A 117,326-nucleotide genomic window follows, 5' to 3' on the forward strand; every position below is an offset into this window, starting at 1 on the left:
TTTTGTTCTTCATCAAACTCTGTAACTTTGATGAGGAAGTGAAACAGACACATGTACAGATACAGAACAGTGATCTTACCTTGTCATCCACGACCAGAGCCAGAGCCACATGATCCCACACGAAAAACTCCTCACAATGAAGATGTTCAACAGACACATCCTCCCCAGTGCCACCAGCTCCAACCTGAAAGAAACAGACAAAACACATTTTACAGCAGTTTGACACAGACAGAGAGAGAGAGAGAAAGAGAGGGAGAGGAAGAGAGAGAGGGACAAAGACAGGGGGATGGGGCAGAGACAAAGAGACAGAGAGAGTAAAGGAGGTTAAAGTGGTTTACACATTAATTGTTGTCTGACACAGGAGTGTTGTGTTACCACCAGAAGAGACATGTTTACACGTTTCACGTTTGAGGTTCATGTGATGTTGTGGGGTCAGGAGCATCTCTAGCAGAGCTCAGACAGCAGGGGGCAGTACAGAGTAACAGTGTCTTACTCGTGTGTCTCACACATGGCCTGTGGTCTCCAGACGAAGTGCGGCTCAGGCTCCTCACTGAACACACAGATGCTGTTTGGTGTATCCTCCAGCAGAGGGCGCTGTCTGAACCTGTCCTCATGATCCGGGCTGTGGACCAGCACTACATACACCACTTCCAGTCTGTACAGCATGGTTTTCCACTTTCTCATGACAGGAGTCTGACCACCACAAAACTACACAAACAGAGAAAGTGAAACAGGTTTAATACTGACATCAGAACAAACACACACAGATTTAACCCTTACATACTGTTCAGGTTAGGTGTTTTGACATTCAACAGTAGTAAAAATACCCTAAGTGTCATTCTTTTATCCTGAAATGGTTTCCTCAGAAAAACACAGTCCAGGACAAAAACAGTGGAATTCAATAAATAAGCAGATAGATAGAATACATAGATAAATGTTTTTTCCTCCTTTTTATGTCTTTGCAGGTCGTTGTCCTTTCTGCCAGTACATGCCAAATAAGCCGGGAAAATATGGAATCAAGTTATGGGCCGCCTGTGGTGCACGTTCCAGTTACGCTTGGAATATGTAAGTATACACTGGGAAGCCAGCTGCAGGAGCCTCAGAAAGAAAACAAGGTATGTGTGTTAGAGATGACAGAAGGGCTAAGAGGACACAATGTGATGTAGTGAAACTACATATGGCCTCAGGTGTCAGGCTGAAGGACGCTCTCCTCTGTTCCAGAGGATTGGAGGACACGTCCCAGTGTCCACGAGGTCAGAAAAGCGCTGCTCACAGATTAAGGCCAATCAATAAGACTATTGTCTGCAAAAATGCGAATATCTGAATTTGCAAAAATATGAAAGCTTTGCTTTCAAATCAGATCATCTACAGGTAGTTGAATAAAAACATGTCAAGTGACAGGCACAGCTTTGAATGGAGGGAGAACTTGGGCTTTGTCCCTTCTGTTCGGCTCCACTACATCTTGAACAGTCTGAGCTGAACTGCTTCTGCGATCTTCTTTTGAACTGAGATCTGAACGAACTGATGAACTGAGCTGAGGTCTGTCTTCCTCCTCTTAAATCTTAAGTTAAGCGGAAAAGGCTGACCAATGAGGTGCGTCTTGTGTGGGGGTGACGTGTGGAATGCGAGTTTGGGTGGAAGCTTTAACAACACAGCTCTCACATTACACTATGAAAATTAACAGCTTTACACAAATGAAGTATTCACATGACATTTACAAATCAGTATGAAAACACAGTGGCAATAGTTCATCGAATGAATCGACTATTTCATTCTTTTCTTTCTCTGGAGAAAGTCTATTGGCTTGAGATTTAGAGATTGTCCCATCAAAATCCCATAGTGTCTTTTATTTGTTGATTATAATCAGTAAACTCACTTCAGTCAATTGATTTATCAATAAGTGAAGTTTTGTAGAAAAGTTAGTTTATAAAAAGATCTTTAATCCTCGAAATCTTTAATCTTTGTGTGTTACAACATTCAGGAATGTCTCTGCAAAACACAAGTCATTAAATCTTGACTTGGGTGACAGGTCCAAGACAGGGAGGTTCAGTCAAATGGGGGAAGGCCAGAGTGTCTCAAAGTGAACCCCTGTTAGAGGTGATGTCCAATCTTTGTGCAAGTCTATTCCCTAAGATTCGATATCATGGTAACAGCCATGATTTCACATCTTCCATAGGTCAAAGGTCAGTACTCTTACAATGACATGTGACAACTTTTTCACCTCTCATGAGCTGGGTCAGGCACTCCTGAAGAAGAAAATTACAATAGTTGGCACTGTGAGGAAGAACAAACCTGAGCTGCCACCTGCTCTGATTACAACAAGGGGCAGAGAGGTCTTTTCTTCTAAGTTTACTTTCACTCAGGACACCACAGTCGTCTCCAACATGCAAAAGAAGAACAAGAATGTAATTCTAATGAGCACATTACATATGGCCACAGAGGTGAGCTCTTAGGAAGATAGAAAACCAGCCATCATCCTTGACTACAATGCCAACAAAGGAGGAGTGGATAACCTTGACAAAGTCACAGGCACATACAGCTGCAAGAGCAGAACCTCCTGCTGGCCCCTCGTAAAAATCCATAATATCAATGATATATCAACGTACAACGCCTTTGTCATATGGAGTGAGCTGGAGGAACTGGAGGAGGTTCTTTTCTGGAGGAGCTTGGAAAGGTTCTTGTGTCTCCTTATATGCAAAGGTGACACCAGCTTCCACACACTGCAGCTTCAGCAGCTTCAGCAGCGTTGGTGAGGCCAGTGCAGTGATCTGAACCTGACCCTGATCAAGAAGTCACACCAGAAACCAACACAAGGGCACAGAAGAGAAGGAGATACAACTTTAACCCTGCAAAGAAGAACTGCAAAACAGCTAAAACCTGCTGCAAATGTGGGAAACACAGATGCAAGTCCCACACACACAAAGTTTCCTACCACTGCTTTGAATGCACTGACTAGTTTGAAATAAGCAGAATGGAGCAGATAAACATGGATATATTATAAATTCCAACAGTTCCAGAATGTTCATGTCATTTTCAAATGCAATAAAATATATATAAATCATAATGGCTTTTGTGTTTTTATGTGTTATGTAAAACAAGACATGATATTTATTGTGTGAATGTAGATGTTTTTCTCCAAAAACAAGTGTTGTAAAAAAAAAATAAATAAAAATGCTCTTCCTGCTTTCTGAAACATTATATTTATAAATTACATATATTTATTAATGTGGAACCCGAATCATATTGTGAAGGCTTAGAAAATGAACAGTATGTGAGGGTCTAACTCTGACATTAGAACACACAGATCTCACCTGCTCGCTGTACTGCTTCAGGACGTCCTGCAGGTCAAAGGTGAAATGATACGAGCCGTACATGGAACTGGACAAAAAGGATGGAGACGTGGCAAATCTCACCAGGACCCCTGCTCCAACCACTCCACCTGCCTCCCCCTGAGCTCCACCTGCCTCCCCCTGAGCTCCACCTGCCTCCCCCTGAGCTCTTCTCCTGATCGGTGCAGACTGCACTTCGACTCCTCCTGGACGCACTATGGTCAGGTCCCTGGTCTCTGCGTCGCTCAGATCTTCAGGAGTGACGTTCAGACTGAACCACACCACCTTCACCTTATGTTTCCCATATAGATCTCTGAATCCTCCGTCAGTCTTGATACCCTTCAAACCCTTCAACTGAGTTTTGTGGCTCACACGGGTGATGTAGAGCTCTGGTCTGGGGTAGGCTGGGACCGTATGTTCATTATCTGGTGAAATCTTTTGCAGTGCTCTATTGGTTACTGCTGGTCGCTTCTTTAATTCAGCCAATGTCAGGTGTTCGTTTAATACTGTGTAACATTTGTGTTGTGTCATATCTGCTGTAGATTCTTGATCGATGGACTTGTGCGTTGTGTTGTTTTACGGAGCAGGTGGAGACTCTCTCCGATCTTTGATCTGGTTCACAACAGAACACATCATCAGCACAATTATTACTATTACTGTTACTATTACTGTTACTGTTACTGTTACTGTTACTGTTACTATTACTATTACTATTACTATTACTATTACTATTCGGTCCAGCCCAACACTGAAAAAACTCAAATCTAGCCAAGTTAAGATCATTTGAATCAAGAAAGTTTGATCATGATTTGAGTAAATTTCACTCGATCAGTAAAATGATTTATCAGTGCAGTGAGACTTTTTGTACTTTAAATATGAAAATGCATCTTTAAAAACAAATACTTTGTCTTTGGCCTTAAATCAATTAATCTGATGTTTCATAACTTAAGTAACAAAACTGAGTATTTGACCCAGCACCAGTAAAGACACAGTTTACCCAGGGCCCAGGGAGGGGCCCCTCACAAACTCTGACAGTATCCAGGAAACTGTGGCGTTTCCACACAGTGAGTGTTTCTCAAGTCCCAGGATCCTCCCTCCAAAAAGCAGAACAGACTTTGTGTCACTGCTCTGGACTCGGCTCCTCTGAAGCAGAGACCAGTGTCCTGCTCTCAGCTCCTGGAGGGCCCCGGGAACAGGCTCCAGAGGGAGTCACTGCTCCATGTCACATGACCAAATCAAACGCCATAAAACTCTGAGTTTTAATAAACATCAACACTTCTACAAATATGAAGTGTTCAGAGGTGTTTTTCTGTGTCACAGGCATTAAACATGTGAATAATAAAGGCTGAGGGAATCCTGGTATTGAATTATTTAGGCTGAGATCAGCCCAAACAAACAAACAAACAAACAAATAAATAAATAAATAAATACACAAGCTGAAACTTTTTCAGATGATCAGATAATTGTATTCCCAATCCTCTTCTTTAAGAGATTCTGCTGCATTTGCATCTGATAATAATGTGATCTGCAGCAACTGGGAAACACACATGGATCTATGAAAATAACACCCGCACTGCGCATGCGCGAACTAATACGAATACAGTAGAAGCAGCAATATGGAGTAAGAAAGCTGTCAAAAATATTAATACGCATAAAATAGAAATCCGTGCGTATTTGTCTGTAGTTGTGCATAAAATAAATATTTGTAAACTCTTAAATGAGTCCAGTCTTACATAAAATATATTGTGTGTATTTTATCCATCAGAATACGAATTGAAAAATTACGACGTCAAGAATTACAATCACGAAATTAAAATTTACGATTACACTTTCATCAGTACGAATACGAATTCACAGACGCAACTTTACTGTCAAAAATACGTCATCACTTCACAGACATTATTCATCGAGCAGAAGAAACATCGATCAAGATCAAGACTGTGCAGCTCAAGTTTGTAGCAGAGGGTAAACACAGAGTAATAACACAAGAAGCTACAATAGAAAAACAAGTGGGTTCATTAAAATCTATTGTAAAAATGTCTTGAATTCAGGAACCGAACGCTGCTGTTTAATATTGTGTAGAAACACCTCCTTTGAACGGGAAATTGCACCTATATGTTAGAAAACATAGTGGAGCCAGTTGGCCAACATCAGACGTAACATTCTCCAGGGCTAATTAGCAAATATCAGGTTTTCTGTATGTTTAGATTAAAACATTCACAACTACAGCCACAGCGAGCATCAGTCAGTCGCTGCATTTCTTGCATGAAATGCCACCAACAGTTCCTCAGGACGCTGAAATGTCCCAGTTTACACCAAACACCAAACTGTCCTGGTTACAGACGTCACAACTGATGAAATGTTACACATTACAGTTTAATGCAGCTTCCAGCAACAATTAATGTTCGTGTTTACAGGCAACACCTTGGTATGTTTACAGTATTTACCGGTAAATATAACATCACCATGACGTGGATGGATTTGCTAATTATAACCCATTATAACTCATGTATAACCCATTGTCTGAAATGCAGCTGAAGGTTCAGACTGAATGATGCTCGCTGTGGCTGTAGTCGTGAATGTTTTAATCTAAACATACAGAGAACCTGATATTTGCTAATTATCCCTGGGAGAACGTTACGTCTGATGTTCACCAACTGGCTCCACTATGTTTTCTAACATATAGGTGCAATTTCCCATTCAAAGGAGGTGTTTCTACACAATATTATACAGCAGCGTTCGGTTCCCGAATTCAATGTGGCAAGACAAGACATTTTTACAATAGATTTTAATGAACCCACTTGTTGTTCTGTTGTAGCTTCTTGTGTCATTACTCTGTTTTTACCTCTGCTACAAACTTGAGCTGCACAGTCTTGATCTTGATCGATGTTTCTTCTGCTCGATAAATAATGTCTGTGAAGTGATGACATATTTTTGACAGTAAAGTTCCGTCTGTGAATTCGTATTCATACTGATGAAAGTGTAATCGTAAATTTTCATTTCGTGATTGTAATTCATGACGTTGTAACTTTTCAGTTTGTCATAATTCTGATGGATAAAATACAAACAATATATTTTATGTACGACTGGACTCATTTAAGAGTTAGGAGTTTATTTTATGCACAACTACAGACAAATATGCACGGATTTACCAAATATGTACGGATTTCTGTTCTATGCGCACGAATATTTTTGACAGCTTTCTTACTCCATACAGCAACTTCTCCAAAACAACTCAAACTTCCACCAGGATTTTTCAAGTAATAATATTTTATACCTATTAACAAAATACAGCAGTGTTCTGTTTGATACAACCACATTTTAACAGCAGGTAAACTTCTGACTCTTAAACTGGTTTTGCCACAGTCTCATGTTCTTATTTGTATGTTTATATCTTCTGTCTTTATTGTTAGAAACACGGAGGAGCCTGGAGGAAACACAGCAGAACCTGATCGCACAATTTAGCTTCAAACTGCACAGAATTATTTAAAGAAAAAGAAAACGGCGCGTGAAGTATTCAGAACATAACAGTACTGTGATTGGCTCCTCCCATCACTGCGCACGGTTCATTATTAAACACGAGTTAATAATTACAGAAAATGACATTTCATTATTAAACACGAGTTAATAATTACAGAAAATGACATGTAGGTTTATAAAGAGGGTTACACTGACCTGAGTCTCTTTAGCGCGCGGTCAAACAGACTGTGACTCTGGACACGTAGTGCTGTAGTGACGATGATATAAAAACGAAACTTAACTCCAAGATTTACAAAACAATTTTGAACACGGGCGCGTTTGCCTCTCTCCTCTGCCCCACCTGTTTTTCTTGGTGTTTTTGAGCTTTAAAGCCACCTGTATTTGAATAAATGTGAAGTAGAGCTGTTTAAGGTCACATTGTGGAACATTTCAGGCAGAGAAATGAGACACGGGACTTTTTCTTCTTTTTCTGTTGTTTTTTAAAGTTTGAATGTTCTGTAGCATTTTAAGATTTATTTGTAAATGTAAAGTGCGTTATAAATAAAAAGCATTATTATTATTATTATTATTATTATTATTATTATTGTTGGACTCGAGTCAAATTTGCGTCACTATTTTCAGGCCTTGAGACTTGACGTGATAAATTTGAATTTATTTGTTTGGAGGATAAGCCCCTTGAGATGTGTCACCATCTCGTTTTCAAGGGGGTCCTCATAAATACAACAAGACTGGGACTCGACTAAGACTTGGGACTCGACTTGGACTTGAGAGAAAACTCGATGCTTCTCCTAAAAATATGTTTTTAGAAAATATTTTTCTCTTTACAGCTGATGAATGCGGTGCTGAATTTTACAAGAACAAACTGGAACATTTCCCTCCCACTTCTCTGTTTGGTACTTTGGATGGAACTGAAGTACTGTGTGATGTGGTATACTTAAGTATACTACAGTAATACACAGTACTACACAGTAATATGCAGTACAATTCAGTAAAACAGAGAGAACTACATAGAACATGAGCCTTCCATTTCAGTGCAGACACACGGCAAAATAACTTATTTAGCACTTTTAAATCTGAATTCTTTCTCTTCTGACGTAATGATTCACACTAAGATCTTGTCAAGACATTTTAAAAAGGAAAAATTTGCATTTCTACAACTTTTATGTAAATACTCATATACAGTCGTGGACAAAATTGTTGGTGCCCCTCTGGCAATGAAAGAAAAATCAACAATCATCACTGAAATAACTTGAAACTGAGAAATAAATAAAAATTTACTGAAAATTGTCCAACAAACATTGTTTTTCACCTGTGGTTCAACAGAATTATTAGAAAAAACTAAATAATGAAACTGGCCTGGACAAAAATGATGGTTCCTTTAACTTAATATTTTGTTGCACAAACTTTTGATGCAAACTCTGCAAACAAACGATTTCTGGAACTGTCAATGAGACTTCTGCACTTGTCAACAGGTATTTTGACCCATTTCCCAGGAGCAAACTGTTCTAGATGTCTCATGTTTGAAGGTTCCTTCTCCAGACGCATGTTTCAGCTCCTTTCACAGATGTTCAGTAGAACTGAGATCTGAGCTCAAAGAAGAACACTCCAGAACAGAAGAACGCTCCAGAACAGAAGAACACCCAGAAACAGAAGAACGCTCCAGAAACAGAAGAACACTCTAGAAACAGAAGAACACTCCAGAACAGAAGAACACTCCAGAACAGAAGAACACTCCAGAACAGAAGAAACTCCAGAAGAACAGAAGAACACTCCAGAACAGAAGAACACTCCAGAACAGAAGAACACTCCAGAAACAGAAGAACACTCCAGAACAGAAGAACACTCAGAAACAGAAGAACACTCAGAACAGAAGAACACTCCAGAACAGAAGAACGCTCCAGAACAGAAGAACACCCAGAAACAGAAGAACGCTCCAGAAACAGAAGAACTCCAGAAAAGAAGAACACTCCAGAACAGAAGAACGCTCCAGAAACAGAAGAACACTAGAACAGAAGACACTCCAGAACAGAGAACAGAACAGAAAACTCCAGAAACAGAAGAACGCTCCAGAACAGAAGAACACTCCAGAACAGAAGAACACTCCAGAAACAGAAGAAGCTCCAGAACAGAAGAACACTCCAGAAACAGAAGAACACCTAGAAACAGAAGAACACTCCAGAACAGAAGAACACTCCAGAACAGAAGAACGCTCCAGAACAGAAGAACACTCCAGAAACAGAAGAACGCTCCAGAAACAGAAGAACGCTCCAGAAACAGAAGAACACTCCAGAACAGAAGAACGCTCCAGAAACAGAAGAACACTCTAGAAACAAGAACACTCCAGAACAGAAGAACACTCCAGAACAGAAGAACACTCCAGAAACAGAAGAACGCTCCAGAACAGAAGAACACTCCAGAACAGAAGAACACTCCAGAAACAGAAGAACGCTCCAGAACAGAAGAACACTCCAGAAACAGAAGAACACTCTAGAAACAGAAGAACACTCCAGAAACAGAAGAACGCTCCAGAACAGAAGAACACTCCAGAAACAGAAGAACACTCTAGAAACAGAAGAACACTCCAGAAACAGAACTCCAGAACAGAAGAACACTCAGAACAGAAGAAACAGAAACAGAAGAACACTCCAGAAACAGAAGAACACTCTAGAAACAGAAGAACACTCCAGAACAGAAGAAACTCCAGAAACAGAAGAACACTCCAGAAACAGAAGAACACTCCAGAAACAGAAGAAACTCCAGAAACAGAAGAACACTCCAGAAACAAGAACACTCCAGAAACAGAAGAACACTCCAGAACAGAAGAACGCTCCAGAAACAGAAGAACACTCCAGAAACAGAAGAACACTCCAGAACAGAAGAACACCCAGAAACAGAAGAACGCTCCAGAAACAGAAGAAACTCCAGAAAGAAGAACTCCAGAACAGAAGAACACTCCAGAACAGAAAGAACACTCCAGAAACAGAAGAACGCTCCAGAACAGAAGAACACTCCAGAAACAGAAGAACACTCTAGAAACAGAAGAACACTCCAGAAACAGAAGAACAGAAGCTCCAGAACAGAAGAACACTCCAGAAACAGAAGAACACTCTAGAAACAGAAGAACACTCCAGAACAGAAGAACACTCTAGAAACAGAAGAACACTCCAGAACAGAAGAACACTCCAAAACAGAAGAACACTCCAGAAACAGAAGAACACTCCAGAAACAGAAGAACACTCCAGAAACAGAAGAACACTCCAGAAACAGAAGAACACTCCAGAAACAGAAGAAACTCCAGAAAACAGAAGAAACTCCAGAACAGAAGAACTCCAGAAACAGAAGAACGCTCCAGAAACAGAAGAACGCTCCAGAACAGAAGAACGCTCCAGAACAGAAGAACGCTCCAGAACAGAAGAACGCTCCAGAACAGAAGAACACTCCAGAGTCCAATGTTCCGTTCTTAGTCATTCTTGCTGTGTGTTTTGGTTCATTATCCTGTTGGAAGACCCATGACCTACGACTGAGACCAAAGTTTCTGACATCAGGCAACACATTTCGTTTCAAAATACCTTGACAGTTTTGACATTTCGTTGTATCTTGCACAGATTCAAGACGCCCTGAGCCAGATGCAGCAAAACAGCCCCAGAACAAACCAAACCTCCTCCGTGCTTCACAGTAGGGACAGTGTTCTTTTCTTGGTCTGCTTCATTTTTGCGTCTGTGAACATAGAGCTGATGTGTCTTGCCAAAGAGCTCCAGTTTTGGCTCATCTGTCCAAAGAACATTCTCCCAGAAGCTGTGTGGTTTGTCAACATTCATTGTGACAAATTCTAGTCTCACATTTTATGATTTTCTCTCAGCAGTGGTGTCCTCACATGAAGGCAAGGCAAGGCAAGGCAAGTTTATTTGTATAGCACAATTCGTACACAAAGTAATTCAAAGTGCTTTACAGAATAAGAAATACATTAAAATCATAATAAAAACAAATCAAAACATAAATAATCATGAAGATTAAAATTAAAAATTAAAAAAGAGAGACATAAATTGGAGAGAAGAGTGCGGAATGAAAACCTTTCAGTTATATGCACAGTTAAACAGAAATGTTTTGAGCCTGGATTTAAACAGCGTCACAGAAGAGTCTGTCTCACATGTTCAGACTGTTCCAGGTTTTAGCTGCATGAACCTGAAACGCTGACTCCCCTTGTTTAGTTCTGACTCTGGGCACCAGCAGGAGGTCGGTCCCTGAGGTCCTCAGAGTGCGAGATGGTTCATAACATGTCACAGATGGACTTTGGTGCTCGGCCATGGAGAGACTTGTACAAGCAGAGCTGTTTTAAAGTCTATTCTCTGAGGCACAGGAGCCAGTGCAGAGACCTGAGCACAGGACTTATGAGCTCGTACTTCCTAGTTCGAGTAAGGACCCGAGCTGCAGCGTTCTGGATGTTCTGCAGCGTCTCACAGCTCGTTTGGAGAGACCAGTGAGCAGACCATTACAGTAGTCTAACCTACTGGAGACAAATGCATGGATAAGTTTCTCCAAGTCTGATTTAGACAGTAAACCTCTGATTTTTGCTATGTTTTTTAGATGGTAAAAGGCTGCAGATGTTATTGATTTGATGTGGCTGTTAAAGTTCAAGTCTGAGTCCATTATTACCCCTAGATTTCTTGCCTGATTTGAAGGTTTTAGAGAGAGAGACTGGAGGTGACTGCTGACACTGTCCCTTTTGTTTCTGTGGACCAAACACTATGACTTCAGTCTTGTCAGAGTTTAGCTGGAGAAAGTTGTTTTTGCATCCACACACTGATCTGTTGGATGCAGTGACAGAGTGACTCCACTGGTCCATAGTCTCCTGCTGCCAGAGAGACGTAGATCTGAGTGTCGTCTGCATAATTGTGGTACGACACGTTATTGCTGCTTATTAACTGGCCTAATGGCAGCATGTAGAGATTGAACAACAGGGGGCCCAGGATTGACCCCTGAGGCACCCCACAGGTCAGGGCCATGTCATCTGAGACACAGTTTCCAATTTCAACAAAATACTTCCTGTCTTCTAGATAGGACTTGAACCAGTTTAGTACAGTACCAGAGATGCCCACCCAGTCCTCTAGTCTCTGTAAGAGGATCCATGATCGACAGTGTCAAAAGCAGCACTCAGATCTAACAGGATCAAGACTGAGACTTTGCCTGCATCAGTGTTCAGGCGGATGTCATTTGTCACCTTGATAAGAGCAGTCTCAGTGCTGTGGAGGCTCTAAAACCTGACTGGAAAACATCAAAGGAGTTGTTCATTTGGAGAAAGTTCGTAAGCTGTTGGTAAACAGCTTTTTCAAGGATTTTGCCAAAAAACGGCAGATTTGAGATGGGTCGGAAATTGTTCAGTACTGTGGCATCAAGACTGCTCTTCTTTAGGAGAGGCTTAATGACCGCAGTTTTCAACGCATTTGGGAATGTTCCAGATTGAAGTGACATGTTAACTATGTGAGTGAGTGGTGAAAGTAAACTGTTGAGGACAGACTTTAGAAATCTAGTGGGTAACATGTCCAGGCAGCAAGTAGATGAACTCAGACTGGTAACGATCTCTAAAACAGTTTTGTCAGTTACAGGTGCAAAGTGATTCAGCTCTGAGTGTCTCTGTGGCTGCAGCTTGTTATTTGTGTTGTGGAATTGATGGCATTTTTGATGCCCTGAACTTTGTCATTAAAGAAAACTGCAAACTCATTACATTTAGATGTGGAAATTAGTTCTTGTGGCAGTGAAGCTGGAGGGTTTGTTAATCTGTTCACTGTTGCAAACAGGACACGAGAGTTGTTACTGCAATTACCAATAATGTCCGAAAAATACTTCTCTCTTGTTTTACTCAAAGTGTAGTTGTACATATGCATTGTTCCTCTGTAAATCTCATAATGAACCTGGAGGTTTGACTTGCGCCATTTCCGCTCAGCCTTCCGTCACTCCCTTTTCTGTGCCCTGACTGAGTCATCATTCCTCCACGGAGCTTTTTGCCTCTTTAACCATTTTAACCTTTATCGGGGCGATGGCATCCAGAACATTCAAAACACTCAAAGTCACAGAGTTCAACACATCATCAACATTAGAACATGAGGCAATTTCAAAATTGATCATTTCCATGAACAGTGCACCTGTGTTATCATTTATGTGTCTCCTTCGAACAACTGTAGGAGCAGCCGGTGGTTTGGGAATAACAGACGGTCAAAGAAGACACAGAAATGATCAGACAGAGCAACATCAACCACACTGACATTTGAAATATTTACACCCTTTGTAATGAGCAGGTCCAGAGTGTGTCCTCTGTTGTGAGTGGGCTCACTGACATGCTGAGTCAGACCAAAAGTTTCAAGGACAACACTAAGCTCTTTGGCATTTTTGTCACACACATTATCCACATGTACATTAAAATCACCTGTAATGACTAGTCCACTTTGGCTCAAACACTGATGGATGGTGTGATCTGACAGTGATGTACTTTGCCCTTCAAGTTCACATTGAATTTGTTTGGAGGTTGTTCTGGGCTCTTTGTTTCATTCTTTAATTTGTCATCAGTTTTCCTCTTGCAGTCGCGTCCAGGGAGGTTGTCTTCAGTCCTATGGCCCTTAAACCTCTGAAGAACTGTGTCACTGCTGCTTGGAGATGGTCTTATTGTCTTTATCTTTATCCTGCTTGTCTGTGAATTTCTTTCTATTCTCCTGACACAGTTCTCTTCTTCTCTTTCTCTGGTCCATGTTCAGTGTTGTGTCCATCATGTCTCCAAACAGAGAACAATGACACATGTCGCTCTTTAAACAGACACACTGACTGAGGACAAGTTTGAAGAACCTGTGATGCGGATTAGAGACACACCCAAGTTTAACATGTCCCTATTGTCCAAGTATTTACAATCGTTTCTAGGGGAACCATCAGTTTTGTCCAGGAAAGTTTCATTAGTTTGTTTTTTAAATAATTCTGTTGAACAACAATTCACAAACAGTGTCTGATTTTCATTGGTTATTTGTCAGGAATTTTTTATTTATTATTGCTTTTCTCAGTTTCAAGTTATTTCAGTGACCATTGTTGATTTTTTTTTTCTTTACCAGAGGAAACCAACAATTTTGAACACGTCTGTACATAATAACTGTAAAAAGTAAAGCTGATTACTTTGTGGATTTTGACTATTGCAGGTTATTTTTAGAAGGTAACCCCCACGATAAACGAGGGACCATTGTACAGAAAAACAAACTCAATGTACAGATCCAAACATGCATTTTCCAAAATTTATTCCAGGTTTAACAGGGGAAACAACAAGGATACATGAACCAGGACTAAACCAGGACTAAACCAGGACTGAACCAGGACTGAACCAGGACTAAACCAGGACTGAACCAGGACTGCACCAGGAATAAACCAAGACTGAACCGGGACTAAACCAGGACTGAATCAGGTCCGGGATCAGACCGGAACCAGACCGGGACGGAGACCAGGACTTAGACCTGGACCAGACAAGGAGTGAGTCTGGTATCAGACCAGGACCAGACCAGGACTGAGACTGGGACCAGACCAGGACTGAAAACGGTTTAGTCCTGGTTCAGTCCTGTATCTCAGTTTAAGTCACATAAACGGTCGTTATCCGTTTTTTTCCATTTTTCATTTAAAACACAAAATACAAAACGTAAAAAAATGCATCGTTATATGTTTATTCATTTTGATTTTGGAGACAAATAATGAAGAAAACAGTTGTTTTTTCATGTTCTTATTTTTGGTTTTATTTTGAAAAACAAATGAATGAATAACACACAGACTGAACCACACACCTTTATCCCCACGGACTAAACCAAAAACAGAAGGTACCAAGGTAAATAATAGAAAAGTAGATTAAACAAACGAGCAAAGGTAAGAAACATTAATATCACCAAAATATTTTAAGCAAATTAACAAAACAGTCATAGTTTTTTAGAATCACAGTTCAGTTTTTGCATTTGTCCAACTGTCATGCAGCTTTAATAATATTTCAAAATGAAAGGAAACTATTTCTATAAAATATGTCAGTCCTTCCAAGCAAATTTTTTATCATTTTAAATACATTAAAAAAAAAAATCATGTACCTTCATCAACAGTTCAAAGATGGAATAACACAAGATATGATGAAATACATCCATTTATTTACAGGATTTTTGGGTCTTTGAAATTTGGGAAATAATTTTTGTTCCATGTTTCATACATGGTCTGTTTAAAACGTATGGAACTTTAGAACCAAAAATGGTACAGAAAAAAGGTCAAGTTTCATAAACTAGAGACATATGTATCTGTTCAATACATTTTTTATATCAGATGAATTAACTTGAATTTTTGGCCTTGTTGTTTACTTCTGCTTGACCGAGCCCAGTAATCAACACGGTTTGTAAGTCAGTAACTTTTTTAATTTATCTGGCGCTTTTCACAGACAGATGTCACAAAGACGCTTTACAGAGCATTATAATTGTAATAAAAACATGTATCAAAGTCTCTGCAGTGGCTTGAGAGAGAAATGGTTTGACTCTGGCAATATTTTTTGGATGATGAAAACCAGATTTAGTGATGGACCTGATGTGAGGCTCAAAGCTAAACTCATGATCCAGAATAACTCCTAAACGTTTGACCCTGTCACAGGTTCAGTGAGGAGGGTTGGAGCTTAACTTTGAGCCTCTCTCTCTGAGCTTCAGGACCAATAATTACATTACAAATCTGTAACTCCAAATGCACCAAACTACAGAGTGCATTACTTTGGTTTCACTTTTGAACAAATGCATTAACGCTTTCAACATGATTAAGAGAAGAATGACAGAAGTAAAAGTTTATCGATTATATTTAAAGGTCCCATATTCCACAAAACTGACTCTTGTGAATTATAAACAATGTTGGAATGTTGTTACCTCCTCAAAAAACAGACCTGGAGTTGTGTTTCCTTCACACGTGTTTGTCTGTCTACATCTCCAAAAGTCAAAACGCTCTGTTCCACCTTGTGATGTCACGAAGTGGTCGTTTTCAAGTTAACAGCTCCTTTTACCTTTTGTCCAGTAGAGAGCGGAAACTCAGCCTAAATCTGCAGGGTTTGTGTGTTAAACGTGTGAATGAAACAAACACAACTCCAGGTCTGTTTGTGAGGAAACTACATCTGAACACAGGTCAGAAAATAGATTTAATGTCCTGTAGGAATATGGAAACGAGACTTATTATATCTCTCCAGATCTCCTGAATCTGGCCACAGGTCCTGCACACAGCTGTTGGCACAGTGGTATGACTCAAATGTTATCATGAGGTTGATTTTTCGTTCACCTCTCTCACAGAATCTCAGGCTATTCCGCAGCTTATCGTCATCGAAACGCAGCACCTGGAAAACATAAACACAAAGTTGTCCTTGAGCAAGACACTCCAGATGCAGAGGGAATCGCACCACCGCCCGAGTCTGTCTGTCTAACGTGTGAACTCATTTAAAGGTCCTGTACTGTATTATCCAAAAGTGACTCTTGTGAGTTTTAGCCCATGTTGTTGTTCCCTCACAGTTGTGTTTTGTTTCATTCACATGTTTGAGTTTTTCTTTATTATCAGTTTGTTTACATGTCCAGAGCTCAAAACCAGGAGAGTCAAACTCATTTTGTTCCGGGGGTCGTATCCAACCGACTTTGATCCCGAAGGGATCAGAAAACTCATGACATATAAACCCCAAAAATAACAACAAGATCAAATATTTGAGCAGAGAAACACAAATCTAATACAGAAATCTTTTTTAATTGATGAACTCTTTCTTTTACTAAATATTATAATATTATGAACAACCTGAAACTTTAAGAAAAATACAATTTCAACACGATGTTTTAACATTAACTTGTTGTAAAATCCTGCAGTCGGCTCCACTTTTCTCATGTTGGACATTTTTCTGATGAGGGTGTCACGGTCAACAGTCAAAACGATCGTCCTTTAAGAGCGTTTGGAAAGAGACAAGTCTTCATTTGTGCTGCTCTGGTGGGAGGGGCCACGTACAGAGACACTGGAGACGCTGATTTTAATAGAAAATATCATTAAAATATTTGAGTAGAAAATCAGCCGAGGGCCAGATTAAAGGTCTTGGAGGGCCGGATGTTTGACACTCCTGCTCTAAACACTCTGTTCCACCTTGTGATGTCAGCAGTTTAAGTGAACAGCTCCTTTTACCTTTACTTTAGTAAAGATCTGCAATTCCAGGACCGAAAATATCCAGATGAAGGTGTGTGGAGTTTAAAAACAAAGTGAATCTACTCCTGTATCACCACATGACATCACAAGGTGGAACAGAGTGTTTTCAGTTTGAGAGAAGAGCTCAGGGTAAATCTGCAGGATGTGTGTGTTAAACACACAGACTGTTTATATAAATGCACAGAGTTAACGCGCAGTCGCCGTGTTCCAAACAGAAGTTCACATGAGGCTCTTCTTTAAAGTTTAAAAGTCATAATTATGACTTTTAAACTTTAAACTTTTTTAAAGTTTCTGTGAGCCTTTTCTGGTGGAAATGAGCTTCCATAGGCTCCCGCTGACTTACATTAGAATATTGTGGCTCTTCTCTCTCTGTAACTGCTGTTGTGAGCTTCATTATTTTGCTCTTAAAATGTTTGTATTAATCTGTTCTACATGATCCTGGTGGTTTTGTTTGGCCATTTTGTCCTTTAATAAAAAATCTCATTCCTCATCTGGAGTTCGCTCCTGTAATCGCCTCACGAGCTTCATTTGGACGGAGCCAAACGCTGTGGTGACGTCACACTCACTTAGTCCACTTCTGTAAACAGTCCATGGTTTAACCCAGAGACACTGGAGGATGGGTCAAATGCAGGTTTAACCCAGAGACAAATGCAGAGGACACATTTGATGTAAAGACAAATGAAGGTTTTGTTCCACAGGCAAATGAGGAAGGACGAGGAACCAGAGAGAAGCTTTTCATAAACAAACTTTACAACTTTAGAAAAACTCTGTAACTTTGATGAGGAAGTGAAACAGACACATGTACAGATACAGAACAGTGATCTTACCTCCTCACCCACGACCAGAGCCAGAGCCACATGATCCCACACGAAAAACTCACAATGACCATCTTCAACAGACACATCCTCCCCAGTGCCCACCAGCTCCAACCTGAAAGAAACAGACAAAACACATTTTACAGCAGTTTGACACAGACAGAGAGAGAAAATACAGAAAGTACAGAGTAACAGTGTCTTACTCGTGTGTCTCACACATGGCCTGTGGTCTCCAGACGAAGTGCGGCTCAGGCTCCTGTCTGAACGCACAGATGCTGTTTGGTGTATCCTCCAGCAGAGGGACGTCTCTGATTTTACAGTTCTTAAGGTTAGGGTTCTTTAAGACCTCCTGGTCCTCAAAGGCCTTCTGGTCCTCATGATCCGGGCTGTGGACCAGCACTGCATACATCACTTCCTGTGAGTACAGCACGGTTTTCCACTTTCTCATGACAGGAGTCTGACCACCACAAAACTACACAAACAGAGAAAGTGAAACAGGTTTAATACTGACATCAGAACAAACACACACACACACACAGACACACAGGTCTAACTCTGACATTAGAACACACAGATCTCACCTGCTCGCTGTACTGCTGCAGGACGTCCCGCAGGTCAAAGGTGAAACGATACGAGCCGTACCTGGAACTGGACAAAAACACCGGAGACGTGGCAAATCTCACCAGGACCCCTGCTCCAAGCTCCACCTCCCCCTGAGCTCCACCTGCCTCCCCCTGAGCTCCACCTGCCTCCCCCTGAGCTCCACCTGCCTCCTCACCTGCCTCCCCTGAGCTCCACCTGCCTCCCCTGCCTCCAGCCTCCTCCACCTGCCTCCCCCTGAGCTCCACCTGAGCTCCACCTGCCTCCCCTGAGCTCCACCTGCCTCCCCCTGAGCTCCACCTGAGCTCCACCTGCCTCCCCCTGAGCTCCACCTGCCTGCCTCCCCCTGAGCTCCACCTGCCTCCTCCTGAGCTCTTCTCCTGATCGGTGCAGACTGCTCTCGACTCCTCCTGGACGCACTATCGTCAGGTTCCCTGGTCTCTGCGTCGCTCAGATCTTCAGGAGTGACATTCAGACTGAACCACACCACCTTCACCCTACTGTTCATTTTTGGATCTCTGAATCCTCCGTCAGTCTTGATACCGTCCAAACCCTCCCACTTGGTGCTGTGGCTCACGTGGGTGATGTGGAGCTCTGGTCTGGGGTAGGCTGGGATTTTATATCTATTATCTGGTGAAATCTTTTGCAGATATTTTATGGGTTTTTGCTGTTTTTGTTCAGGCTCCTTTAATTCAGGCAACGTCAGGTGTTTGTTTCCTTCTGTGATCTCTATCTTTTCTGTGTAAGTCTCCATCTCAGCTCAGGGTCGTGTCAGATCTGCTGTATGTTCGTGGACTTGTGTGTTGTGTTGTTTTACGGAGCTGGTGGAGACTCTCTCCGATCTTTGATCTGGTTCACAACAGATTACACATTACATTACTATTACTGTTACTATTACTGTTACTATTACTATTACTATTACTATTACTATTACTATTACTGTTACTGTTACTATTACTGTTACTATTACTATTACTATTACTGTTACTATTACTGTTACTGTTACTATTACTGTTACTGTTACTGTTACTATTACTATTACTGTTACTGTTACTGTTACTATTACTATTACTATTACTATTACTGTTACTATTACTATTACTGTTACTGTTACTATTACTATTACTATTACTGTTACTATTACTGTTACTATTACTGTTACTGTTACTATTACTATTACTCTTTGGTCCAGCCCAACACTGAAAAAACTCAAATCTAGCCAAGTTAAGATCATTTGAATTAAGAAAGTTTGATCATGATTTGAGTAAATTTCACTCGATCAGTAAAATGATTTATCAGTGCAGCGAGACTTTTTGTACTTTAAATATGAAAATACGTCTTGAAGAACAAATACTTTGTCTTTGGCCTTAAAATAAGAAACAAAACCTAATGTTTCATAACTTTAAGTAACAAAACTGAGTATTTGACCCAGCACCAGTAAAGACACAGTTTACCCAGGGCCCAGGGAGGGGCCCCTCACAAACTCTGACAGTATCCAGGAAACTGTGGCGTTTCCACACAGTGAGTGTTTCTCAAGTCCCAGGATCCTCCCTCCAAAGAGCAGAACAGACTTTGTGTCACTGCTCTGGACTCGGCTCCTCTGAAGCAGAGACCAGTGTCCTGCTCTCAGCTCCTGGAGGGCCCCGGGAACAGGCTCCAGAGGGAGTCACTGCTCCATGTCACATGACCAAATCAAACGCCATAAAACTCTGAGTTTTAATAAACATCAACACTTCTACAAATATGAAGTGTTCAGAGGTGTTTTTCTGTGTCACAGGCATTAAACATGTGAATAATAAAGGCTGAGTGAATCCTGGTAATGAATTATTTAGGCTGAGATCAGCCCAAATGAATGAATGAATGAATAAATAAATAAATAAATAAATAAATACACAGGCTGAAACTTTTTCAGATGATCAGATAATTGTATTCCCAATCCTCTTCTTTAAGAGATTCTGCTGCGTTTGCATCTGATAATAATGTGATCTGCAGCCGAGGATCCTCGCAACTGGGAAACACACATGGATCTATGAAAATAACACCCAGTATCCTGATTTACCAGCGCTGGTGCCGCACTGCGCATGCGCAAACTAATAGGGATACGGTAGAAGCAGCAACTTCTCCAAAACAACTCAAACTTCCACCAGGATTTTTCAAGTAATAATATTTTATACCTATTAACAAAATACAGCAGTGTTCTGTTTGATACAACCACATTTTAACAGCAGGTAAACTTCTGACTCTTAAACTGGTTTTGCCACAGTCTCATGTTCTTATTTGTATGTTTATATCTTCTGTCTTTCTTTGATAGAAACACGGAGGAGCCTGGAGGAAACACTGCAGAACCTGATCGCACAATTTAGCTTCAAACTGCACAGGATTAGTTAAAGAAATAGAAAACGGCGCGTGAAGTATTCAGAACATAACAGTACTGTGATTGGCTCCTCCCATCACTGCGCACTGTTCATTATTAAACACGAGTTAATAATTACAGAAAATGACATGTACGTTTATAAAGAGGGTTACACTGACCTGAGTCTCTTTAGCGCGCGGTCAAACAGACTGTGACTCGGTACATGTAGTGCTGTAGTGACGATGGTGTAAAAACGAAACTTAACTCCAAGATGTGAAAAACAAAACTGAACACCAGGGGGCGCGTTTGCCTCTCTCCTCTGCCCCGCCTGTTTTTCTTGGTGTTTTGAGCTTTAAATCCACGTGTAGCTGAATAAATGTGAAGTAGAGCTGTTTAAAGTCACACTGTGGAACATTTCAGGCAGAGAAATGAGACACGGGACTTTTTCTTCAGTTCTTTTTCTGTTGTTTTTAAAGTTTGAATGTTCTGTAGCATTTTAAGATTTATTTGTAAATGTAAAGTGCGTTATAAATAAAAAGCATTATTATTATTATTATTATTATTATTAATGATAATAATAATAATATGTTTATTGTGTTTATTAATGATAATAATAATAATAATGATAATAATATGTTTACTATTATGTTTATTATTATTATTAATGATAATAATAATGATAATATTAATAATAATGATAATAATATGTTTATTAAGATAAGATAAGATAAGATATGCCTTTATTAGTCCCACAGTGGGGAAATTCCAATGTTGCAACGCACAATTTCAGAACAGCAGGAAAAGGTAACACAGATAATAAATAATAGCTTAAAAATAATTTAAAAATAGACTTAAAAATAATTGCACATGGATATAATTAATGATAATAATGTGTTTACTATTATGTTTATTATTATTATTATTATTATTATTATTATTATTAATAATGATAATAAAAATAATGATAATATTAATAATAATAATAATAATAATATGTTTTGTTTATTATTATTATTATTTATTATTATTATTATTATTATTATTATTATTATTATTATTATTATTATTATTATTATTGGACTCAAGTCAAATTTGCGTCACTATTTTTAGGACTTGAGACTTTGTTGACAAAATGGACAATAGTGAGAACCAGATTCACCCTGGATCTATTATAGTGAAGTTTTCAAATGATAAAGACAGACAGCTGGTTTGGAAGAATCGAAAAGAATCGAGGAAGACTGCTCCGGGAGTGTATATTCAGGAGGACTTTTCAGAGGAGGTTAGACAAAAAAAAGAAGGGAACTTCTACCTAAACTAAGAGAAGCTCGTGGAAAAAGAAAACATAGCCTATTTGGTGTGTGATCGTTTGGTCTCACATGCTCCCAGGGACAAAACAAATCACACATCACATCTTCATCTACACCTGTGAACAGCACCAACGAGTAAGAGGAGTGACGATTATGTGTGAGGTACTTTTACTTTTCAGTCTGGGTCAAAAATGTGGAAAGTACAGATACCTGCTCTCAAATATAGTGATGTAAAAGTAAAAAGTATCCACTACAGATACTTAAATTAAGGTGACCATGTTTCCGTTTGTGAAAACCCGGACACCTTGGGGGAGGGGGGCCTCACCGTTTCTCTGATTTCTTTTTTTTTTTTTTTTTAACAGCGTATGAACGTGTATTGTGTATTACAGGAGGGTAATTACACACGGGTGGGTCAGGACTAAACCAGGTCTAAACCAGGACTAATCTTGGATTTAAGAGAGAAAACGCCGAGCAGTTTGTCCGCAAAGCGCGATCGGGCAATTGCCTTGTTTAACTCCGTGAGGTGCGGAGCTGAGCCGGTCCTTTCTCCTGCGTCACCTCCGAGCCCGTCCTGACACTGAGTCCTGTTTCAGTCCTGGTTTAGTCCTGTTTTAGTCCTAGTTCAGTCCTGGTTTAGTCCTGTTTTAGTCCTGGTTCAGTCGTGGTTTAGTCGTCCTCTTCAGTCCTGGAATCAGTCCTGGTTTAGTCCTGTTTTAGTCTTGGTTCAGTCCGTGGCGTAGGCAGCGCAAAAGTTTGATATAATCTCAGGTTAACGGGCAGGTGCGGTCCTGTCCTGCGTGGGTGCGGTGTTGTACTGCAGGTCTCCAAAAATGGACCTGTGCAGGACTCTGCTCTTGGGCTCCATTACGGAATAAATGAATCTTCAGTTTGTTACATAAAGACGGAGGAAAATAACAAAAGGACGACAACAGAAACAAGTTTTAAGAAGGAAGTAAAAAGTGTTGTAACTGTTCTGTGTGAGAAAAGTGTATAAAGTTTGTGGTGAGGGGTTTTACAGACTTAAAACAGATAGAATAATTGTAAAATATAAAGTTGATACTTCGTGGATTTCAACTATCACGGGTTATTTTTAGAACATAACCCCACGATAAACGAGGGACACTGTCCTCTCACCTCACAACCTGTGCACATGGACTCACACTTCACACGACCGGGACAGAAAACGGAGAATTTCTTGTACAAGTCGTTGTTAAATGTGCATTTGTGCTTCGGTGTGTTGCAGACTGACCGACTGTTTGTGTCTCGCTCCTTCTGAGTCACAGACGCTATGAGAGACGCTCAGTTTAATGTCCCCAATGAACTTTAATGAAAACCCGGACATTTGCATCACTTAAAAAAAAAAACCCAGACGCCCAGGACAAGATGCAAAATACGGACATGTCCGGGGAAAAATGGACGTTTGGTCTCCCTAGTATAGGAGCATCAGTGTTGGACTGTTCTGGACTCTTTGTCTTGGTCAGTGATTGGCTGAAAACACTTTAAATTCATTGACTCGGAAAAACAGTGGGAGAAGATCATTATCATATGTAGAATAATTTGGCTCGTTAAATAAGAATAATTTGACGCGTCAGAACTTAACTTAACTAGTAAGCTTGTAATACGCGTCAAATACGGTGTTAAACACGTTAAATATATGCGTAAATGTGAACAGTTTGGCTGCCATACACCGTAGCGTTTCTGTCTACTCTGCCCAAGACGCAAAACTCTGGTCAGATCTGCTCACGTCACGTACATACATCACCACCGAGCCCCCTGTCATGCATACACAACCGAAATCCACACACTTTTGCGTCACCGCATGCACGCAGACTGACCGACTGTGTCTCGCTGCTTCTGAGTCACAGACACTACGAGAGACGCTCAGTTTAATGCCCCCAATGAACGATACTGAAAACCCGAACATTTGCATCACTTTATAAAAAAAAAAAACCCGGACGCCCAGGACAAGACGCAAAATACGGACATGTCCAGGGAAAAACGGACGTTTGGTCACCCTAACTTAAATACATGCTTAAGTACAATATTTTACTACTTTGACTGTACAAAGACGAGACAGAGGCTTGGTTACAAAAATAGAGCTTTATAATTTTACAAATATGGTACAATATTTTCATCCCAGAAGTGTCCCTCTCCTGTGTGTCCTGCAGCGTCCCAGCAGCCTCCAGGGGGCGCCAGGTGAACAGGAAAAGCCTCAGTGAAGAAGAGGTTCATCCACGCAGAGTCTTAAATCTGTGTGTCAATCGTTCATTTGTTTTTCAAAATAAAACTAAAAATAAGAAAACAGAAAAAAAACAACTATTTTCTTGATTATTTGTCTCCAAACGACTGTTTCCCGTTTATGTGACTTAACTGCGATGCCAGAGTGAACCAGGACTAAACCAGGACTAAAACAGGACTGAAACAGGACTAAATCAGGACTAAAACAGGACTGAAACAGGACTAAACCAGGACTAAAACAGGACTAAACCAGGACTGAAACAGGACCAAACCAGGACTAAACCAGGACTAAACCAGGACTGAAACAGGACCAAACCAGGACTAAACCAGGACTAAACCAGGACTAAAACAGGACTAAAACAGGGCTAAGTCAGGACTAAAACAGGACTAAACCAGGACTAAAACTGGACTGAGCCAGGACTAAAACAGGACTAAAACAGGACTAAAACTGAACTGAGCCAGGACTAAAACAGGACTAAACCAGGACTAACACAGGACTAAAACTGGACTGAGCCAGGACTAAAACAGGACTAAAACAGGACTAAAACTGGACTGAGCCAGGACTAAAACAGGACTAAACCAGGACTGAACCAGGACTAAAACTGGACTGAGCCAGGACTAAAACTGGACTGAGCCAGGACTAAAACAGGACTAAAACAGGACTATTACAGGACTAAAACAGGGCTGAGCCAGGACTAAAACAGGATTAAAACAGGTTCTGATCTGGTTCCAGTCTGCTCCCTGACCTGTTTTAGTCCTGTTTTAGTCCCGGTTCAGTCCCGGTTCAGTCCTGGTTCAGTCCCGGTTCAGTCCTGGTTCAGTCCCGGTTCAGTCCTGGTTCAGTCCTGGTTCTCTCCGGCATTCGCTGCCTTCGGAGGACCCTGGAGATGACGAGGTCGCGACGTCATCGTTTTCCAAAAGCTGCAGTTTGCTCGTGCTCAAAAAACACAGGTTTCGCCCGCCCGAAACGCCGACTCCGTGTGGAACGAAAGGCCAAAACGAACAAAAACTTCAGCGTTTCGACCAAAAAAACTTAGTCGTGTGGAGAGGCCCTGAAGCTGCTGGAAGCTCATTTCGACGGGGCAGCCCATTTCGACAGAACACCGGCTCAGCTCCAGCTCCTCTCGCTCTGATTGGTCAAAGCGATCACGTGATCCATGAACACAATCGGCACAGAGACACCGGAAGAACCTCACCGGGCGAGACTAATCTGGAGACACGAACCACTGAGCTCTGCCCGTCGATTTGAAAGCCCCGGGACCTGGTTTCTCCTCAATATCAAGTCCGTGGTCCCTCACAGCGTCCGCCGGGGTAAGAAGTGGGCACAGGGCTGGTTGGGGGTGACTCTGGTGCCCCTCTTGACGTCCCCGCGGTGGGACAGGCCCAGGTGGAGTCCGGGGTACAGCTCAGACGAGTACGTGTTGTAGTGGTTCTCCAGCAGAGTCTCCTTCAGGCGACATTCGTCCGTGAAGTTCTCCTGGAGACCACAAAAAGAACGGGACTTGGAAATCAACCGAGAAGCCTCGAGAAATCATCGTCATCGCCTATAACAGAGGTCCCCAAAACCAGAACTAAACCAGAACTAAACCAGAACTAAACCAGGTCTAAACCAGAACTAAACCAGAACTAAAACCAGGTCTAAACCAGGACTAAACCAGGACTAAACCAGGACTAAACCAACTAAACCAGGTCTAAACCAGGTAAACCAGGTCTACACCAGGTCTAACCAGTCTAAACCAGAACTAAACCACTAAACCAGGTCTAAACCAGGTCTAAACCAGGTCTAAACCAGGACTAAACCAGGTCTAAACCAGGACTAAAACAGAACTAAACCAGGACTAACCAGGTCTAACTAAACCAGAACTAAACCAGAACTAAACCAGAACTAAACCAGACTAAACCAGAACTAAACCAGAACTAAACCCAACCAGGACTAAACCAGGTCTAAACCAGGACTAAACCAGAACTAAACCAGGACTAAACCAGGTCTAAACCAGGTCTACACCAGGTCTACACCAGGTCTACACCAGAACTAAACCAGAACTAAACCAGAACTAAACCAGAACTAAACCAGGTATACACCAGAACTAAACCAGGACTAAACCAGGACTAAACCAGGTCTAAACCAGGTCTACACCAGGTCTACACCAGGTCTACACCAGAACTAAACCAGGTCTAAACCAGGTCTAAACCAGGTCTAAACCAGGTCTAAACCAGGTCTAAACCAGGACTAAAACAGAACTAAACCAGGACTAAACCAGGTCTAAACCAGAACTAAACCAGAACTAAACCAGAACTAAACCAGAACTAAACCAGGTATACACCAGGTCTACACCAGGACTAAACCAGGTCTAAACCAGGTCTAAACCAGGTCTAAACCAGGACTAAACCAGGACTAAACCAGGACTAAACCAGGTCTAAACCAGAACTAAACCAGAACTAAACCAGAACTAAACACCAGGAACTAAACCAGGTCTAAACACTAAACCAGGTCTACACCAGGACTAAACCAGGACTAAACCAGGTCTAAACCAGGTCTAAACCAGGTCTAAACCAGGTCTAAACCAGGACTAAAACAGAACTAATCCAGGACTAAAACAGGACTAAACCAGGATTTAACCAGAATTAAACCATGACGAAAACCAGGACTAAACCAGGTCTAACACCAGGATTAAAACAGGACTAAACCAGGACTGAAACAAGATTTAACCAGAATTAAACCAGGACGAAAAACAGGACTAACCCAGGACAGAACCAGGTCTAAAACCAGAACTAAACCAGGTCTAAACCAGGTCTAAAACAGAATTTAATCAGGACTAAACCAGGTCTAAAACAGGACTAAACCAGGATTTAACCAGAATTTAACCAGGACTAAAACCAGGACTAAACTAGGTCTAAAAGCAGGACTAAACCAGGTCTAAAATAGGTCATAAAACAGAATTTAATCAGGACTAAACCAGGACTAAAACAGAACTAAACCAGGACTAAACCAGAACTAAACTAGGACTAAACCAGGACTGAACCAGGACTAAACCAGAACTAAACTAGGACTAAACCAGGACTGAACCAGGACTAAACCAGGACTAAAACAGAACTAAACCAGGACTAAACCAGGACTAAACTAACCAGGACTGAACCAGGACTAAACCAGGACTAAACAGGACTAGGACTAAACCAGGACTGAACAGGACTAAACCAGGACTAAAAACCAAACCAGGACTAAACCAGGAACCAGGGACTGAACCAGGACTAAACCAGGACTAAATCAGAACTAAACCAGGACTAAACCAGGACTGAACCAGGACTAAACCAGGACTAAAGGACTAAACAGGACTAAACCAGGACTGAACCAGGACTAAAACTAAAAACGAACTAAACCAGGACTAAACCAGGACTAAACCAGGACTAAAACCAGGACTAAACCAGGACTAAACCAAGGACTAAACCAGGACTAAACCAGGACTGAACCAGGACTAAACCAGGACTAAACCAGGACTGAACCAGGACTAAACCAGGACTAAACCAGGACTAAACCAGGACTAAACCAGGACTGAACCAGGACTTAAACCAGGACTAAAACCAGACTAAACCAGGACTGAACCAGGAAACCAGGACTAAACCAGGAACCAGGACTAAAACCAGGACTAAACCAGGACTGAACCAGGACTAAACCAGGACTAAACCAGGACTAAACCAGGACTAAACCAGGACTGAACCAGGACTAAACCAGGACTAAACCAGGACTAAACCAGGACTGAACCAGGACTAAAACCAGGACTAAACCAGGACTGAACCAGGACTAAAACCAGGACTGAAACCAGGACTGACTAAACCAGGACTAAACCAGGACTAAACCAGGACTGAACCAGGACTGAACCAGGACTAAACCAGGACTGAACCAGGACTAAACCAGGACTAAACCAGGGCCGACCAGACCGGAACCAGACCAGGACTTAGACCGGGACTAGACCAAGACTGAGCCCGGGACCAGGACTGAAACCGGGACTGAGCCTGGGCCTGAGACGAGGTCAGACCAGAACTAAGACTAGGACTGAGATCGGGACCAGGACCAGGACTGAGACCAGGACCAGACCAAGACCAGGCCGTGATTGAGAAGGGGACTCAGACCGGGACCAGAGGGGGATCAGACCTGGACCAGACCGGGACTGAGACTGGGACCAGACCAGGACCAGGCCGTGATTGAGACGGGGACTTGAGACGGGGACTAGACCAGACCGGAGACCGACCAGACCAGACCAGGCCGTGATTGAGACGGGACAGACCGGGACCAGACCGGGACCAGACTAGGACCAGACCGAGACTTAGACCGGGACCAGACCAAGACTGAGCCAGGGACCAGGACTGAAACTGGGGACTGAGTCCGGGCCTGAGACCGGATCAGACCAGAAATAAGACTAGGACTGAGACCGGGAACAGGACCAGGACTGAGATCAGGACTGAGACCAGGACTGAGACCAGGACCAGGCCATGATTGAGACGGGGACTCAGACCGGGACCAGACCAGGACTGAGAGCGGGACTGAGACTGAACCAGACCGGGAACAGACCGGGACTGAGAGTGGGACCAGACCAGGACCAGGCCATGATTGAGACGGGGACTCAGACCGGGATCAGACCAGGACTGAAAACGGTTTAGTAATGGTTTAGTCCTGGTTTAGTCCTGGTTTAGTCCAGATTTAGTCCTGGTTCAGTCCTGGTTAGTCCCAGTTTAGTCCTGGTTTAGTCCCGGTTTAGTCCTGGTTCAGTCCTGGTTCAGTCCCGGTTTAGTCCTGGTTTAGTCCAGATTTAGTCCTGGTTTAGTCCCGGTTTAGTCCTGGTTCAGTCCCGGTTTAGTCCTGGTTCAGTCCCGGTTTAGTCCTGGTTTAGTCCAGATTTAAGTCCTGGTTCAGTCCTGGTTCAGTCCCGGTTTAGTCCTGGTTCAGTCCCGGTTTAGTTCCCGGTTTAGTCCTGTTTTAGTCCCGGTTCAGTCCCGGTTCAGTCCCGGTTCAGTCCCGGTTCAGTCCCGGTTCAGTCCTGGTTCAGTCCTGGTTCAGTTATCCATTTTTTTTCCATTTTTCATTTGAACAAACGAATCATCATCTGTTTTTTCATTTTGGTTTTTGGAGACAAATAATGAAGAAAACTGTTGATTTTTTTCATTTTCTTAGTTTTGGTTTTATATTGAAAAACTTTCTCACGCGCGTCTCCCTGTGAAATTCCAGTTTTTTGTTTTTTTTTTTTTTTTTTGGGGGACTCACAGGACTCGTCCGGACTGTGCACGCCGCGGATCTCTCCCCCGGACGGGATCTGCAGGTGGAAGCCCTTCCCCACGCGACAGTACAGCAGCTTCCTGTGGGGGGCGCCGCTGCTCCACCACGGGGCAGGATCTGAGAACACAAGAGCAGGTGAAAACAGACGCCACACTCACGGAGACGCACGGTTCTCTCCAAAACTGCGGCGCTGCTCTTCCTGCTCCGCTCGTTGTGTTTTTAAAGGTTGTATGGAGATTTTTTTTTTGTTTTGTTTTGTTTTTGTTTCAAATTGTCAGTGAAAATTTAAAACACCATTACAGAGACGCAGCAGCTTTGTACTTATGATGACCAAGAAAAAAAAAAGAATGAAAATCTATCAACTGTGGACAGTGTTGGGGAGTAACAGATTACATGTACCGGAGTAATCAGAGTACAAATGATGAGTAACTGTATTCAGTTACAGTTACTGTTTCAGTGAGTGGTAATTGGATTACAGTTACTTTGTTAAAATAAATGGATTACACAGAGGTGTTTTCCTGTTTTCACACTTTGGACTATATCCTGCTTTTTGCTTTTCTTTTTTTTTTTTTTTGGTAATTCCACTCATTGCCTAAACTAAACCAGGTCTAAACTAGATCTAAACCAGGACTAAAACCAGGTTTAAACCAGGACTAAAACCAGGTTTAAACCAGGTTTAAACCAGGACTAAAACCAGGTTTAAACCAGGACTAAAACCAGGTCTAAACTAGATCTAAACCAGGACTAAACCCAGGTTTAAACCAGGACTAAAACCAGGTCTAAACTAGAGCTAAACTAGATCTAAACCAAGTCAAAAACCAGGTCTAAACCAGGACTAAAACAGGACTAAACCAGGACTAAAACCAAGTCTAAACTAGATCTAAACCAGGTCTAAACCAGGACTAAAACAGGACTAAACCAGGACTAAAACCAAGTCTAAACTAGAGCTAAACTAGATCTAAACCAGGTCAAAAACCAGGTCTAAACCAGGACTAAATCAGGACTAAAACCAAGTCTAAACTAGATCTAAACTAGATCTAAACCAGGTCTAAACCAGGTCTAAACCAGGACTAAACCAGGACTAAAACCAAATCTAAACTAGATCTAAACCAGGTCTAAACCAGGTCTAAAATCAGGTCTAAACCAGGTCTAAAATCAGGTCTAAACCAGGACTAAAACAGGATTTAACAGGTCTAAATCATGCTGTGGGGACGTGTCTCTTCTTCTATCAGTAATATTTTTAATACGGTTAAGTAAAATCTGGGCTTTTCATTTTCTTTTAGCAAACAAAACATCTTGTCTAATCTTTGCTTCTCTACTGAATATCAAGTAATCCAAAGTATTCAGATTACGTTACTCACTTTAAGTAATTAAATGGATTACGTTACAAACTACATTTTAGGGTATGTAATCTGTAATCTGTAGGGGATTACATTTTAAAAGTCACCTTCCCAACACTGACTGTGAAGGATCTGAGGCCAGATAAACATCAGCCAATAGAAAACGAGGCTGCCTCATTTTCTATTGGCTGTTAGGTTGTCAATCAAACTCCCTGCATCTCTAGTGTATCTGACTCGGGATTACGTGGTTTATGCAGCGGTTCTTCGAAGCTTTTTCAAACCGTCGCTTCTTCGCAATTCGCACAAAGTTTGTCGCGATGGCGGACGAGAATCCACGAGCAGTTCGCCGCAAAAGAAAGTCTGTTTTTGAGGTCGCTGAAAGAAGAAGAGAAGGGGAAAAGGAGCGAAGACAAACTGAGGTGATTCTTGGAGATTCCTTCCAGCGATGGCGCGACGGAAGCAGACGAAGGGTCTAAAAACTGAAGGCGCGTCGGTCGATAAATTACTTCTAGACAGGACACGTCAACGGTAAATCTGAACGAGCACCGGCTGTAAACAAGCGTGATTTCTAGAGTAAAAAAGCGGGAGGAGATGTTTCTACTTGTGGAGCTGTGGAGGAGGAAGGTGGTGTCACACATGCACAACGTTTGAAAAAAGGACTGTCGCGATTTTTGACCCTTTTTGAGCCGATTTTTCACTCGTGCGACTGTTTTGGGGATCGGGCCGAGTTTTGGATTCATCGTGTGTCGTGCTTCGTGTTGTAAACATGGGGTAAAAAAAAACGATTAATCCCTCACGACCAGCTCCCGATCGACATTGTTGCAAGAAAATCAAACTTGTCTGAAATCCGGTCGCCTCTTGTGAGGGTTTCGCTCTGTTGAAGTCGTTCCACGAGACGATTTGCCAGAATCTGTGAGACTGAGCATGTGCGGACACAGAAGAGGAAGCAGGACATGAGGTTGTTGTTTTGGACACAGGACATGGAGGCACAGCTACCGTATTTTCCGGACTATAGAGGCTTCGCACCGTCACGTGTCCCCATGGCAACGGTACCTACGCCACCATGACACCGGGCACAATATGGCTACGTTCAGACTGCAGGGCTTAACGCTCAATTCCAATTTTTATTGTGAAATCCGATGTTTTTTCGAGGTCGTTCACATTTCCAGTTAAATGTGACTTGTATGTGACTCCAGTGTGAACATTAAACGGCCCAAAAGTGTCCCACATGTGACACTGGAGACACGACGACGTCAACCGCAGCGAGCGTCTCTGTGTTTACAGAAGTTGTCCAAACATGGACGCAGCATCGAGCACCTGGAGATTTTAAAGTTCCTCTCGTACCGGAGCCAGAACATGAACAACTTACTTGTTTTAAGGAGGAGATTGAGAAGGAGAAGGACGAGGTTTTTGGTCGTGGTGTTTTGTGGTTCAGTCCGTTGAAAGAAACGTGTGGATGTGGAGACGGAGCCAAGAGTGGTGAGTGGTGATGTGCTTCACTTCAGTGACACAGAGTTCATTAACAATTTTCACCTACTTCAGTGCAGAATAGTGACGTTTGTGTCTTGTTGATAAAGTGTAGGTGGATGAATGCACTTTGTCCGTTCAGACTGAAGTCACATGTCAAAAGATCAGATATGTATCAGTTTCAGGAGCAAATATCCAAGTGTCCTGGGTCACATTTGAAAAAATCAGATCTGTGTCGTTCAGACTGTCATTAAAAGATCAGATACAGGAACATAGGGGCCAAAAAATCGGATTTGGGTCACTTCAGGCTGCAGTCTGAACTCAGCCTATGTCATTGACTTCAGCAGCATTGGAGAAACATGGGCAGGTTTTGTTGTGTATTTGGTTGTTCTAGATGCTCTGAAAGGGATAAAATGATTCGTTTCTTCACTGTTCCTCTGGAAATGACTCATCAGGATCAAACAAAGAAATTATCGAAAAAAAAGATGCCGATTATGTCTAGAGAACATAAACCACGAAGAGATTTCCAATGGCACCATCAAGACACACTCACGTCACTTTCATCAAGGTATTTACTATTTAAATTGTTTCATAGTTTATTTAATGAGAGAAGCACATTTACTGAACTAAAATGTAAAAAGAAAACATTTGCAGTAGAAACTGTATCTTCCAGCACATATAAACATGTCACTCGTCGTCAGTGTTGGGAAGTTTACTTTTAAAATGTAATCCCCTACAGATTACAGATTACATACTGCAAAATGTAGTTTGTAACGGAATCCATTAAATTACTTAAGGTGAGTAATGTAATCTGAATACTTTGGATTACTTGATATTGTTGTGCTTTTTAAAACTACATGAACGTAGCGACCACATCCTGAACATTCTTGTCAAACTGGTTGTTGAGCCCAAGTCTCCATGAACAGACTTTTGTTTTACTGTAGAGAAGCAAAGACGAGGATCTGAACAAAAGATGTTTTGTTTTATCTGCTAAAAGAAAATAAGAAGCCCAGACTTTACTTAAACATATTAAAAATATTATTGATAGAGAAAACATTTTTATATGAGATCACTGCTGCTTTAAATGATGTCCACCTACTGTTAAGTTAAGTTAAGTGTGAAGTGTCATATTGTTTAGACCTGTTTTAGTCCTGGTTTTAGTCCTGGTTTTAGTCCTGGTTTAGCCCAAAATGTGAAAACAGAAAAATACCGCCCTGTAATCCATTTATTTTAACAAAGTAACTGTAATCCAATTACCACTCACTGAAACAGTAACTGTAACTGAATACAGTTACTCATAATTTGTACTCTGATTACTTAACTCCGGTACATGTAATCTGTTACTCCCCAACACTGCTCGTCATAGGACTGATGTTTTCTTTATTGTCTTGTTTATCCACAACTTTGTCTTCTAGAATTAATCGTTTTTTGTGAGTGGATCTTTGTAACGTTCGCGAGGATCTTTTCATGGTCGATTCTTTGGAGGTTCGGCTCACAGACTCTTCGACTCGTGCGTCATGTTGATCACAGGAGCCCAGTGTGGGTTTGTTGAATCATAAACTAGTGCGGCTTTTCCTGGATAAATGAATGACATTTTAGTTCAGTAAATGTGCTTCTTTCAATAAATAGCAAAATACCTTCAGGTGTCTTGATGGGACCATAGAAAATCTCTTCGTGGTTTATGTTCTCTAGACAGAATCTTTTTTTTCCATAATTCCCTTGTTTGATCCTGATGAGTCATTTCCAGAGGAACAGTGAAAAAAATGATTTGTTTTATCCCTTTCAGAGCGTCTAGAACACAGGTGTCAAACATGCGGCCCGGGGCCAGATCCGGCCCTCCAAGACCTTTAATCTGGCCCTTGGCTGATTTTCTACTAAAATATTTTGATTCTATTTTTTATTAAAATCTTGTTAATTTTCTGTGGTGTTTATCACAGCAGCGTCTCCAGCGTCTCTGTACGTGGCCCCTCCCACCAGAGCAGCACAAATGAAGACTTGTCTCTTTCCAAACGCTCTTAAAGGACGATCGTTTTGACTGTTGACCGTGACACCCTCATCAGAAAAATGTCCAACATGAGAAAAGTGGAGCCGAGTGCAGGATTTTACAACAAAAATTTACTTATTCCTATTATACAAGTTAAACAATGTTCATGTTAAAACTTTGTGTTGAAATTGTATTTTTCTTAAAGTTTCAGGTTGTTCATAATATTATAATATTTTGTAAAAGAGTTCATCAATTAAAAAAGATTTCTGTAATAGATTTGTGTTTCTCTGCACAAATATTTGAACTTATTGTTATTTTTGGGGTTTATATGACATGAGTTTTCTGATCCAGCCCCTTTGGGATCAAAGTCGGTTGGATACGACCCCCGGAACAAAATGAGTTTGACACCCCTGGTCTAGAACAACCAAATACACAACAAAACCTGCCCATGTTTCTGCGATGCTGCTGAAGTTAATGACATATTGTGCCCGGTGTCATGGCGGCGTAGGTACCGTTGCCATGGGGACATGTGACGGTGCAAAGCCTCTATTGACAGTCTTTTGGGACCTGGGCTCTTTCACAATACAACAACAGATTCATGCTCTCTGTGTATTTTGAAGTAGGATGGATCCTATTTTCGGAAATCTTCACCATCTTGTTCTTTTTTCCTGAGGTTGTTTTGGCAGAGCTTGGACTTGTGTGTTTTGTTCTTTTATATATATTTTTTTGCACCATTTCAAGCTCTTCTTTGGACTTGCACGACTTGAATTGCAACAAATAACTGGGAAAAATTAGGGTGTTCGTGTACAATCGCAATATTTGTCCAAAAAAATTCAAACAACAAACACAAAAATCCTTACCTCTTCTGGATAAAACCTCTCTCAGATTCTGGCCCCACAGTCCTTTGACCTCCGGTTTCTGGGCACCCGACGACCAATCGCGCGCTCCGAATCCACACAGCAGGAGGAGCAGTAATCGAAATACGTCCATAATATCCCAAAGTTGGACTCCGGGTTTAAGTCACTCGGCGCATGTTCCGTTTGGAGGAGTTTAGTTCCATAACGTCTGGACTCGTGTTAAAGTTGAGAGCAGAGCAGAGAGGAGCTTTTAAACCCGTTATCATGCAGTGACGGCTGTTGCATACAGTCTGTTCACTCATAATCACGACAGATTGGAGGTTTCCTGATAAGAATTTAAAGACGCTCGTAACGTAGCAACGAAAAAGAAGTTAAAGGTGTAACTTTTGTGAACGAGCGCGACCGAAGCTGCTGGTCACAAAGAGTCTACATGATGCCGTTTTCTGATCTGTTTTAATGTTTCCTCATCAAAAACAGACCTGAAGTTGTGTTTTGTTTCATTCGCGCACGTCGCTCAAACAGAAAACACTCCGTTCCAGCTCATGACGTCACAAAAGAAGTGCTCCACTGTGTTTTTAAACTGCACACACCTTCACTAGAATCAGCAGAGGTGGAAAAAGTACTGAAAAATTTTAATTAAGTGAAAGTATTTTTACTTTGCTTAATTCCTACTGAAGTAAAAGTAAAAGTCACCATCTCAAAATCTACTAAACTAAAATAATACTTTATTTAAAATGTAATTTGTGTAAAAGTTACTTTCAATTATTTGATGTTACAAAGGACGAGTCATTAATCTAATCCAGCGCAAGTTGTTTTTACTTTTAGGTGATACAGACAAACTTTATTCAGGGCAAACTTTGTACATTTTAAAGACAACTGAGCTTAACACTTATTATTTTAAAATGTGCATTATTATGTTGTTCTCTCTGTTGCATCCTCCTGGTGCATCATGCAACTTTCAACTGCACCTGATGCAGAATCTGACGACAGCGACACAGAAGAGGAAGCGGCTCTGTGTTTACAATCCGTGTGTCATTCGTTCATTCGTTTTTCAATATAAAACCAAAAATAAGAAAACGAAAAAACTATTACTACTATTTTCTTCATTATTTGTCTCTAAAACCAAAATGAAAAAACAGATAATGATTCGTTTTTTTCTCAGATTTCGATTTTGTGATTAAATGAAAAATGGAAAAAAAAAAAACGGATAATGGTTTGTGTTTACGTGATTCCGTGACTGCGTTTGTAAGACTTTTGCTCCGCATACGGACTGAACCAGGACTGATCCAGGTCAGGGACCAGACCAGGACCAGACTGGGACCAGACCGTGATTCAGACAGAGACCAGACCAGGACCAGACCAGGACCAGACCGGGACCAGACCGGGACCAGACCGGCACCAGGCCGGGACCAGACCGGGACCAGGCCGGGACCAGGCCAGGACCAGACCAGGACCAGACTGGGACCAGACCAGGACCAGGCCGGGACCAGACCGGGACCAGACCGTGACTGAGACAGAGACCAGACCGGGACCAGACCAGGACCAGACTGGGACCAGACCAGGACCAGACAGGGGACTGAGACCGGGACCAGACCGGGACCAGACCGGAGGCTCAGAGCCCATGGCAGGGCCAGAGCTTGAAGCTGAGACTCAGACCCCGCAGAGGCTCGGAGTCCACTCTGGTCCCGCTCTGGTCACAGACCTGGATCAGTCCTAGTTCAGTCTGTATGCGGCGCAAAAGTCCGACATCACAGTCTAAGATGTCATTTAAACGGCCGTTATCATTTTTTTCCATTCTTCATTTAAACACAAAATTGAAAACTGAAGAAACAAATCATTGTCTGTTTTTTCATTTTGGTTTTGGAGATAAATAATGAAGACATTTTTTGTTTTTTCATTTTCTTATTTTTGGTTTTATATTGAAAAACTAATGAACAAATGATACACAGATTGTTTACCTCCGGAGGTCGAGTTGTTCAGAAGTGACACCGAGGATGAAGAATTGAATGGATTTAGTGATTTGGAGTGAGATGGAGAGTTTGGTTAAACTTGTTCTGTTCTGTTGTTTATGTTACAGTTTATCTGAAGAACTGTTCATATGTGACGTTAACAGTCTGTTGTTCTCTCTTCTATTACTACAACTTGACTTCACACAGGAAATGTCGGCTCCTAGTCTCCGATTTTATAAAATAATAATCCAAAAAACACAGTAATTCCTTCTGTGAATAGGTGCGCCTCTCCACAGATCGTCTCCCTCGTGATAGACGAGTTTAATCTATGCTGTGGAACATTCCAGACAAAACAATAACATTTCCACAGCTGTCCCTGCACTAGAAAAGTTACACAGTGCACCTTTAAGTCTATAATTTCAGTGACAGATCTTCAGACAGAGTTTATCCGGTAATGTTGACGACATCAGCGGCATGTTTTTCTCTCATTATGACCTGGTTTGGTGGGATAGTACCCGTGGAAATTCTGTTTTTGTGGACTTTTAGTGGCAGTAACGGTTTTCTTGGAGCGTTCGTCACACCGGGGGGAGTTGCTGAGTTGTGTGTTCTTGTGCGTCGGACACTCCATTCTGTTTGCGTCGTTTTATCTGTGAGTGACTAGACCTGCTGTTAACTGTGTGTGCGAAGTACGTGGGCCCCGGAGGGACAAAAAAAAACAGAACAGAAACACCTGAATAATGTGCAAAGGCAGATGAGATAAGTCAAGAATGTAGAAGACACAAATAAGTTAAAGGGCCCATGTTGGAATATTTTCTGATCTGTTCTAATGTCGTTTCCTTGTCACAAACAGACCTGGAGTTGTGTTTTTTTTGTTTTGTTTCATTCACACAAGTTTAACACACAAACCTGCACATTTACGCTGAGTTCGTCTCTCACACTGAATTTCAGGCCTGGACTTGCCAAACTTTACTGAAAAAACCCCCCAAAAAAACCAAAAACAGACAAGGCCAAGTCCAAGCGCCTTCAAGACCGAGACAAGACCGAGTCCGAGCGCCTTCAAGACCGAGACAAGACCGAGTCCGGGCGCCTTCAAGACCAAGACAAGACCGAGTCCGAGCGCCTTCAAGACCGAGACAAGACCGAGACAAGACCGAGACAAGACCGAGTCCAAACGCCTTCAAGACCGAAACAGGACCGAGTCCAAACGCCTTCAAGACCGAAAACAGGACCGAGTCCAAACGCCTTCAAGACCGAGACAAGACCGAGTCCGAGCGCCTTCAAGACCGAGACAAGACCGAGTCCGAGCGCCTTCAAGACCGAGACAAGACCGAGTCCGAGCGCCTTCAAGAACAAACAAAGACCGAGTCCGAGCGCCTTCAAGACCGAGACAAGACCGAGTCCGAGCGCCTTCAAGACCGAGACAAGACCGAGTCCGAGCGCCTTCAAGACCGAGACAAGACCGAGTTCAAGTGCCTTCAAGAACGAAAAAACCGAGTCCGAGCGCCTTCAAGACCGAAACAAGACCGAGAGCGCCTTCAAGACCGAAACAAGACCGAGTCCGAGCGCCTTCAAGACGAGACAAGACCGAGTCCGGGCGCCTTCAAGACCAAAACAGACCGAGTCCGAGCGCCTTCAAGACCGAAGACAAGACCGAGTCCGAGCGCCTTCAAGACCGAGACAAGACCGAGTCCGAGCGCCTTCAAGACCGAGACAAGACCGAGTCCGAGCGCCTTCAAGACCGAGACAAGACCGAGTCCGAGCGCCTTCAAGACCGAGACAAGACCGAGTCCAAGACTGAGACAAGACCGAGTCCGAGCGCCTTCAAGACCGGAACAAGACCAGGTCCAAGTTCCTTCAAGACTGAGACAAGAGTCCGAGCGCCTTCAAGACTGAGACAAGACCGAGTCTGAGCGCCTTCAAGGCCCCTTTTACATGAGAACACTTGTGGGTAAAAACGACAAAATATTTTATCGGAAGTGCCTTTCGTTTAGACGGTGACGGCGTTTTTGGGGCTCAAAAACGCAAAAATCTGAAACCACCCTCCAGAGTGGAAAAGTTGAATACACTCCGCCGTAGCGTTTCCGTCTACACTGCCCAAGAGCAAAACTCTGGTCAGATCTGCTCAGGTCGCGTACACGTTCACGTCACATACATCACCACCGAGTCGCCTGGCGTTCATACGCAATCGAATTCCACACACTTTTGCGTCATCGTATGCACGCAGATTTCCTCCGAAAACCCTCGTCTAAACGCGGAATAAAAGGTGAAGACGCGACGCCACTTTTGCGTCTTCTGCTCAGACCCTCATCATTTAAACGTAGCTCAAGACCGAGACAAGACCGAGTCCAACACCGTGAAGAAGTGGTCTCGAAGCCGGTCTCGAGTACTACGACACTACTGCATGTCTTGTAGTAGTAGTAATAAGTCAGTAAAATGAAAACACAATAAAAATACAAGTGCAGATGTCAATAATTCATAAGTTTTATTTTACAGTAATAACATTTAAAAATAGGCTTTCTGCATTTCGACACAGTTGATTTGGGAAGTGAGGCTGGATGATTCTGTTATGATTTCAAAACTTCAGGTATTATGAAATGTACGCAAGCCGTTCTGTTGTTTCTGGAGCGATTATGTAGATTTGAATATTATTAAATTAACTGTTCGTATGTGTGATTTGTAATAAGACATTATAAAATACTCAAATTATAAAGTGCAAAAACAATTCTTTACATTTAGTTAGTGAGCGTAGACTTTTCTCAGTGGGTTGTGTGTTATTCCTGGGAAGTGGTAAAAATGGTACATATAATTATAATTGCTAATCAAAAGTTAACAGTGTGCTTTATTGTGCAAATCATAAAGCAGGTTTTCACATTATATCGGCTCTACACAACCCCAAAAAATAAAAGGAAATACTGAACGAGTAAATGTTTAGTACAAATGTGTGTTCTGTTTAGCCTGGCTCGCCAAACTTCCTTCTTACGCAATTCTGTGTTGAGAAAGTCGATCTGGTATTACTTCAGGGAGGTTTAAAGTGGGACTAAACATGAAATCGGAGTTTTTTTCTGCAATTAAACCGTGTACATGGTGTTATAGTCACATTCTCTATTATTCTTAGTTCATTTTTTTTACCCTTTTTTACTGTAACCTGTGATAATTTGGAAGTTTTTGCTCTAAAACTGTCAATGGATGTGAAATGTGTGCGTGCAGTCCAGCTAACTAAGGTCTTGCCCCTTTAGGCCTCTCCCCTTTAGTCCTTTACCCCGTCACTCTCCCCTTTAGTCCTCTCCCCCGTCAGTGTCACCTTTAGTTCTCTCCCTCATCAGTCTCCCCTTTATTCCTCTCCTCCGTCATTCTCCCGTTTAGGCCTCATCTCACACTCTTTAGTCCTCTATCCTCACTCTCCCCTTTAGTCCTCTCACCCCTCACTCCCACCTTTAGACCTTTCCACCTCATTCTCCCCTTTAGTCCTCTTCCATCTCACTCTCCTCTTTAGTCCTCTTCCCCCGTCACTCTCCCCTTTAGTCCTCTTCCCCCGTCACTCTCCCCTTTAGTCCTTTCACCTGTCATTCTCCCGTTTAGGCCTCCTCCATCACTCTCCCCTTTAGACCTCTCCCGTCACTCTCCCCTTTAGTCCTTTTGCCTGCCACTCTCCCCTTTATTCATTTCGCCGGTCATTCTCCTGTTTAGACTCTCCTCCGTCACTCTCCCCTTTAGTCCACTCTCCCCCGTCACTCTCCCCTTTAGTCCACTCTCCCCCGTCACTCTCCCCTTTAGTCCTTTCACCTGTCATTCTCCTGTTTAGGCCTCCTCCGTCACTCTCCCCTTTAGTCCTCTCTTCTTACTGTACGTAACTTCACCTTTGTGTCTGTGAGCCCCTTTGACCAGCCACATTATGAAGTAGGACCAGATGACTTCCTCGAAACGGTGATGTTGTGGAGACGTGGTGGAGACGTTGTGGAGACGTTGTGGAGACGTTGTGGAGACGTTGTGGAGACGTTGGTGGAGACGTGTGTGAGACGTTGTGGAGACATAACGGAGATGTTGTGGAGACGTTGTGGAGACATAACCGAGATGTTGTGGAGATGTTGTGGAGACGTTGTGGAGATGTTGTGGAGACGTGGTGGAGACATAACCGAGATGTTGTGGAGACGTTGTGGAGATGTTGTGGAGACGTTGTGGAGACGTGGTGGAGACGTTGTGGAGATGTTGTGGAGATGTTGTGGAGACGTTGTGGAGATGTTGTGGAGACATGTGGTGTGGAGATGTTGTGGAGATGTTGTGGAGACGTTGTGGAGATGTGATGGAAACGTGCAGATGTGATGGAGACGTTGTGGAGATATAACGGAGACGTTGTGGAGATGTGATGGAAACGAGGAGATGTGAGACGTTGTGGAGACATAACCGAGATGTTGTGGAGACATAACCGAGATGTTGTGGAGATGTGACGGATGTGGAGATGTAGTGAGATGATGGAGTGTGATGGAGAACGTTGTGGATGTGATGGGACATTGTGAGAGAGATTGTGGGAGATGTTGTGGAGACGTGTGTGGAGATGTTGTGGAGACATGTGGAGATGTGTGGAGATGTTGTGAGAGTGGAGAATGAGATTGGTGGAGATGGTGACGGAGATGTGGTGGAGAGATGTTGTGGAGATGTGGACGTGGAGACGTTGTGTGGAGACGTTGAGAGTGGAGATGTTTGTGGAGATGTGACGAGAGAGTTGTGAAGATGCGTGGAGATGGTGGAGATGAATGTGGAGATGACGGAGAGATGGGTGGAGATGTGATGGAGATGTGATGGAAACGTTGTGGAGACATAACGGAGATGTTGTGGAGACATAACCGAGATGTTGTGGAGATTGTGGAGATGTGACGAAGATGTTGTGGAGACGTGACGGAGACGTTGTGAAGATGCGGTGGAGATGTGACAGAAACGTGACGGAGATGTGGTGGAGATGTGGTGGAGATGTGTGGAGATGTTGTGGAGACATAACGGAGATGTTGTGGAGACATAACCGAGATGTTGTGGAGATGTGACGAAGATGTTGTGGAGACGTGACGGAGACGTTGTGAAGATGCGGTGGAGATGTGACAGAAACGTGACGGAGATGTGGTGGAGATGTGGTGGAGACATAACCGAGATGTTGTGGAGACATAACCGAGATGTTGTGGAGACATAACCGAGATGTTGTGGAGATGTGACGAAGATGTTGTGGAGATGCGGTGGAGATGTGACAGAAACGTGACGGAGATGTGATGGAGATGCGGTGGAGATGCGGTGGAGATGCGGTGGAGATGCGGTGGAGATGCGGTGGAGATGCGGTGGAGATGTGGTGTAGCCAGGCTGTGGTTAAGGCCGCTCTCTGGGAGGTTTGGCACAGGTGTTTGTGTGGACAGGAATGTTCAAGTAGACAGTACATTCTTGAGCGCGTGAGGGAGAGGAGGAGAACATCAGGAGGCACCTTTACTCTGCAGCTTGGACAGCAGCATCTCGTTCTTACGGCACTCCTGAAACACAAAACAAGAAAGACACCAGCGAAAACTCAGACAGGTTCCTCAGCAGAGAACAACCGAAGAACATTATTATTATTACACTTTCCACGGGGTATTAAAGTGCCTAGGACAGATTGGACTACTCATTTCACGAAAACACTCTCTTTTTTGTAAGATTTTATTAAATATTTTACGCTTTTTTCTCCCAATTTGGCATTTTTTTAGGTTTTAAATTTAACTTTCAAAATCGTGTAAATGGTGACGTCACGCTTTACAATTAAAGTAAAATTATAAATGTGGTTGGTTTTGTTTTGTTGAGATAATAATACAAAATCACTGGCAGAGGAGTATTTGAGTAAACTAGATCTGATTGAAACTTTTTTAAATTTTTTTTTTAACTAATAACTAGAGGTGGAACGGTACACAAATCACGGTTCGGTACGTACCTCGGTTTTGAGGTCACGGTTCGGTTCATTTTCGGTTCAGTTTGGGAACAAAATGCAAAACTATTTTCTTGTTGTTTATTTGTGTTTTTATTAAACCAACAATTAGTTTTAAATTTATACACACGGGAAAATTAAATAAATGCAAAGTGCTGCTTGGTAAAACTAATAAATTAAATTAAATATTGTCAAATACGCAACAAATGTATGAAATATTGTAAAAAAAAAAAATTAACACTAAATAAACTTTTCAAAAAGCAGTAACAGTTCCAGCATGAAGTTTTACTCAATCTTCAGATTTTTGGTCAGAAAAAACACCTTGTCCACATCGTCTGCAGTTAGAGCAGATCTTTTCAACCTCTGTCCTCGGAGAATGAAAAGACTCTTTCACTCGGGACAGAGGTCGTGGGTCTGGGGGAGGGTGGCGGAGATTCCGTGCTGGCGAAAGGCAAAAGTGAGGACCGGGGTGCGACGACCGTAGTTTTGTGAAGATTCACGTGGTTCGGAGGGACGTGGTCAAGGCAAGGGACAGTTGTTGTCGCGACGGCCGCCCTAACTATAAAGCGCTGCGGGAAACACTGCCCCAATCACGGACAGGTTCTCGTGAATATTAAAGAGCCGAGTCTCCGTGTAGCTGCGCGTGTAGTGGCGGAATATAAACACTAGGGTTATAACTTTTTTTTACTTTTATTCCAAAATCCTGCATCATGATTGGATGAACTTTTTGGTACAATTGAAGAAACCAAACTCCATTTTCAACACTCTTTTAAAAAAGTCTCCCCGAAACAAAAAAATATTAAATACACATTACAGTCGATGATAAGAAATGTGAAACGGTTAATTTCTCACAAGGGCCGTTACAAGTCAATGTGACTGAAAATGGATCAATAATAAGTTGTACTGCATCATAATATACTGGAGTTTCACTTTCTATACTTGTTTTCACTTTATAAACCATTCGATTCATCATTGTAACCAACACTGACAATCACCATTTTTGGACTTTTAGTTGCCTATTTTATATGATCTTTACCCTGATTCTGTTTTGTTCCTGTGTTATTAAACAGGTTTTGGCGCTGTCTTCCTACCGGTGGAGGCAGGACGACAGCGCCATCTGTAAACCGGGACGAGGGGCTTTTTTACTCTCACACACCTGGGATGCTGAGGAAGTGGGACTGCAGGTGGCGCTGTCGTCCTGCCTCCACCGGTAGGAAAACAGCGCCAAAACCTGTTTAAATCAGCTGACCAGACACGTCACAGCAACGTCACGTGACTCTGAGGAAGACGCTAGTGAGCAGACCAAACTGTCAGGTATGAAATAACACTCTAGGTCTGAAAAAAAGAACCTAATAACATAGAATATCTGAAGACCAAATGAATCTCATTGGACTTCTAACTGTTTTATTCTGGTTGTTGCTTTACCAAAACTTCATTTTGAGTCTGGGGGGACTTTTTCGAAAAATATGACCAACTGAAGGTCAATTCCTTTCATTACTAGAAAAAGTTCATCTACATATGATACAGGGTATAGAGGTTGTAAGAAAGTTATAACACCAATAAACACACACAAATTACACAGACTCACTCGTGTACTGCCCTAGACCGAAACAGTTCGGCACAAATACATGAACCGTTACACCCCTAGTAAAAACTCAGACTCATAATTAGACAATAACTCCTTCTGTACTTCTTTAATGCTGAACAGTGACTCCACATGTACAGCGGGCCTTCCTCACCTCTTTAAAATCTTTGACGGTCTTGAAGTAGAGACGCTGTTTATCCAACAGCTCCAGGTACTCATCGTTCAGTTGGTCTCTCCTCATCTTGTTCTCCTGCTTCTTCTTCTCCATCTGACCACCACACACACATTACACACATGTGAGACACAAACAGAGACACGCACACGTCAGACTGTCACACACAAACTGTAAGTCCAGCTCAGATCTAGAGGCTCAGAGTCTGTACTGCACCTTTATCCTGCTCTGTCTGATGCCCTCCACGATCTGCTCCATCTGTCTGAGGAACTGCTCCTTGGCTCCCGCTGACGACATCGCCCTGAAACAACATCAGCTCCGTCTCAATCGTCACATTTATATAAAGCTCAGGCATCACAGTTGGACACTCACATCAAGGACCCACGCACACTTTACACACACCAAAACTTCAGCATTAAAACCGAGTGTCTCTGTAATGCGTCAAGTCCAAGGTTCAGGTCTGGAGCGGACCTTCTCGTGACCCTGGGCTGTACTCACTGCTGGAAGTTGTCGTGGATGGAGTTGAGCAGATTGGCCTCCTTCTCCAGGTACAGCTTCTTATCGTCCAGTGTGTTGTACAACGTGAAGAACTGCTTTGTCTCCTTGTGAGTGGCAGACACTGAAAACACGAGCACACGGTCAGATTTACTCTCGGCAACACTGTTTAAAAGGAACTTCTTCAGAATGCTTTAGCTACAAGTGATTGTTCTAAAAAATACCGTATTTTTCAGACTATAAGTGGCACTTTTTTTCATGGCTTGTGTGTTTCCTGTGACTTATTCTCCGGTGTGACTTCTATAGAGGCTTTGCACCGTCATGTGACCCCTATAGCAACGGTAACTACGCCGCCATGACACTGGGCACGCTATGCCACTCACTTAAGTAGCATCGGAGAATAATGGACAGGTTTTGTTGTGTGTTTGGTTGTTCTAGACGCTCTGAAAGGGATAAAATGATTCATTTTTTCAATGTTCCTCTGGAAATTACTCATCAGGGATCTCAAACAAGGGAATTATCGAAAAAAAGACATGAATTATGGCTAGAAAACATAAACCGTGAAGAGATTTCTAATGGTACCGTCAAGTCACCCAAAGTTTGCTCGCGTCACTTTCATCAAGGTATTTGCTATTTAAATTGTTTCATAGCTTATTAAATGAAAGAAGCACATTTACTGAACAAAAATTTCATTCATTTATCCAGGAAAACCCGCACCAGTCTATGATCCAATGAACCCAGATTGGGCTCCTACTATCAATATGGGGCACGAGTCGAAGAGTCTGTGAGCCGAACTGCGAAACAATCGGCCGTGAAAAGATACTCGCAAACGTTAGAGAGATCTGCTCGTAAAAAGCGATTAGTTGTAGAAGACGTAGTTGTGGATAAGCAAGACAATAAAGAAAACATCGGTCCTACGACGAGTGACATGTTTATATGCGAGTTGGAAGATACAGTTTCTACTGTCGCTCACACTGCAAATGTGATGATGATTTCGACAGAAACACAAACAGAACTCTCTCTTTCGCGTTGAAATTTTGGAAAACGCTTACCTTTCCGATCAAAACCTTGACATTACTGGTAGCCTTTCCTACATAAACACATCTGACCCACCCAGCAACAAAATACTGGTACGCCTGTAGCCTTTTATAAACCTTGATTTGCTCTTTGGTGTAGCTACTATTCACAAATATCAAGTAGTTTGATGTATCCGGAAATTCTACTTCTGGCCATAATTCTATCGAATCGGAGTAGAAACTAGTGGTCACATTATAAGGATCGATATTAGAGATTAATTTTTGCTTTTCCAAGTAGTTTTATCGTTCATCTGAGGCTAGCGAGTCGAGATATTTCGGGAGAGATGGAACACGCTCGCTCTGTTTAGCAGCCATGCTTGATCTCGCGTGCCTGGTGTCATGGCGGCGTAGTTACCGTTGCTATGGGGTCGCGTGACGGTGCAAAGCCTCTATATTAAAATGTTTGAGTGAAGTGTGGAGAGGTTCTAGTCTTGTGTGTGAGTATCTGCTGCTCCTGTTCCTCCTGTACCACTGTCACTTGGCTCTACTGCGCATGTCTCCTGCAGAAAGAGCCTCTGTCCTGTCTGTATCACGTCATGCCCGTGTGTGTGGTGCCCGTGTGTGGTGCATGGTGGGAGGGTGGGACCTTGGCTGTACAGCTCGATGAACCTCTTCTGGTACTGGGTGAGCTCGGCGCGACTGGGCACTTCGTCGATCTTCCTCTGGAGGATGGCGATCTCTCTGTTCCTGCGCGCCTGGGCACACGACGCAGCGGCACACGCAAAATCAGCAGGTTCAGGTTTAGACTGACGTGTTTTACCTTCAGGACCAGTTTGTGTGGGACTGGGCGACGCTAAATAATCTAGACCAGGAGTGTCAAACTCATTTTAGTCCGGGGGTCGTATCCAACCGACTTTGATCCCAAAGGGTCCAGATCAGAAAACTCATGACGTATAAACCCCAAAATAACAATAAGTTCAAATATTTATGCAGAGAAACACAAATCTATTACAGAAATCTTTTAAAATTGATTAACTCTTTACAAAATATTATAATATTATGAACAACCTGAAACTTTAAGAAAAATACAATTTCAACACAATGTTTTAACATGAACTTGTATGTAAATAGGAATAAGTCAATTTTTGTTGTAAAATCCTGCACACGGCTCCACTTTTCTCATGTTGGACATTTTTCTGATGAGGGTGTCACGGTCAACAGTCAAAACGATCGTCCTTTAAGAGCGTTTGGAAAGAGACAAGTCTTCATTTGTGCTGCTCTGGTGGGAGGGGCCACGTACAGAGACGCTGGAGACGCTGCTGTGATAAACACCACAGAAAATTTACAAGATTTTAATAGAAAATATAATTAAAATATTTTTGTGGAAAATCAGCCGAGGGCCAGATTAAAGGTCTTGGAGGGCTGGATCTGGCCCCCGGGCCGTATGTTTGACACCCCTGGTCTACAACATGACTACCCTGAAGTTAAAGATGCATTGTGTAACTTTTCTGGTGGAGGCTCCGTTAAACGCTTTTCTTCAATTCATCGAATTTTGATTGCGATTTCAGTTTGTCAAACAATTTCCAAACTCATATAATCTAGTTGAAACGATAAAGCTTCACACGTTTATTCTGGGGTGTTTATTTATTTTTTATTTTATTTTTTTATTTTCAATATAGAGATTGCACAACAGTTGGATATACAGTTTATTTTGGATACGTTTATGTTTTTGTGAAGAACTTTCTGCTACGTCAAACGCGTCATAGGTGTAGCTGCGGCATCATCGTTGTCGCGGCTTTAGCTCGTTATCATGTGGGAGGGTGGCAGAAATACACTGCAATTTGTTAAAAAAACGCTGAATCAATCTAAAAACTACGGAAGCCGAGAGGGGTCACAACAAACGCCGCAACAAATACAGATGCGACAACAAAACAAAAAGCCACAACACAAAAAAAAAAGCCACAACACACCAAAAAAAGCCACAACACATAAAAAAAAGCCATAACGTAAATGACCGCGGGACTCTATTTTAATGCAAACGCCGCAACAAATACAAACACCACAACACAAACGCAAATGCCGCAACACATTAAAAAGCCACAACACATTAAAAAGCCACAACGGAAGTGACCGCGGGACTCTACTTTCCGACAGACCGATCAAGCGGCAAGTGAAGAAGAACTACAACGTGAAAAGTAAAGGAATGGAGAAGTTGGAAACGTAAGTAAAAGATTTATTGTTTTATCATTATTCGTTTCACGTTGTAGTCGGAAAATAGAGTCCCGCGGTCACTTCCGTTGTGGCTTTTTTTGGTGTGTTGTGGCTTTTTAATGTGTTGCGGCATTTGTGTTTGTGTTGTGGCGTCTGCATTAAAATAGAGTCCCGCGGTCATTTCCGTTGTGGCTTTTTTTGTTGTGTTGTCGCGTTTGTATTTGTTGCGGCGTTTGCGTTTGTTGCGACCCCTCTCGGCTTCCGTAAAAAAAAAAACACTTCGGCGACAAATACAAGGCCCGCACATCACTCTTAGAAGGCATAAAGCTCTGAAAAGTTGATTTTTGCATGCGATGGGCCCTTTAAAAAGAGCAAGTTCAGCGCGATGACAGAGCTCTAGTGATTCACACGTGTGGAGGTGAAAGCGCCGGTTTATCGTGTGTGGAATACGCAGCGTGAAGGAGAAGAAGAAGAAGAAGAAGGGACCATGCTGTGAAAGGGACGTGCGCTCAGAGACAAAGGACAAAACAAACCGCAGACAGACGGCGTGTGTGAGCGGGGCGTGTGTCACGGCTCTCGTATCTAATCTGACGTCGAGGCGGTGGTGTTTGTGTATCAGGAGATTACCATGAGCAGTCGGATCTTCTGCAGTTTCTCTCTCTCGGCGCTGTACTGTTGGTCTATCAGCTGGTTCCTCTCCTGGACAAAACAAAACCAGGTCAGTGGAATCTCAAACATAATAAATAATGCGATCGCAAATATTATGGTTTAAAGCAGAGGTCCCCAACACCCGGGCCGCGGACCAGAACCAGGCCATGAAAACACAAACCCCCTCTAAACCAGAACTAAACCAGAACTAAACCAGGACTGAATCAAAACTGAATCAGAACTAAACCAGGACTAAACCAAAACTGAACCAGGACTAAAACAAAAAGGATTTAACTAGGATTAAACCAGGACTAAACCAGGCCTAAACCAGGACTAAACTAGGTCTAAAACCAGGACTAAAACAGGACTAAAACCAGGACTAAAACCAGGACTAAAACAGGACTAAAACAAGACTAAAACAAGACTAAAACAGGATTAAAACAGGACTAAAACAAGACTAAAACAAGACTAAAACCAGGACTAAACCAGAACTAAATCCAGGACTAAAACAGGATAAAACCGGACTAAAACAGGACTAAAAAGACTAAAACAGGACTAAAACAGGACTAAAACAGGACTAAAACAAGACTAAAACCAGGACTAAACCAGAACTAAAACCAGGACTAAACTAGGTCTAAAACCAGGACTAAAACAGGACTAACCAGGTCTAAACCAGGACTAAAAGCAGGACTAAAAGCAGGACTAAACCAGGACTAAACCAGGTCTAAAACAGGTCTAAAACAGGTCTAAAACAGGTCTAAAACAGGTCTAAATCAGAACTAAAACCAGGACTAAACCAGGATTAAACCAGAACTAAAACCAAGACTAAACCAGGACTAAAACCAGGACTAAAACCAGGACTAAAACCAGAACTAAAACCAGGATTGAACCAGGACTGAACCAGGAATGAACCAGGACTAAAACAGGACTAAACTGTTTTCAATTCTGGTCTGGTCCCGGTCTCAGTCTTGGTCCCGGATCTGGTTTAGTCCTGGTTCAGTTTTTTTCCATTTTTCATTTAAACACAAAATCAAAAACTGAAAAAACGAATCATTATCTGTTTTTTCATTTTGGTTTTGGAGACAAATAGTGAAGAAAACAGTTATTTTTTCATTTTCTTATTTTTGGTTTTATATTGAAAAACGAATGAATGAATGACACACGAATTAAAGTCCAAATAGGCGACTTATGGATCCTTTTACTGCTGCTTCAATTTTCTGTTTTTCATCGTTTAAAACTTGAGTAATTTTAATTGTTCAGAGACACGATCAGTCAGTCAACAATGAAATATCCTCATTAATGTTCAAAAATGCTCAAATCCACATTTATTTTGTGATTTACGAGTAATGTTTATTGACTTGGGTCTCGAAAGTTTGTGACCCCAGAAAAAAAAAAAGGTTTGGGAAACAGTGGTTTAAAGTTTGTACCTTCTCTTCTTCATTGTCCTGGCCGGATGCCGTTTTCAACTTCTCGATGTCCTCCTGCAGACGAGTCATCTCCTCCTGCGCAAACACAACGCACACACAGACTAAACACGGATAAAGTAGTGGACCAAGGGAGTGTGACGTCGCCCACAGCGTTCAGCTCCAGTCAAATGAAGCTCAATGAGGCTTGCAGAAACAGGGGAGAATTTGGAGCCAGTTGCAAATTACGAACAGGAATATCTATGTTCATACAGCAGGAGTCTCCAACCTGTAGCTTTGGAGCGACCAGTAGCTCGCCAAGGGATTTCTGAATTAAACGTATTGCGCTTACCGTATTTTTTGGACTATATGTGTCACTTTTTTCATGGTTTGGGTGATTCCTGTGACTTATTCTCCGGTGTGATTTCTATATTAAAATGTTTTTGGTGAAGTGTGGAGAGGTTCTAGTCTTGTGTGTCAGTATCTACTGCTCCTGTTCCTCCTGTACCACTGTCACTTGGCTCTACTGCGCATGTCTCCTGCAGAAAGAGCCTCTGTCCTGTCTGTATCATGTCAGTCGATCGCACCGTTACTTCTGCACCACCGAACAATTTAACATTTAAACAAACTTATAAAGGCAAAGACTGAGAAGACAAGACAAGAATTACAAGCTGCAAGTCATGAAATCTGCAGCTGAAAGCAAAAATCGAGCAGCAGAAGTTTGGAGTGAGACAGAAACTTGTGACACCGGGACTTCAGTGACATGAATTATTGGGGCCTTTCTGAATCCCGACAGGATGGTTTCGGTGTCACTGAAGTCCAGGCTTTGTCCATCCATCCAGTGACTTCAGGAAAGTTTCATCCTAGTGACAAGTTTCTCTCTCACTCCAAACTTTCTTTCTGCTGCTCGATTTCCGTTTTCAGCTGCAGATTTCACGACTTGCAGCTTGTAATCTGCAAAATCTGATTTTGTTTTTGGGGGCATTTGTGTTCAGTCTTCTCAGTGTTGCAGCGGAGAATAAGTCACAGGAAACACCCAAACCATGAAAAAAAGTATCACTTATAGTCTGAAGAATACGGTAATTTCACAGCCTCAGTGATTCCCACACAGTTAAACTATGTTAACGTAAACACACGGCAGAAATGCTTAAAACGAGTCTGGTCAGATCTAAACTGTGCAGGGTCTCTGTCTGTGTCGTCACAATCCTCAAAAAAGTCACTGGACGGATGGACAAAGCCTGGACTTCATTGACATCGAAACCATCCTGTCGGGATTCAAAAAGACCCGAATAATTCTAACTGGAACTGATGCTGAGTCTGACGACAAGCGACGCAGAAGTGGAAGCGTCGCTCTGTTTACCTCCAGAGGTCGAGGCCGAGTTGTTCAGAAGTGACACCGAGGATGAAGAATTGAATGGATTTAGTGATTTGGAGTGAGATGGAGAGTTTGTTAAACTTGTTCTGTTCTGTTGTTTATGTTATAGTTTATCTGAAGAACTGTTCATATGTGACGTTAACAGTCTGTTTGTTCTCTGTTCTATTGTTTTTACTACAACTGGACTTTACACAGGAAATGTCTGCTCCTGGTATCTGATTTTATAAAATACATTTCCTCCAAAAAGTGCGACTTATATATGTTTTTTCTTCTTCATTATGCATTTTTTGGGTGGTGTGATTTATAGTCAGAACAATACGGTAATTACTAAACTCTGATTAATTACTATAGGCGAGTTTCAGCTGACGTCATTGTTATTAAAAGCCCGCGTTGCATGCTGGGAAATATTTTGGTCAGAGGCAAGAAACACGGCAGCGGTCAAACACAGTGCGTAACCTCGCGTATTTATCCCTGATAATGGTAAATTCCTGCTGCATTATCGGACACACAAATAGAAGCACGGAAGAAGGAAAATGTCTTTTTCATATTCTGAGCGAATTAAACGGCTTTCAAACATTTGCAGAGCAAACATAGAATATCCGAGCAAACCGTGGACTCCAACAAGTTCAACAACACATTGAGACTCTTGGAGGTTTTCATCTTTTCTGCTGTGAATGGCCCAGGAGTTTCCACCAAGTCATTGTGGATATCGCCGAAGTGAATATTTGTCCAGGTAGTTGGAGATTCTGACCAGAAATTTGGTTTGGTCCACATTTTGTCGGGGTTGAAAAGGGTGATTTGTCGTCCGTCGATGTTTATGACCAATTTCTGGTCAAATGGTCTTGGGTCCTCTGCCGTTAGAGTGGATAAATAACCGGGATCAATACCCTTTACCTGCTTTCTCGCTCCGTCCGTCATGTTGAATTAGTGTTTCTTGCCGCCGACCAAAATAATTCCCAGCATGCAACACGCGCTTCTGTCAACAATGAAACTCGTCTATTGTAAATGTGTCATTTTGACGTCTAACTTGTGCAGTAATAAACAGATATCGGTTTATGTTTCATAAGTATCTAACTGTACCCTGTCAGGAGGTTGCAGTGGCTCTTTTAATTGAGAAAGTAGAAGAGCCACGACCAGAGAGTTACTCATTTTGCTGCTGCTAAAACGAGTAAATCTCCGGCATTCACGTTTTATAAAGGAAGCTCACCAGAGGAAAAAGACTGGAGATTCCTGCCATACAGTTTGTGTGTAAAACTTGAATAATAAAACCATTAAAGCTACCATTTGTAATTAAATTGGCCGCCCCGCCCCTGTTGCTCTCTCACACTAGACACTATCGTACAAGTGGTTTGTTAAAATGCTACAGAGACAAATGCGATGTATACTGCGCTGTAAAGAAGCCAGTGTGTTAACGTGTTCTCTTGGCCTCACCCTGCAGTGCGTCTTAAACTCGTGCTCCTGCTGTTTGAGGCTGTCGTTCATGGTGACCAGTGATCGCAGTTTGTCCAGGACTCTGGAACATAAGCACAAGAGCAGATCTGATCAGAACCTCTGTGATGATTGATGATAGTCTGTACTGAGGTGAAGATGCACCGATGTCAATATCACTTGATACCAGGGCAGACATTGAGAATATATATGATATGATATGATACTATACTATACTATATTATATTATATATTAATTTCCTTTAAACACAAGCAAGTGTGTTATGTACAGTGTTGGGAAGGTGACTTTTAAAATGTATTTCCCTACAGATTACAGATTACACACATCAAAATGTAGTTTGTAACGTAATCCATTAAATTACTTCAAGTGAGTAATGTAATCTGAATACTTTGGATTACTTGATTTGCTGTAGAGAAACAAAGACGAGGAAATCGTAACATAAGATGTTTTGTCTGATAAAAGAAAATAAAAAGCCCAGACTTTACTGAACCAAATTAAAAATATTATTGATAGAAGATGACATGAAGACATGGTTTAGTCCTGTTAAATCCTGTTTTAGACCTGGTTTAGACCTGGTTTAGTCCTGGTTTAGACCTGGTTTAGACCTGGTTTAGACTCATTTTAGTCCATGTTTAGTCCTGGTTTAGACTTGGTTTAGTCCTGTTTTAGTCCCGGTTTAGTCCTTGTTTAGTCCTGATTTAGACCTGGTTTAGACCTGGTTTAGTCCTGGTTTAGTCCTGGTTTAGACCTGGTTTAGTCCTGGTTTAGACCTGGTTTAGACCTCATTTTAGTCCATGTTTAGTCCTGGTTTAGACCTGGTTTAGACTTGGTTTAGTCCTGTTTTAGTCCCGGTTTAGTCCTTGTTTAGTCCTGGTTTAGACCTGGTTTAGACCTGGTTTAGACCTGGTTTAGTCCTGGTTTAGACCTGGTTTAGTCCTGGTTTAGTCCTGGTTTAGACCTGGTTTAGTCCTGGTTTAGACCTGGTTTAGACCTGGTTTAGTCCTGGTTTAGTCCTGGTTTAGTCCTGGTTTAGTCCTGGTTTAGACCTGGTTTAGACCTAGTTTAGACCTAGTTTAGTCCTGTTTTAGTCCCGGTTTAGTCCTTGTTTAGTCCTGGTTTAGATCTGGCTTAGTCCTGGTTTAGACCTGGTTTAGATCTAGTTTAGAACTGGTTTAATCCTGGTTTAGTCCTGGTTTAAGATTTAGTGTGATTTAGTGTCCGGCAATGAGTGGAATTACTGAGGGAAAAAAAAAAAAAGGGATATAGCCCAAAATGTGAAAACAGGAAAATACCGTTGTGTAATTTTCCATTTATTTCAACAAAGTAACTGTAATCTAATTACCGCTCGTTCAAACAGTAACTGAATACAGTTACTCATAATTTGTACTCTGATTACGTAACTCCGGTACATGTAATCTGTTACTCCCCAACACTGATTATGTAATTGCAGAACTGCTTTTTAAAAATTAGGGGTGTGCAAAAATACTGAAATATCGATATATCGTATCGTTTAAAGTGATGATACAGTAATTCGATATCGCGGGGTGCTGTATCGATATATCGCTGAGAGTATTTTTTTGTATACATTTTACGATACGATACATACCTCGATACAGTGATTTCGATCGATTCGATTCAGTTCAATAAAAATAAAGGCTAAATCATGTCTGTGATACTAAAAGTCTTTGTTAAACCACTTTTTGTGCAAAGTTGATATGAAACACAAACATTTTAATCCTGAAAACAGTGAAAATGTCAAATGTGTCGCATAAAAAAGTCTCCTTCCTCTGAACAAGCACCAAAACTGTAGCTCTGTAACAAAATAATTTAGTGAAATATACCAAAAAATACTCTTGGTGATATATCGATACAGCAGCTCACGATATTGATACTGTATTATCACATTAAGCGATACGATATATCGATATTTCAATATTTTTGCACACCCCTAATCGAGATATGTATTGTATCGTGGCCTGTGTATCGAGATATGTATCGTATCGGCAACTTCTTAATGATACCCAGCCCTAGTAAAAATACACATTTAATATTCTGAGATGTTTTGGGCTAATATTGTCCAGTAAATCATCTTATTACATCAGTTTAAGAACCACAATGTAATTTGAACCGATATCTTTGAAGTCAATATGAATCCAACAATTTTTTTTTCTATAATGCCCCCGATATCAGACTCTAGTATCGTATCGGTGCATCCCTGTGCTGAGGAGCAGTCCTCACGTGGGGTCAGCGCTCGTCTCCGTCTCCTCCAGCGTCTGCAGCTCCTTCTCCAGACGTGAAGACTCCTCTGACACCTGCACAGCACACGGGGTTAGGTCTGTGTGACGTGGGGCGGCTCTGGGACTGTGAGAGTGACCCAACATAACTGTATCAGGGTTCCCACTATGACCATGACTTTTTCATGACCTAAAGTGAATTTATCGTGACTTTACGGCGCCTTCATGTGTAGAATTGATCAGACTTTTAGGGCTAAATATGAAATGTTAACCCTTTCCTCTCACCTTATGGTTTGGGATTATAGTTTTTTTAACATTTAAAATCCTGTCAGTGCATTTATTGTCGTCTCTTTTAAACAAAAGGCGCAGACGTTTGGATATAATCACAACAGACTAATGAGAACTTAACAGAATGCTCGAGTTGCATGAAAGAGATACTAAAATTTGACTTCGACTTTCCAAAACTTTCACTGAATTTACACAATTCCATGACTTTTCCAGGCCTGTATCACATATCTGTGTCACATAGAAGTATTTGACCTTAAAACCCAATACGTCTCAATACAAAAAAAAAAACAGTCCACGCTCCGTCCCAAAATGGAACCAACAACAAACTGATGTAGTTTTAAGGCTGACTTAGGACACCTGTAAAAGTAGCATCACATGTTCCCTTCATCGGCCTCATATCCACCGAGAGTTTGATGATTAACTCAATCAGAACTAGGGACGGGCATTCGATGAAGTTTTCTTAATCAATCATCGGAAGAATTAACGATCGATTATGGATTAATCATGAACGTTTTTATATTAAAATGATCATCATTATTATTACTATCTGCACTACTAATCTGCATAAATAAATTCAACTTTACGACATATAAACATAACGACTCTAGAGCCACATCAGCTGTTTGACATTATAATGTGTTTAATTCAGTTTTGTTCAAATCTCACAAAAACAAAACTTAAAACCACATCACTAATTTGCATAAACTAAGTGAAGATAAAACTCCAGCTCTTGTGTCGCTGATGTGGTTCAATTTCTGTCGGATTAAAAGACATGACTGAATACAGGTTAGTGTGACGAGATTTGTGTTTGTCAAAACCAGGACAGCGTACGGGGGGAGGGGGGCGGGGCCTCGTCATCGACATTGAGCGACTCTCACCTGGAAAAACTTTTTTCCACTGGACACAGAAACATATGTGCTGCTTTATACACTGTGCACATGGACTCACACTTGTCCCAACGCAACGGAAAGTGTGGAATTTCTTGTACAAATCATCGTTAAATACACATTTGTGCTTCGGTTCGTTACAGACTGACCCACTGTTTGTGTCTCGCTCCTTCTGATGCAGAGACACATGTACACACCTGTTTGGTCACGATACACACAGCAACATACATTCGGTTTGTCGATTAAAATGTACGTAATCAATGAAATTCTTAATGATCAATTATCGATTAATCGACTAATCATCAATCAGAATCACAATGTTGACATGTGCAGCAAAATCAGTTTGGAGCGGCTCTCGCTGAAAGCAATGAGGATGTTCAAAAAATACTCCAATCTGATTGTCGAAGCGTCACAACAACAGCAAAACAAGCCAAGAAACTGAACTTAAATTAAATCCAGCTGAGAGAAAAACACAGACGTCTCTCAATCCGTGTGTCATTCGTTCATTCGTTTTTCAATATAAAACTAAAAATAAGAAAATGAAAAAAACAGCTGTTTTCTTCATTATTGTCTCCAAAACCAAAATGAAAAATCAGATAATGATCTTTTTTTTCATTTTTCAATTTTGTGTTTTAATGAAGAATGGAAAAAAACGGATAACGGCCGTTTACGTGACTTCCATGACTGCGATGCTGGACTTTTGCAACGCATACGGATTGAACCAGGACTGATCCAGGTCTGGGATCAGAGCTGAACCAGTGTGGGACCAGACCAGGACCAGACCGAGACTGACACCAGACCTGGACCAGAGCGGGACTGAGACCGAGACCAGACTGGGACCAGATCGGGACTGTGACCAAGACCAGGCTGGGACCAGGCTGGGACCAGGCTGGGACCAGGCTGGGACCAGACCGGAGGCTCAGAGCCCACGACAGGGCCGGAGCTCGAAGCTGAGGCTTGGACCCCATGTAGGCTCGGAATCAAAGCTCAGAGTCCAGTCTGGTCCTGGTCTGGTCCCGGTCTGGCCCCGGTCTGGTCCCAGTCTGGTCCCGGACCTGGTTCAGTCCTGGTTCAGTCCTGGTTCAGTCCATATTCAGTGCAAAAGTTCGGCATCACAGTCACAGAAGTCAGGTAAACGGGAAATGGCGAATGAAACGAATGAACGAATGACACACAGATTGTTTCTCCCTCCACAGATGCACAGCTTCCCTCTGCACATTTTTCAAAACCAAAATAGTCTGGATTTGTGCAGATCAATCAAACTATAACGCTGTCCTGTGATTGGTCCAGTCTCCAGCCCATGAGCCTGAGATTGTTTTAATTGAATATGAGCGTGTTTGTGGTCGTCTTTACCTCAGTAAGTCTTCTCTTGGCCTCCTCACAGCTGGCTTTCACCTCTTCATGTTTGGCTTGCAGCTGTAAACAGAAATACATTAATACCTCCACAGAGCAGTTGGAGTTTTTGTATAGTGCACGTGTGTCCTGACCTCCTCCAGGGCCTTGCTCCTCTGTTGGATCTGTTTGTGCAGAGAGGTCACCGCTCTGCGCTGCTGCTGCAGGGGCCCGTACCTCTCCGAGAGCTCCTCTGACGACAGCTCACTCTGCTGTGGACAACAACGCAACAAATCAGACAAGACAACACAACACACACCAATAGGTAAGTTTCAGCTGACATCATTGTTATTAAAAGCCCGCGATGCATGCTGGGAAATATTTTGGTCGGAGGCAAGAAACACGGTCAAACACAGTGCGGAACCTCGCGTATTTGTCCCCGATAATGGTAAATTCCTGCTGCATTATTGGATACACAAATAGAAGCACAGAAGAAGGAAAATGTCTTTTTCATATTCCGAGTGAAAAGAACCACTAACGGAGAATTAAACGACTTTCAAACATCCGCAGAGCAAACGTAGAAGATCCGAGCAAACCGTGGACTCCAACAAGTTCAACAACACATTGAGACTAGGGATGGGCATGATTAATCGATTAATCGATAATTGATCATTAAGAATTTCATCGATTACATTCATTTTAATCGACAAACCAAATGTAGGTTGCTGTGTGTAGTGTGACCAAACAGGTGTGTACATGTGTCTCTGCATCAGAAGGAGCGAGACACAAACAGTGGGTCAGTCTGTAACGAACCGAAGCACAAATGTGGATTTAACGATGATTTGTACAAGAAAATCCACACTTTCCGTTGCGTTGGGACAAGTGTGAGTCCATGTGCACAGTGTATAAAGCAGCACATATGTTTCTGTGTCCAGTGGGAAAAAGTTTTTCCAGGTGAGAGTCGCTCAATGTGGATGACGAGGCCCCGCCCCCCTCCCCCCGTACGCTGTCCTGGTTTTGACAAACACAAATCTGGTCACACTAACCTGTATTCACCTGAGTCATGTCTTTTAATCCGACAGAAATTGAACCACATCAGCGACACAAGAGCTGGAGTTTTATCTTCGCTTAGTTTATACAAATTATCGATGCGGTTTTAAGTTTTGTTTCTGTGAGATTTGCACAAAACTGAATTAAACACATTATAATGTCAAACAGCTGATGTGGCTCTAGAGTCGTTGCGGTTTATATGTCGTAAAGTTGAATTTATTTATGCAGATTAGTGCAGATAGTAATAATAATGATGATCATTTTAATATAAAAACGTTAATGATTAATAGATCGTTAATTCTTCCAACGATCGATTAAGAAAATTTAATCGAATGCCCGTCCCTAATCGAGACTCTTGGAGGTTTTCATCTTTTCTGCTGTGAATGGCCCAGGAGTTTCCACCAAGTCATTGTGGATATCACCAAAGTGAATATTTGTCCAGGGAGTTGGCGATTCCGACCAGAAATTTGGTTTGGTCCACCTTTTGTCGGGGTTGAAAAGGGTGATTTGTCGTCCGTCGATGCTTATGACCAATTTCTGGTCAAATGGTCTTGGGTCCTCTGCCGTTAGAGTGGATAAATAACCGGGATCAATACCCTTTACGTGCTTTCTCGCTCCGTCCGTCATGTTGAATTAGTGTTTCTTGCCGCCGAACAAAATAATTCTCAGCATGCGACGCGCGCTTTTGTCAACAATGAAACTCGCCTATATTGTATAAATCCAGGCTCAAAACATTTCTGTTTAACTGTGCATATAACTGAAAGGTTTTCATTCCGCACTCTTCTCTCCAATTTATGTCTCTCTTTTTTAATTTTAATCTTCATGATCATTTACGTTTTGATTTGTTTTTATTATGATTTTAATGTATTTCTTATTCTGTAAAGCACTTTGAATTACTTTGTGTACGAATTGTGCTGTACAAATAAACTTGCCTTGCCTATTGTGCACTGTAATAGTTTTAACTTGACGCACTTTTATTCACTGTTTTTACCTGTAGCACTTTGAGAAATATTTTATGTAAAGTGCAATATAAATAAAATATATTATTATTATTATTATTAACACCACTTTAAGTTTCTGGTACCTTCTCCTTGTACTCGGAGGCGATCTGCTTGATCTCCTCAGACTGGAGTCCCACTATCTGCCCCACTGCACTGGCCGTCAGCCTCCCCTGAAAAACACAACAACAAACCCACATGTCAGAAACTTTACCTTTTTTTTTGCACAGAGACATCATCCAGCTTTTTCTGTTCCAACACTGATGCCGATAGTTTGGCTTTAAGTATCCGCTAATGATCGATATCAACCGACAGTGGAGCAGAGAGTAAATAAATAAAACTATCATGTGTGTGTTTTGTAACTGTTATGTCTCATTTTAAGTAACTACTACAGAATAAGATTACTATGTGTTTGGGTCAACACTGTCCAGTATTATTGTCGTCCAGTGTTGGGGAGTAACAGATTACATGTACCGGAGTTAAGTAATCAGAGTACAAATTATGAGTAACTGTAATCGGTTACAGTTACAGTTTCAGTGAGTGGTAATTGGATTGCAGTTACTTTGTTGAAATAAATAGATTACACGGCGGTATTTTCCTGTTTTCACATTTTGGGCTAAACCCCCCCCCGATAATTCCACTCACTGCTGGAAACTAAACCAGGTCTAAACTAGATCTAGATTAAACAAGACTAAACCAGGATTAAAACCAGGTCTAAACTAGGTAAACCAGGACTAAACAATACTAAACAGGAAAACATACTAGATCTAAACCCAGTTTAAACAGGTCTAAAGGTCTAAACAGACTAAACCAGACTAAACCAGGATTAAAACCAGGTCTAAACTAGATCTAAACCAGGACTAAAACAGGTCTAAAACAAGGCTAAAACAGGATTAAACCAGGTCTAAACTAGATCTAAACCAGGTCTAAAACAAGGTCTAAACCAGGACTAAAACAGGTCTAAACCAAGACTAAACCAGGATTAAAACCAGGTCTAAAACCAGGTCTAAACAGACTAAACCAGGACTAAACCAGGATTAAAACCAGGTCTAACTAGATCTAAACCAGGCTAAACCAGGTCTAAAACAAGGAACAAACCAGGTCTAAACTAGATCTAAACCAGGTACTAAACCAGGACTAAAACAGGTCTTACTAAACCAGGTTAAAACCAGGTCTAAACCAGGACTAAACCAGGACTACTAAACCAGGATAACTAAAACAGGACTAAACCAGGCATAAACAGGCTAGATCTAAACCAGATCTAAACTAGATCTAAACCAGGTCTAAACAGATCTAAAGGACTAAACCAGGACAAAACCAGGTAAACCAGGATTAAAACCAGTCTAAATTAAACCAGGACTAAACCAGGATTAAACCAGTCTAAACTAGATTTAAAACCAGGTCTAAACTAGATCTAAACCAGATCTAAACTAGATAAACCAGGTCTAAAACCAGATCTAAACCAGGACTAAACCAGGACTAAACAGGACAAAAACCAGTCTAACAGATCTAAACCAAGACTAAACCAGGATTAAACCAGTCTAAACAGACTAAAAATAAACCAGGATTAAACCAGGTCTAAACTAGATCTAAACCAGATCTAAACTAGATCTAAACCAGGTCTAAAACCAGGTCTAAACCAGGACTAAACCAGGACTAAAACCAGGTCTAAACTAGATCTAAACCAGATCTAAACCAGGTCTAAAACCAGGTCTAAACCAAGACTAAACCAGGATTAAAACCAGGTCTAAAACCAGGTCTAAACCAGGACTAAACCAGGACTAAAACCAGGACTAAAACCAGGTCTAAACTAGATCTAAACCAAGACTAAACCAGGATTAAAACCAGGTCTAAACTAGATCTAAACCAGGACTAAAACAGGACTAAACCAGGTCTAAACCAAGACTAAACCAGGATTAAAACCAGGACTAAACTAGATCTAAACCAGATCTAAACTAGATCTAAACCAGGTCTAAAACCAGATCTAAAACCAGATCTAAACCAGGACTAAACCAGGACTAAAACCAGGACAAAAACCAGGTCTAAACTAGATCTAAACCAAGACTAAACCAGGATTAAAACCAGGTCTAAACTAGATCTAAACTAGATCTAAACCAGGATTAAAACCAGGTCTAAACTAGATCTAAACCAGATCTAAACTAGATCTAAACCAGGTCTAAAACCAGGTCTAAACCAGGACTAAAACCAGGTCTAAACTAGATCTAAACCAGGACTAAAACAGGACTAAAACAGGTCTAAACCAGGATTAAACCAGGACTAAACCAGGATTAAAACCAGGTCTAAACTAGATCTAAACCAGATCTAAACTAGATCTAAACCAGGTCTAAAACCAGGTCTAAACCAGGTCTAAACCAGATCTAAACCAGGACTAAACCTGGACTAAAACAGGAGTAAACCAGGACTAAAACAGGATTTAACAGGACTAAATCCTGCTGTGTGGACGTGTCTCTTCGTTTTCTATCAGTAATATTTTTAATTTGGTTCAGTAAAGTCTGGGCTTTTTTATTTTCTTTTATCAGACAAAACTTCTTATGTGAAGATTTTCTAGTCTTTGTTTCTCTACAGCAAATCAAGTAATCCAAAGTATTCAGATTACGTTACTCACTTTAAGTAATTTAATGGATTACGTTACAAACTACATTTTGGGGTATGTAATCTGTAATCTGTAGGGGATTACATTTTAAAAGTAAACCTTCCCAACACTGTTGTCGTCTTATTACACAAATTTATAGATCCAAATAGAAAATATCGACTGAGCCAATATCTGATCCTTAAAAATATCCAGTATCGGTGCAGAGATCCGATACCAGTATTGTATCAGTGCAGAGATCAGTTAGTTACATCATTATCGCCACAGAGAAATGAGTATTCACAGACTCACAGATTTACAGATTCACATGTAGAAGAAACATCATTTCACAGACAAACATCGGTGAAACACAAAAGGAGCCAACACGAGTATAAGGCAGAGTGAGGTTACAGTTTGTAGAGTATCGATACACACCTCCTCGATCGCCATGGCAGACATGTTGGTCATTAAGGGTTTTGATCCGCATCTAAACAAAAACACATCACCGCATTATAACAACAGAACCAAAAGAATACAGTATACACTAGAGGTCAAAAGATTAAAAACACCACACTATTCCAGTTTTTTACCGTTTACTGTTGACCAAAACGTATTCTAAATGTTTGATTCATGAAACCAGGACTAAAACCAAAACCAGGTCTAAACCAGGTCTAAACCAGGACTAACACCAGGACTAACACCAGGACTAAACCCAGGACTAAACCCAGGAATAAAACCAGGACTAAACCCAAGACTAAACCAGGTCTAAACCAGGTCTAAACTAGTGTAAAAACAGGACTAAAACAGGATTTTAACCAAGATTAAACCAGGACTAAAAGCAGGATTAAAACCAAGTCTAAACCAGGTCTAAACCAGGTCTAAACCAGGTCTAAACTAGTGTAAAAACAGGACTAAAACAGGATTTTAACCAGGATTAAACCAGGACTAAAAGCAGGATTAAAACCAAGTCTAAACCAGGTCTAAACCAGGTCTAAACCAGGTCTAAACCAGGACTAACACCAGGACTAAACCCAGGACTAAACCCAGGAATAAAACCAGGACTAAACCCAAGACTAAACCAGGTCTAAACCAGGTCTAAACTAGTGTAAAAACAGGACTAAAACAGGATTTTGACCAGGATTAAACCAGGACTAAAAGCAGGATTAAAACCAAGTCTAAACCAGGTCTAAACCAGGTCTAAAACAGGAATAAACCAGGATTTGACCAGGATTAAACCAGGTCTAAAACCAGAACTAAACAAGGATTTAACCAGGTCTAAACCAGATCTAAACCAGGACTAAACTAGGACTAAAACCAGGACTAACACCAAGACTAAACAAGGTCTAAACCAGGTCTAAACCAGATCCAAACCAGGACTAAACCCAAGACTAAACCAGGTCTAAATCAGATCCAAACCAGGACTAAACCCAAGACTAAACCAGGTCTAAATCAGATCCAAACCAGGACTGAACCAGGACTAAACCAGGTGTAAAACCAGGACAAAAACAGGACTAAACCAGGATTCAAACAGGACAAAACCAGGACTAAACCAAATTTCAAACAGGACTAAACCAGAACTAAAATCAGGACTAAAATCAGGACTAAAACCAGGACTAAACCAGGACTAAACAACAATTTAACCAGGACTAAACCAGATCTAAACCAGGTCTAAACCAGGACTAAACCAGGAATAAACCATGCTGTCCAGCCCCCGGTCCTCGGACATAAACCGGTCCGTGGAGCTGAAAAGTTTGAGGACCACTGCCTCTACACGACCTGTAAACTTGTACTTCCGATATTTCTGTGATGATCCAAGACATTACTGTGGGACCTTTGACGATCATAATATATATATGTTTTGTTTTTGTTTGGTCTCGAGCTCTAGTGCCGTGTCCTGAGCGTGGACCTGACCTCCTCCACCTCCTGCAGGTCCAGCTCCTCCGACCCGTCTGCTCCTGACGGGACACCTGCCACCGACTTCTGACCGTCCACCTGGTCAAAACATCAAATACAAACACACATTTACTGTACAACACTGTCACTGTCACAAAGTCAGGCTTACGGAACAGATAATGCTCCCTACAACTGTACAACTCATGATTATGTAAAAGATAATACTCCCTACAACTGTACAACTCATCCTTATGTAACAGATAATACTCCCTACAACTGTACAACTTATCCTTTTGTAACAGATAACACTCCCTACAACTGTACAACTCATGATTATGTAAAAGATAATACTCCCTACAACTGTACACTCACCTTTATGTAACAGATAATACTCCCTACAACTGTACACTCACCTTTATGTAACAGATAATACTCCCTACACCTGTACAAGTCATCCATATGTAAAAGATAATACTCCCTACAACTGTACACTCACCTTTATGTAACAGATAATACTCCCTACAACTGTACAACTCACCCTTACGTAACAGATAATACTCCCTACAACTGTACAAGTCATCCATATGTAACAGATAATACTCCCTACAACTGTACAACTCATCCTTATGTAACAGATAATACTCCCTAAAACTGTACAACTCACGCTTATGTAACAGATAATACTCCCTACAACTGTACAACTCACGCTTATGTAACAGATAATACTCCCTACAACTGTACAAGTCATCCTTATGTTACAGATAATACTCCCTACAACTGTACAACTCACGCTTATGTAACAGATAATACTCCCTACAACTGTACAAGTCATCCTTATGTTACAGATAATACTCCCTACAACTGTACAAGTCATCCTTATGTAACAGATAATACTCCCTACAACTGTATAACAACTCACAATTATGTAAGAGATAATACTCCCTACAACTGTACAACACGCCATTATGTAACTGATAATACTCCCTACAACTGTACAACACGCCATTATGTAACTGATAATACTCCCTACAACTGCAGAAGTAGAAGTATTGCTAGAAGTCGTTTGTTTTGAGGCAGAACTTTGTGAACTTACTTTGTCTTGTTTTGTCTGTTTGCTGAATCCGTACCTCCTGAAAAAGATTTGAGTTAAACAGAAATTATTAAAATGAAGTAAAAATAAAAAAAAACGAATCACACGACCAAAGAAACGCCATGCCACATAAAAGCAACATGGACCATCAAAGAAACCCGGGCCGCGCCTCATTTCTCTTTCCTCACTTCCTTGTTTCCTCGCTTCCTTGATTCCTTGATTCCTCTACTCGATTCTGCGGGAACTGGGGGAGGAAGTCGAGGCCACGGAGGAGACACAGGGAGGAGAGAGGATCCAAACTAATGTGTGTGTCATTCAAAATAAAACCAAAAAATAAGAAAAACAAAAACAAAAACAATCTTCTTCATTATTTGTCTCCAAAGTCAAAATGAAAAAACGGATAACAATTTGTCATTTTGTCAGTCCCGGTCTGGTCCCAGTCTCAGTCTCGGTCATGATCTAGATCCCGGTCTCAGTCACGGTCTAGGTCACGGTCCCAGTCCTGGTCTGAATCTCGGTCTCAGTCCCGGTCTCGGTCCTGGTCTCAGGCTCAGTCTGATCCCGATCTGGTCCCAGTCTCAGTCTCGGTCACGATCTAGGTCCCGGTCTCGGTCTCAGTCCTGGTCTGAATCTCGGTCTCAGTCCCGGTCTCGGCCTGGCCCCGATCTCAGTCCCGATCTCAGTCCCAGTCTGTTCCCAGTCTCAGTCCCGGTCCCAGTCCCGGTCTCAGTTCCGGTCTGGTCATGGTCTCAGTCCCGGTCTCAGTCCCAGTCTCAGTCCCAGTCTCAGTCTCAGTCCTGGTCTCAGTCCCGGTCTGCTCATGGTCTCAGTTCCGGTCTGGTCATGGTGTGGTCATGGTCTCGGTCCCGGTCTCAGTCCTGGTCTGAATCTCGGTCTCAGTCCCGGTCTCCGTCCTGGTCTCAGGCCCAGTTTGATCCCGGTCTGGTCCCAGTCTGGTCCCGTCTGGTCCCAGGCTCAGTTGTGGTCTCAGTCCCGGTCTCAGTCCTTGTCTGTGTCAGTCTCAGCTCGGTCTGGTGCCGGTCTCAGTCTCTGTCTCAGTATAAGTCCTGGTCTCAGTCCTAGTCTCAGTCCCGGTCTTGGTCTCAATCACTGTCTCAGTCCTGGTCTGGTCCCGGTCTCAGTCCTGATTATTCAGGAACTCAGTCCTGGTTCAGACCTGGTTTAGTCTTGTTTTAGTCCTGGTTCAGTCCTCGCATCGCAGTTTACGGTCGTTATCTGTTTTTTCATTTTGATTTTGGAGACAAATAATGAAGAAAATAGCAGTTTTTTTCATTTTCTTATTTTTGGTTTTATTTTGAAAAATCGACCTGTCTGCTCCTGAAGCCTCCCTCAGGTTTAATCCTCACATTCCGTGGTTTTCTTTGGGACACCTCTTCATACGACGCTTTTGACTGACAGCCGGAAGAACGGCAGCTCGAGGAGGAAAGAGAAACGAGTCTGCGGCCCTCGTCATGCTCGAAATGTGAACACGGCACAGACACACGCAGGGGGAGGAGCTACTTACGGGATATGGAGATTTGTCTGTCTACGGGGGGGAGTGGGAGAGATGGAGGGATGAGAATGAGAAAAGCATGAAGAGAGAGAGCTTCAAGAGGCAAAAACCAAGAAAACGTACGAAGGGGGAAGGGGTCAAGTTTATCAAAATAAAAATAACCACATCATATTTTTTTGCAAAGCATCAGAAATAAAAATGAAGGCGCCGATATCGATACTGGCGTCGTTAGGGTCCGATGAAAATTCGGTGGATCATAGCAGCTCCAAAATATTGTTTCTGCCGATATCCTGGTTGGGATTTTAAACAGGGATGTAACGATATCCAAGTCTCACGATACGATATTGTCACGGGACGATATTTATTGCGATATCGTAGGAAAGCTCACGATTAGGGATGTAACAACATCCGAAATATCGTGATATCGTATCGTTAAATTTCTAACAATAATATCGTGGATCATCACAATTAGGGAAGGGGATTCGATAAAATTTTCTTAATCGATCGTCGGGAGAATTAACGATCGATTATCGATTAATCATTAACGTTTTTATATTAAAATGATCGTCATTATTATTACTATCTGCACTACTAATCTGCATAAATAAACTCAACTTTACGACATATAAACTGTAACGACTCTAGAGCCACATCAGCCCGTTTGACATTATAATGTGTTTAAGTCAGTTTTGCACAAATCTCACAGAAACAAAACTTAAAACCACATGGCTAATTTGCATAAACTAAGTGAAGAAAAAAAAAACAGCTCTTGTGTCGCTGATGCGGTTTAACTTCTGTCAGATTAAAAGACATGACTCAGGTGAATACAGGTTATTGTGACCAAATTTGTGTTTGTCAAAACCAGGACACCGTACGGGGGGAGGGGGCGGGGACTCGTCATCGACATTGAGCGACTCTCACCTGGCAAAACTTTTTAATGTTTTCAGTGTCCTCCTGTCCCTGCTTTTTCCCACTGGACACCAAAACATATGTGCTGCTTTGTACACTGTGCACATGGACTCACACTTGTCTCGACTGGGACGGAAAGCGAGGAATTTCTTGTACAAATCATCGTTAAATGTGCATTTGTGCTTCGGTGTGTTGCAGACTGATTGATTGTTTGTGTTTGCTCACTCCTTCTGAGTCACAGAGAACTATGAGAGACGCTCAGTTTAATGGCCCAATGAAAGATAATGAAAACCTGAACATTTGCATCAACGAATGTTTGGTTACCCAGCAACCTACATTCAGTTTGTCGATTAAAAATGAACGTAACCGACGAAATTCTTAATGATCAATTATTATGGTGCAACAATAGCTAAAAAAAGAAGACAGAGAACTACATAGACCATGATCCTTTGCTCCATTTCAGTGCAGACGACAAGAAGAAATAACAGTTCTAACACTTTTAAGTTCTTTGGATTAAGTCTTGTCAAGAAATTTTAAGAGGAAAAAGTCGTATATTCACAGTTTTGTTAACCTCCACAAAATACCGCAATGAATATCGTACCGTGAGATGTATATCGTGAAAATATTGTACCCCACCATATTGTGAGCTTTCCCACGATATCGCAATAAATATCGTATCGTGAGACTTGGATATCGTTACACCCCTAATATTTACGCAATATTTTCACGATATACATCTCACGGTACGATATTTATTGAGATATTTTGTGGAGGTTAACAAAATGGTAAATACGCTACTTTCTCCTCTTAAAATGCCTTGACCAGACTTAATCCAAAGAACTAAGACTTAAAAGTGTTAGAACTGTTATTTCTTCTTGTCGTCTGCACTGAAATGGAGCAAAGGATCATGGTCTATGTAGTTCTCTGTCTTTTTTTTAGCTACTGCTGCACCACAACAATGAATTTAAGCAAAGAAAGTTGTGATTCAGTATATTGTGATGGTCCACGACACTATTGAGAGACTTCTGATGATATGATATCACGATATTTTGGTTATTGTTACATCCCTAGTTTGGACCAATCAGGGCGAGAGCTGCTAGAGCGGTCTCAGAGCGGGGAGGGGCTAAGTCTTACAAAGTGAACTTTTAGGTGCTTTGAGGATTTAAACATTTTAAAAAGTTTATGTTGTGAAAATAAAAAAAATAATCCTACAAAATCCGATCTTCGTGAAAGTTGTGGATGCTCTGATCATGGGCAGTTTGAAATCCCCAAAAAATGCATTGCGCTCTGTGGGAGAATTGTTTCTGGACCCAAACTCTCGGAGCTGCAGTACCTAGAGCGACCACTAGTCGGCCTGGTGTCGGGAAAGAGCGGGAGGTTTTTATTATAGATCCATGCCTACTCCCACCACATCAACTTTAAACTAAGGGCCTGTTTACATGAGAACGCCTGCAAGTAAAAACAACAATGTATTTTATTAGAAGTGCCTTTCGTTTAAACCAGGGGTGTCAAACATACGGCCCGGGTGCTGGATCCAGCCCTCCAAGACCTTTAATCTGGCCCTGGGCTGATTTTCTACAAAAATATTTAAATTATATTTTCTGTTAATATATTGTTAATTTTCTGTGGTGTTTATCACAGCAGCGTCTCCAGCGTCTCTGTACGTGGCCCCTCCCACCAGAGCAGCACAAATGAAGACTTGTCTCTTTCCAAACGCTCTTAAAGGACGATCGTTTTGACTGTTGACCGTGACACCCTCATCAGAAAAATGTCAAACGTGAGAGAAGTGGAGCCGAGTGCAGGATTTTACAACAAAAATGGACTTATTCCTATTTACATACAAGTTCATGTTAAAACTTTGTGTTGAAATTGTATTTTTCTTAAAGTTTCAGGTTGTTCATAATATTATAATATTTAGTAAAAGAAAGAGTTCATCAATTAAAAAAGATTTCTGTAATAGATTTGTGTTTCTCTGCACAAATATTTGAACTTATTGTTATTTTTGGGGTTTATATGAAATGAGTTTTCTGATCCGGCCCCTTTGGGATAAAAGTCAGTTGGATACGGCCCCCGGACCAAAAGGAGTTTGACACCCCTGGTTTAGACGAAAAACTCTGGTCAGATCTGCTTAGGTCGCGTACACATTTACGTCACAAACATCACCACCGAGCCGCCTGGGGTTCATACACAGTCGAATTCCACACACTTTTGCGTCACCGTCTGCACACAGATTTCCTCCCGAAAACGCTCGTCTAAACGCGGAATAAAAAGTGAAGACACGACGCCACTTTTGCTTCTTCTGCTCAGACCCTCATCATATAAATACCGTCTTTTCTAATATTTTTCAGGTGATCGCTAATCTGTCTGTATATAGAGTAAATAAAGGTTTTTGTTTGTGTGTTTGTTTGTGTGTGTATGTTTGTGTGTACTGACCTGCCGTATTCCAGCAGAGTGGAGTGGACCCTGGACTCCTCATCGGTCAGATCAGCTGCGTCTCTTTGCCTCCTGTACTTTCTCTGAGGTTTGTACACGTCCTGCAACGTCACCGCAGAGTTAAAGAGTTTTAGAAGAAGCTTTTTATTACGCTTTTGAGCTTCAAAGGTGCACTGTGTAACTTTTCTGGTGGAGGTGGAGGTGACGGACTAAGGAAGTCGAGAGATGTCAAAATAAACGCAAACGCCGCAACAAATACAAATGCGACAACACAACAAAAAGCCACAACAAACCAAAAAAAGCCACAATGGAAATGACTACGGGACTCTATTTTAATGCAAACGCCGCAACAAATACAAACGCCACAACACAAACGCAAATGTCGCAACATGTTAAAAAGCCACAACAGAAGTGACCGCGGGACTCTATTGTCCGACGGACCGATCAAGCGCCAAGTGAAGAAGAAGAACTACAACGTGAAAAGTAAAGGAACGGAGAAGTTGGAAACGTAAGTAAAAGTAATAAAAGTCATTTATTGTTTTATCATTATTCCTTTCACGTTGTAGTTCTTCTTCTTCACTTGCCGCTTGATCGGTCCGTCGGAAAATAGAGTCCCGCGATCACTTCCGTTGCGGCTTTTTGATGTGTTGTGGCTTTTTGATGTGTTGTGGCATTTGGATGTGTTGTGGCATTTGCATTTGTGTTGTGGCGTTTGTATTTGTTGCGGCGTTTGCATTAAAATAGAGTCCCGTGGTCACTTCTGTTGTGGCGTTTTAATGTGTTGTGGCTTTTTGACGTGTTGTGGCTTTTTAATGTGTTGTGGCTTTTTAACGTGTTGTGGCTTTTTGATGTGTTGTGGCTTTTTGACGTGTTGTGGCTTTTAACGTGTTGTGGCATTTTGATGTGTTGTGGCTTTTTAACATGTTGCGGCATTTGCGTTTGTGTTGTCGCATTTGTATTTGTTGCGGCGTTTGCGATTGTTGCGACCCCTCTCGGCCTCCGTAACGGACCCAAAACCGAAAAGTTACACGACGCACCTTTAAAAAAATCGCAGTGGGTGAAGCGTCGACAAAGCAATAACACGACAAAACTCATAATTAATATCGTCCTATGAGATTTTAATCTTGCGGTGGATAACACCGTAATAAAAACTCACCAAAACTTCCAGAACCGTCTTCACAGCTTTGCCTTTTCTTTTCTCGAACTCTACATCCTACAGACAAGGGGAGCAATTAGAAAAGCACTTATACGTCATTCAAATCCACTTCAAATCCAAATCCTTTTTTTTTTTTTTTTTTATACAGCACATTTAACAAACAAAGCAGGTTCCGAAGTGCTGCACAGAAATCATAAAACAAAGACAACAAAAAGGTAAGTTGCCCACATTTGATCATACCAACTCTAAAATAAAAAAAAAAAACACAAAACAAATAAAAGCAAAAAACATAAAATCATAAACTAGCAAAAAATAAGTTAAATAATAAAATAAATAAAAGACACAGAGGACCACACGACTCGCTAAGACGAGCGGGGCGTTTTTTTAAAAGTTTCTCTATATACTGTATTTTTCGGACTGTAAGTCGCACCAGACTGTAATGAAGAAGAAAAAAATATATACTGCTCTGGATTATAAAGTCACAATGGTCAAGGACTTTTTTAAAAAACGTGACTTTGGTTTTGTTTGTTTGTTCGTTCACGGTGACTCTGGGCTTTGTTCAGTTGTGGCGTGTAGGGAGGGTGTGTCTGGGACCAACGGATTGTCGGCGTGTTCGCAGTGACTCAGTTGTTCAGTCGTGTCTAGAAGCGGCACGTCGCGCTCGTCGCTTTTTCGGTTCGTTCCTCCGTTCCGTTCCTCGTCGGCATGGAGTGATGAGTGTGTCTGTGGGTGGGTTTCGCCGTGCGGTCGCTGTCTGCTCCGTGTGTGTTTGCATGTTCTGCGGGTGGTGCATGTTTGTAGTTTACTCAAGTCGTGCTGAGACACCCGAGTGGATTTGTGTATAGGGCTCTGGATTATGGGGCGCGCAGTCGTTTTTTGATGCAGTTGGAGGCTTAAGAGAGCGTCTAATAGCCCGGAAAAAACGGTAAATCGCACCAGACTATAAGCTGCACTTTTTTGGGGAAATTTATTTTATAAAATCAGAGACCAGGAACTGACATTTCCTGTGTAAAGTCAAGTTGTAGTAAAAACAATAGAAGAGAGAACAACAGACATTAACGTCACATATGAACAGTTCTTCAGATAAACTATAACATAAACAACAGAACAGAACAAGTTTAACAAACTCTCCATCTCACTCCAAATCACTAAATCCATTCAATTCTTCATCCTCGGTGTCACTTCTGAGCAACTCGGCCTCGACCTCCGGAGGTAAACAGAGCGACGCAAACTCTTCTGTGTCGCTGTCGTCAGACTCAGCATCAGTTCCTGTTAGAATTATTGGGGTCTTTCTGAATCCCGACAGGATGATTTCGGTGTCACTGAAGTCCAGGCTTTGTCCATCCGTCCAGTGACTTCAGGAAAGTTTCATCGTAGTGACAAGTTTCTCTGTCACTCCAAACTTTCGTTCTGCTGCTCGATTTCCGTTTTCAGCTGCAGATTTCACGACTCGCAGTTTGTAATCTGCAAAATCTGATTTCGTTTTTGGGGGCATTTGTGTTCAGTCTTCTCAGTCGTCTTTATAAGTTTGTTTAAATGTTAAATCGTTCAGTGGTGCAGAAGTAACGGTGCGATCGACTGACATGATACAGACAGGACAGAGGCTCTTTCTGCAGGAGACATGCGCAGTAGAGCCAAGTGACAGTGGTACAGGAGGAACAGGAGCAGCAGATACTCACACACAAGACTAGAACCTCTCCACACTTCACTCAAACATTTTAATATATAAGTCGCACCGGAGAATAAGTCACAGGAAACACACAAAACATGAAAAAAATGACATTTATAGTCTGAAAAATACAGTATATACATTTTCAACAGTCTTGGTTGTGGTTGAAGTCCATCCTTACCTCTGGGAGTTTGTGTGTTTTGTTGAACTGTGAAATGGAATAGGCCCTCACGTAGTCGCCCATCTCCTCTCGAGTCTCTATGGCACGTTTCACCAGCCACTACAGAAGCAACGACACAAAATGGATGCTCAGTGATTTCATTTTTTTATGAGAAGATGAGAAAAACACTTTGAAAATGCTTTTAGTTACAGAATACTGAATACAAATAGGCTTGTCACGTTCAGTATTAAAGCACTAAAACCATCTTATAATCAATACCACAAAAATAGTCAGATTTCGTCCTCTAAATCACACAGTTTTACAGAGAAAATTGGCTGTTTAGACCTTAAAAAAACAACAACAATTAGACATGAAATTCGACTGGGTATGAACACCATGCAGCTCAGTGGTGACACTAGGTGGTGTTGTATGTGACGTAAACACGTACCGTATTTTCCGGGCTATTAGAAGCACTCTTAAGTCGCCAACCCCATCAAAAACGACTGCGCGCCCCGCAATCCAGAGCGCCCTATACACTGACCTAGGGCTGGGCAATATGGATCAAAAAATATATCTTTTTATATTTTGCTATATCTCGATATATGTACAGGAAAAAATAACCCCCTAAAACTGAAAACTGCAAAAACAAATATGCCAAATTCCACAAGGTCCTTTTTTTTTTTTTTTTTAAATTAAAGTGTAAGAGGTCGGCAGTTCATATAGGAACATTTAAGATTACAAAAAACCCTAATTACATAAATAATAATTTAACTGTAAAATAAAAGAAATAAAACATATTTCCTTCTTTTCATTCATAAATAAAACAACTCAACACAAGCTCATCTTTGCATTAACTCTGTAAACCAGACCATAACCAGAACCGTGAGCTCCTTCAGCAGAAGAAGCTCAGGATGTTCCTTATTTTAACAGATCCATGTTCTTATCGAGCAGTAAGGAGCTCTGAGGTTTAATCCCACAATCCACTGCAGATCAAACCCAACGTTTCCAAACACTGTTGTACAAGTTACACTGCAACAGATTATTCATTAAAATCTTCTGCATAAATAAACTTTACATTACTAAACTTTACAACATATAAAGCATAACGACTCTAGAGCCACATCAGCCATTTTGACATTATAATGTGTTTGCAGTTTTGCGCACGTGTGTTTACATTTTACAGAAACTAAACCTAAAAAGCACATGGCTGATTTGCTTAAACAGCGCACGCCACATGCTGCTCATGCGGTTCAACTTCTTTTGGACTAAAGGACATGACTCGGTGGAATATGAGGATGTGCTGCTGATGGTTTTGTCTGTAAATGGTGGACAAGTTTCGTGGCGCTAGAAGCTTTTCACTGGCAGCATCTTTCATCTTTCGGCGTTCACGGCGATAGTGAAGAGTGAATGAGACACGAGCGAACAAAATCAAGGAGGCGGGGGTGCACGCGGGCGACGACAGAGAAGACAAACAAGCAAAGTGGAGAAATCAGAATTAAAAATACGCATAATATCGATATATATGATATGTCAGAATTCATATTGAGTTTTAAAAAAATATCTCGATATATTTAAAATATCGAGATATCGCCCATCCCTACACTGACCCATCCAACTGTTGTTGCTGTTGCTGTTTCGTTTAAAGTCTGGTGCAGTTTATTTGTGAAAAAGTTAGAAAATAGACCATTTAATGACAGTGGGTTTTATAATCCAGAGCGCCTAATAGCTCGGAAAATACGGTACGCAACCTGAGCAGATCTGACCAGAGTTTTGCGTCTTGCAGTGTCGACAGAAACATTACGGCGGAGCATATTCAACTTTTCCACTCTGGAGGGTGATTTCAGATTTTTGCGTTTTTAAGCCCCAAAAATGCCATCACTGTCTAAACAAAAGGCACTTCTGATAAAATATTTTGTCGTTTTTACCCGCAAGCGTTCACGTGTAAACAGAGAGAGATGGTATAAATGCAGATGCAGAACTATTTCACCCTTTACTCCGCGAGACTTAAGTCGTACTAAAACATTTTTACAGATTTTTGAGCACCGTGTACCACATAAAATTTGTTCGAGGTCAGTAAACACAACCAGAATTAATACATAAGGTGCACTGTCGATTTTTGAGAAACTTTTTAAGTTCACCTTGTAGTCCAAAAAATACTGTAATTGTTTTGGGGTTTTTTGTTGTATTTTTTAAGTTCTAAACAACCAATTTTCTCTGTAAAATCGTGTGATTTGGGAGCAGCTAAAATTCATATGATTAAAATGCAGATTTTTGTTGTAATACAGTGAGATCTTGGGTCTTGTCTCTAATAGAAATGATCAGGTTTAACATTTTTGAATTTACCGTTTCTGGCAAAGTACAATAATATTTTAATAAATTAAAAACACAAAGAATCTGAAGAAAACTCTAGAAGAAGAAACTCTAGAATTGGAAAACCACCAATCTAAGTGCAAAATAAATAAATAAATAACTGGAATATAGGATGTCTCACTTGTATGACGGGGTAAATGTGGATAAAGTCCAGGCCTTGGATCTGATGCGGTTCCAGCCGGTGCGGACACTTCATTTTGGGCAAAACGGACACGATTTTCTCTGTGAGGGCTCTGGGGTCACACACACAGAAAACTACTTTAGAGACAAACAAGATCATCTGCTCTGAAATTTGCTTCACACGTGTTTGCAGGACCCGGACGGCAGGGGGCGCTCACATCTTTTGGCCGATAGTTGAATTTTCCTGGAAGAGCAAATCCACATCAACGTCGAAGTTACAGGTCGTGATGCACCAGGTCATTCCCCCGACCACCTGCAAAGACAATAAGAGTTTTAGGCTACGTTCAGACTGCAGGGCTTAACACTCATTTGGATTTTTTTTTGTGAAATCCGATGTTTTTGCGAAGTTGTTCACATTTCCATTTAAATGTGACTTGTATGTGACTCCAGTGTGAACTTTAAAAGCCCAAAAGTGTCCCACATGTGACACTGGAGACACGACGACGTCAACCGCAGCGAGCGTCTCTGTGTTTACAGAAGTTGTCCAAACATGGACGCAGCATCGAGCACCTGGAGATTTTAAAGTTCCTCTCGTACCGGAGCCAGAACATGAACAACTTACTTGTTTTAAGGAGGAGATTGAGAAGGAGAAGGACGAGGTTTTTGGTCGTGGTGTTTTGTGGTTCAGTTCGTTGAAAGGAACGTGTGGATGTGGAGACGGAGCCAAGAGTGGTGAGTGGTGATGTGCTTCACTTCAGTAACACAGAGTTCATTAACAATTTTCGCCTACTTCAGCGCAGAATAGTGACGTTTGTGTCTTGTTGATAACGTGTAGGTGAAAACCTGGGACCTCCGTAAAAGGACACTTTATGTTGGATGTGTAATCTGTCTGCTTATTGTTTTATGTGTCTTATAAACCCATGCGGGCAGTTTTGGGAAGGTGACTTTTAAAATGTAATCCCCTACAGATTACAGATTACACACACCAAAATGTAGTTTGTAACGTAATCCATTAAATTACTTAAAGTGAGTAACGTAATCTGAATACTTTGGATTACTTGATTTGCTGTAGAGAAACAAAGACTTTACTGAACCGTATTAAAAACATTATTAATAGAAGACGAGAGGACACGGTCCACGCGGCATGATTTAGTCCTGCTTTAGACCTGGTTTAGTCCTGGTTTAGACCTTGTTTTAGACCTGGTTTAGACCTAGTTTTAGACCTGGTTTAGACCTGGTTTTAGACCTGGTTTAGACCTGGTTTTAGACCTGGTTTTAGACCTGGTTTTAGACCTGGTTTTAGACCTGGTTTAGTTCCGTTTTAGTCCTGGTTTAATCCTGTTTTAGTCCTGTTTTAGACCTGGTTTAGACCTGGTTTAGACCTGGTTTAGACCTGGTTTAGTCCTGGTTTAGTCCTGGTTTAGTCCTGGTTTAATCCTGTTTTAGTTCTGTTTTAGACCTGGTATAGACCTGGTTTTAGACCTGGTTTTAGTCCAGATTTAGTCTTGGTTTTAGACCTGGTTTAGACCTGGTTTTAGTCCAGATTTAGTCTTGGTTTAGACCTGCTTTAGACCTGGGTTCAGTCCTGGTTCAATCCTGAGTTAGTCCTGGTTTTAGACCTGGTTTTAGTCCTGGCTTTAGTCCTGGTTTAGCCCAAAATGTGAAAACAGGAAAATCCCTCTGTGTAATCCATTTATTCCAACAAAGTAACTGTAATCCAATTACCGCTCACTGAAACAGTAACTGTAACTGAATACAGTTACTCATAATTTGTACTCTGATTACTTAACTCCAGTACATGTAATCTGTTACTCCCCAACAGTGATTAAATATCGATCCTTGTTTTCTCCATACCTTATCGAACGGGGACAGTCCTTTAATTCTGGCTCTGAAATACCCGGCCGCCAGCAGCAGCTCGAGGATCTCAGCCAGTTTGACGCTCTGCTCCTCGTCCTCTCGCGTCTCCACCTGTCGGAAGAGACATTTACACATTTACAAACCCGTGAAAGGAGCAGGGTTTATAAGATTTATCTTCTTCCTCTTCCTTTTGTTCATGCAGCAAAAACAAGGCAAATAATGGGTTGGATATGTATTAAAGCTGTGCAGTTAACTGAATTTTTTTTTATCACAATTTCGATTTGTGTGTGAAACGATCTGCAAGCTCTTATAATCGAGTTGAAAAGAAAGCTTAACAAGTTTATTTTAGGATATTTTTCATGTAAATAAGTTTAAGTATAATATTTATTTTTATTTTTTTAAACATAGAGATTGTAGAACAGATGGATATATAGTTTATTTTGGATAAATGTATGTTTTTCTATGCCTTATTTCAAGTTTTTTTAGTAGTAGTAGTTGTTTATTCGGTCATTTTGCAGCACTACAAAACAAAACAAAACAATCCCCTGGATCATAACCAAAAGGGTTTAGATCAGAGGTGTCAAACTCATTTCGTTCCGGGGGTCGTATCCAACCGACTTTGATCCCAAAGTGTCCAGATCAGAAAACTCATGTCATATAAACCCAAAAAATAACAATAAGTTCAAATATTTGTGCAGAGAAACACAAATCTATTACAGAAATCTTTTTTAATTGATGAACTGTTTCTTTTACAAAATATTATAATATTATGAACAACCTGAAACTTTAAGAAAAATACAATTTCAACACAAAGTTTTAACATGAACTTGTATGTAAATAGGAATAAGTCAATTTATGTTGGAAAATCCTGCACTCGGCTCCACTTTTCTCATGTTGGACATTTTGTTGATGAGGGTGTCACGGTCAACAGTCAAAACGATCATGTCACAAAGACAATGTCAAAATTAATAGGAATAACCACACCTTGCACTCAGAGGTTTCTTTTGCTAAACGACACGTCCAAACTAAATCTGACAATTAACAATCATCGCGTATGTCTTACAGCTGCCAAAAAAATGGTAATATGCCGGTGGAAATCAGTTCAACCTCTGACTGTGAGAGAATGGCTACTATCTTTCGGAGAAATCGTTCAACTGGAGCTTTCTGCTGCTCGAATGCACGGAGCAAAAACCAAAAACATTTCTTGCTGGTCCAATCTGTTGATCAAACTGAGATCTGAATCTATTGTATAGTTGTTACCTGGAGATTTTTCATTATATATGTTCTTAGAATGTACACAATATGTATACTTTCAGTTAACTTTCTATGTCTGGTACATAACAAGTATGTATAAAGCAATTTCTGCTGATGTCGTTTGACGGAGGAAATTTGCCGTGTTTTGTATAGAGGGAATATAAACCTGGATATGTGGGGTTTTTTTGTTTTGTTTTTTATTTGTGTGTGTGTGTGTGTATGTGTATATACATGTTTATGTATATATTACATATATACTATAATATGTGTATATGGGTATGTGTGTTTATTTAGATGCTGTATATATGTATTATATATGTATTGTATATGTATATGTATTGTATATGTATTGTATATGTATATGTATGTATATGTATATATGTATATGTATAAGTATATGTGTGTGTACATATGTATGTTGATGCCCGTCAATAGGGAGTTTAAGGGTGGGGGGGGGGGGGGGGTTAAAAGGGAAAAAACTGCAATGCTAACTGGAACATGTATAACTGCAAATAATAACACTTGAATAAAAATTTGATCACAAAAACAGTCAAAACGATCGTCCTTTAAGAGCATTGGGAAAGAGACAAGTCTTCATTTGTGCTGCTCTGGTGGGAGGGGCCACGTACAGAGACGCTGGAGACGCTGCTGTGATAAACACCACAGAAAATTAACAAGATTTTAATAGAAAATATAATTTAAATATTTTAGTAGAAAATCAGCCGAGGACCAGATTAAAGGTCTTGGAGGGCCGGATCTGGCCCCCAGGCCGTATGTTTGACACCCCTGGTTTAGGCTGAAGTGAAAGGTACTTCTAATGCCAAACTCTGTTAAACAGAGACAAACAAAGTATATTTTATTCATTTCATGTTTTATACATCGCTCCATACAACTGCTCCAAGACTCATTTTTGTAGCCTGAATTTATTTTAAATTTGAAAGTTTTTAGTAAATTGTCAAAAACAGTGTTTGTTTGGGAGTTTGTTTTTTTTTTTTACAGAAAATTGTTGAATAAATGCATCGTGTAACAAAGAAATAATTGTTTGAACAATCGTGAATTCAATATTGACCAAAATAATCGTGATAATGATTTTTTCCATAATGAAGCAGCTCTAATACGTATTTATGTTAAAAGTCAGATTTGTGACTGTTTTCTTTAAATTGATGCCAACAAAATAACACGAGCAACGAAGAAATAAATGAATAAAATAAATGTTCAAAATACTGGTCCTGATTTCTCCCTTTTAGTCCTGGTTTAGACTTGGTTTAGTCCTTGTTTAGACCTGGTTTAGTCCTGGTTTAGTCCTGGTTTAGTCATGATTTAGTCCTGGTTTAGTCCTGATTTAGTCCTGATTTAGACCTGGTTTAGACCTGGTTTAGTCCTGGTTTAGTCCTTGTTTAGTCCTGCTTTAGTCCTGATTTAATCCTGATTTAATCCTGGTTTAGACCTGGTTTAGTCCTGGTTTAGTCCTGGTTTAGTCCTGGTTTAGACCTGGTTTAGACCTTGTTTAGACCTGATTTAGTCCTGGTTTAGTCCTGATTTAATCCTGGTTTAGTCCTGATTTAGTCCTGGATTAAGTCCTGGTTTAGACCTGGTTTAGACCTGGTTTAGTCCTGGATTAGTCCTTGTTTAGACCTGATTTAGTCCTGGTTTAGTCCTGATTTAATCCTGGTTTAGTCCTGATTTAATCCTTGTTTAGACCTGGTTTAGTCCTTGTTTAGACCTGGTTTAGACCTGGTTTAGAACTGATTTATAACTGATTGAGTCCTGGTTTAGATCTTGTTTAGTCCTTGTTTAGACCTGGATTAGATCTTGTTTAGACCTGGTTTAGTCCTTGTTTAGACGTGGTTTAGTCCTTGTTTAGACCTTGTTTAGTCCTGGTTTAGTCTTTGTTTATACCCGTAGTTTAAACCTTGTTATGTTAATTATTTTCCAATTCAATTCACCAAATTTAACTATAATTTGTTACCGGATTCTGATGCACTTAAAGACTTTTTGAAACACTTTATGTTTACACAAAGCAACGTTATTTAAAATATATAATTTAGTACAGATGCTTATTATTTGAAAGACAGAAAACTACAGTTAGCTCGTTCTGTGGACTACACGGAATGTTGCACTCTCTAACAGCCATTTAAGGCGTATTTTTGGGCGATTTTTAGCTTTATCACGTATCGTTAGAATAAAACAATAACATATACTTATTTACCTGGATAATATTTCCATCCTGATCGTACTGGGCGTTTATTTTGGAGCCTGTTCTGACTCTGTGAAAAACTGAAGTCGCCGCCGCCATCTTGGACTGATGTTGTGAATGACAGGTCACATGACAGAAGCGGAACTACGACAATAACATTTTTACGGCATAAAAATAAATAAATATAAATAAAAATATAATAATAATAATAATAATAATAATAATAATAAATCGTCACATCACCAGTGTTGGGAGTGTTACTTTTAAAATGTATTCCCCTACAGATTACAGATTACATACCCCAAAATGTAGTTTGTAACGTAATCCATTAAATTACTTAAAGTGAGTAAAGTAATCTGAATACTTTGGATTACTTGATTTGCTGTAGAGAAGCAAAGACGAGGAAATCGTAACATAAGATGATTTTTCTGTTAAAAGAAAATAAAAAGTCCAGACTTTACTGAACCAAATTAAAAATATTATTGATAGAAGATGAGGAGACACGGCCACACAGCAGGATTTAGTCCTGTTAAATCATGTTTTAGTCCTGGTTTAGACCTGGGTTTAGTCCTGGTTTAGACCTGGTTTAGACCTGGTTTAGACCTGGTTTAGACCTGGTTTAGACCTGGTTTAGTCCTGGGTTATAGTGTCCAGCAATGAGTGGAATTACTGAGAAAAAAAAAAAAAAAAAGAAAAAAAAAGGATATAGCCCAAAATGTGAAAACAGGAAAATCCCGCCGTGTAATCCATTTATTTCAACAAAGTAACTGTAATCCAATTAACACTCACTGAAACAGTAACTGTAACTGAATACAGTTACTCATAATTTGTACTCTGATTATATAACTCCGGTACATGTAATCTGTTACTCCCCAACACTGCACATCACACATCACAATATAATATAATAACAAAGAGTAAATGGTAAATGATAATAACTCTTAATTATGAATTAAGAATAAATTATTTGCTGTATTTTCATTTATTTATTTATTTAATTTATTTATTTATTATTTTTTTTATTTATGTATGTATTTATAATTGTTTTAATTAATTAATTTATTTATTTATTTTCATTTCATTACACATCACATCACATTAGACACATTGTATTAGTTTTTTTTCTTTTTCTTTTTTTTTTTGCAATGTGCAGTTGTGCATGTATGCCTAGTTTTTTGAGGTGCATTAAAAACTGTGGTACATTTAAAAAAAAAAAAAAAAAGAAAGAAAGATTTGGCCTCATGAGAAGTGGGTTTGGTCCTTATTTAGCCAATTTATTATTATTTATTTATTTATTTTGATTAATTATTTGTTATATACTGTATATGTTTTTTGTAATTAATTAATTTATTTATGCAGTCTAATAGGTTTATTAATATTCCTCATTCCATCCTCATCAGCTTCCCAAGAGCACCAGTTAATTATAGAATTGGAATTATATGTTTTATGTGTGTGGGGTAATGTATTTGCATTAAAGTGTAAAAAAAAAAAGAGAGGAAAAATAAAATTGTTTATTAAAACGATTTTTACGACATTAGTGCCTGCTTTTACTACAGTCCCGGGTTTTCGGCAGCGCAGCTTGTTTTGCGGCACACGTGGGTACGGTGTTGTCGGAGCGGTGCGTCTGCTGCAGCATGGCGAAAGTCACGAAGAAAAAAGTGGGTAAAATGAAGGTGAAGAAGAGCAAAAAGGTTAAAAAGCGTCTTGAAACTAGCGGGGACTCTTCGGACGAGATGCAAGAGGAAAGTGAGGATTTTACGGCCGTTTCTGAGCCCGTTCGTTATGACGACGATGATGATGATGATGAGGATCTGAACCCGGAGTTGAGCGCGGACGAAGAGGAGCCGGACGAGGAGGACGAACGCAAAAGGAACAAGCTGGTCCAGGCCATCAGCTCCATGGGAGGGGGGCACCGGAGCGCGCGGCTGGAGGAGAGGTCCGAGGCCGCGGTGCAGGTGTCCGAGTTCGGCGTGACCGCGGCGGGAGAGGGGTCGAAGGTCGAGCTGTCAGACCTCATCCCCAGCGCCACCAAGAAGGCCCACAAGCAGATCGAGACCCTCCAGCGGCGCAGCAAGACGCTCGAAACTCCACTCTCCAGGTGACGAACAGGGTTTAAAGCCGAACGTGACCAGATTTTCAAAATAAAAGCTGGGACATCATTAAGAAGCAGAGGTGGGGGCTTGGAAGTGACTTCGTGACTTGGGCTCGAGTCAGACTTGAGACCTGACTTGATATAATGGACTAAGACTTTGGACTCGACTTGGATGTGAAAGGACTCGACTTGGACGTGAAAGGACTCGACTTGGACGTGAAAGGACTCGACTTGGACGTGAAAGGACTCGACTTGGACGTGAAAGGACTCGACTTGGACGTGAAGTTCAATGACTTGGACATGAAGGGACTCGACTTGGACGTGAAGGGACACGACTTGGACGTGAAAGGACTCGACTTGGACGTGAAGTTCAATGACTTGGTCGTGAAGTTCAGTGACTTGGACGTGAAGGGACTCGACTTGGACGTGAAGGGACTCGACTTGGACGTGAAGTTCAGTGACTTGGACGTGAAGGGACTCGACTTGGACGTGAAGGGACTCGACTTGGACGTGAAGGGACTTGATTTGGACATGAAGGGACTTCACTTGGACGTGAAGTTCAGTGACTTGGACGTGAAGGGACTCGACTTGGACGTGAAGGGACTCGACTTGGACGTGAAGGGACTCGACTTGGACGTGAAGTTCAATGACTTGGACGTGAAGGGACTCCACTTGGACGTGATGGGACTCGACTTGGACGTGAAGGGACTCGACTTGGACGTGAAGGGACTCGACTTGGACGTGAAGGGACTCGACTTGGACGTGAAGGGACTCGACTTGGACGTGAAGTTCAATGACTTGGACGTGAAGTTCAATGACTTGGACATGAAGGGACTCCACTTGGACATGAAGGGACTCGATTTGGACATGAAGGGACTCCACTTGGACGTGAAGTTCAATGACTTCGACATGAAGGGACTCGACTTGGACGTGAAGGGACACGACTTGGACGTGAAGGGACTCGACTTGGACGTGAAGGGACTCGACTTGGACGTGAAGGGACTCGACTTGGACGTGAAGGGACTCGACTTGGACGTGAAGGGACTCGACTTGGACGTGAAGGGACTCGACTTGGACGTGAAGGGACTCGACTTGGACGTGAAGGTCAGAAACTTGGGACTTGAGTCGGACTTGAGGCCCGTGATTTGAGAAGCACTTTTAAATCTGAATTCTTTCTATTCTGTAATGATTCACACTAAGATCTTGGGATGAAAAATTAACATTTCTAGAACTCTTTATACTCTATAAATACTCATATATAAATATACTATGATTTATTAACTACAATTTATCTTAAAAGTCATATAAATCGCAAAAATCTAAGCTATATTTGGTATTTTGGTTTAAAGACTTGAAATGCCTTGAAGCTCAAAGCAGAGGACTTGGACTTGACTTGGACTTATGGGCCAGTGACTCGAGACTCAACTTGGACTTGGCTGTATTAGACTTGGGACTTGACTCGGACTCGAGGTCAAAGACTTGAGACTTGCAAAACAACGACTCGGTCCCACCTCTGTTAAGAAGTTGCCGATACAAGGCCACGATACGATAAATATTTCGATTCAGTGCACTAAGTCTGTGCAATAATCGAATTTTGATCGCGATTTCGATTCCTGTGTGTCCAAACTTATATAATCGATAATCGATCGTTGAAACGATGATAAAGCTTCACAAAGTTTGTTTTGGGATTTTTTTTTATACGAATAAGTATATTTATTTAATTTTTAAATACAGAGATTGTAGAACAGCTGGATATAAAGTTTATTTTGGACACATTTATCTTTTTCTATGCCTTATTTCATGTTCATGTTATTTTATTCAGGTGTTACATCATAACAATGAATTTAAGCAAAGAAAGTTGTGATTCGATGTATTGTGACAGACCACGATATTATTGAGAGACTTTTGACGATACGATATCATGATATTTTGGTTATTGTTACACCCATAGAAATAAGTATTTATTTATTTATTTTTGGACACATTTATGTTTATTTAGTTTATTTTGGACACATTTAGGTTTTTCAATGCCTTATTTTCATGTTCAAAGTATGTTTTTTTTTTCATTTTATACACCTCATTTTATAGATTTAAGAGGAAAAAGTAGCATATTCACAGTTTTGTTTGCGTCGACAAGATATCACAATAAATATCATATCGTGAGGTTCACTGTGATGATGTCGTATTGTGACACTTGGATATTGTTACACCCCTAATAATAATAATAATAATTAATTATACATACATACAGATATATACCGTATTTTCTGGGCTATTAGACGCGCTCTTAAGCCTCCAACCCCATCAAAAAACGACTGCGCCACATACACGAATCCAATCGGGTGTCCCAGCACGACTTCAGTAAACTACATAGCTGCACCACCCGCAGAACAAACAAACACACACGGAGCAGACAGTGACTGCACAGCGAAAAACCCACCCACAGACACACTCATCACTCCACGCCGACGAGGAACGGAACGGAGGAACGAACCGAAAAAGCGAGTGCAACGTGCCGCTTCTAGACACGACTGAACTACTGAGTCACTGCGAACACGTCGACAATCCGTTGGTCCCAGACAGCACCCTCCCTACACGCCACAACTGAACAAAGCCCAGAGTCACCGTGAACGAACAAACAAACAAAACCACTCACCCATCACACTGTTGGTGTTTCCTTTAAAGTCCCACGCGGTTTATTTGTGAAAAAAGTTTGAAAATAGACCATTTAATGACAGTGCGTCTTAATAATCCAGAGCGACTAATAGCCCGGAAAATACGTTACATGTACACACACATATATACACACATACACATACACATACACAAGTATGCACACACATGTACACATACATACATACTCATTATATACATTCACACATACACAGTACAAACATAGATACAAATGGAGGAGGGGGATCAACAGGGACTGTGCATTATCTACCATTCATGTTTTGTTTTGGTTTGTTTTCCCCCTTTTTCTTCTCCTTTTTCTTTCCTTTTCCATCTGTTTCTTATTTTTATTTTATTTCCGTGACAAAGAGCACCACACGGAACATTTCTCCCACAATATAAAAAAAACAAAAAAAAAACCCTTTATATTCCTTTTCAGTTCATTATGATTATTGTCTGCCATTCAGAGCCAAGAAAGGTCCTTTACAAAACAGTCCAAGGTTCCTTCCAATACATTATAGAGTCTTTTGTAAGGTTCCTGGTTGCTTGATGTAAAACACTTTGACTGTGACCATGTGATTATGATCAATTTCTTTTCTTCATTACAGGCAGGAGACAGAGCGCATTCACCGGGACGTCGCCTTCCAGAAAGTTTCGGACGAGGTGTCGAAGTGGAAGAGCGTGATCAGGCAGAACGAGCGCTCCGAGCAGCTAGTTTTCCCCCTGAACCAGGAACCGTCCGGGCCCAAACCCATCGAGCATGTGGTGACCGCGTGGAACACCCAAACACCTCTGGAGCAGGAGATCTTCGCTTTACTCAACGCCAACAAACAACCGATACACAACCCCATCCTCACGCCCGCCGAAGAGGAATCCCTCAAAGCCATGAGTCTGGAGGAAGCCAAGATCCGCAGGGCCGAACTCCAAAAAGCCAGAGCGCTGCAGTCGTACTACGAGGCTAAAGCGCGAAGAGAGAGGAAAATTAAAAGCAAAAAGTATCACAAAGTTCACAATAAGGCAAAACGAAAAGAAATGTTAAAGCAGTTCGACGAGATGGTGAAGAGCAATCCCGAAGCGGCTCTAGAGGAGTTGAAAAAGCTGGAGATGGCGCGAATGCAAGAAAGGATGTCGCTCAAGCATCAGAACAGCGGCAAGTGGGCCAAGTCGAAAGCGATAATGGCGAAGTACGACGAGGACGCGAGGAAAGCGATGCAGCAGCAGCTGGAACTGAACAAAGAGCTCACGCAGAAGGTGGTCACGGCTCTGAATAACGACGACGAGGAAGACGACCAGGGAGAGGACGGAGAGGAGGAGGTTCTGCCGGATTTCGTGAACGAGGCGGAGAAAGCGGGAGACGCGACAAACCCGTGGATGAGAGGAAAACTTACTGAAGAAGAGAGGGAGAAAGAAGAAACGGCCGAAATGCCGGATGAGGCGGTCGTGATAGAGGAGTCGTCCGATGAGGAAAACGAGGTGAAGGAAGAAGAGGTGTTGTTGCGAGAGTTTGAAAATAGGCGTCAAAAGCGTAAAGAAGAAGAAGAAGACCGAATGGCTGACCAGGATGATGATGATGAGGAGGAAGAGGAGGAGGACGTTGTCGCTGAAGATGAGTTGTCAGAATTTACGTCAAAAATACGCAGTTTGCCTGAGAAGCCAGAAGTTGAAGTGATCGTAGACAACTCGACGCCACTAGAAGAAGGGCTCACAAGGATCCAGACTTTGGAGGACGCGGAAAATCTAGAAGTACCAGAAATGTCGGAAAACGTGGAAAGCGATGTGGTTGAAATCGCGCAGGTGGAAGAAACCGCAAAAGAACCGCCGCCCAAAAAAGCCAAAAAGAGAAAACGTAATATTGAACTGAAGGAAGTTCTGACCAAAGAGAGCAAAGTTGTATCTGTCCCGCTGAAGCTCACAACAGAAGAAGCAGGAGAGGAGGATCTGGAGGAGGAAATGGACCAGCGTGGGCTCATCAAAGAGGCGTTCGCGGGAGATGACGTCGTTTCGGACTTCCTGAAAGAAAAGCGCAAACAGGAAGAAGCTGGGAAACCGAAAGTGGCGGACTTGACGCTTCCTGGATGGGGCGAATGGGGCGGTTTGGGTTTGAAGCCGTTGAGAAGGAAACGCAAAAAGTTTCGAATCAAAACTCAGCCAGCGGTGCAACGTAAAGATGCAAAACTTCCTGCGGTGATCATGTCGGAGCAAAGGGACAAAAGTGTCGCCTCACACCAAGTGAACAGTCTGCCGTTTCCTTTCGGAGACCACACGCAGTTCGAAAACACTATCCGCTGTCCGCTGGGAAGGACGTGGAATAGTGAAAAAACTGTCAAGAAGGTCACGCAGCCCAGAGTGGTGACGCAGCTCGGAGCCATCATCGAGCCAATGGGCCACGAGGAGCTCAAGAAAAGTCAGCAGAGCGCGGGAAATCAGAAATCCCAGACCCAGACAACAAAGGCGACAAATCAGAAGAAAACGAAGCCGGAAAGGAGGAAGCAACAAGCACAGAAACGGAAGAAACGCAAACAGTAGGGACCGTGAAATGAATAGTTTTCCGTTTTTAGCTGGATGCAGAATGTTTCAGAATAAAGTTTTAGTTAATATGTAAAGTATTGTGGGTATTGGATAATGGGGCTTCCTTATAAAGATGGTTAGGGTTGTTTTGGAGACATTTCAGTTTTCATTTTGAGCAAACCAAAAACATATATTAATCTGCTGATATGTATTTTGTAGTGCTGGTTTCAGTCGACGTCACAAAATTTTATTCTGTCCTACAAAGGCAAAAGTACGGAAGCCGAACGGGGTCACAACAAACGCAAACGCCGCAACAAATACAAACTCAACAACACAAATGCAAATGCCGCAACACATTAAAAAGCCACCACGGAAATTACCCTATTTTCGACGGACCGATCAAGCGGCAAGTGAAAAAGAAGAACTACAACGTGAAATGAATAATGATAAGACAATAAATGACTTTTACTTACGTTTCCAACTTCTCCGTTCCTTTACTTTTCACATTGTAGTTCTTCTTCACTTGCCGCTTGATCGGTCCGTCGGAAAATAGAGTCCCGTTTTGTTGTGTTGTCGCGTTTGTGTTTGTTGTGACCCCTCTTGGCTTCCGTACAAAAGAGCTTAACTCTCCAGAGTGTGAAACTGAGAAAAATTTGTTTCTGTTTTGTCCAGACAAATACAGAATAGATCGGGCTCCCAAAATTTGACATCTAGTTGCTATAATGAAGAAATAATTGGTATGCAAAAAATATTGAGCTCAAAATTGATCTTTGACCGTTTGTGTCATGAGCCAAAAATAAGGAGTCGTGCAAAGACAAAAGGCAGAAACTGACATGATCATTGTTATTTGCTTGATTTTGCCCAAACTTCCATCCATTATAAGGAAGCCTCACCAAAGTCCAGTCATCGAGGTGTTTGTCTGAAATGATAAAGAACAGGGGTCCCCAACCTCCAGGCCGTGTACCATTAACGGGCTGCAAAAGCACGAACCTGCCCTACCGTACGCCACGTGGACTGTCCCTGCTTCCGTGTTTCCTGCACCTCTAAACCAAAATGAAAAGCAGGACTAAAAGGTCTAAACCAGGTCTACAATCTCGACTAAAACAGGATTTAACCAGGACTAAACCATGCCGCACAGACTGCATCTCGGTCTTCTCGCCACCAATCCGTGAAAATATTGTCCCGAAAAGAGCGCAACCCCCACTCCCCAGGCCTGCGAAATATTGCTGGACAATAAACCGGTCCGTGACGCAAAAAAGGTTGAGGACCACTGATGTAGAAGAGCTTTGGATTTCCTGTTTAGAGCTGATCAGGACACTTATACGGTTAAACAGTTAGACAAGTGACTTTGCAGTACAGTGTGTACAGTATGAAAAAATACGCCAAATACTTTCACATTAAAGATCAATGAAGTATAATTGAGCACAAAGGTTTGTTTATTTAATGTGTTAACATCGTGTGCAAAGGCCGCAACAAAAAGAAGGAAGCGAGAGGTTGGATTTTAAAATAACATATAATTATGAACTAAGTCACAAACATAAATATACACAGTTTCTGCCTTTCATCTTTGCACAACTCTTTATTTTTGGCTCACGATACAAAGGCAGATACAGGAACTGACAAATAAGAGTCAAAAAAGGGCAATTTTGAGCTCAATATTTTTCACGATCTTTATTCGCATGATAAAGGAGGTCTCAAATACAAACAAAATGACCTGAACTTTGTACATGTTTTGACCAAAAATGACATTACGGTGTTCTGCTTTTGTTGAGCAGCATAGGTCAGGGGTCTCCAAGTCATAGCTCAGGAGCGACCAGTAGCTCTCCACCCCCTTCCAAGTAGCTCGCCAAGGGTTATCTGAATAATATATATTGCACTTAATTACTAAAATCTGATTAATTACCCCTGTAAATGTATAATTTTGACTCCTAACTTGTGCAGTAATAAATGAATAAAGGTTTATGTTTTATAGGCATCTGACTGTATCCTGTCTAAAACTTGCCATGACTTTCTCAATTTCATGTGACCATTAACATAACATTAGTAGCTCTCTGGGATTTTTGTTTTGTAAGCGAGCTCCAAACCCTAACCCTAACCCCTGCTATAGGCCAAAAATACTTCATACAAATGAGGAACAACTAAAATGAATATTGTTCAAATAAAGATTTCTCTTGTAATACAATGAGTTTTGTTTGGTTTTGTCAGTACTAAACATCTTCAACATTTATGAAGTTTTATTGAATTTTGGGGGATTTCGTCTGGCCTTTGTCCCCATCTCAGATTATTTCATTCTAGATTCTGAAAAACACCAGTTGGTCGTAAACATGCTGCAATAAGATAAATGAACGAACTTGACTGCTTTGATAGTTTACGTCTATGTAATAAAATGATTTCTGGAGATTTCTTGTGTTTTTAAATACACAGTAGTGCTCCAAATTTGAGTATCTTCATGTTTCTTAAAGGAGCACTGTGCAAGTTTTCCTGCTTTTTTTCTGTGGATATGTCATTGCTCTGCTCTAGAATGCTCCTCAGTATGACTAACAGCTCTAATTTACATGTATTAAATTACATTTTTAATAACACGGAAACACCTAAAAAAACAGGGATTCTGACTTGGTCTGGTTTGGTCTTCATGAAGGTAGAAAGTTTTAATGCCATACTGCGAAACATTCCAGACAAGTAATAACATTTTTGTGGAGAAAAGCGTTTGACGAAAGCTCCACCAGAAAAGTCACACAATGCACCTTTAAAAATCTGACATTACTGTGTGTAAACAATGTTAAAAAGTAAATACGTGCAAGATAACCAGTGTTGTGGAGTAACAGATTACATGTACCGGAGTTATGTAATCAGAGTACAAATTATGAGTAACTGTATTCAGTTACAGTTACTGTTTCAGTGAGTGGTAACTGGATTACAGTTACTTTGTTGAAATAAATGGATTACACAGAGGGATTTTCCTGTTTTCACATTTCGGGCTGTATCCCTTTTTATTTATTTATTTTATTTTTCAGTAATTCCACTCATTCCCGGACACTAAACCAGGTCTAAAACCAGGTCTAAACCAGGACTAAACCAGGTCTAAACCAGGACTAAAACCAGGTCTAAACCAAGACTAAACCAGAACTAAACCAGGACTAAACCAGGACTAAACCAGGACTAAACCAGGTCTAAACCAGGACTAAACCAGGTCTAAACCAAGACTAAAACTAAACCAGGTCTAAACCAGGTCTAAACCAGAACTAAACCAGGACTAACCCAGGACTAAAACCAGGTCTAAACCAAGACTAAAACCAGGCCTAAACTAGGTCTAAACCAAGACTAAACCAGGACTAAACTAGGACTAAAACCAGGTCTAAAGCAGGACTAAACCAGGACTAAATCCAGGTCTACACCAGGACTAACCCAGGTCTAAACCAGGTCTAAAACCAGGTCTAAACCAAGACTAAACCAGGTCTAAACCAGGTCTAAAACCAGGTCTAAACCAAGACTAAACCAGGACTAAAACTAGGTGTAAACCAGGACTAAATCCAGGTCTAAATCAGGACTAAACCAGGACTAAATCCAGGTCTAAACCAGGACTAAAACCAGGTCTAAACCAAGACTAAAACCAGGTGTAAACCAGGACTAAATCCAGGTCTAAAGCAGGACTAAGACAGGACTAAATCCAGGTCTAAAGCAGGACAAAACCAGGACTAAAACTAGGTCTAAACCAAGACTAAACCAGGACTAAGTTAGGACTAAAGCCAGGTCTAAACCAGGTCCAAACCAGGTCTAAACCACGACTAAACCAGGATTTAACAGGACTAAATCATGCTGCATGGACCATGTCTCCTTGTCTTCTGTCAATAATATTTTTTAATTTGGTTCAGTAAAGTCTGGACTTTTTATTTTCTTTTATCAGACAAAACTTCTTATGTTACGATTTCCTCGTCTTTGTTTCTCCACAGCAAATCAAGTAATCCAAAGTATTCAGATTACATTACTCACTTTAAGTAATTTAATGGATTATGTTACAAACTACATTTTGGGGTATGTAATCTGTAATGTGTAGGGGATTACATTTTAAACATCACCTTCCCAACACTGAAGAAAAAAAATCCTCTATATTGTTTCGTAGATGTAGAACTAATGTTGTGTTTGTCCTCAAGGAACAAATTGTACATAAACATTATTTGTAGATGATTTGCGAATACGTCAAACCTCCAGCAGCAGAAGACTCAGGAGTTTTGTACCATCCACGTTCTTTCCCCGTTAGGCCCTAATAAAATGTCAACTAATAATACCACTGATAGTGACGCTCTGCACTTTATTCTTGGTGCTTTGGTGCCACCTGTTGGCTGCATGTGGACTTGTTCCTCCTTAGGTTATCACTAATGTTTTGCTGTGCATTGGTTTCAAGTTTTAAAAGGCCCATGATCTATGTTTTAATGTTATTTCCTCACCAAAAACCAAACCTGTGCTGTGTTTTGTTTTAATCACTAATTTTTAACACTCAGATTCTGAATTTTTAGGCTAATTTCTTCTCTCAAACAGAAAAACACAGTTGATTTCGGTCCTGGAATTGCCAATCTCTTCTATATAAAATGTAGCTGAAATTCATTTGAAAACTACCAATTCATGACATCACAAGGAGGAACAGAGCATTTTGAGCTTTGGCGATGCAGACAGACTAATAATGCAGGTATGTTTTTGATCAGATAACGTCATTCTAACCTGACTTGAGGCTCACAAGAGTAAATTTGGCATAATATAAGACCTTTAATACCTAAACCTACATTAATATAACAGCAGTCAAATGTCAAACGAAGCAAAAATAACATTTATATATTCATGAAATAAAAAGCATTTACTCTGAAAACATTTTTATAGGTGATTTTGATATTTTTAAAAACTTCAAGTCACTGATATCATGTTAAAACTGTTTATAACATCACTTAATTATTTTCTGTTTATTAAAAATATTGTTTCTACTCAGGCAGAAAGAAGAAATGGTAAGAGTAAAAGACATACCTGGTGGAATTTTAGTTTTTTGCCCAATAAAAATATATATAAAGGATGGACTAATCTGCTTTTGACTGAGGGCTTCTATTACTGAATGAAAAATATTTTGTATTTGTGTTTTGCTAATCAATACACACAAGACACTCTATAATATTTATCAGGTTTATTGCAAAATCCAGCATTGCAAATCTTACAATAAATAACATCTTGTAAAAAAGAAAAGAAAACATTTATCGTGCCCTGAAATGTGAAGAACCAGCATCACCGTAGTTCACTGTAAAAACGAATTATTTACATTTGTGATGGTGTCAGGACATAACACTTCTCAAAGCAGCAGAACAGTTGTAAAAAGTAATGAGTCTTTTAACAGTCCACAGTATGTTTCAGTCCCAGAGTTCAGGTCTGCTGCTTTAGTCCACCTCTTCGATGGTGGGCCCCTGGGAGCCTCCGCGGGCCTCCTCTCTGCAGGTGCTTGTGGGTGGGGCTCCCTGGTAGAGTTTACTGATGATGGGGTTGCACACTTTCTCCAGCTCCTTCTGCTTGTGCTGGTACTCCTCCACCTCAGCCAGCTGGTTGTTGTCCAGCCAGCTCATGGTCTCCTCACACTTGTCCAGCAGCTTCTTGCGGTCGTCCTGGCTCAGTTTGCTGCTCACGGCCTCGTCCTGGACGCTGTTCTTCACGGTGAACACGTAGGCCTCCAGAGCGTTCTTGGCACTGACCCTGTTCCTCTGGACTTCGTCCTCAGCTTTGAACTTCTCTGCGTCCTGCACCATCTTCTCGATCTCCTCTTTGCTGAGCCGGCCCTTGTCGTTGTTGATGGTGATCTTCTTCTCTTTGCCGGTGCTCTTGTCCACGGCGGACACGTTCAGGATGCCGTTGGCGTCGATGTCAAAGGTCACTTCGATCTGAGGGACGCCTCGGGGGGCAGGGGGGATGCCCGACAGCTCGAAGCGGCCCAGCAGGTTGTTGTCCTTGGTCATGGCGCGCTCCCCTTCGTACACCTGGATGAGGACTCCGGGCTGGTTGTCGGAGTAGGTGGTGAAGGTCTGGGTCTGCTTGGTGGGGATGGTGGTGTGTTGCGTTTGATGAGAGCGGTCATGACGCCTCCGGCCGTCTCGATGCCCAGGGACAGAGGAGCCACGTCCAGCAGCAGCAGGTCCTGGACCTTCTCAGAGGTGTCCCCGGAGAGAATGGCGGCCTGGACGGCCGCGCCATACGCCACCGCCTCGTCTGGGTTGATGCTCTTGTTCAGGTCGCGGCCGTTGAAGAAGTCCTGCAGGAGTTTCTGGACTTTAGGGATCCTGGTGGAGCCTCCCACCAGGACTATGTCATGGATCTGTCCTTTGTCCATCTTGGCGTCCCTCAGGGCCTTCTCCACAGGCTCCAGTGTTCCCCTGAACAGGTCTGAGCACAGCACAGCTCCTCAAAGCGCGCTCTGGTGATGGAGGTGTAGAAGTCCTGTCCCTCAAACAGAGAGTCGATCTCGATCTCGATGCTGGCCTGGGAGCTGGAGGAGAGGGTCCTCTTGGCCCTCTCACAGGCTGTGCGCAGCCTCCTCAGGGCCCTCTTGTTCTGGCTAATGTCCTTCTTGTGTTTCCTCTTGAACTCCTCCACAAAGTGGTTGACCATGCGGTTGTCAAAGTCCTCTCCTCCCAGATGCGTGTCTCCGGCCGTGGCCTTGACCTCAAAGACGCCGTCGTCAATGCTGAGGATGGACACGTCGAAGGTGCCTCCTCCTAGGTCAAAGATGAGGACGTTGCGTTCTCCGGAGCGGCCTTTGTCCAGGCCGTAGGCGATGGCGGCAGCCGTGGGCTCGTTGATGATTCTCAGGACGTTGAGGCCGGCGATCACACCTGCGTCTTTAGTGGCCTGTCTCTGGGAGTCGTTGAAATAGGCCGGGACTGTGATGACGGCGTTGGACACTTTGTGGCCCAGGTAGGCCTCTGCCACCTCCTTCATCTTCACCAGGACCATGGAGGAGATCTCCTCGGGGCTGAAGGTCTTGTCCTCTCCTTTGTACTCCACTCTGATCTTGGGCTTGCCTCCGTCATTCACCACTTTGAAGGGCCAGTGCTTCATGTCGGCCTGCACCGTGGACTCGTCAAACCTGCGGCCGATCAGCCTCTTGGCGTCAAACACTGTGTTGTTGGGGTTGAGGGCCACCTGGTTTTTGGCGGCATCTCCGATGAGGCGCTCGGTGTCGGTGAAGGCCACATAGCTGGGGGTGGTCCTGTTGCCCTGGTCATTGGCGATGATTTCCACCTTTCCGTGTTGGAAGACGCCAACACACGAGTATGTGGTGCCCAGGTCAATGCCCACTGCCACTCCTTTTGCAGACATGATTCTGTATTTGTTTCCTGAAAAATAATAAATAAAACTATTTAGTTCATTTGAAGTCATTTCTGTAACTATTAGTATAACTACAACTGTTATAACAAGTAAACTACTTCTCATGCAACAGGGAATATTTATTATACAGAAAAATATTACAATAGTTTAAATATGTTTAGAATGAATACTAGAAATCTAAATAATAGTTCTTTAATAATATGACTTTTATAATTTACAAGGTCTTCAGATATTTCATAAAAAACAAACAAGCAAACAAAATAAATGTTTAGATTACTTACAGTTCAATGAAAGAGTTGTGTGTTGAATAAGTCTGTAGTCTCAGTTTTCTTCTGTCTCTGCTCTGTAGAGTCTCGTCGTTGTATTTCTCTGTAGATCTCAGTAGTTTTCTGTAGATCTCAATAGTCTTCTATATTTCTCTTCAGTTCTTCTCTGTGTCTCTGTAGAGTCTCGTCGGTGTATTTCTCTGTAGTTCTGTGTATTTCTCTGTATTTTTCTGTATTTCTCTGTAGTTCTTCTCTTGTGTTTCTCCTTTTGCAGTTCTTCTGTTCTGTTCTTCTCCTCTCGCTCCTCTCTCTCTATTTATGCTTCTCCCGCTTCTTCTTCTGGCTCTTTCTGGAAACGTCCCGCCCCCTCTGTGATTCTGTCCAATCAGAGCCCTGAGTGACAGTGCAGCGTGATGACGTCACACCCCCTCCCTCCTCCCTCGAACATTCTCCTGAGTTCTCGGCTCCTGACAGAAACGCGGAGAAAACACCAGAAAACTGTAATAGATAAAGTTTAGGGCTCTTTAGAGAACCCTTCCATTTAAAGGTGCACTGTGAAACTTTTTGGTTGGGACTCCGTTACTTACTTGTTTCTATATAATATAATATATAGAAATTAAACAAAAATATGAACTCAAATAAATTAAAAAATTTGAGGCCAAAACTGGAAACTGAATTGTGAAATGTATAGATTAGGAATTATGTTAAAATCTCGTCTTGTCTCGTTCTCATGGACCCAACCTCGATTCTTGTGGATATTGTGTCTCGTCCCGTCTCTAATATTTTGTGTTTAGAGCAACAACATTATTTGGCTCTGACTGCATCATTGCTAATGAAATATTTACAGCTTTTACCACTTTTTAAACCAAACCTTTTATTCTATTTGATCAATTAAAGTAACAAAATTGCTCTTTGTTATTATATTATATTGTGATTTCTGAGCTACTGTGTTCGAATAATTTCCCTTGTGGATCAATAAAGTTTATTTAAGTCTAAAATGTACACGGTGAATTATGGATAATGTTATTTTTTTGAAACAGGTGAGATATTTCTTCATGGTTTAATGCAACTTTACTAGAACTTGACAAAAGTTATCGGCAAGTAAACAACTGTTTTTGAACTGGTCATGTTTTATGCCAGTAGTCTTCATTTTTTTTTTTTTTTTTTTTCCCCATCCAGTGCATTCAAAATAACACCTTTAACAGGAGACTTGATCCTCACACTGCCAAAAATCAAAGTCTTGTCAAGTTAAGATGACTGGAATTAAGAAAATTTTATCATGATTTGAGTAAATTTCACTTGACAGGTAAAATTATCTGCCAATGGAACAAGACTTTTTGTAGGTAAAATATAAAAAAAAAACATCTTGCTGCACTGAAAATAAGAAAAACAACAACTTTTTGCACTGACAATAAAAAACTAAATTGAATGTTGCTTTAATTAAGAGAAACACACTTATTCCATTGGTGGATAATTTTACTTTTCAAGTTGAATTGACTCAAATAAAGTTAAATATTCGTAATTTAAATCATTTTAACTTATCTAGATATTGTTTTTTAACCAGTGCATTCAAAAGTTTGCAGATTAATTCACTGCATAGCGAGTGTTGAGACCCCATCTAACTAACGGTCATTTTGTTCAGTTTAAACAATATTTTAATTATGAATACTGTGGAATTTAAAACATGTATTTATATGAACCCAACTTGGACTAAGTTGAAAAGCACAACTGCTTTTTCTTGTACCACACTGACATTTGTTAAACTTACTCTGTTCAACCTACATTCGTTAAAATTCATTAACATAATCTGTTACATTTAACCTGCCTCTTGAAATTAACATCTTAACATTTTGTGATTTTCTTCTTCTCTGCATTAGGAACAAGAAAAGAAATCACAGAAGTTCATCTTTTATCTCATTTATTGAAAAAGACCAACAGTACAAAACAACAACAACAACAACATATTTAATGTAGAAGTTGGACAAAATGAAGACGAGTGGTTCTCAGTCCAGCTCAGATCACCACATTTTCTCACTGGACGTTAAAGTGCAAAGGTTTTTCAAAAATATATTAACAGTCAAGTATTTACATGTAGCTTATTATAAAATATAATATTCTAGTAGTTGGAAGCACATTGTAATAAAGAGTCTTTTAACAGTCCACAGTATGTTTCAGTACCAAAGTTCAGGTCTGCTGCTTTAGTCCACCTCTTCGATGGTGGGCCCCTGGGAGCCTCCGCGGGCCTCCTCTCTGCAGGTGCTTGTGGGTGGGGCTCCCTGGTAGAGTTTACTGATGATGGGGTTGCACACTTTCTCCAGCTCCTTCTGCTTGTGCTGGTACTCCTCCACCTCAGCCAGCTGGTTGTTGTCCAGCCAGCTCATGGTCTCCTCGCACTTGTCCAGCAGCTTCTTGCGGTCGTCCTGGCTCAGTTTGCTGCTCACGGCCTCGTCCTGGACGCTGTTCTTCACGGTGAACACGTAGGCCTCCAGAGCGTTCTTGGCACTGACCCTGTTCCTCTGGACTTCGTCCTCAGCTTTGAACTTCTCTGCGTCCTGCACCATCTTCTCGATCTCCTCTTTGCTGAGCCGGCCCTTGTCGTTGTTGATGGTGATCTTCTTCTCTTTGCCGGTGCTCTTGTCCACGGCGGACACGTTCAGGATGCCGTTGGCGTCGATGTCAAAGGTGACTTCGATCTGAGGGACGCCTCGGGGGGCAGGGGGGATGCCCGACAGCTCGAAGCGGCCCAGCAGGTTGTTGTCCTTGGTCATGGCGCGCTCCCCTTCGTACACCTGGATGAGGACTCCGGGCTGGTTGTCGGAGTAGGTGGTGAAGGTCTGGGTCTGCTTGGTGGGGATGGTGGTGTTGCGTTTGATGAGAGCGGTCATGACGCCTCCGGCCGTCTCGATGCCCAGGGACAGAGGAGCCACGTCCAGCAGCAGCAGGTCCTGGACCTTCTCAGAGGTGTCCCCGGAGAGAATGGCGGCCTGGACGGCCGCGCCATACGCCACCGCCTCGTCTGGGTTGATGCTCTTGTTCAGGTCGCGGCCGTTGAAGAAGTCCTGCAGGAGTTTCTGGACTTTAGGGATCCTGGTGGAGCCTCCCACCAGGACTATGTCATGGATCTGTCCTTTGTCCATCTTGGCGTCCCTCAGGGCTTTCTCCACAGGCTCCAGTGTTCCCCTGAACAGGTCTGAGCACAGCTCCTCAAAGCGCGCTCTGGTGATGGAGGTGTAGAAGTCCTGTCCCTCAAACAGAGAGTCGATCTCGATGCTGGCCTGGGAGCTGGAGGAGAGGGTCCTCTTGGCCCTCTCACAGGCTGTGCGCAGCCTCCTCAGGGCCCTCTTGTTCTGGCTAATGTCCTTCTTGTGTTTCCTCTTGAACTCCTCCACAAAGTGGTTGACCATGCGGTTGTCAAAGTCCTCTCCTCCCAGATGTGTGTCTCCAGCCGTGGCCTTGACCTCAAAGACGCCGTCGTCAATGCTGAGAATGGACACGTCGAAGGTGCCTCCTCCTAGGTCAAAGATGAGGACGTTGCGTTCTCCGGAGCGGCCTTTGTCCAGGCCGTAGGCGATGGCGGCGGCCGTGGGCTCGTTGATGATTCTCAGGACGTTGAGGCCGGCGATCACACCTGCGTCTTTAGTGGCCTGTCTCTGGGAGTCGTTGAAATAGGCCGGGACTGTGATGACGGCGTTGGACACTTTGTGGCCCAGGTAGGCCTCTGCCACCTCCTTCATCTTCACCAGGACCATGGAGGAGATCTCCTCGGGGCTGAAGGTCTTGTCCTCTCCTTTGTACTCCACTCTGATCTTGGGCTTGCCTCCGTCATTCACCACTTTGAAGGGCCAGTGCTTCATGTCGGCCTGCACCGTGGACTCGTCAAACCTGCGGCCGATCAGCCTCTTGGCGTCAAACACTGTGTTGTTGGGGTTGAGGGCCACCTGGTTCTTGGCGGCATCTCCGATGAGGCGCTCGGTGTCGGTGAAGGCCACATAGCTGGGGGTGGTCCTGTTGCCCTGGTCATTGGCGATGATTTCCACCTTTCCGTGTTGGAAGACGCCCACACACGAGTATGTGGTGCCCAGGTCAATGCCCACTGCCACTCCTTTTGCAGACATGATTCTGTATTTGTTTCCTGAAAAATGATAAATAAAACTATTTAGTTCATTTGAACTCATTTTTGTAACTATTAGTATAACTACAACTGTTATAACAAGTAAACTACTTCTCATGCAACAGGGAATATTTATTATACAGAAAAATATTACAATAGTTTAAATATGTTTAGAATGAATACTAGAAATCTAAATAATAATTCTTTAATAATTTGATTTTCTAAATCTACAAGGTCTTCAGATGTTTAATTGAAAAACAGTTTAGAAAAATATTGTAGGTTACTTACAGTTCAATGAAAGAGTTGTGTGTTGAATAAGTCTGTAGTCTCAGTTTTCTTCTGTCTCTGCTCTGTAGAGTCTCGTCGTTGTATTTCTCTGTAGATCTCAGTAGTTTTCTGTAGATCTCAATAGTCTTCTATATTTCTCTTCAGTTCTTCTCTGTGTCTCTGTAGAGTCTCGTCGGTGTATTTCTCTGTAGTTCTGTGTATTTCTCTGTATTTTTCTGTATTTCTCTGTAGTTCTTCTCTTGTGTTTCTCCTTTTGCAGTTCTTCTGTTCTGTTCTTCTCCTCTCGCTCCTCTCTCTCTATTTATGCTGCTCCCGCTTCTTCTTCTGGCTCTTTCTGGAAACGTCCCGCCCCCTCTGTGATTCTGTCCAATCAGAGCCCTGAGCGACAATGCAGCGTGATGACGTCACACCCCCTCCCTCCTCCCTCGAACATTCTCCCGTGTTCTCGGCTCCGACAGAAACGCGGAGAAAACACCAGAAAATGTTTTTTTATTTTTCAGTTTTAAATGTGAGGAGACAACTTGCCGAACATATCTTCTGCTCCGATATGGGTCGAAACGTAAGCAGTTGTTTGCATTGCACACAGATCGAGTATGTTTAGCAACAACTGGATCTGTGAAAAAGTAAACATTTAGCGCTATTAAACGAGTCCAGTTCTTATTAGAGCAAGACTAAAAAGTGTAGGTCAATGCAAAGCAAAAGGAATAAAAAAAATAAAATAAAATAAAAAAAAACCTGCAAAGATAGACTATTAAAACAATAACAAACAAAAACAAACCGATTTTTACTCGTTTCACATTTGCATTTAGACGTACATGTAGACCTATGACATATGGCTCGATTTTGGTCATCGGCTGATAAATAAACAAACAAACAAGCAAACAAATAAATAGCATGTCTTTTGCTGTTTGACTGTGAACTACTTCTTAATTCCATACTACGGGAGTACCACTAGATGGCAGTGTTGTAGCGCTTGTGCTGCAGGGCTCTTCGACGTGTTATATATTGCATTTCAACATAAAATAAATGGATTTTAACATTTCTTATTGCGTGTTTTTGTTGAACGTGAATTCATTATTCCCATAACTTCGGTTTGATCCCGCGGTCGCTGGTTTTCAGCTGACATCACAGCATTTTACAGTATACAATAACTGTAAAAATTTGGTTAAAATGACGATTTTTGTTGTAATCCAGTGGGTTCTTGGGTTTGTCGTTAACAGAAATGATCAGGTTAAAGTGCCTATGACATTTTACTAAAAACACAGTTAAGCTCATTCTCTTTTATTATTATATGATTGTATAATAATAGTAAATAGTAGTAGTAGTAATAATAGTAGTAGTATAGTAGTAGTAGTAGTAATAATAGTAGTAGTAGTTGTTCTTGTTCTTCTTGTTAATAATAATAATAATAATAATAATAATAATAATAACCCCAACTGACGAAGCAATCATCAGACAGATCAACCAGGAGGAGTTCAATGACTTCTCGTACACTGCACCAGAGGAGACGCAAACCTAAATACTCCCACATACACGTATATAAATATAATATAAAATATAAATATATACGTATATAGTAATATACAAATGCTATTGGTTGTTGTTACCTTCAGAAATAAGTAGTTGGATTGTTCGGGCGGAGCGATTAACACCGGCTCGAGGCTCCCCAGTACGCACAGGGCTACACGGCGTGCGTGGTTCGGGCCTCGCCCTTGGGTGTGGCGCTCACCGGCGTCGTCTGCGGGGATCCCGAGGGGAGCGAACGACGAGTGAACGCAACAACTTTGGAAAGACACCACGGCACCGAAAAAAGGTGTGGATTTTGGGGAGGACTTGGAGGTCATTAAAAAAACACTGAATGACTTGTCAAATAGGATGTCAAGTCTGGACAATTTACTGGAGGAGATCCAGGCCCTGAAAGCTCTGGTGAAAGAAAAAGACAAGCTCGTAATGCAACTGGAACAGAGCTTGGAGTAGAGGAGTTGGAGCAGTACTCCAGAAAAGAGGATGTTTTGATATCTGGATTAGAAACTAAACATCGCTCATATGCCAGAGTTGTGAATCCAGGTGGAACTGCAGGAGAAGACGCACCACCTGAAGAGCTTCGCACACTGGAGCAGCAAGTGACTGACTATTTTCTCAAAAAAGTTATTAACATTCAACAAAACACAATATCTGCATGCCATACACTTCCAAACAGGAATGGTAAAAATAAACCATCCATCATTGTGAGATTTAGAGCTCCTGAAACAGGCAAAAAAACTGAAAGGCACAAATGTATATGTCAATGAGCACTTGACCAAGAGAAATGCTGAGATTGCAAGAGAAAGTTTTTTAAAAAGGCAAAACAAAATAGTAGCAACATGCGTCTGGAACTGTCGAGTTTGGATGAGGGTCAATGAAGGAACAAATGCCAAACAGGTCAGGAAAGTGGATGATCTTGACAAATTCAAACAAACCAAATGAAATGCCTTAAGTATGAAGTGTATCAGAATATGTGGCTAGTTATATACAAACAGGAATTTGGAACAAACAAACAAATATGAATTATATACAGGAATTAGATACAAAAATAAATGAACATATTATCATGAAGGACTGTGAATATTATAATGAGGAACAGTTTAACAATCAAAACATTGAAGATGATACTCTGACTATCATCCACATAAACAGCCGAAGTTTCTACAGTAAATTATCAGAAATAAAAGAATACATGAATAACTTTAAGAAGGAGTTCAATATCACTGCAATCACAGAAACATGGTTTAGAGATGACATCATGAATGAGGCACAGTTGGATGGATATGAACTTTTCTCAGTAAATAGAAAGAGCAAAAGAGGTGGAGGGGTGGCATTATATATACATTCTGATTTAAATTGCAAAATGGTAAATGAAATAACAACAATTGATAATAATAATGGAATCGAAATTGTAACCGTGGAAATTACATCTGCAACAACAAAACATATTTTAATAAGCTGTGTATGCAGAGCACCAGACTCTTGTGCTCAACAGTTTACTGAAAGACTAATAGAAATGTTTGATAATCATAGAAATATGAATCAGTTTATATGTGGAGATTTTAACATTAACTTGGGAAATCAAGAGGACCAAAAAGCAGTTGACTTCTTAAACTCAATGAATAGCCTGGGATTAATTCTACTGATACACAAACCAACCAGAATTACAGCACAAACAGTTATTGACAACATCTTTACAAATATAAATGAAGATATTGTGTTAAGTGGGATTCTAATAACAGATATTAGTGATCATTTACCCATATTTACAGCTTCTAAATATAAGAACAGAATAAAACAAAGCAAGAGTGTCAAATTGTCAAGAAACAGATCAGTGAAAGCCCTAAAGGCACTAAATGAAGATCTCAAAGCACAAAGATGGGATGCAGTTTATGTCAATGATGTCAATCAAGCGTACAACTCATTTATAGATACAGTGATAAAATAGTATAATAAAATTTGTCCTTTATTACCCTCCCGACAGAAAAGGGAAGATAAACGGATGACCAAAGGAATAAATGCATGTAAAAAGAAAAAAATATCTGTATAAATGTTTTGTAAAAACACAAACAATGGAGGCAGACGACTGGTATAAGAAATATAAAAATTAATTAGTATGGATTATCAAAAAAAGAAAAAAGATTATTACGATAAACAAATAAGTAAAAACAGAAATAACATAAAGGCAACTTGGGGCATAATAAAAAGAGTGTTAAACAAGAAAGTGAAACATCCTTATCCACACTACTGTGTAAAGAAAAATATTGACATACGATGAAAAACAAATATGAAATGAGTTTTGTGAATATTTTGCTAATGTTGGGTCCAGCCTTGCAGGAAATCCTTTTAAAAAGTTAGAAGATAATTTAACTAATGATAATGTGAACAGTATTGTTCTGGACAAAGTGGGAAAAGATGAAATAATAAAAATTGTTAAAAACTGTGGAAACAAAAGATCAACTGACTGTGAGGGTTTGGACATGATGATTGTGAAAAATATAATTGATGGTGTAATTGAGCCTTTCACATACATATGCAATCTATCATTAACAACGGGAGTTTTCCCAGATAAAATGAAATTAGCAAAAATAGTTCCTCTTTATAAACATTTTGATAAACATAACTTCTCAAACTATAGGCCAGTCTCACTGCTTCCACAGTTTTCAAAATATTGGAGAAGGTGTTTTCAATAAGACTTGATAGATTTTTTTGCAAAAACAAAACATATTGAATGATAATCAGTATGGATTTAGAGCAGAGCATTCAACAGCAATGGCAATAATGGAACTAACCGAAAAAATAGCAACTGAAATTGACAATGGTAATTATTTTTTAAGTATATTCATTGACTTACAAAAAGCTTTTGATGTAATAAACCATTCAAGATTACTTATGAAAATGAACAAGTATGGCATTCGAGGGGCAACTCATCAGTGGATAGTGAGCTGTTTAGAAAACAGAAAACAACATGTACAACTCAGCAACACCGAATCAGAAAGGTTTGATATCAAATGGGGTGTGCCCCAAGGCTCGATTCTTGGGCCCAAATTATTTATATTGTACATGAATGATTTTGTTAAAGTTTCCGAGCTTGGGAAAATTCTATTTGCTGATGACACAACATTATTTTACTCTGGAAAAGACATAAAAAAGGTCACAAGTAAAGTTAACGAAGAGCTAAGAAAAGTAAAATATTGGTTTGATTTAAATGGATTGATTCTGAATGTTAAAAAAACAAATTTCATTTTATTTAATGATAAAAAGAAAAAAGACAACATAAAATTAGAAATAGATAGGGGTGTGCAAAAATATCGAAATATCGTATCGTTTAATGTGATGATACAGTATCGATATCGTGGGCTGCTGTATCGATATATCACCAAGAGTATTTTTAGGTGTGTTTTACTAAATTATTTTGTTACAGCTACAGTTTTGTTGCTTGTGGAGTGAAAGGAAACTCATTTATCCGACACATTTGACATTTTCACTGTTTTGATGATTAAAATTTTTGTGTTTCATATGAACTTTGCACAAGAAGTGGTTTAACAAAGACTTTTAGTATCACAGCCACGATTTAGCTTTTATTTTTTATTGAACTGTATCGAATCAATTTGAAATATATCGAATCAAAAGTGCACTGTATCGAGATATGTATCGTATCGTGGCCTGTGTATCGAGGTATGTATCGTATCGTGGCCTGTGTATCGAGGTATGTATCGTATTGTGGCCTGTGTATCGAGGTGTGTATCGTATAGGCAACTTCTTAATGATACCCAGCCCTAGAAACAGATTAGATACAAATTCAAAGAGTAAATGAAACCAAATTTTTAGGAGTTATGATTGATGAAGGTCTAAACTGGAGTTTGTCTCATATAAATGACACAAAAGGCAAAATTTCCAAAGCCACGGCTGTTCCGCATAAAATAAAGTTCTCACTAAATAGTCCAGCATTATTAACTTTGTTTAACTCTATAATTGTACCAGATCTGATGGACTGTGTGGAAATTTGGGGTTCAACATGTAAAACTTTCCTACAACTAGGGATGGGCATTCGATGAAATGTTCTTAATCGATCGTCAGAAGAATTAACGATCGATTATCGATTAATCATTAACGTTTTTATATTAAAATGATCATCATTATTATTACTATCTGCACTACTAATCTGCATAAATAAATTAAACTTTCCGACATATAAACCGTAACGACTCTAGAGCCACATCAGCTGTTTGACATTATAATGTGTTTAATTCAGTTTTGTACAACTTTCACAGAAACGAAACTTAAAACCACATCACTAATTTGCATAAACTAAGCGAAGATAAAACAACAGCTCTTGTGTCGCTGATGTGGTTCAATTTCTGTCAGATTAAAAGACATGACTCAGGTGAATACAGGTTAGTGTGACCAGATTTGTGTTTGTCAAAACCAGGACAGCGTACGGGGGGAGGGGGGCGGGGCCTCGTCATCCACATTGAGCGACTCTCACCTGGAAAAACTTTTTCCCACTGGACACAGAAACATATGTGCTGCTTTATACACTGTGCACATGGACTCACACTTGTCCCAACGCAACGGAAAGTGTGAAATTTCTTGTACAAATCATCTTTAAATCCACATTTGTGCTTCGGTTCGTTACAGACTGACCCACTGTTTGTGTCTCGCTCCTTCTGATGCAGAGACACATGTACACACCTGTTTTGTCACACCACACACAGCAACATACATTCAGTTTGTCGATTAAAATTAACGTAATCGATGAAATTCTTAGTGATCAATTATCGATTAATCGACTAATCATGCCCATCCCTAATTACAACCTTTATTTATTTGGCAAAAAAAGGGCCTTGAGAATGATCACCAACAGTCATTGTAGAGAGACAAACAACCCAATATTTGTTCAACTTAAAGTGTTGAAAATGCAGGATATTGTCGACTTAAGTCTCCTCAAAGTCATGTATAAAGCAAAGTGCAATGTGTTACCTGTAAATATTAAAAAACTGTTTGAGATGAGAACAAAACACTACAATTTAAAAGGAACCGACATGTTTAAAAAACCCAGATTCAGAACTGAGGTTGTGGAGCGAAGTGTCGCTGTGAAAGGAGTTTGTTTATGGAAGAGTCTTGACAAAGAAATAAAAGAATCAAGTACAATGACGACATTTAAAAAACATATAAAATCGAATGCAGTGTGTTTGTATGAAAAAGAAAACTAAGTTGTGTATAATAATGAAGATTTACTGTTTGCAATTGATCAGTAATTGTGCCTGAACTGATCTGGAATGTTTCGTAACCATCGGTGTTTATGCTTTGTCTTGAAAAAGGAAAGGGGGGCAGATAACATAAGATTTTTTCTTCTTTCTGCTCCTTTTCATTCATTTCTTGTGTGTTTGATGTTGTGACACTGTCGATGTCTTTTTATGCTTTATGAATGAAATAAATAAATAAATAAAAGTAAAATAATATCCTCTAAAGTCTGGCATTTTTTAGTTTTCAGTTTGAACTGAAAAGTGAAATATTACCTTGATCAAAATGCCCTTCGTACATTATACTGTTCATTGGTTCTCCCTTATTTCACATACTGAGTTGAAGTGTGGGGGACACTTACCAATGTTCACTTCATCCATTGATCATATTACAGAAACGAGCTTTGCGAATCATCCATAAAGTTGTTTTTTTTAGAACACACCCATAATCTTTTTATTCAATCCAAGCTCCTCAAAATTCCTGAACTTGTACAATATTATACACTGCTCATTTTATTCAGAGCATGCAAAACTTTACTACCGCGTAATATTCAAAGTTTATTCAAAATGAGAGAGAGAACTTATCATTTTAGAGGGTATGGAAATTTCAAATTGCCTAATGTACGAACGACCCGTGAAAGTTTCTGTGTGTCTGTATGTGGTGTAAAACTCTGGAACAGACTGGATCCACGTCTCAAGCAACGACAAAATATCCATAAATTCAAGTTGTTCTATAAACATATGGTCTGGTCACAGTATTTGGAGAGTGGGTCGTAATATTAGAACAAAACTGCCTCTGTAGCGCTGGTTTATATCTGTTGTCTTCTTACCTTTGCTGGTTTGTTCTGTCCATTACATTACTTGTATTTGTTGTTTCTTACCATTGTCTGGATCCTTAACTTTACCATTGTTGGTACATTTATGTTCTACTACTGAACTATAACAGCGACTCTTTGTCTGCACTTGTAAATAGCTCATATAGTTTAATTCAAAATGACTGAAAAATGCAAAAGAAGCTCATTGTGTTAGATTATGAAGAGTTGGGGTGGGATTAAATAAGTTTTCTTCTTCCCACTCCTTTTTGGGCAAAAGAGTAATAATAATAGTTTAAAATTTTGTTGTTGCTGTTGTTATTTTTATTTATTTATTTTTTGTTGTTGTTATTTTCATTTCTATTATGATTTCACTTATGTGTGGATCTTTCACTTGCCCAAAATAAATGCATAAATAAAATAAAAATAACTTACTGGTTGTAAAACATGACATTACACCTAGAAATTCCCAACACTGGGCCAAAATTGTTCAAATGTACACAGAGATGATTAACTATGGAGTTATTTTTGTCTCATTGATTTGTTCATGTGTTTTGATCCACAGATGCAAGTTTCATATTTGTAACTTGAATTTTGGTCTTTACAAATAGATGTGTATTTGTAAAAATATCTTTTTTCATTTGCAAAAAAATAATTTCATTTGTAAAACAGAAAATTCTGTCCTGAAAACCCTGTTGATTGCAGCGTGGGCTCAGCTGAGGACGGCTGCAGCTCACCTGTCTCCTGAAACACACAAGGGGAGGAGTTAGAGGTGCTTGAGGGGCTGTGATATTTTGGAAATCTTATTTTTGTATATATATTGTATATCTGTGAATCTTTCATGATTAAAAAAAACTAAATAAATAATTCAGGGCAAAGATTGATTTCTACTTACTAATTACTATTTGTAAATAGTTGGTCATGTTAAAACCTTTTGTGATTTTAACAGATTTGCTTTGTTAAGGTAGAAATGTGAAAAATATAAATGCATCAAGTACAAATACACTAGGTAAAAGTACATACTATACAGTAAAATAACTAATAAATCTGACTGAGGCTGCATCAGAGGTTCAGGCTACGTTCAGACTGCAGGGCTTAACGCTCAATTCCGATTTTTGTGTGAAATCCTACGTTTTTGTGAGGTCGTTCACATTTCCAATTAAATGTGACTTGTCTGTGACTCCAGTGTGAACATTAAACGACCCGAAAGTGTCCCGCATGTGCACTGGAGACACGACGACGTCAACCGCAGTGAGCGTCTCTGTGTTTACGGAAGTTGTCCAAACATGGACACGAGCATCGAGCACCTGGAGATTTTAAAGTTCCGGTTTCCGCCTGCTTCAGCGCAGAATAGTGACGTAGGTGGATGAATGCACTTTGGCCGTTCAAACTGAAGTCACATGTCAAAAGATCAGATATGTATCAGTTTCAGGAGCACATATCCAAGTGTCCTGGGTCACATTTGAAAAAATAGGATCTGTGTCGTTCAGACGTCATTAAAAGATCAGATACAGGAACATAGAAGCCAAAAAATTGGATTTGGGTCACTTCAGGCTGCAGTCTGAACGCAGCCTCAGTTGATAGTCCATGTGTTCTCAATCAACACTGATCATCAGGCTTTCTATAAAATGCCTGATGATCAACTTTGCCTGTAACATGTAGTTTTATTATAGTTATTAATTGGTTTATGTGGAATTAAAAACGGGGGCTGTTGTTTGACAATAACAAAATAATTTATTATAAAAACACACAACACAAATATAACAAAATAATATTTATAATAACATAAAAAAAATAATGAAATGAACAATGAAATGGTTTTTAGACGTCTGTGTTTCTGCCACTTCTGGATGGGAGTGATCGGAGAACCCTTCGTCCTCTGGGTCCTGCGGTTTGGGGACAGTGTTTTGTGGAGGGTCGGGAGATAGAATACATTTGTATTTATTTGTAAATGTAAAATGGTAAGAAAGATGTAAACAAGTAAGAATTATACATACCTGACCCGTCCCATTCCCGCTCACAGAATTTGAGTCGGTCCTCCAGCTCACCGACTCTTTTAGTGGCCACAGCCAGTTGGTGCTGAGGCACTTGTGCTGCTGTTGGGCAGTTTTTAACTTTCTAACCTCATGATGGAGTCTCCGTGCCTCCGTAGGTTGGCCGTCAGCTCTTCTCTCGGGCACTCTGGGTCCTGAGCCTGATACTGGAAGAACAGAAATTGTAAACATTGGTATAGTCTTAATTTAGAGAAAAACTGATAGTGGAAAAAACTGTTGCAAAGATACAGGATGAGAAGTTGTGTCTGAGTGAGAACAACAGGTGTTTACAATCAAATGTTAATTTGATGGATAAAAATGTTGGACAAATTTGCTTAGGGTTCAGTATTATTGCCTGGGCAAGTTGGACAGTTAAAGTTACATTAAGATGCATTTAGACTCTTGAATATGAGAGCTAGAAAAAGTGTGGTAAATATTAATATATTATTAATATATAATATAATAAGTCATGTTTTTCAAACTGACAGTGAGATTGAAATTCATGAAATTCATTTAAGTTTATGTGATGGTTCATTGTGTTTCTGTAATGTGTTAGTAGTTTGCATAGTGTTAGTTGTTTTAAATTAGGTGTGTGTTTACATTTGTTTGTTTTATTTAAGTGTTGTGTAGTAGACAGAAGGCCTACTGACTCACAAAAGTTGAATTTGGGCCCTGTGCTCCTCTGAGTCCACCGTGATTATTTTGTTTGGGGAAATCTTTGTCATTCTGTAAGAGAACACAATGTTAGAATTGAGATATTTGTAAATTTGAACATTCTCATCTAAGAAAAATTATAATCACCTTTCAGTCTCTTCGCTCATGATGTGACCTTGAAAATATTTTTTCAGCGGAAAAAAACACAAAGACACTGTATAGACGTTTTCAGGCCAACAGAGAACCGTGTTGTTCCGGTTCCCGCACCTAATCATGAACCGACTCACGTGTTCACGCCGGAAACCAGAGCGTTCGGGAACCAAGTAAAACGTTTTTCTAAATGAACCATGACGACACAGAAGACGTCAGCACGTTCATCCGGGTCACACGCGGGAAAATAAACAAAGAGCAGTTGAAACTATTATGTATTAAATTAAAAGTTTTAAGTCTACAGAAACTCTTCAGTCCCGTTGGTCTTGCATGTGTCCGTGTTTCCTGATGAGATTATATCTTTGGACTGGGCGTCGCTGTCGTCTTCTCCACAGCAAATCCATGTTGTGTCAGAGCTCGGCACATAAATAATGACTTGTATAAGTACAAACACTCGCTGGAGTTGATGATGTGATCCATGATTGTTATTTTCCTCTCTGTGACATCTGTTTTTTGTATGACCTTGTTTTTATTTGGTGGTAAATCCACACCCTCTGTCGATGACGTGTCGTGGGCTCATGTAAATAGTTTGAACATGGGTCGTTCACCGGTGAGTATGTTGGTTCCCAGTGGAACTGCTGCGGGAACCAGCACCGGCACCGTTCTGACCGACCTGAAAACAGCTTCTGTTTACCATGATCCTTTGCACTGGCATGTTTCGGCACGTGGCCTGGCTCCACCTCATCCTGCGCTTCCCGTTCATTTTACCACTTCTGCATGAGGTTACTTTTGTCTCATTAATATCCACAAATACACAGATGGTGATCTACAAATAGTCATTGGTTTGTATGTATGTTTTTTTTATGTGTTTTGATCCACAAATGCAGATTTAATATTTGTAATTTGTATTATGGTCTTTACAAATAGATGTGTATTTGCAAATATATCTTTTTTCATTTGCAAAAAATCATTTCATTTGTAAAAATGAAAATAATGTTTGTAAAATGTGATTCGTATTTGTGAATCACCAGTTACACGAATTCAGCGATTTCTGGTGTGATGTAATTTTGAGACACTCATTTTGAGAAATTCACAAACTCAGACGTGTACTTGACCAGCAGGTGGCAGCAGTTAACACACGAAACATTTAACACTGCTGAAATGGAAACGTCTGCAGGATTTGTCTGTAACGTTAATGAATTGTCTACAAGCCCAATTTACTTATTGATTATTAATAATGATCAGTGTTGTTACTAAATGATTATATGCGTTTGCAAATCTCATAGTTTCTTGCTGAACTTGACATTTGGTAACGTCACTTAGGTGAATGTTTATCATTATCAAACGCCTCAACAGCTGAGGACTAAACCAGAACTGAACCAGGACTGAACTAGGACTAAACCCAGAACTGAACCAGGACTGAACTAGGACTAACCCAGAACTGAACCAGGACTGAACTAGGACTAAACCAGAACTGAACCAGGACTAAAACAGGACTAAACCAGAACTGAACCAGGACTGAACCAGGACTAAAACAGGACTAAACCAGAACTGAACCAGGACTGAACTAGGACTAAAACAAGACTAAACCAGAACTGAACCAGGACTAAAACAGGACTAAACCAGAACTGAACCAGGACTAAAACAGGACTAAACCAGAACTGAACCAGGACTGAACTATGACTAAAACAGGACTAAACCAGAACTGAACCAGGACTGAACTAGGACTAAAACAAGACTAAACCAGAACTGAACCAGGACTAAAACAGGACTAAACCAGAACTGAACCAGGACTGAACTAGGACTAAAACAGGACTAAACCAGAACTGAACCAGGACTGAACTAGGACTAAAACAAGACTAAACCAGAACTGAACCAGGACTAAACCAGAACTAAACCAGAACTGAACCAGGACTGAGTGTCTAAACGACCTGGAGTTGTGCCTGGATAGACGGTTGGGTGACCAGGGGCCAAGGGACCAGCTCAGAGTGTGGAACGAGCCCACAGGTTCCAAAATGGCCGCGCATTCAATGGGCTGAGCTCAATGGTGCGTGATCCCAGATTCACCTTTAGCCCGGCGAGGTTCTTCCAGTGGCTGTGGGCCGACCGAGCATGTGCAGTAGTGTCTTTTCTCCCACAGACACACACGAATGCAGGCGACCACACGCACGGAGCGCGGGCTCATGTATCACGTGATCGCTTTGACCAATCAGAGTGAGAGGAGCTACAGCGGAGCCAGAGCAACGATTATAAAGAGTTTTTTAAGACAACTGAAGGATTTTGTGCTGAGAAAAAGTTTATGATCTAAAAATAGGTAAAAATCGCCAACAAATCCGACATGTTTGAAAGTTGTAGGTCCCTGTCAGACGAACACGAGCAGTTTGTGATTACATTGTGCTCACAGAAAAATCTTGTCTCGGCCCAGGGGATTTTTTCCGCTGTAGAACCAGTGAGTGTCACTACGACAACGAGAGGCAGCTACAGGCAACAATACGAATCCGTGTATCATTCGTTCATTCGTTTTTCAATATAAAACCAAAAATAAGAAAACGAAAAAACAACAGTTTTCTTCGTTATTTGTCTCCAAAACCAAAATGAAAAAAACAGATAATGATTCGTTTTTTTCAGTTTTCAATTTTGTGTTTAAATGAAGAATGGAAAAAACAGATAACGGCCGTTTCCCGTTTACTTGACTTCAGTGACTGCGATGCCGGACTTTTGCACCTGAATACGGACTGAACCAGGACTGATCCAGGTCCGAGACCAGACCGGGACCAGAGTGGAACTGAGACCGAAACCAGTGGTCCGAGTGGTTCCGTGTCATCGTCTGCGCGCTGGTTCCGTGTGGGGAAAGTGAGAATGTTCTGTGGACTACAGGTCCGGACGGGCTGCTCCAGTCCTCCACACTCAAGAATCGCGGCTGGTTCCAAGGTGGAGCAAAGCATCCAAATGACGCTTTCACACCAACGAAAACGAACCGAACTAAGAGCTTTTGGTTCAAATGGACCAGGTCCGGGACCAGACCGGGACCAGAGCGCTACTGAGACTGGGACCAGACCAGGACCAGAGCGGGCCTGAGACCGGGACCAGACCGGGACCAGAGCACTACTGAGACTGGGACCAGACCAGGACCAGAGCGGGCCTGAGACAGAGACAAGACCGAGACAAGATCGGAGGCTCAGAGCCCACAGCAGGGCCGGAGCTCGAAGCTGAGGCTGGGACCCTGCGGAGGCTCGGAGTCAAAGCTCAGAGTCCGCCCTGGTCCCGCTCTGGTCCCGGACCTGGATCAGTCCTAGTTCAGTCCGTACGCGGTGCAAAAGTTTGGCATCTCAGTCACGGAAGTCACGTAAACGGGAAACGGTCATTATCAGTTTTTTCCATTCTTCATTTAAACACAAAATCGAAAACTGAAAAAACGAATTGTTATCTGTTTTTTCATTTTGGTTTTGGAGACAAATAGCAAAGAAAACTGTTGTTTTTTCGTTTTCTTATTATTGGTTTTATATTGAAAAACAAATGAACGAATGACACACGGATTAATACGGTATCCAGTTATTTTAATAGATCCATGGGATGGAGTCCCACGGAGCTAAACGCAGTCGTCACCCAAACGCGCTCCGCGGACACCCTGCTCCACGGACTTGGTGTTCTCTGTCTCTCTCTCTCTCAAGTCCAAGATTAGTTGGACTTGATTGGCAATTAGAACTGCCAATCTCTACTGAACTAAACATAAAAGAAGCTCTTAAAGTGAAAACTACTGCTTCATGACATCAACTGAAACGGGCGGATTAAACGTTCTGGATTCTTACTGGCAGGTAGTGATTACACAGGCGCGGGTCAGATGAATCAAATGAACGACAAACAGGAGAAAAATACTTGATGTGAGCCCAGGTCGTCCGTTTCCCTGGAAACAAGAGACATTTCTCGTCTTTTCCAGAAACAATGGACCAGACTGAAAGAGACTTTAGTGTGTTTATTACAAAAAAACATCAGCAGAGGAGATCGACTCAACTGTTGCACTCCTGGTTCAGTCCTGGTTTAGACCTGGTTTAGTCCTGGTTTAGACCTGGTTTAGTCCAGTCCTGGTGCAGTCCTGGCAAGCAACTCGGCCGTTGTGGTGTGTGTATATATTTATGCTAATGACCCTGGTTTAGACCTGGATCAGTCCTGGTTTCGTCCTGGTTTAAACCTGGTTCAGTCCTGGTTTCATCCTGGTTTAGATCTGGTTCAGTCCTGGTTTAGACCTGTTTCAGTCCTGGTTTAGTCCTGGTTTCGTCCTGGTTTCGTCCTGGTTTAGTCATTGTTTAGACCTGGTTTAGTCCAGTCCTGGTGTAGTCCTGGCAATCAACTCGGCCGTTGCGGTGTGTATATATTTATGCTCATGACACTGGTTCAGTCCTGGTTTCGTCCTGGTTTAGACCTGGTTTAATCCTGGTTTAATCCTGGTCCAGTCTTGAAACACAACTCGATTCTGCGTAATGCGGAACCTTTAACAACTCTATACACGGCCACACTTCTCTTGAGAAAATGCGACGTGAATAAAGCTCCTAACATCTTCGTAACAAACAGATCACCTCTCAGTTATTGAATATCTTCTTCAAAAACACTGCGCCAAAAACCCTTCCTCTCTCTTCCACTGGACCCCATCTGTGTAAATTACCACCTCTTCTCGCTTATCTCTATATTTTTCCCCACTATAGCGACTCCAAGTTGGGTTGAACCTTCACACTTGGGTGACGGAGCATAGCGTTGGCACCTTGACGTCTCTGTATTTCACGTGATAGACACTCGATTAGAGCCGGCGAAATAGACTATGCATCAGGAGCGGGTAAAAAGCCTGTCAGGTCCACGCAGCCGCCGCCGAGACTTCCATTACCGGCGTGTGCGGGTTAGTAAATCAGTCGTCGGCAGTCTTACCCTCTATTGAATCCGAACCGCGGGGCAATTATGGGGGAGCCAGACCTTGGGATGCCCCGGTGGAGGGATGGAGGGATGGAGGGATGGAGGGATGGGAGATGGATGGAGGGGTAGGAGCGTGTAAATCGGCGCGCGGTGATGGAGAGTGTGTGTCGGCGAATGAGGCCCATTTGCGCGATGTGCTTAAATGTTTTCTCTGCGCTGAAGAAATGACTGCGGCCGCCTAATATGTAACGCAGACTTATGTAGAGTGGACTGTGTAGTGTGCAAGGGGAAGGAGGAGGGAGTCTGTAGTGTGGACTGTGTAGTGTGCAGGGGGAGGGAGGAGGGAGTCTGTAGTGTGGACTGTGTAGTGTGGACTGTGTAGTGTGCAGGGGGAAGGAGGAGGGAGTCTGTAGTGTGGACTGTGTAGTGTGCAGGGGGAGGGAGGAGGGAGTCTGTAGTGTGGACTGTGTAGTGTGGACTGTGTAGTGTGCAGGGGGAGGGAGGAGGGAGTCTGTAGTGTGGACTGTGTAGTGTGGACTGTGTAGTGTGCAGGGGGAGGGAGTCTGTGTAGTGTGGACTGTGTAGTCTGTACTGTGTAGTGTGGACTGTGTAGTGTGCAGGAGGAGGAGGGGACCATGTAGTGTGGTCTGTGTAGTGTGTACTGTGTAGTGTGGACTGTGTAGTGTGCAAGGGGAGGAGGGGGCTGTGTAGTGTGGACTGTGTAGTGTGCAGGGAGAGGAGGAGGGGTCTTTGTAGTGTGGACTGTGTAGTCTGTACTGTGTAGTGTGGACTGTATAGTGTGGTCTGTGTAGTGTGTACTGTGTAGTGTGGTCTGTGTAGTGTGTACTGTGTAGTGTGATCTGTGTAGTGTGTACTGTGTAGTGTGATCTGTGTAGTGTGTACTGTGTAGTGTGGTCTGTGTAGTGTGGTCTGTGTAGTGTGGACTGTGTGTGTGTACTGTGTGTGTCTGTGTGTAGTGTGTGTACTGTGTAGTGTGATCTGTGTAGTGTGTACTGTGTGTAGTGTGTGTACTGTGTAGTGTGTACTGTGTAGTGTGATCTGTGTAGTGTGGACTGTGTAGTGTGGTCTGTGTAGTGTGGACTGTGTAGTGTGGTCTGTGTAGTGTGCAAGGGGAGGAGGGGGTCTGTGTAGTGTGGACTGTGTAGTGTGGACTGTGTAGTGTGCAGGGGGAGGAGGGATCTGTGTAGTGTAGTGTGGACCGTGTAGTGTGGACCG

At 41.3% G+C, this 117,326-nt stretch overlaps 6 protein-coding genes and 1 pseudogene across 17 annotated transcripts; 1 reads left to right on the forward strand and 6 right to left on the reverse strand.

Annotated features, from left to right (window-relative positions):
- Positions 1 to 15,627: 15,627 nt before the first annotated feature.
- Positions 15,628 to 24,319, reverse strand: LOC129408091 (uncharacterized). Its single transcript, XM_055150842.1, has 6 exons — positions 24,212 to 24,319; positions 20,960 to 21,039; positions 18,409 to 18,475; positions 18,031 to 18,299; positions 17,840 to 17,942; positions 15,628 to 16,170 (listed from the first exon to the last, which is right to left on the reverse strand). Exons 1-6 carry the CDS (start codon positions 24,317 to 24,319, stop codon positions 15,979 to 15,981), a joined length of 819 nt encoding a protein of 272 aa, XP_055006817.1. The 3' UTR covers positions 15,628 to 15,978.
- A 1,181-nt stretch (positions 24,320 to 25,500) lies between these two features.
- LOC129408096 (fibroblast growth factor 4A-like) lies at positions 25,501 to 35,375 on the reverse strand. The gene is made up of 4 exons (XM_055150850.1): positions 35,246 to 35,375; positions 29,583 to 29,711; positions 28,702 to 28,712; positions 25,501 to 25,802 (listed from the first exon to the last, which is right to left on the reverse strand). The coding sequence occupies exons 1-4, from the start codon at positions 35,373 to 35,375 to the stop codon at positions 25,620 to 25,622; spliced, it is 453 nt and encodes a 150-aa protein (XP_055006825.1). The 3' UTR covers positions 25,501 to 25,619.
- A 4,281-nt stretch (positions 35,376 to 39,656) lies between these two features.
- LOC129408491 (mucin-2-like) lies at positions 39,657 to 42,610 on the reverse strand. Of its 12 annotated transcripts, none has more exons than XM_055152221.1 (4): positions 42,067 to 42,610; positions 41,467 to 41,595; positions 41,298 to 41,385; positions 39,657 to 41,186 (listed from the first exon to the last, which is right to left on the reverse strand). In XM_055152221.1, exons 1-4 carry the CDS (start codon positions 42,608 to 42,610, stop codon positions 41,045 to 41,047), a joined length of 903 nt encoding a protein of 300 aa, XP_055008196.1. In that variant the 3' UTR covers positions 39,657 to 41,044. The 12 variants fall into 12 exon arrangements, with proteins under 12 accessions (XP_055008196.1, XP_055008190.1, XP_055008179.1 ...); XM_055152215.1 differs by having other exon boundaries at positions 39,657 to 41,153; positions 41,232 to 41,385; XM_055152204.1 differs by having other exon boundaries at positions 39,657 to 41,164; positions 41,232 to 41,385.
- ccdc93 (coiled-coil domain containing 93) lies at positions 42,135 to 81,588 on the reverse strand. Its single transcript, XM_055152239.1, is given in 23 exon segments — positions 42,135 to 42,698; positions 44,863 to 44,976; positions 45,097 to 45,181; positions 45,379 to 45,499; positions 47,038 to 47,146; positions 49,230 to 49,301; positions 50,678 to 50,752; positions 53,460 to 53,541; positions 55,717 to 55,790; positions 58,241 to 58,303; positions 58,375 to 58,491; positions 60,354 to 60,440; positions 63,293 to 63,344; positions 64,769 to 64,842; positions 64,844 to 64,849; positions 65,844 to 65,880; positions 70,696 to 70,796; positions 71,852 to 71,908; positions 73,702 to 73,800; positions 76,172 to 76,283; positions 76,389 to 76,483; positions 78,025 to 78,138; positions 81,491 to 81,588. Coding segments are annotated over 23 exon segments (1,890 nt in total). The 5' UTR covers positions 81,578 to 81,588; the 3' UTR covers positions 42,135 to 42,641.
- Positions 81,589 to 83,076: 1,488 nt separating this feature from the next.
- On the forward strand, positions 83,077 to 90,726 carry si:dkey-251i10.3 (uncharacterized protein LOC553498 homolog). Its single transcript, XM_055152158.1, has 2 exons — positions 83,077 to 83,576; positions 86,852 to 90,726. The coding sequence occupies exons 1-2, from the start codon at positions 83,113 to 83,115 to the stop codon at positions 88,767 to 88,769; spliced, it is 2,382 nt and encodes a 793-aa protein (XP_055008133.1). The 5' UTR covers positions 83,077 to 83,112; the 3' UTR covers positions 88,770 to 90,726.
- A 3,177-nt stretch (positions 90,727 to 93,903) lies between these two features.
- LOC110167862 (heat shock 70 kDa protein 1-like) lies at positions 93,904 to 96,679 on the reverse strand (annotated as a pseudogene).
- A 1,592-nt stretch (positions 96,680 to 98,271) lies between these two features.
- LOC110167858 (heat shock 70 kDa protein 1-like) lies at positions 98,272 to 101,055 on the reverse strand. Its single transcript, XM_020933253.2, has 2 exons — positions 100,770 to 101,055; positions 98,272 to 100,502 (listed from the first exon to the last, which is right to left on the reverse strand). The coding sequence occupies exon 2, from the start codon at positions 100,483 to 100,485 to the stop codon at positions 98,569 to 98,571; it is 1,917 nt and encodes a 638-aa protein (XP_020788912.1). The 5' UTR covers positions 100,486 to 100,502; positions 100,770 to 101,055; the 3' UTR covers positions 98,272 to 98,568.
- Positions 101,056 to 117,326: the final 16,271 nt, after the last annotated feature.

Source organism: Boleophthalmus pectinirostris, unplaced genomic scaffold (assembly GCF_026225935.1).
Source record: "Boleophthalmus pectinirostris isolate CB_2022bp ecotype Guang Dong unplaced genomic scaffold, ASM2622593v1 HiC_scaffold_1, whole genome shotgun sequence".
Taxonomy (NCBI): Eukaryota; Metazoa; Chordata; class Actinopteri; order Gobiiformes; family Gobiidae; genus Boleophthalmus; species Boleophthalmus pectinirostris.

Excerpts from the sequence above, each read along its gene's own strand:
- si:dkey-251i10.3 (XM_055152158.1), top strand. The coding sequence starts at position 83,113 with ATGGCGAAAGTCACGAAGAAAAAAGTGGGTAAAATGAAGGTGAAGAAG. Across the intron at positions 83,577-86,851 it reads CTCGAAACTCCACTCTCCAG|GCAGGAGACAGAGCGCATTC; the intron begins GTGACGAACAGG and ends TCTTCATTACAG.
- LOC129408491 (XM_055152201.1), bottom strand. The coding sequence starts at position 42,610 with ATGTACTGTCTACTTGAACATTCCTGTCCACACAAACACCTGTGCCAA. Across the intron at positions 41,596-42,066 it reads GTCACGTCTCCACAACATCT|CGGTTATGTCTCCACAACGT; the intron begins TCGTCACATCTC and ends TCCACAACATCT. Across the intron at positions 41,419-41,455 it reads CTCCACAACATCTCCACAAC|GTCTCCACAACATCTCCACA; the intron begins ATCTCCACACCA and ends CATCTCCACAAC.
- LOC129408096 (XM_055150850.1), bottom strand. The coding sequence starts at position 35,375 with ATGGACGTATTTCGATTACTGCTCCTCCTGCTGTGTGGATTCGGAGCG. Across the intron at positions 29,712-35,245 it reads AGAGGTTTTATCCAGAAGAG|ATCCTGCCCCGTGGTGGAGC; the intron begins GTAAGGATTTTT and ends TTGTGTTCTCAG.
- LOC129408091 (XM_055150842.1), bottom strand. The coding sequence starts at position 24,319 with ATGAACCTCTTCTTCACTGAGGCTTTTCCTGTTCACCTGGCGCCCCCT. Across the intron at positions 18,300-18,408 it reads TGCAGCAGTACAGCGAGCAG|TTTTGTGGTGGTCAGACTCC; the intron begins GTGAGATCTGTG and ends CTGTTTGTGTAG. Across the intron at positions 17,943-18,030 it reads GCCATGTGTGAGACACACGA|GTTGGAGCTGGTGGGCACTG; the intron begins GTAAGACACTGT and ends TGTTTCTTTCAG.
- LOC110167858 (XM_020933253.2), bottom strand. The coding sequence starts at position 100,485 with ATGTCTGCAAAAGGAGTGGCAGTGGGCATTGACCTGGGCACCACATAC.